The sequence below is a fragment of the Morus notabilis genome, unplaced genomic scaffold (assembly GCF_000414095.1).
Source record: "Morus notabilis unplaced genomic scaffold, ASM41409v2 Scaffold1460, whole genome shotgun sequence".
In the NCBI taxonomy this organism is placed as follows: domain Eukaryota; kingdom Viridiplantae; phylum Streptophyta; class Magnoliopsida; order Rosales; family Moraceae; genus Morus; species Morus notabilis.
Window position 1 is genome coordinate 107,630 of NW_010362372.1, and position 102,151 is coordinate 209,780.

A 102,151-nucleotide genomic window follows, 5' to 3' on the forward strand; every position below is an offset into this window, starting at 1 on the left:
TAGTTGAAAACATGGCTTTCATGGCTTATTTTTGTGTAGCTTTTTACACTGCTTTTTATCTGCAAATAATTAAGCAAAAACTAGACAAATTCCAATTAAAAATATTATGAATAAAAATAATGGATTTGTTTAATTAAAGCTTAAATATTTTAATATTATATAAATCAAAAGCAATATTTATGGTGCATTTTCATGCACTAATCACCTGGGCATCCGGAAAGATTTCTCAGCACCAATCCACCCACAATCCAATGGACAAGTCGAGGCGGTCAACAAAATATTAAAATATACCCTCAAGAAAAAACTCGACGATCTGAAAGAAAAATGGGCCGAGGAACTTCCCAAGGTCCTATGGGCGTACAGAACGACGAGCCGAACTACTACGGGTGAGACACCTTTCTCCATGACATATGGCGTCAAAGTAGTACTCCCCATAAAAATCGAAACGCCAACTCTAAGAACCATCGTCCATAACGACGATGACAACGCGGAAGGCATGGACAGAGAGCTCGACTTGTTAGAAGAAAAAAGGCTCGACTCCCAACTACGCCTCGCCGCTTATCAGCAAAGGACGGCGCGATATTACAACAAGAAAGTTCGGCAGAGGAGGTTCATCTCGGGGGACCTAATACTAAAAAGGGTAACGCAAAGCATGAAGCCTAAAAATACCGGTCCGCTGGGCCCAACTTAGGAAGGGCCCTACCGTGTAAGGAACCTGCTGCGTCCCAGAACCTATGTTTTGGAAAGCCTCGACGGTAAAAAGATCCACCACCCGTGGAATGCGGAACAACTGAAGATATACTACCAATAATGTATGAAATTCTCGCATATCTCAATTGTGTATTCTTTATAAAGTGAATAAATTGATATGTTTGCAGAAGGAAAAGAATTCAACCATTCGTAACTTATCTGCTTAAAAACCAAAGGTTATGTTAAACAGACAATGGGGGATCCACGGGTCTCTTTTAAAAAAAACAAAAAAGGGACGAAAAACTTAGCGAAATTCCAAGGAATTTCCTAAGACGACGACCCCAAGGGGCACAATCAACGTCAGATCCTCCAAGGAGGAAAGACGAAAAACTTAGCGAAATTCCAAGGAATTTCCTAAGACGACGACCTCAAGGGGCACAATCGACGTCGGATCCTCCAAGGAGGAAAGACGAAAAACTTAGTGAAATTCCAAGGAATTTCCTAAGACGACGACCACAAGGGGCGCAATCGACGTCAGATCCTCCAAGGAGGAAAGACGAAAAACTTAGCGAAATTCCAAGGAATTTCCTAAGACGACGACCCCAAGGGGCACAATCGGCGCCAGATCCTCCAAAGAGGAAAGGCGAAAGACTTAGCGAAATTTCAAGAAATTTCCTAAAAACAGCGACCCCAGGGGGTATGCGCGACGCCAGGTCTCCCAGAGAAGAGAGACAAAGACTTAAAAGAAAGCAGCGAGTGCGAATCAAGGTATAAATTAAAACTGCGATCATTCGGATATATATATATATAAATGTATATAACAACGGATAAAGTAACAGATGTCCAGATCAACAAAAACTCTTTATCACAAAACAAAACAAAAAAAGAGAGAAAGAAAAGGAGGCAGATAAAAGTCCTTCAGGCTTCGCTTGTAGCCCCCGAGTCCTCGCCGTCACTAGGCGGAGAAGCATTGTCATCACCCACGGGAGGGGGGAGTTGTAAAGAAAGCTCAAGTCTCACTCAGGACGCTCCTTCTTGATCAGGTCGACAATTTGTTGACCTGCAGATTGGAAGTCTCTGGTACGAATATCAATAAGCTCTTGGGAGGCCTTAAACTCCTCGATAACCTCGACGCGCCTGGCGTCGAAGGCAAATGCGACTTCCGCTTCAGCTTCTTTCTTCCCCTCAGTTTTCCCCTCAAGAAAACGCCTCTCCGCCTCCGTAGCCGCCTCGGTCAGCTTTTTTTCAGATAAGTCCGCCCGCTCCCTAAGACTCATAATCTCATTGTTTAGCTTTAAAAGCTCTTCTTCCAGGCTCGCCAGCTTGGCCAAGGCCACGTCCCTCTTCTCCTCGGCATCGCTTAGCTTTCGCTTTGCATCAGAGACAAGGGACTGAAGTTTGGCCTCTAACTCGTCCATCCCATTCTTCTGCTCCTCAAACTTAGCAAGGTCAAGGAGGTTTTGGATGGAGAGAACCAGGCTCTGAAAAAGTCAAGGTTAAAAAAAAAAATGGGGGAGAGAGAGAGAGAGAGAAGGCTTTAGCCTTACGTGGATTTGGAAGGAAATTTGCTTCCGCTGACGATCAACCAAGGATGACTGAGCGCCAGCAACCCAGTGAGGCTCAAGGAAGGACTCATAGAGAGCCTGAAAGACAACAGAGAAGCGAGGAGGAAGTTTCAGCATCGCCCCAATCTCGGCGTCAGATATGTCCGAGACTTGGAACTTAGGGTCCATGATTTTGGCCCCTGGGATGAGCACGCGCTCCCTCGGCGCCAAGGGAATCTCGATGTCAGGGATGGGGACCGTCAGCATCCACGTTTCTGTCACCGATGTCTTATCCCTGCGTCTCTTATTCCTTACCAGTTCCTCCTCAAACCCTGAAGGACCCTTCTTGGACTTTCTACTCTTCGGGGCACGGGAAGAAGAGGAAACTTTTTCTTTCCCTTTCGGCTGGGCGGCATGGCTCGGTGGGGGCGGTTGTTCTGGCGGTGGTGGTTGGCTCGGCCCAGCCTACTGGCCGCCAGGGAGTTGGATCCTCAAGGACACCATTTCTGCAGAAGAACGACGAGGTCAACACGCAGGCGGCATTGGAATAATCCAAGTCGCATCAAAGAAGGGTGTCAAAAGCAAATCGTACCTTCGTCGTTTAGATGGAAGTACTGACGGATGGCGTCTAAGTCGGCAGGGTCTGGGAGATCGAGGATCAGGCCGGCTTCACGGAGGTTCTTCTGGGTCAAGAGGGTCTCAATGTGACGAACCTCCGGCGGAAAAGAAAAAGCCTCTTCGATCCTCGCCAAGCTGTTGCCGGAGAACTTTGGCCGATCCTGACTTACTAAAATGCGAGTGAAATGTCAGTAGCAAAAACGAAAGGAATTAAAGTCGGACAGCCAAAAAGCCAAGGAAACTTACCCATATTCCCAAACGCTGCCTGCACCTGCCTTCGACGGGGCAGGCGATCGTTGGGGTGAAAATTGAAGGGCCCTCGAATCATGAAAAACATAGGCTTCCACCCATGTGATGACGAGGGGGTGCCCAGTATGAGCTTCCTAAGTCGGGGTTGGGACCTTCCGTGACCACTCAAAAAATACCACCCATCGCACTTGGCGACGTGGCATAATCTATACATGAATCGAAATTCGTCAACGGGAAGGTCCACATCGAATTTCTGGTGCCATAAAATCCAGGCACCAGCAAAGCAGTACCAAAAATTGGGCGCCAGTTGAGCCGGAGAAATGCCATAAAAATGACAATACTCCTTCACAAAGGGATGAACAGGAAGGGTCATCCCCGCGGTGACGGCTCTGGTGTAGACCGGAAGGTATCCGGTCGGCGGCATGCTAGTACTAAAGTGCATGTCCGGGAGAAGGTATTCAAACCACCTCCCGTTAATGCACCTTTCCTTCACAGCCCGGATGATGTCTTTATTCCGGACCTTTGACGCCACAGCATCGGCTGTGAAGAAAGGCCTGTTTGGTTCGCCGTTGGTGGCGGCCAGAGGGGCTTCTACCGCCGAAGTGGCCACCCCGCTTACATTGCCCCCCGTGAAGGGGATTCGTTCCACAGCCTCATCCAAAACTCGTTCGAAGCTATCGAACTCGCTACCGAAGCTGTCAACGGGAGCGAATCTGGCTTCGAACCCGGCCTCGAGGTTTTCTACGTCTCTCAGCACGGATCCAACGCTGGAAGACGATGACGAGCAAGAGAGCTCCACCACAGAATGGGGGTCTGGACGGACAACCGGAGAATCCTCTCGACTGAGGGAACTTTAGGCCATTGTTCTGGTGATTAAACAGACAAAGAGCTAAGTTAAAACCCTGAAGTCGAGAGGATGAAAGAACGGCTACCCTAAAACTACGACAACTCAAAAAGCGCCGCGACAAGACGCTGACCATTCATACGAGAACGGTAGCGGCGAGGACTCATAGGAATCCAGGCCCAGAACCCAGGACTCAGAAGCGCACAAACAGCAAAGGGACGGCATACAGACGCGAAAAAACGAAACAAAGTAAGTTTCCCTATATTCTACGTCCCACACATTCCACAAAAAAATACACAGGGTTCGAAACAAAGAGATGGAAGGAACCTATGTATAAAAGTGAACAAATAGGAGGTGAGGAAGCTTACCGGATAAGAAGGGGCGGTTGCGCAATTACGGAGTTGGAAAGGAAGGAGTTCGTCAGAGAAGGCGGCGGTCCAACAGGTGCGAGTGAAAGAGTGAGAGTTTTCGAAAAAATGGCTCTCGAACTCGTAGCAGGTATTTAAAGGGACGAGCGTCTTCGACCCTGACCATCGGATCAAGACCTTAAAGATCTAACGGCCCGGGAAACCTGCCCAGATCTAACGGTTAAAAGATAGGGCGGGAAGCAGAAGGGTCACGATCCAAGGGCCAACGTCCGTTCTTTTGAATTAAAAGCCGTACGTTATCATGAGAAATCGATCGACGCGACGGTTACGTTCCCCAAAGGATATCCGACGGTCCTAGGCCATCATTACAAATGGAGGCTCGGGACTGGTTTCCCACACCCGAAGCACTAAGAGGCAATCGAACCTAAGTCTGAGGCCACCTAAAAGGCGCCCTCGACCTGGGGGGTAGCTGTTGTGTGGGAAAACATGGCTGACACGTGGACAAAAGATGTCGCGACACGTGGCCTTGATCAAACCCCACCAAGCAAGGAACCCCCGACGCCTTAAAAGCCCTCGACGCTTAAAAGCCCTCAACGCTTAAAAGCCCTCGACGCTTAAGTTCCCTCGACGCTTAAATTTCCTCGACGCTTGCAAGCTCCTCTTAAGCCCTCCGCTAAGGCTCCGGGACGGGGTCTTACTTAAAGCGACGACCTATCTGTGGCGCCGACGTAACAGAATGGAGATTTCTCGACCGCAGGAAGTCGCCTTCAAAAAAGGCGGTTGGGTTAAGAAGCACAGGCGACGAGGGAAACGCCTAATAGAAGACAGTGTGGATTACGTGCACAAGTGGAGGTGGTCTGTAAGCATTAATTACGGGCTGTCAGACTGCCCCCACGGGGGACAGAAAAGTATTACGGAGAAGCACAGAACCGTAATAGAAGACTAAATAGATTGGATGAACAGTGCAAATTAGTGGGCTACGACTGGGCCTACCAAAGGAGAACACTCGAGTGTTTTTAACTGTGAGGGAAACCTCCCGAGCGAAGGAAGCCCCAGTATAAAAGGTAGAAGACCCCAACGGGGAAGGGGTTGAGAAAAAAAGCAAAGGAAATACATTGTAAACTGTATCTTACCCAAAGATAAAGAAATAGAATATTACAGTGGACGTAGCTCTGAAGTTTATAGAGTGAACCACTATAAACTCTCTTGTGTCAATAGTATCTAAGGGGTTTTTTCAATAGATACATACACGCAAATAGCATACCGTTTCCTAACACGCTAAATAAAACCCACACAGCCGGTAACCCAACGGGAAACCAAGAGGTAACCTGGCCGGTTCTTTGTTGACGAAATTCGACCGTCAACAAGGACCATCTTCAAAATCCAAACTCCCACATACCAAGTAAAAGCTACCATTCAGAACTAAAAACCAAATACATATAGAGAGAGAGAGATGATTTGGTCTTACCAAACACAGAAGGCGACTTCAAAAGCCACTAACTGAAAACGACCAGCTCCAATAATTGAAAAAGTTATTGGGACGTTTAATTCATGGATTCAGAATCATAATTAAGAATTATTTTCATTTTACATGTATTTTTTATGAGAAAAAATACCGTAACGAATCTTTTTATTGAATCCCACGAACCATTAGATGAATGCTTAAGGAGAAAACATGAACATACATTCTTTTTCAAAGAAATCACCATCATATAACAAACAAACGAGTCTTTTCACTGAAAAGCACCCTTAGATTGCATACAAAGTACAAAAAGTAGCTCAAAACAAACTTGGTTTATTGATTGATGTCCACGCCTTATCAAATCGAAATTATGAATTTGTGATCAGGAAGATAAAAAATTCAAATGTGTTTGAAATTTCTCGTTTCAGTCATATGCGACAAGAAACTTCTTTGTTTTGGAAAGGCAGAGAATTTCATTTTACAAGCCCATGTATATAGCAGAATGAAATACTAGCTCTTCTTGAAATCTAGGAACCCAAAACGAAGAAACTTCATTCTTTAAACACTAGCATCCCTTTGAAATTGATAACACCTGACTCAAAAAAAATAAAATAAAAGAATTAAAAAAAACATGTACCTAATTAACTCTTGATAAGATTTTGACGAAGGCAGTCTAGTTGGTTATAAGTACCTACACCCTAACTATAGATTGAGGGTTCGAGTCACTGAGTCTCACTTGAATGTGGTGACATTCCTCTCTCCCTTTGTATATATTAATAAAAAAAATTCTAGATAAGATTTTTAGATAGGCCAAGATCCTATTTAGTTAGGTACACCATATTGATCCAGCCAAATTAAATCCATCCAAATGGAACCACCACACTGTACACTGTTACTATTAACGAGAAGCTCACCATTAGATGAGCCGGAGGATCAAATTTCATGGTTGGGAGCTCGACAGTGCCCCTTGGCGTCGTTCACTCTTTTTTCTCTAGTGCCTAATACTTTATCTTGAGGTGTAGAGTTCAAAAAACGTTGTTCCTAAATTTTTAAAAAAAAAAAAAAAAACTAAAAATTGAATTTTTTTCGTTGATATAAATTGCGATTTTTTTGTTTCTTGAGAATCAATATAAATTATGAATTTAAACATGCATATTCAACTAAATCCGAGTCTTGAAATTATTCTCCACCCCAAGTGTTTTTTTTTTTTAAAGGAAAAAAGAACAAAGCCACTACCTAAAAACAAACAAAATGGAAATAAAAGAACTTGAAAAACCATGTACATAACTAACTCTAGATAAGATATTGATGAAGGCAACCTAATTGATTGTAAATCCCTATGCTCAAATTATAAATTTAGAATTTGAGTTATTAAGCTCCATTTAAATGTGGTGACATTCCTCCCTCTTTATATATATATATATAACTTTAGATTAGATTTTTAGATAAGCCAAGATCCCATTTAATATTACAACTCTAGATAATCGTGATTCTCATAAAAAAGCCAAAAATAAAAAAACTTTAAATAATTATGCACGTGTACCTTTCCATATATATAGATATATAATGAAGTTGTAGCCTCTTGAGTGATCAATTGACCGAGATTTCCTTTTATGATTTACAAGTTCAGTTTTGTGATCATTTGTTTATATATGTAACAGAAATACGCATACTAACAGACGCCGCGATCAAATATACCCTATTAGTTCCCTCAATGTATATATACATATACCCTATTATTTACGGTTTCTTTTTCTAATGTTCTTTTTTTTTCTGTTTTTTGAAAATGCTTTCCAGGGATACATGATTGCTAATATCCGATATGTATCGATCTATTTCTCTTTTTTAATCCATTAAGATTTAAAAAAAAATAAAAATAAAACATTTTGCGATTCACAATCGAATAAAGATTTGACATTCACTGATAAACAAAATGTTAATCGGATTAACCGACTAACTATTCTTTTTATTATTAATTTATTATAACCAAAGACGGCGAATCCTTCAATTTCTGATGGTGGTTAGAAAAGCTGATCATATTCATAACACATTCAAACTCAGGAAAGCCCAAAAATCACGTCAAGCAAGATTTAAAATTGGAACTATATTTTTCTTCCAAAAAAAAAAGTACCCGTATTTCAAAAAAAAAAAAAAAGATAGTGTTTGTGTGTGTGTATATATATATATATATATATACACATACTGTGTGTGTATATTCACGTACAATTAAACTAATGAGATTAGAACTATTTTCTATTTACGTGTATTTTTTATGAGAGAAAACATTATAGCGAACCATAAATCATGATTCAAATCATGGAATGAATTTTCTTATCAAACGTCTCCTAATAAGCTTAAGATAGGCGAGTTATGGCTACGTCGAACTCTCTTGAAAAACACATTCCATTTTACTTGTTTTCTCTCCTCTTCCTTTCCATCTCAATCAATTCTGCTAATGCAGTGCCATCAAGGCTTAGAATTCATGACCTGATCAGAAAATCTCAATTTGAAGCCAAAAATACGTCCAATTCTTCTTCATCATCATCGATTTCCAAGGATTTCGAGACACTTTATTACCCTCAAACACTCGATCACTTCAGCTATGGCCCTGAAAGCTTCACCACTTTTAAACAAAGATATGCCATAAATTCCAAGTATTGGGGTGGCGCAAATTCAAGTGCACCAATTTTGGCTTTTCTCGGCGCAGAAGGGCCCATCGACTACGACGTCGGCTATATTGGTTTTCTTAACGAAAACGCTCCTCGGCTTAAGGCTCTCCAAGTATATATTGAGGTAATTAATTATTATAAGATTATTAGCCTCAATAATATTACAACGACTGAACAAAAACTACTATATATATACATATACATATATACTAGATATAAAATATTTTTATGAAATCATTTAAATAGTTTTCATGCCCTCAAATTTGATATATCTTGATGGATTCCTTATTTGAGAGAAGCCTTACTTAGAATTTATTGTTGTTATATAATAAATTTATTTCCAAGTGAGAAAATAGTACTACTGCTATATTACACGCATAATATTGCAGCATAGGTATTATGGAAAATCAGTGCCATTTGGATCTGTCAAAAAAGCTATGAAAAATGCAAGTATTCGCGGTTATTTCAACACCGACCAAGCGATAGCAGATTATGCAGTTGTGCTTTTGCACGTAAAGAAGAAGCTTTCTGCTCACAACTCCCCAATAATCGTCGTTGGAGGCTCTTATGGGGGAAGTAAGTCTCTCTATTTTTTTTTTTTTTTTTTCCACCGTTGGTTTAATTGATCAGTAAGTGTCCACTTTAAAAATTCACATCTGCGACATAAGTTAAATAATAATAATAATAATAATTTGACTACTAAAATAGCACGAGGTCTCCAATGACAATTATATATATAAATCTTTTTTAAACATTATGGTAACATGTATTTTTATACTAAGATGACGTTTGTTTTAAAAATTCTGTATGGTTTAGGATCTGATTCTTAGTTTTACTACAGTATTTTTCTCTTATAAAATATTTAAATTTAAAAAATCAGAATCATAAATTATGATTTTAAACCCATAAACCAAACGTCACTTAAATTTTTGTTTATATACTTTAAATACTAGTCTTCATTTAATTGTCTGATTTTTGCAGTGCTGGCAGCATGGTTTCGTCTTAAGTATCCCCACGTCGCCATAGGGGCTTTAGCTTCTTCGGCTCCGATTCTGTACTTTGATGACATCACGCCTGAATCTGGATATTATTCCGTTGTAACCAAGGATTTTAAGGTAACCAAACTTTATGACCAATTTCTTTTTTTTTTTCTCGATTACAACAATAATGATGTTATTTAAGTTAACGAACAAACTGATTTTGGAGCAGGATACTAGTGAAAGTTGCTATGAAACTATACGAAAATCATGGGCCGAGATTGATAGAGTGGCTTCCGAGCCTAGTGGTCTTTCAATCCTTAGCAGGAAGTTCAAGACCTGCGGGTTAGTATATATATTAACTAGAAATCTTATAGCAAAAGAATATATATATATATATATATATACGTATGTATATTGAAATGAAAGAGGGGCATAAGACTGTTTCTTCTCTTAACCTTACACAATAAGATTGGGCGAACGGTTCAGTTTATTCATTTGAGTTGAAAATTTAAATTAAAAAATAAATTCATGTGAGAGAAAATACTGTAATAAAAAAAATTAAATTTAAATTTTTATGAGAATAAACACTATAATAAAAATTTTAATTGTGATTTAAACTCAAGAAACAAACGGGCATAAGAGAAGTGCACAAGTTGGCACAAGAAAAAGAGTTACAAAAATTTATAAGTTTCATACACTACTTGTCTATATATCTTAGAGGGAAAAAAAAAAAGAAGGAAATGCGTCTCCAGCAACTCTATTTTTAAGTTTTGTGTCATTATCTTTATTTATTTTTAAGTTTTGCGTCTCCAGCAGCTCTAAATTAATATATAAAGAGAAAAAAGAGAGAAATCTTTATGCTTACTATATAAAGATCTAAAAAATTCTTAAGTTTAAAACATTCATTATAGTGGTTAAAAAAGTACTTAAATCTTTGTGATCACCTACCAGTGGGCCGCAGTTCTCTAGATTTTCTTTTTTTTTTACTAGTATTTGACATGATTCGTCTCCAATTAACAGTTTCACTGATTTTTTTTTTCTTTTTTCAGTAAACTAAAAACAAGTGCTGATCTTAAGGACTACTTGGACACAGTATATTGCGGAGCAGCTCAATATAATGGGCCTTCAACTCGTCCGCTTAGCCATCTGTGCAATGCCATTGATGGAGCTCCTAATAATACCGATACTCTTGGAAAATTATTTGCTGGCGTTTCAGCTTATCGGGGAAACAGGTCATGCTATAACATAAGTGGAAATAATCTCTCAGACCAACTTCTAGACGGCTGGTATTGGCAGGTAAATTAGTCATTTATCAAACTCTGGACAAACATGAATACGGCTAGTTCTGCATATTTTTTATACATGCAAGTATATTTAGTACCGGTTATATGTCTCTTTACCAATTTTGTTGTTAAATTTGTTGCAACAAATGTAAGAAACACGTAAAATAGAAAAAGACATAAACAAACTGATATTGTGGTTCTTTAACCACTTATTCGCAGGGCTATGTACAGATGATCAATCCATTAAGAACTCAAATTTACTCAATTCAACTTAGGGCCCGTTTAGTTCGTTAATTCGAGTTTTTAATTCGAGTTGAGATGTGACTTTATGTGAGTTTTTTACTGTTCTAAAAAAGTTAGATGTGACTGTTTGTGAGAACTTTTTACTGCAGTAAAATTTAAATTCTAAATTCGAATCGGTGAAATTAACGGGGCTTTAGATTCCTCAAGACGAGTGAATCTTAACACACATACAATATTTATGATGCTTATGATATAATTCTTTATGAGCATGCATATGATATCGAATGTGCACACAAGAAATAGTTTTTTTTTTTTTTTTTTTTTTTTTTTTTTTTTTTTACGTCAATGTTTGCTAGTTGTGCGAGATTTTCCTACATCATAATTTATATATAGGAGTTTTTGTGAAAATGATTTGGCATTTCTCTTTTCCCAATGATATTTATACGTATGTACGTGTGTATGCATACGTTACTTTTGGTTGAAGAAAATTGTTGTGTCATGAGGTGTATTAATTCAGAGTTGTAGCGAGATGGTGATGCCTATTGCCCACGGTAGCGACGAAGATTCAATGTTCCCGAAAGACCATTTCGATTTAGAGAGTTACACCAATGACTGCAAGAGACTCTACGGTGTCGTGCCCCGGCCCCATTGGGTCACGACCTACTATGGAGGTCATGTATGTGTTTCCTTTATTTTATATATATATATATATATGTATATATATACGCAAAGGTTATAAATAACTCGACTCTCACATCGTCTTAATTAACATAAAATAATCATAGATTCATAAATACATTTAAAAGTTTCTTTTTAAAGTGGAAATCCAAGCCGTTATAAAGTCAAATTCCTTTCAATATATACAACTTCATGATTGTCTAATCCACACTTTCTTGTTCAACTTTCATTAACTATCTGGTTTGTATATTATTTATTTCTTGAGATTTTGACATGCATTAGTATTAATGAATATATCTATATAAAAGTGCACTATTAGAAAATTCTCAATTATTATGTTGAAAGTACTTTTGTTATTGCATTAATTGTTAGTAAGAATTGTTCTTTAATTCTTATGCGTATAACTTGTTTTTATAGGATATAAAATTGGTTTTTCATGAATTTGCGAGCAACATCATTTTCTCTAATGGTCTAAGAGATCCTTACAGTCGCGGAGGGTAAGAAGCAAATATGTTTGTGTGTTTACTAATTGTTATTTCACTATTATCTCTATTTAACTAGTTGTTCTTTTTTTTTTTTTTTTTCCATTACAGTGTCCTGGAGAATATAACGGAAAGTGTTGTTGCAGTCACCACTGACAATGGTACAACATTCAATGAGTTTCTTATAATTAATGCGGAAAAAAAAAAAAAAAAACAACAGCAAAACTAGAAAAAATGTTCCACGAAAAAGGAAAAAAAAAAAAAAATACACCAGTGCTTGTATATGTAGGGGAGAAAAAACACTTTGACTTGACATTTAAAAACTGCAATTTGATAGATAAAACCCTTTTCAATCCGTATTGGGAGATCATAATCTGACTAAAACTTAGGGAATGCTAGAAAATTCAAACCATGATTTAAATCATAATTTATGAAAAAATAATTCTAATTCATGAATCAAACGTCTCTTTAATCAATAATTTTATACATATATTTAAGTGTGTGTTTACTAATTATGATGTACGAAGAGTTTCTTTTTCTCACATATTCATGTATTTACATACAAAATGAAGAAACTAATTTAGTGGATCCATTTGATACAACAAATAGAAAAGTAAAATTAATCAATCTTCTTTTTTTTTTTTATTTCTTTTAAGTGGAATGAAGGTCAATATATATAGAAAAGTTACTTCATGATATTGGTTTTCCATATCTTATTATATCTTAACAAATAGTAGTTTTATTGCCTTATTAGGCATAATTATTTCAGTACTTAAGCTATCAGAATTGCTATTTCTAAAGCTAATAAACATTACGTTTGGTTCGCTATCAGAATTGCTATTCCTAAAGCTAATAAATATTACGTTTGGTTCATAAATTTAGAATTATAATTCATAATCATTCTCAATTTTCATGTCTTTTTTGTGAGAAAAAATACTATAACGAACCATGAATCATGATTCGAATCATGATAGGAATCTTCTTTACCAAACACGATATATCCAATAGCTGATGATTAAGTAAACACTAGAAACTGAAATCAATGATTCTCTTTCTTATTTCTCTAATTTCCTTTCCCATACCTTTTACGTTTTCCATTACGTTCCTTTACAAGTTGGCATGTTCTATAAGAATTAATGCTTAATTTTTGTATGCATGTCGTTTCAGGTTCTCACTGCTTGGATCTACTAAGTTCAAGACCAAGTGATCCACAATGGTTGGTGATGCAAAGAAAGAATGAAATAGAAATAATTGAAGGATGGATTGCCAAGTACCGTGCCGATTCTTCTAATATCATCCACGATTCTTCCAGCAACCATAATTCTTCGAGCAGCCCCCGTCAAGCAACGTCTTTCTTCCGACATAGTACTATGATATGTGCTATGATCTTTGTCTACTTTATTTGTTGAAAAGTTATGATCTTTGACTCTTGCAACTAAAGGATTCACTGGAATCCCATGTTTTGTTAAAATTTATTTGCAATGCAAGTGATTGTTTTTTTTTTTTTTTTTGGAAATATCCCAAATCGATAATAATATAACATAATAAAGGCATAATTGAATCTACCCATAGCCAGGGATGGATCTAGGATTTTACTTCTGTTGGAGCATTAATAAGATTTTTTTTTTATTTCTCCTTATTGTTATTTTAATTTTTTGAGGAATGAGGGAAATAAAATTATTTGAACTTCAATAAAAATAAATAGCATAAAGTTTAGAGATAAGAAATAAATAGCATTTTTTTTTTTTTATAAATGAAGCGTTTACCACTATTTAAACACCAAAAATACCCCTAAGCTATTAGAATAATAAATTTTATTATTCACGGGTCAAATATAATTGTCCAAAAGCTTTGTGGTTCTAATAATTTTTTAAAAAAAATATATATATATATCTTTTGACCCTAAATTTTAAAAAATTAAAATTTGACCCCTCATTTTTTAAAAATAAAATTTGACCCCTCAATTTTTAAAATATTCACCCCTCAACTTTTAAAAAAAATTTAATTTGACCCCTTAATTTTTAAAATTTACAATTTGACCTCTCAATTTTTATAAAATTACTTTTTTTACTTAAATTTTAAAAAATATTGTAAAAAAACCTATTATCCATGTTAAATGATTCATTTACCTGGTAAAATGAATCCTTTACCAGGTAAATGTAAATGAATGTTTAAGTTTTGATATATGTTCTATTGGTAGTTCATTGGGTGTCGGATTTGATTTTTGTCATTTCTGTAAGGAAAATTTTGCCAATACATGAATTCCTAAGCTTTATAATAATTTGGTTTTTCTTAGATCCTAACGTGGATGATCTCGCAAAGGCGATCCATGATTAGTGCTGGAATTTTGGACGAGCCGCCCGCGACTGCCCGAAAATATAGAGTTTTTGCCTGAGCCCGAGCCCGATCCGCCCAAAAAATTCCGGCCGCCCGTTCGAGCCCGAAAATGCACTTAAACGGGCCGCGGGCTTATATTTAGTTGCCCGAACCCGGCCGGGCCACCCGAATAGCCCAAATTTTTTTTAATATTTTTTAATTTTACTAATTATTAAATTAGTTTGTGTTAAAATTATATAAAAATCAAAATCAACATCCAACATACATTATTAACACAATTTAATAAATTAATCATGTATATTAAATTCGTAATTCATGATTGTCTTGTTAAAAACCTTACCAAGAAAAACTCAATTGGGATAACAAATTGGCAAGGAAAAAAGCGTGCAATCATTTTGTGACGAATTACAAATTTTACAAACTTACAAAGTTATACAATTACAAATACAATATCAAAAGTAAATACATATTTACAAATTACAAATTTACAATTTAATTTGAAGCTGAAGGATCGTCTTTAAAATTAAATATTAATCGATTAAATTCATCAATCCATTCTTGGCTTGCCGGTGAAATTGTATCCTGTAAACGTTGATCGGCCTAATCCCAATCCTTAATGCAAAGCAAGACTTCAACAATATCCCTTTGCAATGCATTTCGGCGTTCCTCAAGTATTATTCCTATAGTACTGAAGGCTTGTTCAGATGAGATAGTGGAGACTGAGATCAAAAATATATCCATTGCCAATCGAGTTAGGATTGGCCAAGTTAATGCCCGTGCCCTCCACCATTGAACTAAGTTAAACGATTCTGCCGTACTGTTGACTACTAAGCCTTCACTGAGGTACGTCATAAGCTCGTTAAAGCTGTAGCCGCCGCTGTCATTGCCACTTGTTGATGAAGATTCACTCCCAGCTTCTGTTTGAGTTGTCTTCTTCTTCTTCTTCAACCTGAAAACATTCAAGAATGAATGCGGGTTTTCGTCTAAACCACTTTCTAAACCTTCTAATTTTAATCTAGGATAAAAAAATAGTACCTAAACCATACAACAAAGGTAACTTATACCAATATTTTATAAATTTCTTTTTCATAGAATGGATAGGAACTGCTAAAATTGGGTTCTCCCTATATTTGCTAAATAAAATACTAATTCGTAAAAGTTCTCCTAAAGCTAAAAGTGATGTTGGGTAATATGTTCCACTAAGTTTTAGAGTCACTTCATGAAACTGACCTAAAAATTGATACAAAACTTCGGCAATTTACCAATCATATGCGTCTATATGTCCTACTCTTATTTTTACGCACATATAGTTTGTTAGAGCATCCTTATAGGGGATGCATTGTTGAAGCATTATGTAAATTGAGTTCCATCTTATAGGCATAACTAACGCTAATGCTCTAGGAGGTATATTTAATGTTTGTAAGAACCTAAACCAATCTTCTTGTCTTTGGTTACTACCTTGAATCCATGTAAGACTATCTCTAATTCTTTTAATGTGATTACCAATTTCTTTTAAACCAGATTTAACAATTAAATTAACTACTTGACATGCACAACATTGGTGAAAAATAGTACCGTCACCGAATAAACTTAAATCATTTTCAAAGAACTTAATTACTTTTGTATTGGCACTAGCATTATCTAATGTTATAACCATTACTTTATCTCTTAATCTAAATTTATCAATTACATTTAAAATAGTATTATATATTAAATCCGCATTATGTGATCCTAGAGCACATTTAAAACCTAATATTCTCTTATCTAAATCAAATCCTTTAAAGTAATGTCCGGTTACAGCTAAATAATCTTTATTGGCAACGGCGGACTAAATATCTGCTGTTAACGCAACGCACCCACTAGTCGAATGTAAAAGGTTTATTAATGCTTCTTTTTCTTTTTTAAATAATTTTAATAAATCTTTTCTAAGAATAGTTTTTGAAGTGAACTGTGCATTAGGATTATGTACAACCTTAATATATTGTTGCCAATTAGGATGCTCTACAAAACTAAATGGTTGATCTAAAGCAGCTATCATTCGTGCAACTTCCATACGATCTACTTGCGGATTGTATTTCCAAGTGGTTAGACCACCGATTGCGCGATCAAAAGATAATTGTGTTTGGCGGAGTTCGGGTCCGCCGGATTGGCTAAGCTTTTGAAGACACTTTTCGGAGTGTCTTCTCAAGTGTGTGGTACTGTGAACAGTGTCACCTTGTAATTTAGATAAACAATATTTACACTAAGCTATATGTTTAGTGTTACCTTCATTGTCGATCTCCTCAATTATGTCGAAGTGATCCCAAACTGTCGAGGTGCGCTTGCATTTCCTCCTAGAGGTTACAACACTTGCAGGCGCAATTGCACTGGCACTCGCCGCTTCTCCACACCCACCACCATTGCGACCACGACCTCCAGTACGTCCACCAGGGCTCGGATTAGTAGATTCTTGCGTAACAAATTCATTAGTGGGAAATTGTCCTTCTTCCACGTTGTGTTTGGCATCAACAGGAATACCACTATAACTAGAAGGATCTATTATAAAAAAATAAGAGTGATTTGAGAGAGAGAGAGCTTTAGACTAATGTGATAGTTTTTGGAAAAATTGTAATAGAGATTTGAGAGATTGAGAGAGATTGAGAGAAATGATAGAGATTGAGAGAAATTGAGAGGGATTGAGATAGTTTGAGTGAGAAAAATGTATGGGGGATGAGGGGTATTTATAGGAAAATTTTCGGGTTAAAAAATTGATTTTTTTTTCAAAAAATTCAGGGTGAACGTCTAGTTTAGGGTTCGGCGGGTTCGGGTTCGGGCGGCAACGGTCAAAAAACTAGCCGTTTGATGGGTTTTCAGGCATTCCGGTAAAATTTGGGTTTTTAGGCTTATTTCGGGTCGGGCACCAATGGTCGGAATTTTGACCATTTTTTTGGCAAATCAGACTTTGGGCGGGTTGGGCATTCGGGTTTGGCCGGAAAAAAATTAAAAAAAAAAAACTCCGGCGGACGGTGGTTGATGGCGCTACACGGCAACAGACCCAACGTGGTGACCAAATTCAGGCTACCCGAGCCCGAGCCCGAACATGCAACTTTAGATGGGCCGGCATATGGGCATGCGCGCCGGCCCAAAGTTCCACCACTATCCATGATGTTATATGTGTTTTTTAAAGCTTTCATTTGTCTATTGCTACTTATAATCCCGGACAAACCAAACAATTGAAAAAAAATTTTCAAAAGCAACAACCCTACAAAGAAGGCAAATAAAAAACAACCCGAAACAAACACAATACCAGTTTTATCTGTACATCATGAAATCCTTAAGCTTACGAACATAAAGAGCGTAAGCATTTTCTTTTTTGGAATCAGTGATCAATGGCAGAGCCACTCAAAGATGATTTTTTTTTTTCCTTTTATTCATAATCAATGATCGTATCTTTTCACAGTTGTTAGACTTGCTTTTTAATATTTCTCAGATTGTAAAGAAGAAGAACTTACAAAATAACCAGATTAATTTTCAAGTTTTTCATGATACAATATAGAAAATACTGAGTAAATATTGGCACATCAATTCACTAAGTATAAATTTAACATAACAAATGACATCATTTTAAAAAGTATTGATAACATTACATTGGAAATGTAATGCTCTTAGCAGAGCAGTTAGGAGTGGGCTCGAGAAAGCAAGAGACTAAGGCCTGAATTCAAATGGGCCTGGGCCAGGCCTCTTTGAAACTGGTAATCACCACCAGAGTTCAGTTCCTCTGTTCACTATTTCCTCTAAAACCCTTCGATTCTCATTTCCCAACGGCGAGAGAGAAAATCAAATCGAAGGAAGGAGGAAAAGGAAAAGATGTTGGGGTTTAAGCGAATAACAACCCGATCTTCCATTTTCACTTCTCAAATCTCGAGGCTCAAACACAAAAATGAGGATTTTTTGTACGAAATTCCTCTTTCCCAGCATTTCTTAGCTCAAAGAACCTCCAATCGCTTACTTGACATTTACCAGGTATTTCCAGCTTCCTATTTTTCTTGCCCGGAAATTGTTCTCTTCTCTTCTCTCTCTCTCTCTCTCTCTCTCTCTCTCTCTCTCTCTCTCTCTCTCTCTCTCGGGTTTTGAGCTTAAATTTCTGTGTTGTAATGGAAATTGGCAAAACCCCGTTTTTGGTTTCAGCTTGGAAGCAAGAATGCAGTAGAGAAAGAACGTGCTCGGCTGTGAGTTTCTACACTACTTGATTCTTTTATTTTCCTTTTCTTGTGCTTGATTGAGCGGGGAAAAAAAAGAAAGAAAAAAAGAACAAAAACATACCCTTTTGTTTGGAGAATTTGTTAAGAGCAATTTAGGGCCCAGTGCAGATGAGATGAACCGGGGATACTTTGCTGATATTTCTGAGCTCAAAAAACATGGTGGAAAGGTAACACGCTTGTCAAATTCAATGTCACATTTGTCAATGTAGTTCATTCTTTATTTATACACTTTTATTTATTATCCTTAGCCTGAGGACATTTGTCAATGTAAATGAGTCTCTTATTGCACCAAATGGGTTTGATTTTGAGTCTTTGACTTGCATTTGCGTGTATAAATTTTTGAGTTAGGAATTCGGTGGATTGTGTGGTAAGTAGTGACGAGGATTATGAGAAGTAATACTCCTAGAGAGTAGAGACGGCATTGAAGCGGAATGGGGTCGGGGTTTGCTACCCCGTCCCTGCCCCCATGCTGCGAAAGGGCCCTCATTCCCGCCTAGACGGGAGCAGACGGGATTGGGGAATCCTGCTGGGACAGTCCTGCCCCAAACTCGCGCCGCCATGATGTTTATGGCAAAATATTCTAGTTATACAGAAATGAAAACCATTCTAAATTCAAGTGAAATTCATAGGTGTATAATACAAATCCAATATTAGCAAATTCAATCCAAATTTCAATAATAAAACAGACACATTTGAAAAAGACATTACACATACTCTATCGTCGTTTTGTTTTTATTTAACTATGTATGTTGGTTCGGGCGCTTCGCCGTCCATGCCCCATTAGGGATGGTTCATTGTGGCTCCTACTTGTGGCTGTGGGATGAATGCCATCCATAAATGCAATTTGTTTACCAAGTTTTGACCACAGAAAAATGTGTTATTTGACCTGTCAATTTCTTGTTGATTGGTCTTTTACCAATCCGTAAGATGTTGATACCACTGCCTACTTCACTGCTGCTACCATGATTATAGCTACTATCTATGCCATGTGGCCTGTGGGTCTGTTCTATGCAATACAAAACACTCACGTTACTTCGGGTTCATCTTTTCGTTCACCGTAAGAAGGCTATAACAAATTAGTTGTCATATCACGTGGAGACCTAACTACGATGTCAATGCAAGACCAAGTACTTTTGGTATTATTCAAAATTATATGAGTAGATTAATCCTTAGCTGGTGGGTGCATTCCTTTTTGTGCGTGTAGATTGCTCAAGCAAACAAGATAATAATTCCTACAGTAGTAGCCGTGAAGTTTCCTACCGTAGAAGTGAACTTCTCTGATGGTAAAGCATTGAAATTGCCTATTGACTCCTCAGGAAATGAAAATACAGCTGATGCTGATAAGCCACCCGTCCCTAAGGTGTCTTTACTGTGCCTTTCATTTCGAGCAAACTCACAGGTATTGAAATGTAGTTGTACTTAAAGGAGATTTGGCGTAACAGGATTTTGAAATTATATTTTAAGAGATTGAAGGGATGAAATTGCAATATGGGTCTGAAATATTTACTGAGAAAGACTTTTGGTTATTTAATTTCATATTGAAGTCGTTAAATTCATTGTAGCAGATTTAGACGTGATAGAATTCTAAACCATATGTCTATTTTTTCTTGTCATAACTGGGATTTTTGGTTACTGTAGATGTTATAATACAATGTCATCTTTCCTTGACAGTCAATGATCGATTCTTGGAGTGTGCCTTTCTTTGATGCATTCCAGAGTTCCAAAGATGCCCATCTATACGAGGTAATCTGTTGTTTATATTCCAAAATAATCTGATCTTATGCACTTAGTTTAAGCTCGTTGCTTTGGATATATTACCTCGTTATATTGGACTTTGTTAACTTCCACCAATGACCGGTGGAACAGCTTATTATGCCGATTTACTCATCTAATTGTGCCATGCTTTGTGTAATTATTTATTGTTTGTTTTATTTGTCTGTTCAGTATTTAATCACATTCGATACAATCTATTCCTAAAGCTTCTTTCTTTCAGATATCATTCATAGATTCATGGCTCCTCTGTCGGAGTCCAATTAAAAGGCTGCTCCTTCGGATAATGAAGAAATCTAAGGATGATGGAAAGGTTGATACACTTAAGAAGCAGATTGTGTATTCATTCGGTGATCACTATTACTTCAGAAAAGAACTTAAAATATTGAACCTTCTTACCGGGTACGCAAGTTTTGTTTTAGCTGCTTTTGATTGAAATCCTTTGATTGTTGGATGACAAAGTACCTGTATTGTCAATGTTTGTTGCTGCACAGATATATATTCCTGCTTGACAAATTTGGTAGAATAAGATGGCAAGGTTCCGGATCAGCGACACAAGAGGAATTAGCATCCCTTCTTTCTTGCACATCTCTTCTTTTGGAAGAAAAGTGAGGTAAGAAAAGCTAAAGTTCACATATATTTTGTTGAAAATCAAACTTTATATTATGTTGAGTTCCAGTATCAAGTAACTGGACTTGGGGTAGCAATAATGCATTCTTGATAAGCAATTTTTCTTTATCCAGTTTTATTTTCTCCTTCCTCTAAGAAATCTAACTGCATTGGCTTCAGCTTGGTTGTTCCATATACCATCTCATACTATATCTTTCTTTCCTGCGTAAATGAAAATTTAAAATAAAAGAGAGAATATAGGGCCTGCATGGCATCAAACAAGGTAGGAGACAGAAAATAATAAAATTGTAGTAGCCAAGTATGGTTTTTGTTTTTTATTTTAAATGCAACTAACAAATGTCGCTATCAATAACCTTTTTTCTGAAAATCTAAAACCAAAATCAAGAACTGTATTTGTTCTTTTTTTTTTTTTTTAAAAAAAGAAACAAAAACATCGCCAAGCAAGCACCTAATGTTTGCACGTATGTTTTTGTTTTGTTTTTTTTTTTTTTCCTTTTAAGTTGCGCATTAGGCCGTTTCCTTTATCGAGTAACTGTCTTGATGCCATTGATATTGTTTGTAGTGGTGTGGCCATTTGGGAAGAGCATGGATTGGAAACTGGTATACCAATGGTGTTTGCAGATACAATAAGGATGTTGACCCAATTAGACTGGGAGTTTTTACCTCAAACAACAGGTTTTTCTAATGGGAAAGGAGGCAAAAGTGATTTTTTTTTTTTTGAATTCAAAGCAACAGGTGTAGAAAGATTTTACTTCATTTTGTGGGTAATTTAGGTGTAGAATCTATTAAATGCAATGGGTTTTTATTATTCCAGCCGTTGAGAGCCCCCTCCCTCTGTTTTTTTTTTTTTTCCTTTTACAAGGGTTATGTTTAATGTAATTTTCCTCTTTATTTTAGTTGAATTTTCTTGGACCGTCTAGCAGCACGTGGGATTTGGTGTGGCTGGTTTGTTTATTTGTTTTAATTTTTTTTAGAGCTGAGAACATAGATTAGTGTCCGTCTAGAGAAATGCTAATATCATTCTTAGTGTCACTCTCTTTGTCTCCATCTGCATTCACTGGTTGACATGTAGATTTTCCTGTTTTATTTTTTGTTTAAATAATAATATATCATATTAGTAGAGTTCACGTACTAAACAGAGTGACAATTAAAATGACACAAAGGGTGATGCTAACATTTCTCGTTCGACCAAACCAACACTTGTGATAAGGGAAGGCTGTAGAACCAACCGATCCTATTAGGAATGTATCATTTCTCTTTGGTTTAATCCATTAATTCATGGGAATGTAGTTTGTAACCAATCACCTTATGAAGAGGAAAAGAATCGAAACAATAAGACGCAACAAGTTTACCGGCCGAAGGAAACCAAATCCCTGCCCTGAGAAGGAGACGATGAAAAATCGAGAAAATAAAGAAACATTGGGAATTCAATTTTCATCAAGCTTTCGTCCTAATATAGTTCAATTTGTATATGTATATACATATATATATTTTTTTTTTCTTTCCCGTTTGTGCAAAGAGGATTTTAGTAACAATTTACTCGTTCCTTAATTCTCTGTAAATAAAAAATTTCCCTCCCAAATTAACTCATATTCGTTATTTATAGTCGTTTTGTTTAAAGTTTTTTAGCAAACGATTTAAAATTTTTCCTTTTCTAATAGGGAGAGATAAGATTTGACATTAATTTAAAATTTCTTATTACAAAAAGGTTATTAAATAAAATGATTAAAATAGATAATAGATTTAATTTTATTACAAAAAGGAAATTAATAGAGTATTTTTCTCTCTACACACACTTATATATCATTATTCTAAACTATAAATGATTTTATTTCAAAAATCTATAGCAAATAACTTTCACATTTTCAATGACCATTCAAAAATGTCACATGGAGGTAGTTTAATTTTCTTTATTATTAGTTATATGAAGATTGTTTTTTCTTTTAATCTTGTTCTTGATTTGGTGTTAATATTTGTTTACTAATCAATCTTTTAAGTAAATTGTTTCACTTTTTTCGTTTTTATAATGTCAGTTATGGTATTTTTCCGTATGGTTTTTTTTTTTCTTTTTTCAATACTGACAATCAATATTCAATAACTTAATTTATATTTTTTTATTTTTTCATTTACTTTTTCATTTATTATTTTTAATTTTTTTGTTTTCCTATTGAACTTATAAAAAAAAAAAAAAGGCTATATGCCTAAAGTTTCAAAAAAAAAAAAAAAAAAAAAGATATAAACAAAATAAAATATTGAAGTGATAAATTAATTTACGTGGAGTATGTAGTTAGGGAGCGTGAAGAGTAAAAAAGACGGTGTAAGTAAAATATCTTTTACTTCCACCCTTCTACAACCAATTTACCTTTCTCCTTCTCCAACCAATATCTTTTACGTGGGTTGACCTCTGAAGTCAGTACTATTCATCTCTCTCTTTAGTCTTGGCCGTGCAAACTCAACTACTGAAGACAAAAATCATGGCTGAAGCATTGGTGGGAGGAGCTTTTCTTTCTGCTTCCCTTCAAGTTCTGTTTGAGAGGCTTAGTTCTCCTGAGGTTCTGGCCTACTTGCGGAGAAAGTTGAAAGGTCGTAATTTTGACGAGCTACTTAGAAAGCTGAAGTCTACGCTGAATGTTGTCACTGCGGTGCTCGATGATGCGGAGCAGAAGCAGATGCGAAAGGTCCCGGGAGTGGACGAGTGGCTGGATGATCTTCAAGAGGCTTTCTTCGATGCAGATGATCTGTTGGATGAGATTGAAGCTGATGCTCTTCAGCTCAAGGTGGAAGCGGAAGCCAGCTCTAGCAAGGTACGTAATCTCCCCAAGCTGAAGAAAAAAATCAGAAATCTGTTTTCCAAATCTCACAATTCAAATAATCGAGATATGGAGAGCAGGATCAAGAGGATTCTTGGGAGGTTGGAAGATCTTGAAAAACACAAGGATGTCCTTAGACTTAAAGAGAGTCCTGTTGGTGAGAGATCATCGCTGAGGTTACCTTCAACATCTCTGGTAGAAGAGTCTGAAGTTTATGGCAGAGACAAAGAGAAGGATCATATAATCAACTTGTTGTTATCAAATGATGAAGGCGGCAGCAGCAGTAAGATAGGGGTGATTCCAATTGTGGGCATGGGTGGGATTGGAAAAACCACCCTTGCTCAACTAGTTTACAACGATAAAAAGGTTGTTGAGTGCTTTGATTTTATGGCATGGGTCTGCGTTTCTGAACAATTTGGTGTGTTTAGCATAACAAAAACGTTGCTTCAATCGTCTTCTTCTTTTGAGGATAAAGTGACGGACCTGAATTTGCTTCAAGTTAAGTTGAAAGAGAAGCTAACGGGAAAGAAGTTTTTGGTTGTCTTAGATGACGTATGGAATGAGAAGCCGGCTGATTGGGATATCATGAGTCTACCTTTCAAAGCTGGGGCTCAAGGAAGCAAGATAATTGTGACAACAAGAATTGAAAATGTTGCTTTTATCATGGGAACATTTCCGACTCTTCATATTGGGGAATTAACAGAGGAAGATTGTTGGCAGTTGTTTGCTAAGCATGCATCTGGCAATGCTGACATTACTTCATATCCAGACTTAGAAACAATTGGCAAAGAAATTGTTAAGAAATGCAAAGGCTTGCCATTAGCTGCGAAAACACTTGGCGGCCTTTTGCGTTCAAAGTTGGATGCCAAGGAATGGGAAAACATATTAAAAAGTTCCATTTGGGAGTTGAAGGATGACCAGAGCAACATTCTTCCAGCTTTGAGATTGAGTTACCATCATCTCCCTTCACACTTAAAACGGTGCTTTGCTTATTGTGAAGTATTCCCCAAAGACTATGAATTTAAGAAGGAAGATTTGGTCTTGTTATGGATGGCAGAAAAGCTTTTACCAAATTCAAGTGTAGACAGGGGAAGTGAAGAATGGGGTGAAGAGTTTTTTAATGATTCAGTATCCAGATCATTTTTTCAGCCATCAAGTACTCGTGTTGGTGCTTTTACATTTGAAGCAAAAGAAAGAGATGGAAACTTCTTCTTTGTGATGCATGATTTGATGAATGATTTGGCTAAATTTGTAGCCAAGGAGTATTGTTTACAACTAGAAAATGGCAACTCAAGTGAGACCATGAAGAAGGCGCGCTATCTTGGATATATTCCTGCACGGGAAGATCCATATAAGAGATTCAAGTTTGTTTCAACAGCAACTCATTTGCGCACCTTTCTACCAATATTGCATTATCGACGCCGACACTATAACGAGATATCTATCAAAGTAGTAGATGATTTGCTGAAGTTGAGGTGTTTGAGAGTCTTTTCTTTGTGTGGGTATCAAAATGTCCATCAGTTGCCCAATTCGCTCGGTGAACAGAGACATCTTCGCTTCCTAGACCTTTCGAACACAAGCATCAGAATGTTGCCAGAGTCAGTAAGCATGCTTTCCAATCTACAGACATTGAAATTACTTGGTTGTGATGATCTCCAAAAGTTGCCAAAGAATATGCATCGTCTCATTAACTTGAGACACCTTGATGTCCGTTTATGCGACAACCTAGTAGAGATGCCAACGCAAATAAGTAGATTGAAAAGTCTCCGAATATTGAGCAAATTCATTGTGGGAAGAGATAGTGGGACCAAGATTGGAGAGCTGAAGGAACTTTCAGATCTTCATGGGGAACTTCACATAATGAATTTAGAAAACGTTGTAAATCCTAAGCATGCTTTAGAGCAGGCAAAGCTGATGGATAAAAATCATCTTGAGACGTTGAAGTTGCAATGGAACTACAATGGTACTAATGATGATCCAACCCATGCGCGGGATGTACTCGACATGCTACTACCTAATAGAACCTTGAAGAGGCTTGAGATTTACCAATACCCAGGCAAAGAATTTTCAAAGTGGGTTGGGTGTGATTCGTTTGCCAACATTGCCTTTCTAGAGCTTTCCGAGTGTCGAAACTGCTCTTCACTGCCACCACTCGGGCAACTACCTTCCCTCAAAACTCTTCACATTTCGGCATTTGATGAAGTTGTGATTGTGGGTCCAGAATTTTATGGAAATGCAAGTCATGGGAAAGAGCCATTTTCATCATTAGAAATCTTAAAGTTGAGTAATATGTCATCCTGGCAGAAATGGATTCCAATGCAAGCTGAAAATGAAGATGGTGGGACTTTCAAAAAGCTAAAAGAACTTGAGATTGACAACTGCGACAAGCTCATTGGGGATTTGCCTCGCTACCTTCCTTTGCTAACGAAGCTCACAATTAGATGTCAAGGTCAGCTTGCTTTTTCACTTCCAACAATGCCAAGTGTCTGTGATATCGATGTTTGTGGCCTTAGCAATGAACTGGAAGTAAAATCATTCTTTGAGGCCTTGAAGCGCATGGAATCACGCCCTCAAAACTTGGAAATTTCCAATATTTCTTCCTTGATACCGGTTGGATGTCTGCCAACTACTCTAGAAAAACTTGATATAAGTCACTCTGGGAATTTAGAATTTCTACTAGGCCACGTCCACGAGTCGCTTCAAGTTCTTAAGATACGGGATGGTAGTTATTCCCTTGGGTCCTTCCTCCTTGATTCTTTTCCCAAGCTCAGAGACCTTGATATTTCTGATTCCGAAAGTCTAGAATCCCTGACAGTGTCTAATGGGTTATGCCAGAACTTGACATCTCTCATGATCGAGTCGTGCCCCAATTTTGTATCATTTCCTAAAGGTGGATTCCGTGCCCCCTGTCTCACTTCCCTTTATTTTTTTCGGTGCAAGAAATTGAAGTTGCTGCCGGAGAAAATGTATGACCTCCTCCCATCTTTGCAAATTATATTCATTCATGATTGTCCAGAGATGGAGTCTTTCCCTCAAGCTTGTTTGCCATTTAGTTTGTCTACTCTTTCTATTTGGTTTTGCGATAAGCTCATTGACTCCCGGGTGAATTGGAATTTGCAAAGGCTCCCCAATCTTACACAATTTAGTATTTCCGGATTTAATGAAAATGTGGAATCCTTTCCCGAGGAAGGGCTACTGCCTACCACTACTACCGATCTTTATATTGGACGATTTCCACGTCTTAAAGCCCTGGACAATAATGGGCTTCAACAACTCACCTCCTTGAAACATCTAGAGGTCTTCGACTGCCCTAAGTTGCTGACAATCCCAGAAGAAGGGTTTCCGACCTCTCTTGAAATATTGGAAATCTCTGAATGCCCTCTGCTTGAGAAAAAATGCAAAAGGGATGAGGGTGAGTATTGGAACAAAATTGATCGCATCTTCTGCGTAGAAATCAACTACGAGATCATTTCATGATTGTTTCAACGCAGACAAATCCACGCCTTTCCCCCAAACAAGTTTTTGCTCAGGTATTTATTTTCTCTTCAACTCTCATTATTGGTAATGCCTTTCATTTTAGTTTGTGGCTTTTGTTGCCGCTATTTTTATTTTATTTTTTACATCTTTTTTCCTTTTTTCCTAGTGATTGGTCGTGCTCTCTGTTTTTCTTTTGCGTTTTGGTTTTACAGAATTGATGATTTTCTATGGCATTCACAAATCCTATCTCAGCTATATATTTTATCCTAGAATTTCTCCATGGCTTTTCAGTAACAAAATCTTTTAGCCCTGAGCTAGCGTGTGTGTATATACCAAAAAAGATCTGTAAGCTTGTTGTATTGGAGTTACGAACGTAAATGTTGAATACTCTCATATTTGTTTCATTCTTATGTTCAGAGAGAGCAAGAACTCAAGAAGAGGAAATAATATTGGTGCAAAAAGTCCACTGGCAACGATGTTCCACTAAAGCACTTGAAGAGAATTTGACGTGGTACACATCTGCTCCTTTTGTGTGTTTATATTGATTTTCCAGATATGATATATATTCTATGGCTATTGTCGTTACAAGTTGAAACCAATATTCTTAGACTCTACAATTTCAATCAGTTGTGTAAGGTGGAATGGTGATGTGCACTGCAGCAGCTGATATGGCATTTTTTTGGGGGGGGAAGCGGAAATTTTCAATTCAAAGTAGGGTTTTATAACTTTTAGTTGAAAATTTTTAGTGAAATGATATTTTGTTCGTGAATTGGGCTTGAACTACTGTTTTCTGTATTAGGTATGGTTCCATCCGTTGAGCAGAAAATATTGCTACAAAATAACCTCGAGGATTCTCCTAGCTGGCAGTGACTTATATTACACATTCAGGGTAATTTGTGTTTCTCTTGAATTTAACGTGTTTAAGTAATGATATTTGAGTGTCCATGTTTATCTAGGAATATGCTTTGGAAGTGTTCAACTCTGTTAATGTTCTTGTGCTCTTTTGTAATGATGATGTGGACAGTTTTTTTTTTTTTTTTGGTTGGTTATGAAAAAATGGCATAGATCTCCCATCCTATATCCGTTCAAGAAGATGGAAGTCAATACTGAAGCTTTGAACTGTCTTACAAATCCTTCAAGTCATAGGAGTGGCAAGCAAAGCTGCCAATCCTTCTGCCAGATCAAGTTTTCCTCATTCAATTAATGCCTTGTGTCTAATGCAAGCAGGCCTCTCAAGATGGTGCAAAGGAGAACGGACTTCGCAACTTGAAAGAATCAACGTTCTGAGTGCTGTGAGGCTATTGCAGGCAGGACTTTCATGTGGCTGCTCTTCAAGTTGCTCACATTTGCCATGTAAAACCTGGTAATCTAGAAGGTTTCTTAATTCTATGTTTTTTGTGTATGCTTTGTTTATTAGTTATCCTTTACTGGTAATTTGTTAGGTCACCCAATTTATCAGATCAAAAGATGTAAATTATACCTAAGACATCCTACTTCGTAGGGCAAGAAATATCTCAATTCACAACAAAGACACGAAGTTATACGTAATTTGAAGAGGTGGGATGTTCTTTAGATGAATCTATTTGCGTACTTATTATCCAAAGAAGGTTGGTTAATTGTAGTAGCATTTTTGCATACCCTGTACAATAATTTATCTATAGGATAATACTTTGATTTAAACTGGTAACTTTTCTTGGTTGCAGTGTCACACACTTCGGCGAATCACCCGTGAGAGCTGCAACGAAGTAGGGCAATGAAATCAAATTGCCAACCAAGGTGAGCAAAAATATTTATGAAAATCTCAATTTCTGTCATTTTTTTAATATTAATGCTTATAGAATAGAATAATATACTTCACTTGGAACTTCCTGCAGCTGTATGTACTCTGTAGGAGGTATCCGGCAAGGAAGCGTGTCAAGCTACTCCTAAAATGAGGAGTGGTGGATGACATTTTGTGGTATGAAATTCATTTTCTGTAACAGTGAATGCTATGTGGTATTGAATTTAAGAATGGAAAAGGAAAAATCAAAAAAGAAAGAAAGCAATGGACATGCAAATTCTATACATAGTGAATATGCACGCCTTTCTAAAGATGTAGTGATTCTTTTCCTTAAAGGAATTGTTTCTCCATGGAAGTTGGCACAAAAGTTTTTCTTACCCTATTTTAAATCCAACTTTCATTATCTTTGTATGCATTTGTCTATTTGAACCTCTATGACATAAGCTACAAGATGTAGATCTATGCGAGTTTTTTTGAGATCCTTCTGCCATTCAATGCAGGACAATTCACAGATAAGCTGATGAATATTCTCTTGTACAGATACCAAATTGAGGAACCTTTCTATCTCGACTCCATGTATTGCAGAAGATGGTAGCCACACGAGGAAAAGCTACGAAATTGAAACAATTTTTTATACTGTCTTATAGAAGCACAATAAGATTCTTGAAGCCATGAGTGCAAAGCCTCGAGTTAAAAGGTAATCCTCTTATTTAAAATCTGCAATCTTGGTTGTCTCTACTGCCAAATTAAGCTTTTAACGTCACTCATTTAATCTCAAAATGCAGAAAGGTCTGCCACGAAAGGCACAGTTACGAGATTGGTCATTCGTAACATAAAATGGTCAATGTTCTGAGAGCTATGCGGCTTTGCGCTGCAGTTAATTGACCATCTTCCCTGTTATCTCATGCCAGTTCCTCGAGTTTATCTTGTATCTGCTTAGTCTCAAAGCCTATAAATTCTGCAGCTTCCAAATGGAACCAGAATGTTTGAAGTCTTAGATTACGGTGCTGGAGCATATATCTGAAATACTCCATAGTCCCAAAGACAACTTTGAACTGCGAATTTTTCCTTGCTTCTAATTCTGGTACCATGAAATCACTACCAAAAGGATTGTGATATTCCAAGTGGAACATCAGAAGTTGATACCTCTGTTTGTGACCATGTCTGGCCATTCCTTCTAGTGGAAAGAATAACAATGCATAAATGATAAAGAAAGACACTTCTTGATGAGTTTCACAAAAGCAATGAAGTACTGTCCTCCATAAGGCTACTTTTGCGGTGCCTGCATCTTGGAGCCTCCCTGCTAATGCTGTCCTCAAGCTCAACACCGATGCTGCTGTTGTGCCTGGCTCTTCTTGGATAGGGATTTGAGCTGTTATCTGTGACTGCTTCATGTTGGTGTTAGACGCAATGGCTACTATCTCCGTATCTGTTATCTGTCAGAGAAGGTCTACTTTTTGCTCGCGATGCTGGCCTGCACATCAGCTCTGTCCAATGTGAATTTGTAATCTAGTATAAATAAAGAATAAAAAAAAAAAAATATATATATATATATATATACTTATATGAATATTCAAGCGTCTGAAATTTAAATCGGCCAATCTTATCACGAATGGATCACCATCATGAGCTAATTCATGCCTATTACTAAAAATTGAGATGGGAAATCACATTTTCTCATATCTTTTTTTATCTTTTTACATTATTTCTTCCTAACATTATTCTTCTTCTATTTGTTTGCAATTGATCACGGAAAGTAACCGGGCTATAAATTTGACCTAACTATTAGGCTTTTATGTTACAATACAAAGTTGAGGAACTCTCCATTTTTGAATACAATACAAAGTTACACAAAGTACCGTTTAGACGTAAATATATCATGTTATTCTCAGAACAAAACATTACACAACACAATGGGATCACATTCACGCGTTTTGTGGCATCACTAGAACCTCCTGCCCATTTACGTCACACACTACACGTGTCACCCTTTGGCCTTACTCCCTACACTAATTTCCAAGAAAATTCCCACACGAATTCATAATTGGAATCAAGTCATGTATCTTCAACTTTTTGCTATTTGCATGTTAACGATCTTTGACTTTATAGTCCAATCAATAACGAATGTAAATTGATAAACGATACTTCTTGTTGAAATGATAGAATTTAAGAGATCGTTTAATTTACGTGTTTAAATCAGTAATTTTTAATTTTAATTTTTAATTTTTAAATTTTTTATTAGAAGAAAATACTATATCAGAATCAAAATTATAAGTTTAAATATAAAAAAACAAACTAGTCTTAAAAAGTTTACTGTTTAATTTGTCAACTAACGAAAAGTTTAAAATGCATTTGTTAAAAATCTTAGGGCTTGTTCGTTTGCATTGAAACTCAAAAAAAAAAAAGACTCAAATTAACACTTTATTCAAATTCATGTTCTTTTGTAAAATTTGAGTTTTAACTTGAGTTTTAATTTGAGTTTAGGATTAAAATCTTCAAGCTCTCCCTTCAACTCAAGTTAATGAACAATATTTTCCCTATTATTGAAAACGTCATAACTTTTTCATTTTAATTCCGATTGAGATGATTCTTTTTTGTACGTGTACAACGAAAAGATGAATAAAATCCCACCCGTATACCCTATTAAAATTTGTCATTATCATTGAGTTTTTATTAAAATACTATTTAAATATAAATTTAAGTTTTAACACACTCAAACACAAACTCAAAAAGATTCTCATCTCAAACCATAACTCAAATATACACAACCAAACACAAACTCAAGTTACAACTTCAATTCAAATTATAACTCAAATTTAACTCAAAATCTACACTCAAATCATCATAACTTAAAAATGCAACTGAAGAAACCTTAAGAAATCTTAAATTTATTTTTCAAATTTAGAATCCAATGACTCTTTAGAAGGCATGTGGTATTGCAATTCTTCATAAAGAAACATAAACAATATATATATATATATATGTCATAGTACAACTAAAGTAAATGGGAACATTTTCAGCAAAAAAAAGTAAATTCCCACATAGGAGAGCCTTTGCAATGTCCTCTTGACAACCTTTGCTTCCCGCCCAGGTGATGACTTAAACCTCATTAGTTGGCCCCCACTTGTATATACTTAAAAACAAATTTGACCATTGACTTTTATTTTTATTTTTTTCCATTGGAAAAAAGGGATAACCAATGATCTTTGGTTGCTTCTTATCTAAGGGATCCAATCCTCGTTGGTTTAGAAAAAGACGGAATACTAAAGATTACAGGCATGCACAAGCACATAGATTTATAGAGATATAATGCTTCCTGCAACTTTTTTCCCCCATTTTCTAGTCCTCAATTTGATCGCTAAAATTGGTGGATTAAAAGAAACTTACTCTACCAACAGGATAAAATAATGTGCCTTACGAAAAATTTTCCTAATGTTATAGAGAATTTTACGGTATGATGTATTGTTTTTTCATACCGGTATTGTAAGTTTTTTAGTCATTTAATAAAATTTTAATTGTTTAATTTATGAGTATTCACATTAAAAATAATGCACTATATAATACAAAACACTCTTATTCATAAATTAAATCTCTAAAAGTAAATCAAATGGCTAAAAAAAATAACTTACTTTATCAATAAAATAAGAATTATTCAATCATTATAAATAAGAGATGTAGTAAAGTACTTTACGAGGTTCATCCACATAGTATGTTCATTATCTTTTACTTCTAAAGAATAATGCTCATATCTAGGTTCAAAAAAAAAAAAAATTTCTGAAAGGAATCTGGGTTCAAATTTAGTTTAGTGATAATTTTATACTCCCCTTCCCTACTAAGGTTTTTTTTTTTTTTTTTTTTTTTTTGGCTCTGACCTTCAATACTAAGTTTAGAAATACAACAACTACAAAAAAAAAAAAAAAAAAAAAAAAGAAGTTGAAATGTAAGCCCTTTATACTTTTGCAAGTTAAAGAAAAATAAAATAAAATAAACCCTAATACCAAGTTCCTTTTGTATTGTTAAACAGGTCATGACACGATTTTTAGCCAAAAAGAAGAAAAAGAAGAATAATAGTAATGTAACCAACATAATTAGTCTCATGGCCAGAAAATAACAGTTTTCTTAATAGAGAATCACAAAAGGAGGCAAGCATATGGACCACATATTCACCTAGGACAAAGCCACAAAAAAAAAAAAAAAAAAAAAACTCTGTCAAACTGGGAATTGGAATCAAAAACACTTTCACAACTACTATGAATTCAGAAAATTGCCATGAGGATTGTTTGTTCCTGATTTTTGGTAAAGACCTGGTTTTCCTGCTAATTAAAACGAGAAAAACGATATGCCACACATTTAGAGTGTGAAACAATTGATTACTGTAATATTTAAGAAGAGAGAGAAGAAAAATAGGTGGACAATATTTAAAAAGAAAAGGCAAAAAAAATATTTTTAATGTATGATGAAACAAAAAAATATGGTGAAAATGATTAAAGTTGATGGGTCCTATGAATTTTCAATTTCTCTTTTCTTCAAATTTTTCTCTCCAAAATTCTAATAATTATCACCAATAGGAAACATAAACAGACTACGCTCTTAATCTCAAAAAATAAAATATCAAAAATTTTTTACTTTTAGTTCTTAGATTCGTATAAAAAAATATATATTCTACATACTCTTTTAATTTAATATAATTTTAATCACATCCAATAATTAAAAACAATTCATGAACAATACTTTCGTTTGAAATTCATCCGGAGGAACAAAAAAAACTTCTCCTAAAAGTCAATATAAATAAAAATAAAATCAAAAGTGCTAAAGTGATGGGAACGTAGACCAACCTTTTTCAATATCCTCTTTGGCAACTCCGCCTTGATGGATTCCTCTATTTCTTCGACATGAGATTATTTGTTTTTTTTGCCCAAAGCATTATATGCTCTGGGAAAAAGCTTCCCTCACAAGTGAATGATTCTTTACAAGCACACATGATAGGATTGATTGAATGATTCTTGCAATTAAAATTTCCTTTAAAAAAAAAAAGCATTGTTTTGTTATCATAAACATGTTATCATAAACATTGAAATGATTCTTGCAATTAAAATTACCTTTTTTATATTTTTGAAAATATCTTTCTATTTTTAGGGTCACTATCTTGTAGTTTTAAGGAATATAATGTATAATATGCATGCATTAAAATATCATCAAAATAATTGTTCACATGGTCAGGCACAAGCCAGCAACAACTGAGTGGGGACCTAAGTGTGTTATACTTTATAATTTTATAAATAAATAAAAAAGTGTGTTATAAAAAGTTCTCACTATGATTTAAAAAATTAATCTTGTAGTCCTTATTAAATTTTTATCTTAACTATTAATTTCAATTGATGTAAATTTTTATCTGTTCAGCATATTAATAATCGAGTGTAATAATTCCGAGACTAAAAATGAAAATCACACATTAATAATCGAGTATAATAAGGACCCGTTGAACTAACACTTTTTTTTTTTTTTAGGAATACTGACACATTTTCATAACAATTGAATAGTCTGAATTCTTTTAATAGATGATAAAATATATACTTATAGTGAAAGTACTGAAATAATAGGAAAAGAAATGAATATGAAGTAGGAATTAGAATCTTTTTAATATTAGCCATTAAGATTGCTTGTTCTTGGTCGTTGATAAGACATTTTTGTTCCTAGATCAAATGAGAGTGGCGATCTAACATATATTCAAATGTGAAACAAGCAATTAGAATAAAGTTTAAGAACCTCAGTCCGATTCTCCGCTAGTGTTTTTACTTGGTAAACTTTACCTTTGTTGAATTATTGGAATGGTAACAAACAACTATTTTATATGAGAAAATTGTTGAATTTATTTTTAGAGTGCATCAGTTTTAATTTTTACCCTTTACTCTTGATTAATACCTTACTAATAAAGTGATTTGACTAAAAAAAATATTAATTAAGAATAAAAAGTAAAAATCCAGACTCATTATCTTTAAGAGATATTTGTCTCTTTTCTCTTTTATTATATTGACATTGCATTCTAGATTACATCCTAATCTTCTAGATTAAGTTACACTATAGATTAAAGAAATACAAATCTAACAAAAACCTGACCCTTATAGTGCTAAAAAGATATTTATAGAACCTATAATTTCTCTTTACAATGTTATGGCCGAAAAAGAACGTCTACAGTAGGGCATAAAAAACCTATTAATATGGCAACATTCTAAACCAGTAAATCACATTAATATAAAATTATTTTTTAAAAAGTATGTTAGCTTAACGGAATTTGACGAAAATTTAACGGTTAGAAAATATTTCTACAACCACACATTTACCCTCTAAACTTATAAGGTTTTAGTAACTCACCTTTTGAATTCTAATTTTGATAACTAACCCTCAAATTTATAAAATTACAGGGATTTACACCATCTCAATAAATATTGTGTTAAATTAGTGATGAAAATGTGCGTTCGTCAACAAATTTCGTCTCAATTCAAATCGTGACATAAATCTTTTGATTACCCGACTCTCAATCCCTTAAAAATGACAACAAAACAGATTTAAATTAAAGGGTCATACTACAATGGTTTTTCAAATTAGGGGATAAATTATGAAAAATAAAAGTTCGATGGGCAAATTGTTCAAACCATTTATGTTGAGGAGCAAATGTGCACAATTCTTGAACTGGAAGTAATGATAAGCTCGAATTAGTAACTTTTTTTAACAAACGACGTCAATTTCTTTGGGCTCCACCAAATGATTAAACAACGACCCAACTTTGTCGTCGACCATTTTTCTTCGTAGTCACTTCTCGGTCCGCCCAAAAAGAAGGACAAACCCGCCTTCTCAGTCACTTCCACAAAGGTGATATCTGGCAGAGAAGCTCACTGCCAACCCCACCTGATCCCAATTTTCAGAGAGTTGTCTCTTGGTAAAGGTGGGACTCATTTTATTAGAAAAATTAGAAAAAGAAAAAAGAATTAAAAAGACGGGACTCATGTTTATTTTAGTTAAGGGAAAATGGTTCTTTTATCATAACTTACATTTTTTTCAGAGACTTTTTTTTTCGGGCTTTACTCTTTTTTAAAAATATTAATATTTTTTATTTTTTAACTATTAAATATATATTAATATTTTTTAATATAGTTTAATTTTAATTAAATTTAACAGTTAAAAAAAATAACGGTATTTAAAAAAAATCTTTTTATTTATACAAATTACGTAATAAAATTTTCCTTAAATAAAGATAAGTCGAAAGAGAACGTAATAATTACATAACTTCATACGATAATTTTTGGGAGACATCGAAACATCCTTAAACATTAAAAAAATAATAATAATTACGTTTTTTTTCTTAGAATTTTTATATTATTTTTAGGATAAATAATTAACTTTAAAAAAGAAAAAGCAAGCGTTGGATAAAACTTGAGAGGAGAGAGATAAGTAAAAGTGAAGGGTGGAAAAAGTTTGAAAAAATTGTTAAATTTACTTTTAAAATTTATGAATCTAAATTTCTCTCTCTTATTTTTTACTAATATTATTTTCAATAGTATAATTATTTAATTAAAAATTTTTAATTTAAGAAATGAAAATTCAGAATCACTCAAAATATTTTATTTAATTTTTTTTTTTTGGCTTGAATCCCAAAAGCTTATTTTCCTGATTATATAAGCAATGGGACCGCATTTCCAAAAGGTTTGCAGACGTTGAGTTGAGGTGTGTCATCTGACGCGGAGTTGTGCCGAGCTTCCCTTTCTCAACGTAGCCAAATATCATTCCAAAAATAAAATAATAAAATAATAAAAACTTCCCTGATGGCTTTGAAAATGTTAGTTAGGGTGTTTAGGGTTCAAATTACACGAATTAAAGGTCAATTTACAATCTAATTTTTTTATTGTAGATTAGAAAAATTTTAATATGTAATTAAGTCAAAATTTTTATAATTTAATTTAATTAATATGATTAGATTAAATTATGCAGATTAAATAAATTGGCGGATTTGATTAATGAACCGTCCATATGCTTTTACCGCGTGCTCCTGCGAACATTGATGGAGTTTCTACGGTTCAACACGTGTCATCTGCTTCAATGGCTTTTCTGTAATTCGATGAGACTGACTTCTTTTTGCACGGATACTTTTGTCTAATTTTCATTTTTATTGTTATTTTCTTTTTTTTTTTGTAACTTCTCAGACTTTTCCTTTTTTTCCCTAGTCAAATTCTCCATTTTCTTTCTATTCTATCTTCATTTTCTTCTGATTCTATCGACATTTAATGAACATTTAATTCATAAATTTAAAATTATTTTTATTTTATGTGTATTTTTTATAAAAAATAAAAATTATAAAAAATTATAAATTATTATTTAAAATCAATAACGAATATAAAAAATAAATATTTTATTTTTCCAAATCTTCCTTTTGTTTTACACTTTTCCCCCTGTTCCTTTCTTTGATCTTCTTCTTTTCCGTATTCCTTGTGTGTGTGAGCTTAACAAAAACCTTTCCCAAGGTCCAAGGTTTAGTTGGAACTTGTACGGAAAAGAAAACTGACTCTAACGATAAGAAAATTAATATTATAAAAAATTATAATTTTTTATAAAAAAAATTATAAAAAATTATAAATTATTATTTAAAATTAGTGACGAATACAAAAAATAAACATTTTATTTTTCTAAATCTTCCTTTTGTTTTACACTTTTCCCCTTGTGCCCTTATTCCTTTCTTTGATCTTCTTCTTTTCCATATTCCTTGTGTGTGTGAGCTTAACAAAAACCTTTTCCAAGGTCCAAGGTTTAGTTGGAACTTGTACGGATACAGGTCCCACTACAATTATTCTCAAGAAAAAACAATAATAGTTGTTAGACTCTCCTGTCTTAATTCGTTGTCGTTGACAATTAAAATATGATTTATTTAGTCCTTCAACAAAAAATCTCTTACTACTGGGTATTATTGTACTCGCTATTAGGAACCGACACGTATAGAAGAGTAGCGTACTGGGAGTATCACAATGGCGCGTAGGCTTCATTCGCTTAAGGTGCATAAGCCAAGAGGTTTTTCATCGGCAAGTATTCCGTTGCTCACTGTATATATTTATTTTAAGGTAAATTACACAAGTCGCATTCCAAACTACTGCATAATACATCTCAAATTTTTAATTTTAATAAATTACGCATTAAATTTTAGAATCAGTTAAAATTAAGGTATAATAGTCTAATAAATGTTATTAAATTAACAATTTAAAATATGAGATTCGTACATAAAAAAAAAGATCATCATTTTTCAAAACTATCAATTTGATAACGTTATCTACAATTGACCTCAATTGCAACTAATTGTAAAATTAAAGGGTCAGTTTGTTAAAATTATAAAGTTCAAGATGTAATGTGCAAATACTGAATAGTTTGAAGTGCAATATTGCAACTTACTCATTATTCTATTATTATCTTTTTTCAAAGAGAGTTTTCTTTTAACTATTTGGATTCGGTGATACCTTCCTTTTAATGGCCAATAGCATGTCGTCATTCACATAAAGATTTGCTCCCTGTGTTCGCTTTTGTGGTGACAATTTTACCCTTAAGCTGTCTTATGATCCGTTTAGCTTATTAATACGAATTGAGATGTGATTTTATGTGATAATTTTTTACTATAATAAAAAATTAGATGTGAATATTTTTTAAAATTTTTACTGTAACAAAACTCGAATTCTAAATTTAAATCGGTAAAATGAACGTACCTAAATATTCATGCATTTTCGTATTTTATTTTTATTTTTTCTTTTGTTTAATATATGTGTTTGTGCATAAGCAATGATCACCACTATTCTTTCTTCTTCTTTTCATTTTACTTTTTTTAATTTTATAGAATGTGTTCATCAATATTCACTGTTGAAGTTTTAGCAGTGACTAATACCTCCTAACTTTGGAGGATCAAGTATGGCAAGTGTAAATCAAGTTATATGAGAAATTATGCTTAGAATGGAGAGTTTTCTTTAGTTTTACAAAGTTAATTAACATTAATGATAGTCATCTTTGTTGACGTTGAAAATTCGTTAACTCAAATTAACTAGCTGTAAGGGATATTTATGTGCAAATCAACGAATTATAAATGTAGAAAATAATAACACATTTATTTATAGAGGTTCAGTTGATGTAATGTCTACGGCCTCTTTAAAGCTCTCAATTTTTACTATATCAGACTTTATTTATTTTACATATTTACTTAATCTGATGTGATTTTAACTATATCGATAATTTAGAAATTGACCTTATTAATAAAAGACGCCACTGAAAAAGTCCTTATCATAATATCATAATAGATACAGGATGCCAACTTGATTATTTTAAAAAATACATATAATAAATTAAATTTTTCCAAGAAAAGGAAAGAAATAAAAAAGAGAAACATGCCATCTAAAGAAGCGGAGCCCACTAAAAACACGATTAAGATCTTTTCCTGAATATCCGGTGGTTTCTGGTCTTAGCCAACGAACGATATCTTTAACATCTAAAAAAAAAAGATTTTTTGCGAATAAATTTACTTCTCAATTAGCATTTATATTTAATATATATAAATATTAAAGAAACCAAGGGTAAAACCGTAAAAGCAGAAAAAATCCTGTCTGTCGTTTATCTTTCCACGTCCGCGCTTTTCAAATTCTCAGAAAGCCTGTCGAACCAACAATAGCAATAGCGTCATTATGGGACTACAGCCTACTAACCTGATACTGCTAGAGCTATATTTTTATTACTTATTTAAAATTTACGCATTTTCTCTCCAAAATTGTGCTTTTTTTTTTTAATTTAGTAATTTATTTCATAACTCATATTATATTAATATAATATTTTTTTAAAAAAATTTAAATTTAATTTTTTTTACAGTATTTTTTTACACACAATTCAAAACATGATTTAAATTATTCAAATAAACATTAGCCTAAAATAATTTAAAAATTAGTATAATAAAAGAGCTCTGGGAGAAAAAATAATTAGTAAATAAGAAACTTTCTTAGTAATATAGTTATATTAGAGATTAGAGATGCTTTTTCTTTTCTTTACTCTTGTTTTTTTTTTACTTATTAGAGAAATGATAGATTTTAATTTTTTTATTAAATTATATTTTTTTAATTTTTACATAATTTATATGAATTTAATAGATAAAAAAATTAACCTATCATATTAAAAAGTTCATATTTATTATTAAGAAAAAAAAACTATATATGCAAAACGTCCGATTTCCATATTTGTATGCCACAAAAATGTCAGAACATGAACTAGGCTTTACAAATGCAATAAGGAAAAGGCAAGTGCCTTATGCTTATTCACCAAAAAAAAAAAAAAAAAAAAAGAAACATGTACCTTGGGAGATAACAAGTTTGTCTCGTACGATTATACACATTTTTACTGTGTATACAATATATACATTGGTTAAAAGGGTGAAAATATAGATTAGCAAAAAAAAGGGTAAAAATATAATTAGGGCCCGTTTGGCGTTTAGTTTACTAATTCGAGTTGAGTTGTGATTTTATGAGAAAACTTTCTATTATAGTAAAAAAATTAGATATGACTGTTTCTGATAGCTTTTTACTGTAATAAAACTTAAATTCTAAACTTGAATCGGTAAAATGAATAAAGCTTATGTTATTTTGTTAACAATGAATACTTTCTTTAAATTCTGATTTTTTAAATTAGGGCCTGTTTAGTTCGTTGATTCGAGTTTTTAATCCGAGTTGAGATGTGACTTTATGTGAGAACTTTTTGTTATAGTAAAAAAGTTAGATGTGACTATTTTTAAGAGTTTTTTACTGTAATAAAATTTAAATTATAAACTCGAATCGATGAAATGAACGGAGTTTTACTATGTTTAAGAAAAGACCTTTTATCTAGTGTACGTTTAGTTCATATATTTAAAATTATGATTTAAAATTATTCTTATTTTACATATATTTTTTATAAAAAAAATACTATAATAAATTATGAACTATAATTCAAATCATGACATGAATCTCTATTCTAAATGCACATGCACGCCTAATGTTTCAATCCGAGGCGTAAGACAATCATATTAGGTAAATAAATTATATAAATATAACATAATTTTATGAAAATAACTCTTCGTAAATGATTTTTATGACCCCATTAATTTTTTTTTGAAAATTTTAATTTCAAAAACAGCGTCGGCCCATCTCCCAAGTCTCGTTCTATAAGTATGGTTCTCTCTCTCTCTCTCTCTCACACACACACATACACACAACTCTCGGAAGCGCGCTCACACACTGTCATCAGTCCTCTGCCACTCGTCCCCTCTCTCCCTCTCTCCCTCTCTCATTCGAAACATTCTTTTCTCTCTGTTTCATTCCTTCGTTCCTAAGCAAGAATCGCCGAAAATGTCTCGTCGCGGTGGTGGTCGGCGACAGGATTCTCGCCGCGATCAGCCCCCACCCTCTTCCCCTTCCCCGGCAATTCACCGCGGTGGCGGCGCCGCTGGTCGTGGACGAGGTCGCGGAGGTCCAGCGCCGGTGACCCCGCAGCCGCCGCCTGCTCGGCCAGCGGCCGTTGCACCCACTCCGCCTCCTGCTCGGCCAGCGGCCGCTGCACCAACTCCGCCTCCTGCTCGGCCAGCGGTCGCTGCACCAACTCCGCCGCCTGCTCGGCCAGCGGTCTCTGCACCAACTCCGCCGGCTCCTCAGGCCTTGGCGACTCCATCGGAGGCTTCTGCTTCTTTGAGCCGCGAACTTGAGCAGCGAGTTACATTGCGGGAGAGACCGTTGCCGGCTTCATCGAAGGCGGTGAGGCCTCCGGCGAGGCCTGGTTTTGGCAAGTTAGGGAGGAAATGCGTCGTGCGTGCTAATCATTTTCTGGTGAATGTCGCTGATCGCGATCTCTGCCATTACGACGTGAGACTTTTTTTTTAATTCTTTTTCCTGTATTTTCCTTTCTCTGTTTTGTATCTAGATTTGCCTTTATATCACGCCTTTTTTTAGTATTATTGATGTTTTTTTTGGATCACCTTCTGTTTTGTGATTAATTCCAGTATCTTGACTGTTCTTTGTTATTTATTTATTCATTATTTTCTTTCTTGTATTTTCCTTTGAAATGTGTTTTATGCATTTTCATTGTTCTGGTAATTTGTTTGGTTATGAACTTCCATTTCTTAAACGCTCTTATACGTTGTTTTTTTATTTTTTTTGGGTTTGCTTAGATACTGCTGTGGATAATTATCGCTTTGTGTTTTACCTCTTATATTCTTTTCACGATTTTGTTGGTTTTTAATTTCCTCTTTGCACGATCTCAATATTCCCGGCTGAGACGATTGCTTTTCTGACCTTTATATTTCCCATTATATTATGAAAGCAAATCAATATTTAGAATCGGTTTCTTTGTATATATATTTATATGTGCATATATGTTTACATATTTATGTATAAAAATTGATTTTTGAAATCCTTGTTCTTCATCGATTCATTTTTGCTGTTTTGTATCTGGGTTCGCCTTTTATATCGATATGATGCATTTTCTTCTCTCTGTACGTCTGTTTGCCCCTTTTTTGGACTTTTTGTTCAAATTCTCTTTCGTGATAAATGCAAGTATATTGACAGTTCATCTTCTCGCTTTGTTTTCTTTACTTCTCTCTGTTTTTTTGTTTTGTTCGTTTGTATTTTCCTTTTTGTTTTTGGCATTTTGTTCTACTGTCATCGCTCCTTTATTTCTCTTTTGTATGTATCTCTGCTACGTGCCTTTGGTTATGCTATTTTTGATTTATTTAGAACATATTCTTATGCATTTTCATGCTTCTGGTATTTTGTTCTATTTTAACTTCCGTTTCTGATAAGTGCAGTCTATTGGCTGTGTATACACTCTTTAGTGTTTTGCTTCATTATACATTTATATATATATATATATATATATATATATATATTTTTTTTTTTTTTTTTCTTTGCCGTTTGTTTGCTTTAACACACTTTAGATCAGTTGGTTTTTGACATTTTATACGTCTGTGCATCATGTTCTTTGTTTGACAATTTCCTATTAGCATAATCTTAGCATTCCTCTAGATAGGATCATTATTTGTGTGACCTTTACTTTCGTCATTTTTCCTCTGTGCTTTAAACTTTGTATATGGTATATTCATTTCAGTGGAAATTTTATCTTTATTAGCAAAAGAGAATTTTGGAATCTTAAATTTGTTTTCACCATCTCTGGCTCTATGACAAACCTTCATTACATGACCGTTTTCAGGTGTCCATTACTCCAGACGTGCCAGCGAAGAAAGTAAACAGGGATGTAATGAGTCAGCTTGTTCAATTGTATCGAGACTCGCACTTGGGTAAAAGGATTCCAGCTTATGATGGCAGGAAGAGTCTTTACACTGCTGGGCAATTGCCATTTGAATCGAAAGAATTTGTTGTTAAGTTGGCCGAAAATGATGGACGGGCCGGGAGTTCTAGTTCTAGTTCTAGGAGGTGCTATGTGTGCTTGAGTTAAATTTTTTTTTTCTTTTGTGTTTATTTATTTATGTGAATAAACTACTTTTTGTGATTTTTTTCTGTTTTCTCATTCTTGCTTGCTTCTTAACCTGCAGAGGGGAGCGTGAATTCAAGGTCACCATCAAATTTGCATCAAAGCCTGACCTGCATCATCTGCAACAGTTTCTTCAGAGAAGACAAGCAGATTGTCCGCAGGAGACAATTCAAGTTCTTGATGTGGTCCTCAGAGGCAAACCATCAGAACTGTAATATGATAGTTATATTTGTTCAAAATGCTCATAAGTTTTGTTCCTGTGGAAGTTTTGGCCTTGGAATTGGTTAACTATGGAGTGTTTTCAATTGTTTAAACCTTTTTATTTGGTCTTATGCAGCTATACTCCTGTGGGGAGGTCATTTTTTCATCCTACATTGGGTCCCACTGGTGAGCTTGGTAATGGTGTAGAATATTGGAATGGGTATTACCAAAGTCTTCGGCCAACCCAAATGGGCCTTTCTCTGAATATCAGTATGGCCTCCTTCTGCTCTTGTTTGGTCACATGCTATTTTAAGTTCGATACATATAAAGGTTTCCTCGTCGGATTAACAATTATTTTTCATGATCATTTTATCCAAATGCTGTAGATGTCTCCGCTAGGGCCTTTTATGAACCAATTCAGGTCACTGAATTTCTGAAGAAAAATTTCAATTTGAGAGATCCACGAAATCCTTTTTCTGAACATGAACGTATCAAGGTGCTTCTCTTAATTCGCTTTTTGAATGCATTATTATGTTACCAATTCTCCTCCTCTGAGCTGAAGTAGTAGACAGTACTTGGTGGTTCAGTCAGTTAATTTAATCGTGTCTTGTGGATTTGCTTTTTAAGTAGGTTGAATGCGGTGTGAATTTAATTATGTATCAGGGAGCCATTACGAGTCGTGATGACTATATGTAAATTGTTTTCTTCTCCGTATGAATTGTGTAAAGGACTCTGTTGCTTTCCGTAGTAGTTTTTGGTTATTACTTTGGAAGGGCTTGTTTCGCAGATATTGTTTCTTGTTGTTATGATGGTGCAAGAATATATCTTGTTGTTTAGTTCTTATACTAAGTTAAAGTTCAGAAGTTAGTTTGAATTCTTACGTATCAATTTTCACAGGTGAAAAAGGCATTGACAGGGATCAATGTAGAAACCAACCACTTGCCACATGTGAAAAGATACAAGATCAGTGGGCTATCCATGGAGCCATTAAACAGAGTAATGTAAGCAGTTCATATGTTTATAATGGTACATTTATGCTTGACAATTAATTTAAGTCTTTATGTACTTCTAGTTTACCTTCCTCTTCTAACCTGTGCAAAAACTTTTGGTTCTCCAGGTTTACTCGTGATGACAACAGAACACAGTCTGTTGCTCAATATTTTCGTGAAACATACAATTTCCAACTCAACTATGCGGCTTGGCCTGCCATCCAAGTTGGAAGTTCAACAAGGCCCATCTTCCTCCCTTTGGAGGTTACTGGTTATTCTTTAATTTTAATTCTGTTCCTTTATAATCTTGATATATGCACTATTCTTTTCAAATTTTCAAGGTTATTTTTCTGCAGGTTTGCAAAATTGTTCAGGGACAGCGATATTCAAAGAAATTAAATGAGAACCAAGTATCCAACCTCCTTCGAGCAAACTGCCAACGCCCTTTGGAGAGGGAAGAAACCATAAAGAGGACTGTTAGGCACAACAATTACAGTGGTGATGGTCGTGTTAAAGAATTTGGCATGCAAGTAAGATTGGAAATGGCAGAGGTTGAGGCCCGAATTTTGCCACCTCCAACGGTACCAGAGTCCCCCTCTGTGTTTTGATACGTCATTCTTTGATCTGTTGTTACTAATTATATTTTTTTGTTCCTTTATTTTTTCCCCTTTTGTTTGACCCAAAGCTTTTATATCATGGCACCGGAAGGAATTCAACAGAGAATCCAAGGATGGGACAATGGAACATGATTGATAAGGTAAAATTTTTGTACGATAGTATCCTGTTGTTCATACTCCATTATTTTTAAGGCATAACATTTTCTTGCTCCTTTTAAAACCACGTATGAAAGCATCTTTGCTTGTTCATGAGCAAAATTTTTTTGTTTTGTTTTGTTTTTTTTGTTTTGTTTTACTTTTTTTTTTTTTTTTTTTTTTTTTTTCCAAATTAATGGATTGTTTTCTTTAGCCAGTTTTTGGGCGTAAAAAAAAAAAAAATTTTTGTTGCCAAATTACATTGCAAGTTGATTATCCTCGGGTAATGTAATTGTAGAAAATGGTGAATGGGGGTAGAGTGGACTCGTGGGCTTGTGTAAACTTCTCGCGGTGGGACTCAAACATGCTGCATCGCTTTTGTGAGGGATTGGTATCAATGTGTACGGCGAAAGGAATGGTATGGTTACAAATCTCATCTGTTGAGTAAAATTGCTTCCATGAATCTTGGTTATCGGTTTTTTGACCCTTTGGACAACTTGCCAGGCTTTCCAAACCAGGCCTGTAATGCCCATTTATTCAGCATCTCCTTTTCAAATTGAGAGGGCTCTGCTTCATGTTCATGAGCAAAGTAAGAAGGCACTTCAGCTGTTAATAGTTATCCTACCTGAAGCTAGTGGCTCTTATGGTGAGTTACATGATCTAGATTCAGATCGAGAGGTACCATTTTCACTTTTGGAGCTGAAATGTTATTTCCCCTTTTAGGAAGGATTAAGCGAGTTTGTGAAACGGAGCTTGGAATTGTCTCTCAATGCTGCAATCCGAAAGCAGCAGGAAACCCTAAGAGGCTGCAGCAGTACTTGGAGAATGTAGCCCTCAAGATTAATGTGAAGGTTTGGTTCCGTGAATTCTTCTTCATGCATCCTTTTGGTTGCCTTTTCTTAATATTTGAACCTAGGGCAAATACATTTTTCAGGTTGGTGGTCGAAACACTGTATTGGATGATGCTATTCAGAGGAGACTCCCCTTGGTGAGTGATAGACCTACTATTATCTTTGGTGCTGATGTGACTCATCCACAACCAGGAGAGGACTCTACTCCTTCGATAGCAGCAGTAAGTTTATTGTCTTCTATTCCATAGCAAGTTAATTGGATTTGTATTTTTGTCTTCTATTTCTTTACAAGGTCATTGGGTTAAATTCTGAATTTATATTCAAAGGTGGTTGCTTCAATGGATTGGCCGGAAGTTACCAAATACAGAGGACTGGTCTCTGCCCAATATCATCGTGAGGAGATAATTCAAGATCTGTATAAACAAGTTCCGAGTCATGGAGGAATGATTAGGTAAGGAATTACATGTAATTATTTTGAATACTATTTTTTCCCCATTTTCATTCTTTTTTTTTTTATTTGTTTGTTTGTTTTTTTGTTTTTTTTCTGTTTTTTGTGGCTTCAAATAGGGAACATCTGATTGCATTTTATAAATCAACTGGGCAAAAACCTCATAGAATTATATTCTACAGGTAGGTTTGTTTTACTCAACCAAATGTTGTTGCTCTTGCCATTAAAAAAATGATGCTTTTCATTAATGCTTTACTGAACCAGTTCTGTCTTGGCAGAGATGGTGTCAGTGAAGGCCAGTTCAGTCAAGTTCTTCTCTATGAGATAGATGCCATAAGAAAGGTATTCAATTCAAGATCACAAGTATACTTGTTCTGAGATTGTAGGATGTTCGGTACAGGAAATCACAACCCATGGTTGTTGTCATCCATGGGATCAGAAAAATTAGTATGGAATGATTATTTTATTTGTAGTATAACCATTGGCAACGATAATTTGTGGTTTTCTTTTTTCACCTTTCATTTACCTTCTGTTTTTCCAGGCCTGTCAATCTCTTCAGGAGGGATATTTACCCCGTATCACGTTTGTTGTTGTCCAGAAAAGGCACCATACGCGCCTTTTCCCGACCGACTACAGAAGCCGTGATAATACGGACAGGAGTGGCAATATAGCCCCAGGTTACATTTTAGTTGCGTTGAGATCACTAATTTCTATATTCTAATAGATTTGTTTTTTGGAATACTAATTTGATGGACTTTGTGTCTAGGAACCGTTGTGGACACTCATATTTGCCATCCCACTGAATTTGATTTCTATCTTAATAGTCATGCTGGAATTCAGGTAATAATTGTGTGATTTTGCAAAATGGAATCTTTTGTATTTAAAAGTAGCAGTTTGGAACGCCTTCAATTGTGTTCATGTTCCTTGTCAATGAGTAGTTTACGTTGTCTGAATATTGCAGGGAACCAGCAGGCCTACACATTATCACGTCTTACACGACGAAAACAGTTTTAGCGCAGATGCCTTGCAAGTTCTTACCAACAACTTGTGTTACACGTAATCTTTTCTTTGTATCCTATTATTTTGACTTTTTAGATTCTACTTGCTTTTTATGGGACAATGATCATCTTCTAAACATTGTTTCTCAATTCCTGGTGGGGGCTTCGCTTTTCAGGTTTGCTAGATGCACCAGATCAGTCTCGATAGGTTTGACATCCATCCTTTGGATTTCTCTGTTTCTTTATTCTTTCTCTTATTATATCAACTATCTATGCTTTCTACGATTCTAAAATACTAGACTGAGGATAATGTATTGTGTTTGCAGTGCCGCCTGCTTACTATGCACATCTTATCGCATTTCGTGCTCGATACTATATGGAGAGTGAAAGTTCTGATGCGGCTTCTTCAAGTGGTGGAACTCGGGGTGGTGCGGGCGTGGTCCGACCACTTCCCGTGATAAAGGACAACGTCAAAGATGTCATGTTTTATTGTTGAGCGAACCTCAACAGTTGGTGGATATTTTTGAAAGAAACTTTGCTGTCCCTCTTTTGTTTTAAGATTTGGTAACACTGGACAAAAATGTAAATGCTGAAACAGCCTTTTGGTATACCTGTTTAAAGCATATTCTGGTACAGGATTTACAGGTCGAACTCTGCTGCAAGTGCAGTGATGAAACAGCTATTTTGGTACTCATGAAATGTTATTATGCTCATAGGTTTAACACCACTAGAAGTGGAATGAAGAAACAGCTTTTTGGTGCTTATGACATATAATTTTATGTTCATACCCGTTCCCCTCTCCCTTCTAAAGAACAGTATTTAGTTAATATTTTTAAGTAGACAATTGATTTTAAGAAACCTTGAAAACTTTTAAGCGCGTTTGGAACTCATTTTAAAATGATTTTATTTTTTAATAAAAATAAAAATGTTTTTAATCTTAGACACAAATCATTTTTAAAAATGTGTTCGGTAGTTTTATTAAGAGATTATTTTTAGTATAAAAAAATTCATTAATGTCTCTCTTGTTGAGAGACGAGAATAAAAAATAAAAAACGATTAAAAATCGTTCTTCATTTATCTCTTATTTTACACTAAACAAAGAAATCGTTTCATTTTCATTTTTTGTCTTTATTGCACCAAATGTCGTTTTGAAAATGTTTTCTTTTTTTTTCTCAAAAAACATAAAAAATAAAAATGAGATCAATTTCAAACACGGCTTTTACTTTTTTTGTGTTTCCTAGACAACTCAAAAGTATAAAATTATAAATAAATAAAAAACAAAAACAAAAAACTGCAGATTTTGAACATTTTTTCTTGGTACACAATGAAAGAACCCGACAAAACAAACGACAAGGCCCGAAGAAGAAAATTCCAAAAAGAATAGTTAGGAATTTACAAGAACGGATAAACCTTAACTAACATGTTACCACTCTTTTATATTACAAAAACGTCGTACGTTATGTTAATTGAGAAATCCAAGACTCAGTGCATTCTAAGTGCTATTCGACTCTTTTTCCTTAAAATAAGAGATGTAACAGAGAACAGAAAACATAAGAAATGGATTTGAAAGATTACTTCGCTCATTTTGTCCTTGGTCATGAATTTTTATTAAGTTTGTTGCACAACTAAGGCCGCATCGAGTTTAGAATTCGAGTTTTATTACAATAAAAAATTTTAAGAAACAGTCACATTTAACTTTTTACTACAATAAAAAATTCTCATATAAAATCACATTTCAACTCAAATTGACTCTAAATAAATAATAACGAAAATTGTACTCATCCTTGCCTAGCTAATTGACTACACCATCTGACGTGATTCAACCCTCTTTGGCATTTCCTATACACAAATGCAATATATCTGAGATTTGAGTGAACTTGAAAAGCGAGTTAAAATAAATTTTTTTTTTAAAAGTTGACTTTTATTATTATTTTTTTTTTCTTTTCCTGATGAGGTGAACTTACAAAGGCTTCATTTCATAACAAAAAGTTGACTTTTATTATTATTATTATTTTTTTCTTTTCCTGATGAGGTGAACTTACAAAGGCTTCATTTCATAACATACATTAAATTGAACTATCAAAAAAAAAAAAGAAGCCGGAACAAATATAGGTCCTGTTCACTCCGCTGATTCGAGTTTAGAATTTAAGTTTTTCTACAGTAAAAAGTTTTCACAAACAATCACATCTAACTTTTTTACTACAGTAAAAAGTTCTCACATAAAGTCACATATCAACTCAAATTCTAAACTCGAATCAGTAAAGTGAACGGAGCAATAAAAAATCACTTGTGATTGAAATCGAGTTGGTTTCTCATTTAAGCAAGAAAACCTGAGAAATGCAAAATAACAAAACAATATAAAACAAATGCAAAAGGCAAATGTGTTGACCTTAGTTTTCTTTTCCCATCATTTTTATATCATTATTTAAATATTCATTTTTGTAATGACCATTAATTGGCAGATTTCTTACTCTTTATTTTGGTGCAAAGAAGGCTAATGATTGTATCACTTCTACTAGAGGGAGGGGTGTTGGGTTGTCTTTCTTTCTTTCGTTCTTTTTTTTTATAATTTTTTTAGTTTGTCGTATTTTGTTAAGGGACGCTTTGTGTTGGGTTGTCTTTCTTTCTTTCGTTCTTTTTTTTTTATAATTTTTTTAGTTTGTCGTATTTTGTTAAGGGACGCTTTTGGAAGATGCAGATGGGTATTTAGGGCAATTTTTTTTTGGGAAGATGCATTTTTTTTTGTTAAAGAAACTTTCCCCTTTCCTAAAATATTGAGGTTTAATTAAATGAAATATTGAATCTTTTGACTTCCATATTCAAAATTTGAATATCTTATATTTAGATTTTATTTTATTTTATCTTTCCTATATCAACATCTATATTTTCTCTTTTTTTACTTTATAAGAATATAAAGGTCTTTATAGGCATAGTTTTAGATTTTTTGTAAATAATCAAATAAATAAATAATTTTAAATTCAAGATACTCTAAATCACATTCCCGTATTTAAGAAAAGGATATTCATGTAAATAACCCTTTTTAATATGAAAACAGAAGTCATTTTATAAAAAGATAGTTATTATTTTTGTTATACTTTTGGGGTTTTAACTACTTATTCCTCAAAACTTTTTATTTTAATTTTAGCATCTAAATTTGCAAAATTATTGGAATACGTCTCGTTCTATACATAGATGTTGTTTTTATTCCACCAAAAAATTATCTTTAAAAACTGGTCTTTCTTTAACAATCTTACTTTGATACGTTCTTGCATGATTGATTCATAGTGATCCTACCTCAAAATATGTCAAATTTTCATAAAACTCTAAGGTGTATAGAAAATTTAGATTTCCAAGTCTTATTTTATTTTATTTTTTTTAAATAAAAACCCATGTCTCAGGCAACTTGCATTTAAATAAAACTAGTGGAACAAACGCAATAAAAGTCTAATGACCCGGCGAAGGAATGGACGTACACCTGAGGTCCAAAAACAGAAGAATATCTCGGCACACTAAAATCGAGCACACCTACAGCTCTATTTGATAAAACCACTCTTAGCAAAATAAGCTTTTGAGCGATGGAGGGACAAAACATCATAGTACTAAGGCTACACCAAATACTATTAAGGCACCAGTCCAACAGACACTAAAAACAAACAAAGACAACGGGGTGAAAATCCCAGTTATTGTAGTAAAAACACACCAAAAATAAAAACATAATAAACACAAAAAAACCCCAAGACCCGTTACCAAACGACTCTAATGAGGAGTCAATTAGCGAGAGCACTACCAGGAAGGGCAGACGACTTTGAAAGAGATATGGAAAGGTCGAGTAAACGACATAAAACTGCAAGTGAAATTCACCCTCTGCAACCACCTCCCGCAATTGAAAACACCACCTCTAAGAGAAACCCAATGCCGCACGAAACAAAACGCCAAAGGAGCACGGCCACCATCTAGCAAACATGTTGGAGACCCACTTCTAAAGTGTGTTAGATCTGCTCTAAAGAAAGCACTACTCCGCATCCTGCCACCATCACATAAAAGACAACGGCGAGATGAATTCAGGGACCAAATTTTAGGGTCGGAAGTCCGGTGACGCGCCCAGAAGCTATAACGACCCCTCACGGACCGTCATAGTTATCTTAACTTTCAAACATTTACCTCTTAAAAAATGCGAAAAATCGTTAAACTTGAAATACTTTACTTTGAACGACTTAAAGAAAAGCCTAGATTTTTTTTAAACATACTATCTTTAAATTTTTGAACTCCCTCAAAGAAAAATAAAATAACTTTCGGTTCAACTTAGTTATTAAAATCTATAAAGTCTAAAATATTCTTCAAATCAAAACCACCATAAACCGAAGTTTCAAAACAATAAAACTAAAAACTAAAAACTTTGTTTAACCTTAAACACTTTCATTCCATGATCGTTTCTCTCGTTTTCCTATCACGCATAGCTCGCATCCGCTCCAATATTCTCCATGGCTACATCTTACCCTTTAGATTGTCTGCAACATGAAATAACTTATATAAGCAAGGGCTTAGTAAGACACTTAATCCTCACAAATTTAAACGAACATTTTTATTCATCAACAATAAACATCATCATGAGAATAATTATTTTTGAACATGTTTAAACTTTAAAAATCCATCATATATTGGGCCCGACGTTGTACCATCATAGCGCGCTAGCCACGGAAAGCATGGGGTGGCAAATTCCATACCAACCGTGGCAATAAACCGGTCACCAGTCACCATCAAGGGTGTGCAACGCCATTTAAAAACATAAAAATACACATATACATTTTTCTTCAAAACGTCATCATAAGAGGATTATTAAAAACGTCATAACATCATCATAGACATCAAAATCATATACTTCTCAATTCTTCAATTCATGTTGCAGGTGAGAGTGTACTTACTTGAGCGCCTTAACCTTTTTAAATTTCACAACGGTGACGCGACGAATGAGGTCCTCGGGTGCTCGCCTCTAGAACCGTTCATGCCATAAATCATAAATAAGATTACTAAAAAACCTTAACATCTCATCAAATACATTAATTATGTTAAAACAGTATTTAATATACCATTTTCACCATTCATTAACATCACGACATAAAAACCCACTGATTACACAAAACCACAAAACCTAATAAAAACTGGCAGCCTGACCTTTACTCTTTTAAAAACTCATAATAATTCACATAGAACTCCAAATGACCTGAAACTAATTTTAAGTTAAAGTAGACATCTAGAGCTTTCCGACGGTATCTAATTTGTTAAAAACGGAATTCGTTTGCTCCTTCAAACCCTGTTTTAAAATCAGACATGAAAGCTGGAGAAATTTCAGCACTCAAACTATGACCAAAATTCACTAAAAGTTATAACCATTATCCTCAACAGTATAACAACACTCCATCTATTATTCAACCTTATGACATATTTCTAATACACAGAAACATAGAAGTATGCATGTAATCACTCCTAGACACGTCCAAAATTTTTGACTTCTTAAACTAGGGTGCAATAAGTCCAATGAAATAAGATATCCTAGCATCGGACACAATATATATACAAGTCTATAAATGATTCCTCTAAATAAAATGGACAACTTGAAAATGATTAATTAAATAAATAATAATACAGAGGTCTGAAATTATAAAAAAAGAAAACAAACACAACCACCCATCCACCCATATACGTAATACCATAAGCAACATAGTAGTGGTATAGTCTCACTCAAACATCATCTCATGTCTCTCCTCCTCAAACAAAAGCCATTATTGACAATCAAATCCATACCCTTAAAGAATTCGAAACCAAAAGAATAAATAATAAGAGGAATCATACCTTAACGATTTCCTTTATCTTGATTGTTAGGAGAATTCAAAAGAAATATTAAGAGATGAGTTTGATGGCTGATTATGGAGGTTCTCTTGTGATTTCTTTTCTTTTTTTTTGTCGTGAAAGAGAGGATGGGAGACAGAGAGACGTGAAGGGGGAATAGAGGGATTAGGAAAGGGAAAAAAAAAATGATAAAGCTGGCTGCTTAAAAGAATAAGATTTGTATTGGTCAACATGTATATAAACAGAAATTACTCACAATTTGATTGCAAATGAATTTTGGAATTAACTTGAATGTTAATTGACTTCATTTGGGTGATTATAGGCTGTCATTGCGGTGGAAAACGAATTGCAAATTATGATTGATGTTTCGTTATACTTTCATTGACTCAAAAGACATAATGCAATTCCTCACCCTTAGCTATTCGGCATAGAATCAATTATCAGCAATAAAGTGCAATAACATAACTATGGTTGACTATTGATGCTTATGTGTGTGTGTATATATATATAAATATAAAATTGACCGTGTAAGTTTGTTTTTTTTTTTTTTTCTTTTTCTTAATATAACATATAACCAATTTGTATTTAAAACTTGACATATATATCTAATATGTATTTTGTCAAACTATATATTTGCATAATCTATTAATGGTATTAAATCAACACACATTTCCATCAAATCATCATATAAAATTTAACAGTTTGGCATGAACTTGTTCTTACACCACGAGTCCTCGTCGCGTTCACCGGCAGAATATAACTTAACGTGATATTAGAATTTAACTAATTATAACACCATAACATCATTCATGTTAATTTTTAATGTATATTTCTACGAATTTGTCAGTTAGAAAAATGGGTGTTACAGAAGCGATCCCAAAATTCCGGCCAACATACTCTCTCCTTTTCTCTTTTTCTGATGCCAAGTGCCAAATCTTATTGATTATGCCAACTTGGAGAATTAAAAAAAAAAAAACTCATAATCAACCATTATCATCGTTTTTCCTCTTTATTATTTCCTTTTTATATTTATTCAGTAATGGATACACTTGATCCGTTCCCAAAGAATTCTCAACAATGATCAGCCAAAGTTGTGATTTGTGGACATGTATTGTCCTCATGGTGGGCCAATATAAAGCAATACAATTTTATAATTATCTAATAAAAACAACCTATCATTAGCAGTGTTCAGTTTTGAACTCTTACATTATAAAGGAACCAAAAATATATATATAAATATAAGATTTTTTTTTCTTTTTACTCCAAAAATATCTCCTTTTTCAAGTCTTGGTCTTTCTTTAACAATTCTACTTTTTATAAGTGCATACATGATTGGTTGCAATTTTGCATCACTTTTTTCCCTCCCCTCATCTTTTCAAAAAGTCATTTACAATCAACTTTCCTTTTCCTACACAGATTCCCGGAAAAAAAAAAAAAAAAAATTAAAGAAAAGCTAAAGCTTGCAAACTTCCAAGTCTCACCTTCATTATCACACCCCTGAAAAAAAAAAAAAAAAAAAAAAAATGCTTCACTTCCCACCATTCCTTCTCCTTCTTATCCTCAAACTCTCTTCACTTGAACTGATCATATCATCAAATTACAGTAAACCAGATAAGTACTTCATCAACTGTGGATCAAATTCCAACACGAATATCTCTGATGACAGAATCTTTGTGGGAGATCCGGACCCTCCATTCTCTCTATCATTTGGAAGAAGCAAAGATGTCAAGGACACCAACCCTTCAAACAATACCCCGTCTCTCTATCGCACGGCAAGATTCTCCGACCAACCATTTTCGTATGAGATCCAACTCTCCAGCCACAACAAGACAACCATTTTCGTGGTACGCCTTCATTTCTTCTCCTTTTCGACTCCGAGGATCAACCTCTCCGCCGCAGTTTTTGACGTTTCGACTTCAGGGCTTTCGCTGTTGTCCAACTTCAGTGTTGGAAACAGGACTAATACTGCGCTAATTGAGGAGTTTCTTGTCACAGTCAAAGAAGGATTGTTTAGTTTATGCTTTGTGCCATCTCAAAAATTATCACCTCTTGCTTTTGTGAATGCAATAGAAGTGTTTCCTACCCCAGATAATTTCATCTCGGATTCGGCTTCTTTGGTTACTTCTCTTGCAAGTAATAGTAGTAATAAGAGTTACACTGGATTGCTCTCTTTTGTTTTGCATCCTGTCCTTAGGATCAATGTTGGGGGTTCCAATATTACACCAGGAACTGATACTCTATGGAGGAGTTGGATACCAGATGATGATTTTATATTCAATAAAGAAGCTGCAAACAACAGACAATCCGATAGCGGAGCACTCTCTTGGCAGGATGGGATTACGGAGTACACTGCCCCGGAAAGCGTTTACAGGACGGCCAAAGTGCTGAATGTGGATTCTAATTTCTCCAACATGAGTTGGGATTTTCCGGTCAGCAAGACCATTGCGCGTCACTTGGTTCGCGTCCACTTTTGCGACATTATCAGCAAGTCGTCGGCTAACTTCTTGGAGTTCAATCTCTCTATCTTGGGAAAATTCGGGAGGTTGGTGAATCCGTTTAATGAAACAAAAGAGATTAAAAGTCCGTTTTACCATGATTTTGTGGTTGATTCGAATGGTTCTAGATTTATCAATGTAAGAGTTTCCAAGCTTGGAGACTTTTCGTCTACTGATTCGAAACCTTTCTTGAACGGATTGGAGATTTTCGAGATGCAGAACAAACCCGGTATAGTTCTTCGCCATAATCAGGTAAAGAAGAAGAACAAAAATATGGTAGCTGGTTTATGTGTTGCTTGTGTAGTTCTTGTGGGCATATTAGTCTCGGTTTTTCTACTTTTCAAGCGCAGAAAAGCAAAGCCTGATAGAACTACTAAGTTAAACCTTAACCTGTTAATACCTTATGGTGATATTCTGAGAGCAACTAGAAAATTTGATGAGAAGTTGGTGGTTGGAGAAGGTGGTTTTGGGAAAGTTTACAAAGGAAATCTTAAAGGCAAGAACGTCGCAGTGAAACGGGGTGAAAGGGGGCATGGAACTGTGAAACGAGGGGAATTGGATCAAGGACAAGGTCTTCATGAATTCGAATCGGAGATCAGGGTGTTGTCTCAAATCCGTCACAAACATCTTGTTTCCTTAATTGGGTATTGTGATGATAAGTGTGAAATGATAATTGTGTACGAGTTCATGGAAATGGGGACATTGAGAGAGCATCTCTATGACACAAAAAGCAAGGCTCAAAAACCATCAAAGAAGCCTAAATTGTCATGGGAGAAAAGGCTTGAGATTTGCATTGGCGCGGCAAAGGGCCTTAACTACTTGCACACCAGTTCGTCTGAGGTGATAATTCACCGTGATGTCAAGTCGACAAACATCTTGCTAGATGAGAACTATGTTGCTAAAGTTGCTGATTTTGGACTTTCTAAGGCAGGTCCTCCTGATCCCAACAATGAGAGTATTGACCTCAAAGGAAGCTTCGGTTATTTTGATCCCGAGTATATTAGTTCCTCACAATACACGGTCAAATCCGATGTTTACTCTTTCGGGGTCGTACTTCTTGAGGTCCTTTGTGCTAGACCAGCTATTTTCACTCTCTCTGAAGAGCAGGACAATGTGAGCTTAGCTAAATGGTGGATGCCTTGGAGACGAAAAGGGCAGCTAGAGAAGATCATAGATCCTTTGCTGGTGGGCGAAATCAACCCCAAATCGTTGAGGGTAGTTGGTAACGTAGCCGAGATGTGCTTGAAGGAAAGTGGATCTGAGAGGCCTACAATGCAAGAGGTGGAATGGCACTTGACCTATGCATTGCAGCTTCAGAGAAATGAAACAACAGAAGGGCCTTTTCAGGACACAACTACTACTAATGCTTCTCTTGAGTCTGCACTAGGAATGCCTTCTTATACTTTCCATTTTGGAGAAGATGTTGATGATGATGAAACCTTTGGAGTTTCTGGTTATTCAATCACTACTTCTGGTCAACCATTCTTGTCCTGATCATGATTTAAGGCTAATTTGTGTTTGTTGTATGTAGCTTTTAAAGTTTACTTTCACTGGTTTAGATGTCAATCACTCTTTGGAAAGGGGGGGAAAAAAAAAAAAGAAAAAAAGTCCTACCCGAAATTCGGTAAATGTGTGCTGATTTTTGTGACAAAGTAGTTTGTGACTACAAATTTGTTTAAAAAAATTATTCTAGAGAATCTAGAATGAATCCGACATCCTTAATGTAATCATATGTGTGCTTGTTTGATGATAAAATCAACTGCTTTTTGAGTTGTAAGTCATATCGCTTGAATCTATTTGTGTCGCCTCTTAGTTTTCAATTGATATGTTTTCAACAATTTTTTTAAAATGATATAGATGGTAGAGATACTTCTTTTATCTAACACTGTGAACAATGTGAGTTAAGACTATTAACCAAATCCCTAGACAATTGTAAGTTCCTAATAAATGGTGAACACACAACTCTATAGGCAAATCCCTTTTTAGTCCCTGATTTTTACTGAAGTAAACCCGTTTAGTTCGCTGATTTGAGTTTTTAATTTGAGTTAAGATGTGACTTTATGTGAGAACTTTTTACTGTAGCAAAACTCGAATCGGTGAAATTCGTCCTTTTGTCTGTCTCTTGATGAAAAAATTGAACAAAATTCCTTTTAATAGTTGTCCTCACATGCATTTTTCGTCCAGATTTTAGAATATATAAAAGGACTAATGTGGAACAATGTAATAGATCAAAGACTCGTTCTTGGACGTTTTGTTGTGTATATGGGCACAACTCAGTAATTTTCATCTACCACTCGTACATCCTTAAAACCACTTAAGAGCTTTTAAAAAATAATTACTAAAGGTGAGCAGTTATTTTGCTCTTAGACTGTCTAAGAATAAATGAGACCTCATGTCTCTATTTATACTATGGAGGAGTTCTAGAGCCAGTTTAGTTCGTTGATTCGAGTTTTTAATTTGAATTGAGATATGATTTTATGTGAGAGTTTTTTACTGTAACAAAAAAGTTAAATGTGACTATTTCTGAGAACCTTTTACTGTAACAAAACTTGAATTTTAAACTCGAATTAATGAAATGAACGGCCCTAGTTATATTAGGTTACAAAGAGATATCTTTTTCTCTCCGCATTATCTGTAAGTGGGGCCATTCTATAGGGAAAACCACTGAAAATTCAGCAGGGCTTGGGAATTATCCTAGTCCAATTCTGCATTATCTAAACGATCAGGCCGATTTTTAAGACGTAAAATGTCATTTTTAATATTTTATGTTATATTTTTTAGAATTTATTTTTATAAAATAGTAAAAATATTTTAAAAACCATAAATTTTTCAAAAAAAAATGTTTTAAAATTTTTGTAAAATTTTAAAATTTATATTTTCTAATTCGTTAAATAGAAGGACAAAAATAACATTTTATCTTCTAATAAACGACCTCAATGTACCCGTAAGATATTTTCTAAATCTGATATCATTTTAATATTATTAAAAAAAAGTGTACTAATAATATGTTTCGATTAATAGATGTTACTAAAATGATTTTATCTCATTTTAACGAAACTTTTTATGGTAGAATAAAAAAAAAAAAATTACCTGTATTTTCTTAATTTAACCGTTAAATCTATATAAAAGACTATTTATTTTAGATATTTTTTAATTTTAAACACATCTATCTAACAGTTATAAACAGGACCTTACAAGTGAAACTCCACATTTCTAACGCCCAAAAAAAATCTCCTTTCAAGTCTAGTGTCAATCCTACTTTTTTATCTGTGCGTTGTACGATTAATTGCAAATTCACATCAATCTCCTTTCAAAAGCATTTCTCACAATGAATTTTCCTTGGCATCTATCCCTCAAATTCCCGGAAAAACACGAAAGAAAAGCCAAAGCTTGCAAACTTCCAAGTCTCACAAAAAAAATCATCATATACCCGGGAAAACACCCAAAAAAAAAAAAAATGCTTCGCTTCCAACTATTTCTTCTCCTTCATCTCCTCAAACTCTCTTCACTTGAACTGATCGTATCATCAAATTACAGTAAACCAGATAAGTACTTCATCAACTGTGGATCAAATTCCAACACCAGTATCTCTGATGACAGAATCTTTGTGGGAGATCTGGACCCTCCATTCTCTCTATCATTTGGAAGAAGCAAAGATGTCAAGGACACCAACCCTTCAAACAATACCCCGTCTCTCTATCGCACGGCGAGAATCTCCGACCGACCATTTTCGTATGAGCTCCGACTCTCCAACCACAACAGGACACACGTGGTACGCCTTCATTTCTTCTCCTTTTCGACTCGGAGGATCAACCTCTCAGTCGCAGTTTTTGACGTTTCGACTTCAGGACTTTCACTGTTGTCCAACTTCACCGTCGGAGATAGAACTGGTATTGTACTAATTGAGGAGTTTCTTGTCACAGTGAAAGAAGGATTACTCCGTTTATGCTTTGTTCCATCTCAAAAATTATCACCTCTTGCTTTTGTGAATGCAATAGAAGTGTTTCCTACCCCAGATAACTTCATATCGGACTCCGCTTCTTTGGTTACTTCTGTTGCAAGTAATAGTGGTAACAAGAATTACACTGGATTGCTCTCTTTAGTTTTGCACCCTGTCCATAGGATCAATGTTGGGGGTCCCACCATTACACCAGAGACTGATACTCTATGGAGGAAATGGCTACCAGATGAAGATTTTCTATCCAATAGTGAAGCTGCTAGGAAGAGTCAATTCTTTAGTGGCAAACTTGCTTGGCATAATGGGGTTACAGAGTACACTGCCCCGGAAAGCATTTTCAGGACGGCAAAAGTGCTTAATGTAAATTCTAATTTCTTCAAAATGAGATGGCGTTTTCCGGTTAAAGAGAGCGTTGCGCATCACCTAGTTCGCGTCCACTTTTGCTACTATATCAACGCCTCGGTTAACTTCTTGGAGTTCAGTCTCTTTATTTTCAGAAACTTTGAGAAGTTGGTGAATCCATTCAAGGAAACAAATGAATTCGCTAGTCCGTTTTACTATGATTTTGTTGTGGATTCGAGTGGTTCTCCATTCATCAATGTAAGCATTGGTTTGAAGCTCGAAAAGTTTTCGTCGAGTACTGATTTGACTCCTTTCTTGAATGGATTGGAGATTTTTGAGATGCAAAAAAAGACCGGTATAGTTCTCTCTCATAATCAGCTTAAGAAGAATAATAATATTATGCTAGCTGGTGTATGTGTTGCTTGTGTGGTTGTTTTTATGGGCATATCAATCTCCGGTTTTCTAGTTTTGAAGAGCAAGAAAACGAAGCCTGATAGAAGTACTAAGCTAAACCTTAAATTGAAGATATCTTTAAGTGATATTCAGAGAGCAACTAGAAAATTTGATGAGAAGTTGGTGGTTGGACAAGGCGGTTTTGGGAAAGTTTACAAAGGAAATCATAAAGGCATGAACGTCGCGGTGAAATGGGTTGAAAGGGGGCATGGAACTGTGAAACGAGGGGAATCGGATGATGGACAAGGTCTTCATGAGTTCAAATCGGAGATCAGGGTGTTGTCTCAAATCCGTCACAAACATCTTGTTTCCTTAATTGGGTATTGTGATGATAAGTACGAAATGATACTTGTGTATGAGTTCATGGAAAAGGGGACATTGCGAGAGCATCTATATGACACACAGAGCAAGGCTCAAAAACCATCAATGAAACCCAAATTGTCATGGGAGCAAAGGCTTGAGATTTGCATTGGCCCGGCTAAGGGCCTTAACTACTTGCACACCAGTTCGTCTGAGGTGATAATTCACCGCGACGTTAAGTCGTCAAACATCTTGCTAGATGAGAACTATGTTGCTAAAGTTGCTGATTTTGGACTTTCTAAGGCAGGTCCTCCTGATCCCAACAATGAGAGTATTGACCTCAAAGGAAGCTTCGGTTATTTCGATCCCGAGTATATTAGGTCCTCACAATACACGGTCAAATCCGATGTTTACTCTTTTGGGGTCGTACTTCTTGAGGTGCTTTGTGCTAGACCGGCCATTTTCACTCTCTCTGAAGAGCAGGACACTGTGAGCTTAGCTAAATGGGGGATACTTTGGAGACGAAAAGGGCAGCTAGAGAAGATCATAGATCCTTTGCTGGTGGGCGAAATCCACCCCGAATCGTTGAAAGTAGTGGGTGAAATAGCTGAGAAGTGCTTGAAGGAAAGTGGATCTGAGAGGCCTACAATGCAGGAGGTGGAATGGCACTTGAACCATGCATTGCAGCTTCAGAGAAATCAAGCAACAAAAGGGCCTTTTGACGATGACACTTCTACTAAAGCTTCTCCGGTTTCTGCATCATGAATTCCTTATGCATTCACTGTTGGAGAAGATGATGATGCAATCTTTGAAGTTTCTGGTTGTTCAAGCACAACTTCTGGTCAATCACTTTTCTCCAAATCATGATTTAAAATGCTCCTTGTGTTTGTTGTTTGTAGATTTTAAAATTTACTTTCACTGGTTTATATAGCAATCACTTTTTATTTGGAAAAAAAAAAAAAAAAAAGTTCCACGTGCTAGTTAAAATGATGGTACATGTGTGATGATTTTTGTGTTAGAGCAGTTTGTGACTGCAAATATGTTAAAAGTAGTTCTAGAGAATGTGGAACAAATCCCACATACTTAATCATATTTGTGTTTGTTTGATGATAAAATCAACTGCTTTTTGAGTTTCAAGTCATGCAGGTTAAATCTGTATACATTATCCTCTGTTAGTTGTCAATTTAATTTCCCAAAAATCACAAAATTAGTCACAAAATCAAAAAGAACCTCAAGCATCCTTCTACTCACTTGAGTGAAAATCACAAAATCAAAGGCAGCATAAAAGTGTGATTCTTTTCCCAAAAAGCTGTAGTTGAGCACTTGAATTATTCCAGTTTTTAAATAAGAGGAACCCGATCCATCAAACTGAAGTAAAACATGCAGATTTACAAGTTCCAAATGAATGGTGGACAGGCAACTTAATATAATTTCTTTTTTAGTATCTAAATTATAGAAAAATCTCGTTTTGTCCCCAACTTCTAAAACATCTCAGAATAAGTCCTTGAGGCCTGAACTAAAGTTTTTCCAAATTAGTCCTTTTGTCCATTTTACTATTAAAATATCAACAAAAAACGTTGCATCCCGGAGAGATTTTAAGAGCCAGATGGATGAAAGTACTGATTTGGGACAATTTCATAGTACTAAACTCGTTCTCTTAGAGACCAAAATAGAATTTAACCTATAGCTCAAAGACTAAAAATGAGATCAACCCTAAAACATCTATAAGCGAAATATACTTTTCAAAATACTCGTTTACCAATTTGGAAAACCATGTGATGGGGCTAACACACTCGTCAATATCTAAGGCCGGTACATATTCTTAAACCCAAGGTTTTAAAGGCGGAATCGGACCTCGAGGCGTTTTGTCTTTACGAGACGAGGCGTAAGCCTCAAGGCGCTTTAAGGCGTAAGCCTCAAGGCGCTTTAAGGCGTAAGCCTCAAAAAATGCCTATAAAAAAATTGAAAAAAAAATAGTAACAAAAACTAAATCCATACTTAATGATCATTAAAAATAAGAAATTTAACCAAACATCCACATAAAGAAAGGTATATTTTACTACTAGAAGCGTAAAAAAGACTTAATAATTATCAAATCCTAATATCATAAGGTTCATAATGCACGTGAAGTAGAGGTGAGGTGCAAAGAAGATGTCGACTATGCTAGCTGGTCTACTTCTTTTCTTAAGTTTTTTTCTTACTCATTTCGAGCCCCTCGCCACGAGGCGCGCCTCAAGGCATGCACCTCAGACGCTTTTTAAACCCTTATTTGAACCCATGATTCTAATTATGCCACAGCATTTTTTGTCTAACAAAGAATTTAAATTCAAAAATTTCTTCTCACACAATGTTTTAAACAAGATATTCTTCTCAAATATCGTTAACCAATCAATATTCTAATAAGTAAATGTCACGTCATTCAATATCCTAGCTTTGGCACACAATTTGGTAACCATTGCATTATTCGTCTACTGAAGTAGTAATGGAAACAAAGTAAATTTCATTACCAATCAAATTTGCTAATGAGCCAACAATTGTGTATATATTGTGATTTACAAGAGTTGGCGCCAGAACAAATATCTAACTCTATTTTCTGATCACTAAAAACAAATACAAAGCGGGTGTTAAAAGCAGACCAAAAGAGGAAATTTAAAATTAAAAAAAATAAAAAAAAACCTATTGCACACTGAAACAATCGCTGGCTGTGATCAAAATAAGCAACTTGTGATCTTGCCAGTAGCTATAAATATAAACTGGCAAACCAGTAGTAATATACAAGAGAAGAAAGAATGTTAGGCCCTAGCATATCCTCTTTTCTACGCTGAATGCTACAAGAACTGGAAGGTTCTGAGAATTGCTATGCGCACAAAGAAGGCTAGAATGCAAAAAGGTAATGAGTCGTACGCTTCGCTGCGAAATGAACTGCTATCGCTAAGTTGCCCTGCGTTGACGAACTCGGTTTTCCCCATACTAGAAGTTGTGGAGACATTAACTGGCATTGAACCTAGTAAAATAAGACGGATGCAAAAGGACAGATATCAGTATTGACTTGGGAACTCGGATGAGTCTTCTTGTAGAACTTCCTAACAAAATTCAAACTCCGGTCTCAAGTTTTCAGCAATTTATCTCAGCAACAGTAATTTGCATTCTTTACGAAAAATGAAAAATCGAAGAAGAGTTGGATTCTTTTTAGAGTAAAGAAAAAATTATAATTTCAATCACTTTAGGGTGTCCAATTATAGTAGGGTACTGAAACTTACAATCATAGTTGACCCATCCTATCCGATCACCAGACAAATCATAAACAACAATTTTGTCCTTGAGGACAAGATCTGCCAAAAAGAAGATGATGTTAGGCTTATCTTCAAGAAAAATAATATCTATGAAGTAATGCGTCAAATACACTATTCCTATTACTACTAAGTTTTAGCTAAGTCAATGTAGACCAACATAATAATAGGGATAAAAGAAAAGTTAAAAAAATTCCAGCAAAAATACATAGGCCAAAAGTTAATAAAGGGAAAACAGGTGTTTGGGGTGCATTCTAATAACGATAGCGGCTAATAAAGGGAAAACTTCAAAAAGCAAATTACTCATACTTTGTACTTTGAGTTGCTTGGAGAATAAGTTACAATTAGGTGGAACACAAAAGTATCTATATACAAAACTTAAGAAGTCTCTATTTTAACCATTGTCCATTGATACATGTTTCAAACAGAGAAAAGTTAAAGTCTTGAAAATATGTCTGAAAATTCATGAGCTTATATATTACAGGACTCCATAAGTTTACAATCTCCTCAGCCAAGTAATCTAATAAAAGTTTCAAGTATGGTGTCTATTACCTCCTAAGATTGTTATCCCCTGACCCGAGATTTTCTGAAAACCAATGCACCAAACTGCAGCGCTCCCCTGCAATGTGTAGATATGTCAATCTTTAAGATTAAGGATAACAAAGTAATATTCAGAACATTTTGATAAACACTTGGTAGTGAAATAAAGTACAAGATACTTTTCAGGAGGATAAGAAAAAGGGACAAAGCCATGTGTCTTTATATTCCTGGAGCAATTACATGTTTTATATGCAAAAGAACTTTATGAGCAAGGATAGATATAATTCAAAAGTACTCAATTGCAAAGAAAGTAAGAAACAACTATCTGGAAGCGTAAAATGCAAGAGTTGCACTTAGTTTAGCGGGGATGAAAAGTAAAGGGAAATTTTTGAGTGAAACTAGTTAATTGAGTTGTTTGGTAGGAAGGAACTTTTAATGGAAAAGAAAATAAGATAGATAAATAATGATGGTGGGTTCCACCCCTTCTTTTTCGTCTCTCCAATTATGGAGTGAAAAAGGGAAGGAGAAATGGGGTTCTAAACTTACTAAATAACCTTTTTTTTTTTTTTTTTGTTTGGGGGGGGGGGGAAGAAATGTGATAAAAAGAATATAATGGACAAAATGGTAATTGTCTAAATATTGCTTTTACCATCCCTCTACTTTCATTTCAAATACAAACAAGAAAAAGGGAGTTCAAAAACTCACAATAGAATTCTGTTGTATAAGGTAATCCTGAGGTCTCAAAACCATCGATGCACCACCGGCAAAGTTCAAATTCACTTGAGGAAATATATCAGTAGGACTGACCCGCAGATAAATCAACAGTCAAGAGTTAAAATTTATATAAAAACAAAGAAAGAAAGAAGAAAGAATTAAGGTAAACTTATCAAGAACGAACCTGACAGTGATTAAGTAACAATGGTTTCCCTTGGAAAGAACAGGGCGTGCAGATTGTGAAACTGCAGAATTAATCTGCAATCGGATAATAATCATATGTCATAAACAATATCTGAGCTTGCCTATACTTGGTCCCATTGCCAAAAGGCGACAATGACTTGGTTAAAAGGCGAAAAGTGGGACTTTTCCTACACACAATATGGTAAGCACAAAATAATAATATTATGTATGTGCAGTTGTTGCACACTGATTAATTGCATTCTCAATACTTACAGCGTTGATGAATGGCTCATAAGCTTCTTCTGCAAGGTACGCCAAAGTTGTACCAGAATCAATAATGGTTCCTCGATTGCTTGATGTTGCAAATACTGCCGGATCAATGGATAAAGTTTGACCATTGACAGAAATGCTTTGCAGATTCAAATTATAGTGAGGCCTGAAATATCAGACACACTCTCAGTAGTCATCTTCACTTGGTCAGTTTATATCTTAGTTTTATGCCTTCCTCTAAATGAAATTAGAATTTAAATATTATTAAAATTAGAATGTAATGGACTGAAGATAAACCTTTGAATATAAACATACTGTTACCATTCAGATACAAAAAAGCGAAAGAAAGCATTGTTCTAAAAAATAACTATTGGTTTTAAGCTGAGACAAATATTGCAGGAAGCAATCTGTACTGAAGTCCACTTAATTAAAAATCTGTACTTTCTATCACATTAAAAAGGAGTATCTAAAACCCAATGTGACATGAGGAAAATAAAAAGAAAAACCTCAGTGATTATTGCAGACAATGGCATGTATCTCCTCCAAAGAAGAGGGAGGGGTGGTGGTAACTTACTGTTGTGGGACAAGTGGACTATAGATTATGTTCGGCTCAACAATTTCGCCAAGGACCAATATGCCTCCACCACCATTATCTCCTCTCAAGCAGTGGGAGAACGCTTTTGGAGCTACCCCCTGTGAAGCCAGTTGTGAGATGACAGACATTGCCTGTTGCCCGAAGCCAAATATCCCGTCAACCGCTCTCTCCGTCTTTGTCAAGTCCCCTGTCTGCAAGGTGCTACACCTGTTTTTCACAAATTTCACCATGAGAGGCAATTACTTCCAAAGTCCAAGCAATGGGGAGAGAGATTATGACAGAACCAAGTTTTGATAGTTTTTACTACTATCTTACCCAAATAGAATACGAGCAGAAGAATTTTGAATCAAGGAATTCCCAAGAACCGAGTCGAAATGCAAAAAATCAGACACGTAGTAGCCTGATGTTCCGCTGCCATCTCCGTACTGGAATGTGTAAGAACACTGATTGCTCTCAGCGGAGCAAGCCGAATCCGATGATTGAATCCCAAGACTACATCTCTTATCTGAACACGAGACCAAAGACGACGTCAACGAGCTCCCGGGATCGAAGAAATTGAGCGGAATCTGCAAGAAAAACAACAGAGCAAACAATCAAAAACTCAGGTGCAGCAGAACATTGTTCCTATTAATTCTACAAACTCAATGATATCAAAACATAAGATACAAAGTGGTTGCAGACTTAGCCGAACGGTAACATATTTAAGTTCCAATCCTTACATGCCAAATTAAGTTAAAAAAAAAAAATTAGAAAAAAAAAATCTTTAAGGTAAGGAGAAGTGGTATTACTTGGAGTCCACTAGTCTGAGGACAGCCATTGCAGGAACCACAACTGACCCACAAAACATCACTTCCAGTATCAATCTGCACATAGAAATCTCTTGGAGGAGAACCCAATTGCACTTTTGTATAATACAGCCTGTAAAACAGGAATAAATTCAACAAACCCAAAAATTAAAAATAAAAAAGGACATAAACATATAGAGCAATCATACTCAATCACACACATAGATGGCAAGAAGCAGCCATAAACAGACCCAAAAATAAAAAATAAAAAAGGACATAAACATATAGAGCAATCATACTCAATCACACACATAGATGGCAAGAAGCAGCCATAATTTCCAAAAAAAGGAAACAAAAGTGAACAAAAAGCCAAAGCAAAATCAAGACAAAGAAAGAGATAAATACTAATTACTTATTATCAATTAACAGCAATAAATCACCAAACGACTATTGATAAACATAGGAGATATGCACAGAACAATAAGTACACAATAATTATTAACGATTACAATCCAAAAAGAAAAAAGAAAAACACCCATCATTGGAAAATCCAAGTTAAACAAATATGATGTACAAAAATAACACAAAACAAATTTTTAAGGAAAGAAAAAAGTACCCAACAACGAAGGGATCGAAAATCCCTTCAACGAGAAAATCGACTACTCCATTTGAAGAAGTTTGCAGAATCCTTCCATGTCTGACTCTGTCCCTCCTCACGAGCTCGCTCACCTCCACTCTGTGGCTCGCCGGAAAAGCTCTCTCAAGCGTCAACGTCGCCGGAAAATACTCACCCACAACCACGGGGAAAATGACGGCGCCGGCGATCAAAATCGCCGACAACGAAAACATCATTATAAATTACTATTCTTTTGCTTCTCTCTCTAACTGAGAAGAGAATTTAGAGAGAGAAATAATAAGGTAAGAAGAAGAAGAAGAAGAAGAGAGAATTTGGATATGACAAATAAACTGTTTTGAAACTTTGTAAAAGATTTAGAGAACGAGAAAGAACGTGATTTAGAGGAAAGAGATTGAAGAAGAGAGCTTTGTTGGTTGCGGTGTTATTGATATATATATATATATAGATATATATATATATATATTTTTTTTTTTTTCTGCATTTCATATTTCTCTGAGGTAAAGAGACTTTTTTTAATTTTTTTAGAAAGGAAAAAAATAAATAAAAATAAAAAAAATAAAAACTAAAAAGCAAGCATGACAAGAACATATGACAGAAGTTTCCAAAATGTGGATTACGGAATGACGTCCCTCATCTCATGTTTCCAATGCACGATACACATGTACATGTATATTATAGTAATTTAATATAATTTCTATTTATCTTTTTTTTCTCTTCAGAAAAGTAATATGAATAGAATTAAGAATTTGTTTTTACGAATTTTTATTGATAATTTACATTTTGTTTATTATTAGATCGTGTTAAAACTCAAATAATGCCCAAATGTTAAAATATTTAGGAAATTATTTTCCTAAAATAATCTAATAAATTTTATAGGAATAGATAAATTGGTGAGATGAGATAATTGGGTGAAAAGCATTTCAGTTTAGTTCGTTGATTCGAGTTGAGATATGACTTTATGTGAGAATTTTATACTGTAATAAAAAAATTAGATGCGATTGTTTCTGATAATTTTTTACTGTAGCAAAACTCGAATTCTAAATTCAAATTGGTGAAATGAACGGGACCTTACAGTTAACATTCTTTTTTTTTTACACATTTTATATGTCATTTTTAAATTATTGATCATTATTTTAGAACGTTATCTTTTTTTTTTTTCCTTTTCTCTCTATTGCAAAAATTCCCTTTTTTTTTCTTTATTTGCTACTATGAAATATACATGTAAACACATGAAGAAGTTTCCTTGTGTCTTCCCTGTTTGGTAAACAAAATCAGGTAAGTATAGGTGTGTCCTTCATACGCCCTTTACTTTTTGTTCTCTCTTATCTGTTTATTATCCTTTTCTTTTCTTTTATTTTATTTCTAATTTCGACTTCGCAACTTTAAAAATAACTTCTCTCCTCTTTTGTTGCTTTTATAAGTATATATACACATATACATATACAATCATACGTATAAGGGCTACATAAATGTATGTATGTATGTATGCATAATCTTATTAGATTTTTTTTTCTTTAATTCTGTCTTTTAGAATAACATTGTACTTATATGTGCATTAGTCAAACACATGCCTAACTAACTTGAGTAGAAAGTGATTATTATAAGTTGGTGGTATTACTGAAGAAGTAAATATAATAAGTTGGTGGAATGTTGGTTTTCAATTATCATAAGATGGTATTATTGAAGAATATTCAAGTTGTCTCTAACAAAACTCGAAAAATAGTCACCAAGAGAAAGGTTCTTCATAAATAATTATGAGACCTATAATTTAAGAATATATTTGGGTTCTTTCTTTTTTTTTTTAAAAAGGGATCATGCGCATTTAGAATTCGTTCTAAAATGATTTTATTTTTTGTATGAAAATGAAAATAAAAACGTTTTTAATCTCAGACAGCATCATTTTTAAAAATGCGTTTAGTAGTTTTATCAAGAGATTATTTTCAGTGTAAAAAACCTATTAATGTCTCTCTTTCTCTCTCTCTCTGCTCGAGAGAGGAGAAAATGAAAACAAACAAAATAAAAAATGACTAAAAGTCATTTTTCATTTCTCTCTCATTTTACACTAAACTAAAAAATCGTTTTCATTTATGTTTTTTGTCTTTATTATGCTAAACACCATTTTAAAAACGTTTTTGTTTTTTTTCTCGAAAAATGTAAAAAATAAAAACGAGATTAATTTTAAACACATATAATTTAAGAATCATAAGATGGTATTATTGAAGAATATTCAAGTTGTCTCTAACAAAACTCGAAAAATAGTCACCAAGAGAAAAGTTAAATAATTATGAGACCTATAATTTAAAAATATATTTGGGTTCTTTCTTTAATAAAAAAAAAAGGGTTCTTGAACTTGAATTTCCTATTGGAAGGCAAGGCATTCATAATTTTTTTTTTTTTTTTTTTTAAGATGATTAGCTTTTGAATCAAAAGCATTCTAAGGGGTACGTTTAGCACAAACTCGTGTAAAGATGTGAAATTATCTCATGCACTAGAAATCGAACTCCAATTTGACCTACCCAATCCACTTTCCCCAGCCTTTTGTGGGCCACCTTTTGTTCCGAGGCAGAAAAGGGCCCACCCACAACCATCCAAAAAAACAAAAGAAAATTACAAAAGAAAAAGCAAAAATCTTCCAAATTCCACTAAGACCCCATCTTTTCTGAACTTTAGCAGAACCGAGTGCGCAATTATTTCGCATTCGGCTTTTACAATTGTCGGCTCATCCTAATTGAAAATCTAAATTAGGAGACTGCCAGGATACCATGGCCCTTAAAAAAAATAAATAAAAAGAGAGAGAGAGAGAGAACGGAATTACGGTAGGACTTTTTTTTTGTTTCTTTTTTGAAAAATAATATAAAATAGGTCAATATAAAAAATTTTAAAAAGTATATAGGTCAATTTTTAGTTATAAAAATTAATAGATCATAACGTGTCAAGTTATGGTTCATAATCAGATAAGTTATAGATAAACTTGTCAAGTTATAGTTCATAATCAGACAAGTTATGAATAATTATGGATAATAACTTATCAAGTTATGGTTCATAATCAGACTAATTATGGACAAAAATAGTAATTTAGCATATTTATTAACTTATGTAAATCATTGGTCTATTAATTTTAATTCATCTCAAGTCTTGACTTATTTCTCTATTTCTCTCTTCTTTTTTTTTAACATAAGCTCACAATAGAAAGGGAGGGCAAGGTTTCTTAAATAGCATAAAGGAATTGGATGTACCTAGGCCACTTGAAGACTCAAAAATGGGTGGGTTGCCCCTGTTAAAATAGAAAATAACGTTGCCCGTCCTTCTTCAGGAGGCCGGACTGAAGACGTGAAGCTAGTAATCAAAGTATTCATTTATTTTACCTATTTGAGTTTTTAATTTCAATTTTATTATAATTAAAAGCTCTCATAAACAGTCACATTTAACTTTTTTATTACAGTTAAAAGTTATCACATAAAGTTACATCTTAATTCAAATTAAAAATTTAAATTGACGAACTGAACAAGATCATAGTATTCATGTGCTAAAACACTCGTTGAATTATAATTTTAACGGTCTGATGATTTATGAGTATTCATGTTGAAAGTTACTTTTATTGTTGATATTGCCTTTCTAAATAAATAAAAAGGAATATATATCATGAGCATTTTTTAATATGTCAACATATCAATAAATTAAATTTTTTATCTATTAAATTTATATAAAATTATGTAAAATTTAAAAATTTAACATATTAATACGTCACGCGTGTTAAAAAATCTCTTTAATATATTAAAGACAAAGCCTGGTTTGCCTCTTCTGGATTTACTAATTCACCCCTACATTTTTATTTTATTTGTTTGGTTTGTTGGTAAAGGTGCAGAGGATACGGATGTCATACAAGATACAACAGTGGAAGAATAAAGCTTTAGTTAAAAAAACAAAAGAAAAGAAAGAAAAAAAAAACACCTTCTAGAGAGGTTCGGACCTTTTTCTGATTTCGAGGGAGAGACTTTCGAGTGTTTGACCACTCACAGCTCGCAGCCCAAGGAAAACAATACACGCGAAGTGGGCTTAGTACGGCTCATGTACTCCAGCTGCGATATGCGGTTTTTTTTTAATAAGTTGTATTGATAATTATAATTTAAAATTATTTTTATTTTATGTATATTTTTTATAAAAGAAAAATATTATAGAGAATTATAAATCATAATTTAGAATTATAAATGAATATAAGAAATAAACGTTTAATATTGTTCATTTCATTAATTTATTTTACTAATTTAATGAAACGTTTAGTTCATTGATTAAAATTATGAGGTTAGAATCATTTTCGATTTACGTGTATTTTTTTATAAGAGAAAATAATGTAGCGAATTATGAATCATGATTCGAATCAGAGTACGAATCCCCTTACCAAACGTCTCCTAAGTTTAAAATTTAAATTTTATTATAATAAAAAATTATCAAAAACAATCACATCTAATTTTTATTATAATAAAAAATTCTCATATAAAATCACATCTCAACTTAAATTAAAAACTCAAATCAATGATCTAACCGGGTTCTAATATTTATTTATTTGAAGATTATATACTCATCGAAAAAATAAACTATCATAAACACTAATAGTGCATGTGTTTCAAGGGTTTGTCATAGTTTAAACTATGGTTTTTTATTCTGTTATAATGTTTTTCTTTTATAAAAAATTTAAATTTCAAATGCCTTAATGATATTCATAAATTATAATTTAAATCATGAACCTAACGAACCTTAAATTAACCATTTAACGCAAAATAAGAAATATGTGCAAAAAGGTAACTTTCATCATATTATTAGTCACGTAAATCTCTAAATTGTCTCGTACAATTATAAACCAACAAAAACATAACATATATACAAAACAATTTTAAAAATACAGAATTATAAATCAACAAATAAATAATAATAGAAACTCACACTACATGAAACATAATAGATTGTCAAGTAATTAATGCAAAATATAAGACAAATACAATATGTTATGGAGTAGAAAAAAAAAAAATATATATATATATATATGGTAAATTCGGGTTAAGTTGAGTTAGGAAAAACTCAACTCAAACCCACCTAATTAATAGTCGAGTTAGATTGGTTGAGTTAATCTCTTAATCAAGATGGGCGGGTATATAAGAGTTAAATTGAGAGTGTTAATTAAGGTCTCGTTCATTTCACCTATTCGAGTTTTCAGTTTTAAGTTTCTACAGTAAAAAGCTCTCAGAAAATGTCACATCTAACTTTTTCTGCTGCAGTAAAAAGCTCTCAGAAAATGTTACATCTCAGCTCAAATTGAAAACTCGAATCCGCAAAATGAACGAGGCTTAAGTTTGTTGGGTTTTTATCACTCCTAATTTCTATCATATCTTTAATTTGATATTTGTTTCCCTTCAAAAACACTGCTTGTGTATTGGATTTTTAAATGATTAATCTTGACAAATACTATTTGAAAGTATATGAGTCATGATTTTTACCATTTATTATTAATTTATAACATTTTTAATCAAATAATTATACTAATAAAAATATATTTATCAAGAATAAAGAATGTAGATCCAGATTTATACACTCTCAAAGATAAATTATCTATTTTTTCTTTTTAAATCACATAATTTTGATTGATGATATCTTACAATGAAAAGAAGCATTTCATGTCACCGCGAGTCACTAATGAGCAGGTTGGACATTTTGTTTCTGCTAATATACTTTTATTTTAATTTTTTATTTTCTTGTTGATGTTTTTTTTTAATGATATAGAATTAGTTGGACCTCAGTTCAAGTAACGTGACGTTGTTCATTCTTTGGGGTGTTCACGGATCTCAATTTGCAAATTGAAGGTCAAATCAATAATTTAATTCATTACTGCGGATTGGGAAAATTTAAATCCGTCGATCTAAATTTTTTTTGGATTGGATCTAATCCAATCCAAAACCTATCGGATTTTGTGAATTGGACTCACAAATTTACGGATTCCAACCTTTAAAAATATAAATTAATAAACATCTATACAAAGTAAACACAATATGAAATATTAATAAACATCTAAATTGTTACTTACAGAAAAAAAAAAGAAGTCTAGATTGTTACAACCCAATCAACAATAACAAAATAAATTCAATGAAATTCAAAATGAAATCTTCATCATTACTTTAAAGTAATTTAATGTCCACAACTTCTGAAATAATACTTGTTTTATGTAAAAGTAACAAAACATGCACATGATAAGTTTCCAAATAAAGATATGCAAAAGTGCTTTTAAGTCAATGAATAAATAATCATTATTAATCTTGTAATGCATAATTTACATGAATCAATGGATAAATAAGTCTCAAGTTCTTCTAATTGTGAATGGAGATCCAATGGAAGAGGGGTAGATCGCGACCAATTCTGAGGACATATCAATGCTTCTACCTTATGAGCACTCAATGAACTACAAAGCTATCAAGAATTTATATATATATATATATATAATTATAAAAATTATATATATGTATATATATAGTTTTGGATTCGCAAATTGAAAAGTGCTCAATCCGTAATCCGATCTAAAATTTTCAGATTGAAAAAATTTCAATCTGCGTCCGATCTAAAACCATTTTCAATTCGATATTGGATTTCGCAGATTTCGTGAACACCTCTAGTTTATTCCACCTTATTTTATTTCATTTAAAAAAATAGACAACTAATAAAATTTTGATCAAATCAACAACTTTTTAAAAAAAAAAAAAAATTGAGAGATCATTCCGGCCATACAAGACTACATATATACATTAGATAACAAATAAAAATTACAAGCATTATTTTGGAATGTGATAAATTTTAAATGAATTGAACTCTTTTACCTTTTGAACTTTCTTAGACTTCTCAAGGCCAAACCAAAACAAACATTGCAATTACCCCCTTGCATAGTAAATTGGGTAGATGGCAATGATTAGACAATAACATGTGACATCAACGAGTTTCTTACATTGCTGATTACTAATAAAACAAGAAGAATTTATTTTATAGACTAGAGCCCGTTCATTTTACCGATTCGAGTTTCGCTACAGTAAAAAGTTTTCAGAAATAATCACATTTAACTTTTGTATTATAATAAAAAGCTTCACATAAAATCACATCTCAACGCAAATTAAAAATTCAAATCAGTGAACTAAACGGACCCTAAGTGTACCGTGTCATTTTATTTGTATAGTATATTCATTCAATGAAAATTTAACATTATATTAAACACTAATACACATTAAGGTAGTGTTTATTTGCACAACTCAAGTTATAACTTGAGTTATGCATGTGAGAAAAAAATACTGTAACAAAAAAAATGAATTTAAATTTATATGAGAAGAAATACTGTAACAATATAACTTAAGTTGTGTAAATAAATACACCTTTAGACATTCTTTTTATGATAACTTTTTTCATTTACTTTTCTCTTTTTTAATATGTATTACATTAACTGTTGTCATAGTTAATTATAATTCTACATAAAGTTGAAACCACTAATAAAGATAACTATATAATATATTAAGTTTTCTTAATAGTAAAGAGTACTTTAAATGAGTTCCATATAAATACAACTTACAATTACAAAATCAAATAAGTTACCTAAAAAAATATGAATAAACAATATGTAAAATATAAGAGAAATTTTTGAACTTACTTTTAGGGTACATAGTTCTAAATTTTTACCATTTACTCTTAATCAATATTCTTTTAACTAATATAATTCTTTAATTAAAAAGGATATTAATAAAAAATAAGAGATAAAAATTTAAATTCATACACTTTAAGAAGTATTCGTCTCCTCTCACCAAAATATAACGGGCGCGTTTGGAATTCGTTCCAAAATAATTTTATTTTTTTGCATAAAAATGAAAATAAAAACGTTTTCAATTTTAGACAGAAATTATTTTTAAAAATGCGTTTGATAGTTTTATCAATATATTATTTTCAGTGTAAAAAACCCATTAATGTCTCTTTTTCTCTCTTTGATCGAGGGAAGAGAAAACGAAAATAAAAAATAAAAAACGACTAAAAGTCATTTTTTATTTCTCTTTCATTTTACACTAAATTATATAATCGTTTTCATTTCTGTTTTTTATTTTTATTATACTAAAAACCGTTTTAAAAATATTTTCATTTTTTCTTTTTAAAGACTATAAAAATTAAAAACGTAATCAATTCTAAACGTGATCAACTTTTCCGAACAACAATGAGATCGGAGAGAAGTACAAGAACGTTTGATCTGATGGTTATCTAGTGGTTGTATATAATCCACACAGTATTTTATTGTTTGGGACAGCCTGTCCAAAACTAGGAATTCAGAAGGAAGCTTCCTTATTGTTTCTAGAAAATCATTGAAAGGAAAGGTGTCGAATGAGTCAGCTAACTGGAAATCAGGAGAACATACCCAAAATGATGAGAAGGTGAGGTAAATTTTCCAACTTTCTTTCTTTTTCTTCTTTTCATCATTTTAGTGTAAGGTGTGAAAAGGTGTTCTATTAATGGGATCCCCATTTTTGACCGACAAATCTTAAAATTCTTTTTTTTTTTTTTTTTTTGAAAACTTTATTGTAGAAATATATATTCGATTAGTAGGCTTTATTTTTTTATGTTAGATTTGGTTGATTTTTCACTAATTTTATGTACCGTTTTCTTTTAATGCGATTTTGATGAAATTTAATGTTAACAATTACCCACTATTAATCTGAATACCCTTGTAAAAAGCTCCTTTTTTTTTTCTTTTTAAAATTTGATAGAAAACCACATAATTGACTTAAAACCAATGCTGTTCAAACTTAGATCGCACTAATTTTTTCATCATTACGTATTGCATATGACTTAATCTGCGAGTTAAACTACATTAAATGATATTTTATCATTTGAGTATACAATTAAAAGTCAAGTCTAGTTAAACTAAATTAAATCATATTTCATTATTTATATTACAATTAAGAGAGTTTTGTTGTATGATTAAAAGACTACAGGTGTTCAAAATTCCTAACATCAGATTATAATAAAATTTCATTAAATTGTCGTATTTTTTAATCTATTATAGCATTCTGATGTGATATTGTGTCCTATTCGAAGAAATTTCAACCATTCCACCTCGAGAAGAACCTAAAATTTAAAGACCAAGACATCTATCCAAATGTATATCGATCAGAAACCAATTATTAACGATAATCGTTGAAATTTGAATCATACGGTGGTTTAGTTAATAGATTTAAAATCATGATTTAAAATTATTCTCAATTTATATGTATTTTTTATAAAAAAGAAAATACTGTAATAAATCACGAATCATGATCTAAATCGTAACACGAACCTACCAATCAAATACACTCGTGCGGCAATCAAGAAGCTTGTCTTGTTGTCTAAGGAAGGGTGATAGTTGAACAGCTAGCCTTGAAAAAGACGGTTATTTGCCTCCAACTAGATTAACTATATATATATATATATATATATATATATATATATATGAACACACCTACTAATGTTGTGCATATATATTGACTTACGGTCTCTCGGGAACGTAATTACATGTAACAACCAAGAAATTTTAATAATTTTGAACCATTATTGTGCCTTTACAAACATCAGTCCTACGTTAAATAAATATCATATTGTGCTACTCATTTTTTTATGTTACAAGACAATATGATATATTCAATCAACAATAATATTTCACAAGAAAAATACTTTTCCCTCGTGGGATAATTGAGTAAAGGGCACGTGACTTGAGCACAAGAAATACCCAATTCTCCCCAACTCACGTACAATTATGCTCAACTTTCGCTTCAAGAGATGTGAAGCATATTCAGCCTGTTTTTAGCACAAGATTTGGCTAGAGTAAGTAGAGGCCTCGTTGTTGATGTTACTGATTTGAGTTTTCAATTATAAATTTCTACAGTTAAAAATTCTCAGAAAATGTCACATTTAATTTTTTCTGTTACAGTTAAAAATTTTAAAAAAATGTCATATTTTAACTCAAATTAAAAACTCGAATTTACGAAGCGAACGAGACCCCAGCAAATTTATGGTTGGCACGGTGATTGTGCATAAAACTGGAAACGTATTACAAACCAATTTCGACCTTTTTTTTTTCTTGATAAGTGGTGTTCTTCAACATTTATCTACATTCTATATGTACATGTAATACTCCTTAAGCTAAACAGTATCCAAACAGTATTAAAGAAATACTTGTTTTTAATAGTTAAAATTCGCATAAGATTGCAAATTTGCAAAAGTATTCTATAAGAGTTCACAATTTCACATTCAGTACTGTGACTGTGGGCCAAATGTCCTGAATCCATACTACGTCCCGCTACAATGGTGTTACGGCCCGGCCCAGTATAGCATGGAAAAGCTGTAGCAATATCCTAGTTTAAAATGACCACTTATTATCGTTAATGATTGTCCGTCAGTGATCGGTCACCACCAACGGCCGGTCACCAGAGAGTAATCTACTAGATTAATCTTAATAGTCTACCAGATTATGTCACCTATTAAACGTAAAACACCAGTCGTCCGGCTAGTGGTAGGATTATCTGGAAGATTAACACCGATAATCTACCGAAATAATTCCATTAATCCACCAAAAAAAAAAAAAAAAAAAAAAAAAAAAACAGTTAAACAAGCTACCCAAAATTTTTATGTACCGTCCCTGAGTTAGTCGGCCGTTCATATACTTATTCATATGTATACAGTCTAACAAGAGCTTCTTCTCATAAACTTGCCTAAACAAACGAAATGTTGTAAAGAAGATCCATAAGCAACGTAATAATCAATTTATCATAATGCAACTCTTTAGAGAAAATCTATGATACTAATATATATATATATATATATATATTTGTATTGTTTTTCCCTTATTTTGTCTAAATTTACTCATTTAATTAGTCTTTCGTTTTAGTTTTGTAATTAACCCACAAATTAGCTACACATTTATCAACAATTTGAATTGTGATTAAGGATTCTCAAATTGTTTCTCCCTCTTGATTTCTTCGTCCTCTTATACCTCTCTCAATTTCTGTCTAATTTCTTTTCAATCTCTTCTCACCCTCTTCTTTCTCTTCTCTATTTCTCTTTCCCACTCTATTTCTATATCAAATGGTAGTTTGGATCACAATACGCTAACACAATTCAAAATCTTCACTTCAATTAGCACACTATATATATATATATATATATATATATTGAAATGATAAGACATTTGTTTGTCGAATGCATTGCTCCCCTTTTTAGCGGGAAGAAAAAAAAGAGAACTTCTAGTTAATTCACATTATTATTTATTCCGCTTTGTTCCTGGGTTTCTGTAGTCAAAATTTTCACCTATTCGAATTCCTGACTTTTTTAGGTGGGAGTACTCGCATTAGATTCCTCACTAATTTTTAAGTGAAAAAAAAAAAAAAAAAACGTGACGAGAAATTGGTATCGGTCTCTTTTTTAATTTCAACTCACTTATAATCCCCCGCAAGTTTCAATTAATCTTATTAGAAATGTACATTAAGGGTTCGTTTAGTTCGCTGATTTGAATTTTTAATTCAAGTTGAGATGTTACTTTATGTGAGAGCTTTTTATTGCAGTAAAAAGGTTAAATGTGACTGTTTCTGAGAGTTTTTTACTATAACAAAACTTAAATTTTAAACTCGAATGGTGAAATAAATTGGGCCTAAAGTTCCTTCCAAAGATAAGGCCGGAGAAAGAAGGCTTTTAATTCTAACATAATATTCATCACCTAAAGGAATATGTTCTCTCTCTCTCGTGATCGTTCCTAGAATATATGTTGTCAATTTTGACATATTATCAGTGTTTTAATTGCCCTCATCGCAAAGCTGAAAACAATACCAAATAAGATCTTTTAACAACAACAATAATAATAATTTATTTGAGATTAAACAATTCTATCGAATTGCGAATGATTATATGTGTGATAGTATTTATTATATCAAAAATATCAATAAACTTGATTATTGAGATGGCTCAAATATCTTTTTTTTTTTTAACTTTTGGAATCTATTTCTTAATTTAAAATTCCTCTTACTAATTGGAACAAAAGAATTAGTATATCTATTTTGCCGAAAATGGGCATGGGTTAGGGTTTTGAATTTACAATCGATAATTTAATAATCGAGTCAATTTCATGATTATAAGTTCATTCCATACCAAATTAGACCATAATAGAGTTATATACATTTTAATTATGTTCTAAAGACTATGAGAGGGGTCATTTGAACGTATTTATATAAATACTACGTTTACATATGAATCCCTAGTGTTCTATTTAGGATTAGAAATAGGCAATAATCGGACATGTTTAAGAAGAAGAAGAAGAAGAAATCGTCTGAAAGTTAAAAGGAATTGTAGCCCCGAGAAAAAAGACCGGTATAGGTTGAAAGGTGGGAATTGTAGAGGTTGTACACAGAAATACGGTATTTACTAATAAATATAGAAGAAAGTTAAAAGGAATTGTAGTCCCGAGAAAAAAGACCGGTATAGGTTGAAAGGTGGGAATTGTAGAGGTTGTACACAGAAATATGGTATTTACTAATAAATACAGAAGAAGAAGAAGAAGAAGAAGAAGAAGAAGAAGAAGAAGAAGAAATCGTCTGAAAGTTAAAAGGAATTGTAGCCCCGAGAAAAAAGACCAGTATAGGTTGAAAGGTGGGAATTGTAGAGGTTGTACACAGAAATACGATATTATTGATAAATACGGTATTTACTAATAAATACAGTGTTAAACGGTCGTTGGAATTGGTACATGAATTTTCAAATAAATATGATATTTAGTAATAAATACGATATTTATTGATAAATACAGTGTTAAACAGTCACCGAAATCGGTGGTCAGATTTTTAGGTAAATATGATATTTACTAGTAAATACGGTATTTATTAGTATATACGATATTTACCTGTAAATACAACGTTAAACGGTCGATGAAGTCGGTGGTCAGCTTTTTTAATAAATATAGTATTTACTAGTAAATACGGTATTAAATGATAAATATAGTATTTACCAGTAAATATAATATTAAATAGTCACTAGAAAACAATTACTGGAAAACGGTCGCTAAAAAACTGTCACAGATTATCAGAAAATGGTCTCCGATCGCTGGAGCCGGCCGCCAGTCCTTTTAAAAAGTATGTTATAATTTATTATTTTTAAAAAAATAAGTATTTAGGGTAAGAGTAAGGTAGAAAAATAAATTTATGAGTATTTTTAAGTTTTTAATAATATTTAAAACTTAAAATATTAAATTAGGCTATAATTTATTTTTTTTTAAAAATATGTTATTAATCACATTACAATTATGCAATTTCACTCCTTATCACAAAGAAGAATTCTCAGCTTATAAACTAGCATGAGACGGTTACCTACCAGCTTTTTTTAAAAAAATTTATTTTATTCTTTTTTTGTTTTACACCAATGGTTTATAACAATCTCCTAATTTCATCGAACGATCAAGCCCGAGAACACTCTCTGGAGTAGAAACAACCACCTTTTTTTTTTTTTTTTTTTTTTTTTTTAAAAAACCCCCTTTTTTTTTTTTTTTTTTTTTTTTTTGAAACAACCACTTTCTTTTTAACCTTTTTACTCCTTTTTTTTTAGACGTGTCTTCTTTTAATGGAAGCTTCCATAAATGTGTCCTTATCGCAATTTCCCTTAGAAAAAAGAGAAGAAAATTAAGGAACTATAACCCTATAACAAAGAAAAGAAATTAAAATTATCAAAAAAAAGAATACCCTGTAACAAGTAACGTATATTATATAAAAGTCATATCATATTTAAAGAAACAAAAATTAATAAAATTTGATATAAAATCTGAGGGTTAAAACTGCATTATCATTGTAGAGAATTTTCTCATACTACACAGAATTCGCCTTCGTGATAATAGTATGTGAAATTTTGTCTTAGAAGAAAGACGGCAAACAATCACTTTTTTTTTTTTTTTTTTTTTCTCTTGAGGCAATTCACGATTATTATGATTACTAGGTTTTTAAGCATACTTTTCTTAAGATGGTTGAAGTTTAATCTATATTGATCCATCGAAGCCGTTAAAACTTATCCAATCATAAAAACAGTAAAATAAAGTAGCTACCGGTAACAATAATTAATGGTCCGTTTAGTTCACTGATTCGAATTTTTAATTTGAGTTGAGATGTAATTTTATGTGAGAGTTTTTTTATTGTAACAAAAAAGTTAGATGTGACTGTTTCTGAGAGTTTTTAACTGTAGTAAAACTCAAATTCTAAATTCAAATCGGTGAAATGAATAGGATCTAAGATTAATTAAGAATGTGATAATTAATAATTTATTATGGCTCTATAAATTTTACCGATTTGAGTTTAGAATTTGAGTTTTATTACAGTAAAAAATTCTAAAAAATAATCAAATTTAATTTTTTTATTATAAAAAAATTCTCATATAAAATCATATTTTAACTCAAATTAAAAATTTAAATCACCGAACTTAACGGACTATGCTATGTTTGGTAGGAAGGAAAGAAAATAGGATAGAAAGGAAATATGGAAGTGATGGAAAATAGCAATGATGGAAAGGAAATTGATTTTCTTTTATGTTGTTTGGTATGAGAATATGGAAGAAAATGAACTTACCTTCACTTGTTTAGTATTGAAAGTTAAATTGGGAGGAAAGAGAAAATTTTACTCGTAAATTACTTTTATACCCTTAAATTTTTGCTTAGATGTTGATGGAGAAAAGAGTAGTTTAGTAACTTTACCCACTTTAATTAATTGTCTTAATTTTTCATCGCATTTTCTGCCTATTTATGAAAAAAAGAAAAATAATGAGACCCACGTGTACTATTTTACACTCAATTTTTTCTTCCTTTTTTTTTTTCCTCTTACCAAACAACTTATATTTTTATTTTTCCTCCCAAAATATCTTCACCTTCTTTCTTCTTTTTACTTTTCTTTCATACCAAACATACAATAAAGGAAAGAATCCAATACCACCACGGCTCTCCAGAAATATTCTCGGCAAAATTTCCGCTGCCCTTTTTCTGCAAAAAAAACTGTCCTTTCTGTGCCTTTTTTTTTTTTTTTTCCTTTTTGGTGTAAGTAATCCTTTGGATGACACTACAAAAGGAAAATGTACATAATTATTCTTCATATAACCCATCATCTCCTTAAACAACGTGCCTTCTCTTGGTGCTCTCTCTCTCCCCCCTCCTCTTTTGTCCAGTACATATCAAAGCCTGTGTATATGCTCGATCCATCAAAATCAAAACATTACGTAAATTGACTACATATGCTCAGCACTAACGGTATATAAATTCAGTGTATGCAACAATTTTTATATGTCATAATTATTATGTGGTTCCGATTAACGTTATGTTTTTGTTTAATCTTTAACTTGTTCATTTGTAGTAGCCCAAAACGAAATACTTTAATGGTAACACAATTTTAAAGCCATGCTCATTAAGTTAGATTTTTTTTTTTTTTTTTTTTTTGCATGGATAAGTTAGATTATTATTCCATTAATAATTAAAATATAAAATATGATTTGATACAAGTACTTAAAAATATATCCAATGACAAGTTTTTTTCTTTATTGGATAAACAATTTGGTACCAAGAGTATTTCTTTGTAACTAGATGGCATATGGCAGATGCTTATACTTCTCTCTTAAGGTCGGCAATATGAGTCACGATACGACAATACGACTAAAAAATAACCCGAATTTTGTGAGTTAGGATTGAGAAAAAAGAAATCAGGTCAGAATTAGGTCGACCTGAAATTGACACGAAAAATACGGGTCAATTTCGGATTGGACCTGTCTAACCCGAACACGACACGAAACTCGTAAAAAACTAAAAAAATACATATATTTTTCATTACATATTTTTGATTTTATCATGAACTTGTGATATCATGATAGTTATACTCAAAATCTTATACTATTATTTGTTTAATTTCAATAGATGTTATTGTATTATATTGTGTTCTGAATTTTAAGTTATTTCTAATATGTAAAAAACTAAATAAAATTATATAATTTTCGTGTCAATTTCGGGTTCACGGGTCAATTTCGTGTCACGGGTCATTTTCGTGTCGTGTCATGTCAACCCGTAAAGTGGTCGTGTCGTGTTCGTGTTGCGGTGTTTAAAAAATTTTGTGTCACGAGTCGTGTTCGGGTTGACTGTAAATTTAGAAAGAAACGATCAAAACACGACACGTGATACGAATTATCATCAATATTCTCTCTACCTCTTTTTCTTCGTTCTTTTTAATGAAAAATGATCTCGTTTATTTCACTGATTCAAATTTTTAATTTTAATTTTACTATAATTAATAACTTTTATAAAAAAATCATATTAATTTTTTTCTATTACAATAAAAAAAATTTATATAAAATTATATCTTAACTTAAATTAAAAATTTAAATTAACGAATTCAACATATTTATATTGTAAAATTACATGAATACCAAATATATGGTTAATGTGATTTTTGTGGTGCAATGATAAGGTCCGCCACTGCCTCCAGCATGAAGCCATACAAGGGACAGAGATAGACAATGGTATGTGTGTTTTTTTGGAGTGTGTGCTTTTACCATATGAATATGATTGGGTTTGTACTCTCCCATGCCACCTTTGGATTCTCTCTCTTTTCCTTCACCTCCCTCACATTTGCCACGTCTCTTACTAACTATTTTTCTCTCAATTCTACTTTACATTTTACATTGTGAGTAATTTGCCACGTCCCTTACTAGGCCTATTTACTCTGTCGATTCAAGTTTAAAATTTAAATTTTACTATAATAAAAAGTTCTTAAAAATAATCACATCTAATTTTTTTACACAGTAAAAAACTTACATAAAATTATATTTCAACTCGAATCAACAAACTGAACGAGAACTATTTTTCTCTCATTTCTACTTCACATTTTACTAACGTGTGTAGAGAACTTAAAAAGTTTTAAAAAAAATTAATTAGAGAACATTTAAAAAAAATTATTTTAATCAACTAAAAATAAAATAATAACACATGCAAAGAAAATTATTCTTATAAAATAAAGTGAGAAATACCATATTTTTAAAAAGCACACAACAAAATTAAAATGAAAAAAAAATCACAAAAATTATAAAGATAAAAAAGAAAATAAGAGAAAAAAAGAGCTAAATGGAGGGAGGGGATAGAAAAGAGCTTGGCTCTTTTATACGTTGTTAGATTTTTTTTTTATTCTTAGAAATTTTATAAATAAGATGCTCTATGCACTTTGTATCCTATTTTATCATTTCTTAAATTATGAAAAAAAATTCATTACGTCCGCTAAATTATATATCTTAATTCAAAATGCCTATTGTATTTATAAACACTAATAAAATGATAATTTTTATAAATACTTCTAAACTATATTTAGTCAACTTACCTATGACAGCTATCAATTTCTTAGTGAAAAAAATAGCTAAAATAGAGTAAGTTATGCGATTCTATGAGGGTGACTCTAAACGTTGACTTATAAAGAAAAACATCATCTCTTAATGCCATTTATGAGGCCTTTGGTGAAATTAAGGAACAAATCTCTGTCCACGTACTAAGTCTAAGTGTGGGCCATTACAAATGATATGAGAGCTATGAAACCCTTGGTACATTATTTTCCATTTACTGGGAATAATAAATAGAAAAATAGTATTCCTTTCTTTAGAAATTTTACTTTATTTTTATATAATGTTAGTTAATAAATTTTGTCTTTATTTGTACATTTACTCGATTAAATGTTTGATTACATCCCTGATTGACACAAATGAAAGGTAATTAATAGTGCAATTGTTGACTTAGTAACCTTAGAAAAATGAAATAAAGGTAATTAATAGTGCTTTTTTTTTTCTTTCTTCTTCTTTTTTGCTTTTCTTAATTAAAATAAAATGACTTTTTTGGTGTTTTCTTTTTTTTTGAGAACACCGATATTCCCTACATATTAGTTGTTATATATATATATATATATATTAAATTTGATCAAAAGTCAAATTAAATTAAAAAAATAATACAGATTTAACAGTTGATAAGCAGATAATATCAATATTTTTAAAAAAGACGGAACACCAGATAAGTTCTCTTAAAATAAAAGCCCACACAATATTTTTCAATTCCTATTTTTTAACTCATTAGCAAAAAAAAAAAAAAAAATCTTATTCTTTAACTCAAGACCAAAATTTCTTCATTTTTCTAAGGGTAATGCTCTCGCAGCAGGAAGAGGCAGTTGTCATTTGAAAGGAAACGCCCCTTGTATAGGGTTCCCAATCATAACACCCAATAAGATGGGCTTCTGCAAAATATCGCGGTGAGTTCATTCACGGAAATCAAACCTGTTTGCAAGTTTGGTAAGAAAAAAATAAAAATACTTTTTTGTCCAAATTTTTAATTTTTATAATTTCGGTTAATTTAAAGAAAGAATAAAAAACGCCTCAATAAAATAACACTATTTTACGTATGCCGTTGTTATTAAATTTATCTTATGCCACTAATAGTCTGCATATTATATTTTCATAATCTATATGTTATCTTTCGTAATTTGTAGGTTATCACCTCGTCTACTGTAGGTTATTTTCTGTAGTGACATCAAATTTTTGTGCAATTGCTTAAATAATAAAGTTGAAAAAAATAATGGTTAAACTTAAATTTTTTTCTAATTTAAATATCTAGTTAAAATGAACTAAAATTTATATGTAAATATAAAAGTAAATTACTCAATTCTAAAAATACCCGACTTAAACATTTCCTTGCTCGATATAGACAAATTAAGGATGCAAAGGCTCACAATGTGCTTCAAAATGTATTTGTGGGAAGAATATACTAATTGAAGGGATAATTATTTATATAATTAAATGACTATCAATATGTATTTTCTACTTTTGTGTGTTTTTTTATGATGGATTACTTTTGTGTTTATTTTTATTATTAAATGTAATCTTTGGTTCACAAATTTTTTTATTTAATGTAAATTCGAGACTACTTAATATATTGTTTAGTTAGTAATAGTAAATGGGGTATTTTAGTTAATGAAATGTAATTTATTAATTTATTATTTATAGTTAAATAATAAAATATTATTGCATTAATATGTTAATAATATATGTGCATAATTAGTTAAATAAATTAATTGTTTAGAATTTAAAAAAAGAAGAATTTTAAAAAGGAATATAAAAAGGATATGCAAGGAATATTTTATTTTAGATAAAAGTTAATTAGAAGGGACCATCTTATACGCCAACATATAAGTTAAACTTTCTATTTGTCATATATACATAAAAATCATGTAAAAATTTAAAATATACATATCTAACCGTTAAAAAAATTTAATTTATAAATAGATTAGGCTTTTCAAAGAATCTCTCTAGAAATTAATGGGTAGGAGATGAAAGTGTAAATTTAGGCCTCACTCATTTTATCGATTTAAGTTTTCAGTTTTAGGTTTTTACAGTAAAAAATTTTTAAAAAATATTACTTCTAACTTTTTCTACTACAGTGAAAAACTCTAAAAAAATATCACATCTCAATTCAAATTAAAAACTTAAATTCATAAAGTAAACGAGACCTTAAAAATTAAAAAAGTGTCACTGCAATTGTTTTCTTTCCATCTTCCCTTTCCCCCGCCTCTCTGGCCTAAAAGAAAACACAGCCGTCCTCTCCTCGGGACTTAGCAGAGCACAAAAACCCGAGAAGCTGTTTTTCCATTCGAACTGTAAACTTCAAAAAGTCTTTTCAGTTTCACACAATCCCCTCACTCCCCTTTTTACGGGATTAATCAATAAGAGGTGGCAATAATAGAGATGGGGGAAAAAGACTAAAAGCGTCATCATCCACGTGATGAAAGAAGAACACGTTTAACTCTATTGATTCGAGTTTAAAATTTAAATTTTACGATCACGTTCATTTCACTAATTTGAGTTTAGAATTTGAGTTTTGTTATAGTAAAAAGTTATCAGAAAAAGTCACATTTAACTTTTTTGCTATAGTAAAAAACTTTCACATAAAATCACATCTCAACACGAATTACAAACTCGAATAAGCGAAGTGAACGGCCAATAAAAAGTTCTAAGAAATAATCACATTTAACTTTTTTGTTACAATAAAAAATTTTCACGTAAAATCACATCTCAACTCAAATTACAAACTCAAATCAGCGAATTAAACGGCCAATAAAAAATTATCAGAAATAATCACATTTAACTTTTTTGTTACAGTAAAATTTTTTTAAGTAAAATTACATTTCAACTCAAATTAAAAACTCGAATGAACAATTAAACGGCTCCTTATTATCAATAATATGTTTACCTTTGATTGGTTAATTAATGGGTGTTCGTACCAATTTACACGCACAGACCAATTGATTTTTTGCTAATAAAAAAAAAAGAGATAGTACAAGAATCAATTAATCTCATTGATGAATTGAAAATAATAATAATCTCATTGATGCGTAGTTAAAGGTTTAGATTTATTCTCTATCCATTTCAAATTTCATTACTGGTTCCTCATGAGCTAACCTCCTTTGAAATAATGCTATTTGATATTAGTGGTTTTTAAAAGTATTATTTATGATAAGAATGTGCATTACATATTAATATGAGTAAAATTATGGTTGCCATGTTTTCAAACAAAAAAAAAAATTTATGCTTGCTATCACTTATGTTTATTTTTCTTATTTGTTCCTTTTCTCTCTAAAGTTTAGCACTTTAGCTAATAAGAGCATCTCTAATGCAATACTATTTATTATCTTATGTTTTTTATATATTATATTTTGTGTTAAATTTCTCACTAAGTACACCATATGAAAAATTTAACATTTAATTGAAATGATCACTTTTTTATGTAATCATTATAACTTTTACATTTTCTAATTATTTTAAAAATAAAAGTTCACTTTTATATTAAAATTTAATGATTATAAGAAAAGTAAATTTAGCATTTTAAATAGTATTATGTATTGAAGTAAAAATGAAAATAATATATCATTTTATACTTTTTGATGTTAAATATATAATTGACATTAACATTTGTATTGGAGATAGTCTAATTAAAATTGGTTTAATTACACTATATACTAAAGAAGGTACCCGGGTTTCTGTTCTTTGAACAGTGTCCGGTCCCTTCTCTCCCTCTTATTGTAGAAAATTCCACCCATGTTGTTTTAGTGTTGCTTTTACCGTTTTGCCCTCAGTTTCTTATTTATCCAGTTGTTTTTGGTTGGACTTTTTAGTCATTTTCGCTGGCCCACAAATACTGAGTTGTTTTTTTTTTTCTCTAGTGGGAAAATTATTGTGTGTGGCGAGATTTAGCATAAAAACCAGGTGTCGAAATCCAATTGCGCATCTTCTTAAGTGATATCCACGTGGCAGAATACAGATGGCCTGATAGACAGAGTAGCCACACGTTGTATTTTAACGGTTAAGAAAAGCGCGCTCACGTGAAACTAAAGTAGACGATCCCGTGCATCACTTATTGTGGCTGATTGCTTAACCACATGTTGCATTTTGATTCGCGAGAAAAAGAAAGTGGCGGGGCCCACCTCCGGTTTTACTGATGCCGTTGTCCCCTGCCACACACTGGACGTGCATCTTCTTGCGCGTGTGTTTCACGTGCTAATCGCAGCCGTTAAATTTTTAGATCTAATGGTCTGTGATAAATCTTAGAGTGTTTTTAATTATTATTATTTATTATATTTAATTACTACTTTATAATGGATTTGTAGTATGATTTTATCTGTTCTAAAATCATTTTGCACGATATTTTTGATACGACTTAGATAAAAATACTATAAATGATCAGATTAAATTCAAAAAATACACTAAATAAATTAAAATCACGTCAAATTACATTAAAAATAAATTAAACAAAATAGGTCCAAACGGGCAGATTGGCCTGATCCCTCCACTACCACTATAGGCCTCCAAAAAAGTTTCATTATTAAAACTCTGCCACATATGTTGCACCGCGAGCTCTTTGGGCCACACCACATAGAATTCGGGTCATCGTACTCTAACTCGTTTTTTTTATACCTTTTTTCCCCTTTCGTTTCTTTTTTTTAAAAAATAATTTGTATATTAGTTATTTTAAATAGATCACGTGTGTGACTTAAAATCATTTTTTTTTCTTAATTATTATTATTAATTATTATATTTATTTTTAAGTGATTTATTGGCCGATTTTTTGCACCGTTTTGCGCCAACTTTTTTATGCTACATAGATAAAAGTATATAAAATAATTCGTATGAATTATAACCGTTTAACTACCATCTTGCACCAACTTTCCGATACTACTCACATGAAAATGTTGTGAATAATTCTAATGAAAATATAAATAAAAATATGTTGAGTTAAAGTAAAATCAAATCACACCAAATTAAATAAAAAATAAATTCAAACAAAACATAATAAAACTAATTAAAACACAATAAAATAAGTTAAAATCTTTTTTAAAGTGACATGTATCATTTTTTCTTCTTTCACTTTTTTTTAAAAATAATTTATATAACCGTTATTTTTAAACGAATCATGCCCATATCGCACATATATATATATATATATGTAAATTAATATATATATATATGTATATATAATAAACTTATAACAATTTAAAAATTGATTTTTAATCGTGTGTCATCATTGGTGTTAACTTTTGAATAGCATTTTCATACTACATACTGATTATTTCGTAATTGAGTATTATATGACAACTCACTAGTGTATACTAGAACGTAGAAGCACCAATTCAACTTTCTTCGCCAAATATAAATGCGGACCTTATTTGTGTACTAATTGACTGAAATTTTTTTTAGGGTACTTTGGCACTGATCGAGTTCTAAACAATATTATTCGTTCTCTTTAGTAAAAATTAAAACATAAAAGAACATTAATGGCATCTCGTACAATTATTTAAGTCTTTATTTATAGTGAGCAATTGGCGGAGATCACGATATTATTTAATATGAATATTTAATTAAAAATTAATGTTATTAGTTAGCAGCTTTCCGAGTTCCCTTTATTTCGTTTTGATTCAGTTTCCTTATTTGCTTCGCAATTTTAGTAGTTTCTAATTTCTATTGAGCGAATATGTAATAAATTGTTATTAAAGTCAGTGATGCCTCGTCATATTTCTATTTAGATTTCATTTATTTTATTTCTTCTCAATCTTAGATCATTCCCGACAAGAAAACAAAACAAAAAAAACCAAAGAGAGAGAAAAAGAAAAGAAAAGAAAAGAAAAGGAAAAAAAAAAAAAAACGTCTGTGAAGAAAAATGGGGACAGGTGATAAAGGGCTGCATGTAAACGCCAAGACAAGTGTCTTAAGAGCAAAACCCTAGAGCGTCTAGGTGTAGACACAATCAAGCCAATTTGCTCAACAACCCATTTTTCCAATTTTTTTTCTCTTCTTTTTTTTTTTTTTTTTTTTTTTTTTTTTTTTTTAATTATTGCCGTTTTTTTTTTTTTTTTTTTTTTTTTTTTTTTTTTCAAGTATGGTCGAAGAAGGATCTTCTTTTCTTCTGCCGATGATTCTTCCTTCTCTGCCCTTGTTTTTCCCTGTTGTGTGGCCTATTCTGGTGTGCATGACTGTCCACATCTTCTCCATCTCCACGTGGTCTCACCTTTTGTCGTTATGGCTAGCTTAGCCTAGCCAGCATAAAACCATTATAACCCCAATACACTCACACACTCTCTCTCTCTCAATCTCAATTTCCCATTAATGGGTTCTTGCTCTTCTTCTTCTTCATCACCTCCTCTTTAAAACAAGTATTCAAAAAAAAAAAAAAAAACCCAAAAATGGCTTCTTCTGTTCTTCGATTCAGGAAGCTTTGCTTCATAGAGCCAGCAGTGAAGTCATCGTCATCATGTTCTAGCACTGAAACAACGAGTGATCATAATATTGGTAATTTTGTTGTGTTAGAAGAGAAGAAGAGTAAAAAGATCAAGAGCAAGAACATTAGTAGTGTTGGCAAAAGGGAATGGAGGTGCATAGACTCGTGTTGTTGGGCAATAGGGTGCATATGCACGGCGTGGTGGGTCCTACTGTTTGTTTGTCAGTGTTTGCCGGCCACATTGCCGGTGAGAGAGGCGCCGGGAGAGAGGCTGAGGCGTGACGAGGGCTTGGCGGTTCTCCACCCGGTTGTTCTTGTGCCGGGCATTGTCACCGGTGGACTTGAGCTCTGGGAAGGCAAGCCTTGCTCTGATGGACTTTTCCGCAAGAGGCTTTGGGGAGGCAGCTTCACTGAAATCTTTAAGAGGTAGTTTTGCCTTTTTTGAAATCTTCACTGAAATCTAAATGTCATATTATATTATATTATATTTTACATTAAAAATAGGGAAAAAAAAAGAACAGAGTAGCAACTTTTCTTCTTTTACTCTACTTTATTGATGTTGAGTCTCCTCACTTTTTGAGTCCTTTTTTTTTTCTTTTTTGCTGAAGACAATTTTTTTTTGGAGTCAACTTGTCAACCCATTTGTGCATTTTGTTTCTGATTATAATATTTTTTTATGAGAAGAAATTAAATTTTAAATTTATAGTTATAGAGTACTCACTCTTCTTCTTCTTTTTTAAAAGGAACAGACCTTTTTTCATCACTGCAGGATGCTTTTGGAGTGAATTTGGTTTGTGATTATGTCATTTTTATATTAGAAGAATAAGAAAATACATACGGCAGTAACTTTTTTTTTTTTTTTTTTTTTTTCAATAGTATAGAATTTTCTTACTTTTTGGAGTGAATTTGTGAACCCACTTGTGAATTATGTTCTTGATTACTTCTGAAGCTCTGAAACACTTTGTGATGCTTAATTGGGTATGAGATGACTAAGGATTTGAGCTTATGCTATCAATTATGTATGTTTTGTAATCTTTTATTCCAGTTTAGCTTGCCTAGTAGAGTTTAAAAATTGTCTACCAATAAATATGCTCAAAGTATGTTAAGCATCTCAGACATTTGCTAATGAAGTTTTAGAAATTAAGAAAATCAATCTCTACTGCTTTCAATTCTCTGTTGTCTCTATTCCTACTTATTCACTTTTGGTTCTGCATCATTTTGTCAACCATCTTGTGGATTTTTTTGTTGCAAATTTAGGCCATTGTGCTGGTTGGAGCACCTGTCTCTTCACAATGAAACTGGATTGGACCCACCAGACATTCGAGTCCGCGCCGTTCCCGGCCTTGTTGCAGCCGACTATTTTGCCCCTGGTTACTTTGTTTGGGCTGTTCTCATTGAGAATTTGGCCAAAATTGGCTATGAAGGGAAGAATATGTACATGGCTGCTTATGATTGGAGACTCTCTTTCCAAAATACTGAGGTATAATTGCTTTCTTCTGCTTCTATTGTTTTCCCACTGTAACTTTCCTCTTGTCCATGTGAAAAGTCTTTCATTCCTGCATCTAAGATCAGGGTAGACTGAAAAAAAAAAAGTAACGAATTCTAAGATTCCAAAACTTAAAGCATGAGATAATGCAATTAAAAGTACTGAATTACACTAATATGTTTTCTAATTCGGTAAAAGCAGATTCGCGACCAAGCTCTAAGTAGATTGAAGAGTAAAATTGAGCTTATGTATGTAACCAATGGCTATAAGAAAGTGGTAGTGGTACCTCATTCTATGGGGGTACTTTATTTCCTCCACTTCATGAAATGGGTTGAATCACCTCCTCCGATGGGGGGTGGTGGTGGTCCGGATTGGTGTGCCAAGCACATCAAAGCAGTCATGAACATCGGTCCGGCTTTTCTTGGTGTTCCAAAGGCAGTAAGTAATATTTTTTCTGCCGAGGGGAAAGATGTAGCGTTTGTCAGGTTAGTCTTTGCAATCCATCTATCATATGAAGCAAAATTCTGGTATAATTGAACTTTGGATTACATTTCATCAGATACTAGTTAGTGAAATTATTGAATTTGATCATTAGATCATGATCCAACTTGTATGGTCCAACGCAAGTTCAGTCATGTGAAAGATTTTTAAGAGTTCAACAGAACATAATTTGCTAAAACATGTAATACATATAGTATGCTCATCATACTCATCCTATCTCAATCTGTTTGAGAGTTGGGTTAGTTTCGTTAGAATGTTATGCATAAAGTCGGAGTGAGAAATTTTCACAAGTACGTAACCAACTGTAACTGTTGGTCGTTGCAGAGCTGTGGCTCCAGGTGTTTTGGATTCTGAGCTTCTTGGGCTTCAAACCCTTGAACATATCATGCGTGTATCTCGAACTTGGGATTCAGTCATTTCCTTATTGCCAAAAGGTGGAGATACTATCTGGGGCAATTTGGATTGGTCTCCAGAAGAAGGAAATAGTTGTGATTTGGACAAGAAAGCGAACGCACAGCTTTCTACGGGCGACGTAAATTTCAACCACAGTGATGGAACTAGAGGTTTCCGTGTTAAAGAACCTGTGAAGTATGGAAGAATAATCTCCTTTGGAAAAGCAGCATCACAAATACCTTCTTCTCGCTTGCCTTCTCCAGATCTGAAGGTATTACTATTCTTTTTTCTTTCATTTATTTTTTTTTCCTCCACTTTTCAATTAGCTTGCTGCCAATAACTCCATAGAAAAAGATTTTTGTAGGAAGAAAGTTATTTGGATTTCGGACGTAAGAAGAAAGTTATAGCTGTCCGTCTTACATGGCTCATATTCATGTGTTATAAGTTCCTTTAGTAGTTATATAAATTCAATCTTCTGTCCGAGAGTTATCTGGTGTTCTTGGCCAATATTCCTCAATTTAGTAGATTTTGTCTGCCTTTCGTTTGCTTGTTTCCTGTAAATATATCTTCCCAGTCTTTAAATTCCAGTTTATTTTAACACACGACTGAACTGACTGTGATACAGTTAAATTTACATTCTTTAAGTACAACTTAGTACAAGTCTTGACATGTTTAATTTTTATAGCTCTTAATAACCATAGTTTCTCTCCAATTTTTTGTAGGAACTGCTGCGCCTACGTTCCTCTGCTGGTCTTAGTTTATCATGTGGAGAGGTGTTGACCGAATACGATGAGATAAGCAGGGAGAGCATCAAAAGAATTGCAGAAAATAAGGCTTACACAGCTCAAAATGCTTTCGATTTACTACGCTTTGTAGCTCCGAAACTGATGCAACGAGCTGAGGCTCACTTCTCTCATGGCATAGCTGATAATCTTGATGATCCCAAGTATGACCACTACAAGTACTGGTCTAACCCACTTGAGACTAAGTGAGTACAGATGATATTCAACTCTATTCTGATTTACTTTGAAACCTTCAACATGATCTCTAGATTTACATTGAAATATGCCCTTATGTTTCAAATCAAGTGAAGCACATACCCTTAGTTAACAACTAGTTTCAATGAAAAATATCTCAACCACTTCTTTTGTTTCATTGGTTTTAAATTCCACTACATATTTACGAATGTTTGTTTAAGGCTACCTCATGCTCCGGAAATGGAGATATACTGCCTCTACGGAGTTGGCATCCCGACGGAGAGATCATACGTGTACAAGCAATCCCCTTCTGATAAGTGCAAGAGTATTCCATTCCGAATCGATAGCTCGGCTGACGGAGAGCCAGATAGCTGCTTGAAAAGTGGAGTGTACTTTGTGGACGGTGACGAGAGTGTTCCTGTTTCGAGTGCAGGCTTCATGTGCGCCAAGGGGTGGAAAGGAAGAACCCGTTTCAACCCTGCCGGAATTTCTACTTACATAAGGGAGTACCGGCACAAGCCACCGGCTAGCCTGCTGGAGGGAAGGGGGGTTGAGAGTGGTGCACATGTTGACATCATGGGCAATTTTGCTTTCATAGAAGATGTGATGAGGGTGGCTGCCGGAGCAACCGGTTCGGATATCGGAGGTGACCGGATTCACTCCGATATCGTCAAAATGTCTCAGAGAATAAATGTTCAGCTGTAAGTATGGTTGTAACATTGGTGACATTTATCTCTTCAGAGAGAGAGAGAGAGAGAGAGAGAGAGCTAACATGTGAGAAAAATGTCATGAGAGCAGAGTGAAGGAGGGCTCTGCGTTACATAAGAGGTTAATTAAAGTACATGGGAAATTTAGAATACTAATTGTAACAAATTCTATAGGAATAATGAGCTGTTGGCTCAGCTGCTGAAGAGTGCAAGAAATGTTTTTAGTAAAACTGTCATATTCTCATACTAACTAGTTTGTAGGATTTTGTTTTATTTTGTTTTTTGTTTTTTTGTTTTTTTTTTTTTTTGTGATAAAGATGTAACTGTCGGTTTATTTGAGTGTTTATTTTCTTGTGTCTTTCCTGTGAGACTTCTTCAAGATGAGTACATAGGAGGAGAAAATGTGAATTAGTGAGGTAGGAGGAAAGAAAACGGGTATTGTCTTACAAATTGTTTAATATAATTTTAGTTGAAAAATAAGGAGTTAACGTAATTTAACTATGGAAAATGCTACAATACTGTATCTTCGTTTCCCCTACCCCTACGTATGATCCGACGGCTCAGTTTTGTTGGATTGACACTAGGGCCCACCAAAAACTGATGCATTGGATCGCCACCTGTTTCCTTAACGTTTGGTCACGTTTCAAGTTTTTTTTTTTTTTATTTTTTTTTTAATTTTTAATTTTATGTTGGTATTTCGATCTTTAAAAAATCTTCTTTTTAGTACTTCAAGACAGTTTTTTGAGATACGAAAAGATAAAATTATCTTTATTATTAAATATATAAAAATGCTTTTAAAAAAATCTTAAACATATAACTAAACACTTAAACTTCATTTTGTCCTAAACATAAAGTAAAAATATGCAATATAATTTTTTAAAAAGCTTTTTTTATATATTAAATAAAAGGGCAATTGCTCATGTAAAAATCATGAAAACAAACAAATAAAAACGGTAATTGCGTTAGTGATTTTATTTGGTGAAACAAGAGGATATGCAGTGACGATTCACAATATTATGTTAATGGAGGCACTTAATAATAGGGGTGAACAAAAAACTCGACAACCTATGAACCAATTAATCCACTTAATCCAATTCATTATAATCCGAACCCGACAAATCCAATCAAGATATCAACTCAACCTACACAACCTGACTATTAATTAAGTGAATTTAGGTTGACACATAACCCAAACTCACATAATCTATTTATATATATATAAACAAATATTTTACCATTGAATAATATTTTAGAATAAATATATAAAGGGAGAAGATATATTAGGATCCACAATTTTAGTTTGAATTGATAAATGGCTTCTCTCTTTTTTTTTCTTTCTTTATTATTATTATTTTTTTGAAAACAATAGCTTCTCTTTTTTGATTGAGTTGAAAAACAAAAATACTTAACCTAAAAAAACAAAAAATATTCAAAGGAACGATATGCCGAAAATGACTATTTTAGCTACTGTGCACCCTCAATGTTCTCACCCACTTGAATTCTATTTATGTGGCTTAAAATTGGGCACACTATCAATCGTGCCTCAGGTGGGCACTACCACAACTCCTCCCATATATAATCTCTAATGTTATTAGATATTAATAATTAAGTGAAAATGAATTTTAATTATTGTTTAATTAAGAGGTGAAAGCAGATTAGGGAGAAAAACAAGCACAGTGGACTGTTTGAAGCAGGTGAGAATAGGGGTGTAAGAATTGAGCCCGAACCCGACTAACCCGTCCGAATCGACTCGATCCGACCCGAAAATATAGGGTTATATATATATATTAAATTGGATTCAAATAGGCCCAACCCGCAATGTGCGGGTTGGGCCGCGGGGCGGGCAGTCTTTAACCCGCTATTCCCCGACCCGGCCGTTTCTACCTGGGTATTCTTAAGTTTGTACTCTGTAACCCTAAATCTTCGCCTCCCTCAGTCTTGCACTCTCGCCTCCCCCAGCTTCGCATTCTCGCCTCCCTCGCCTCCTTCTCAGTTCCTTTTCTCACTTCTCACGCCGTTCCTCACACTCGTCGACCGAGTAACCCGAGTAACCTGAGTAATCCGAGCCTACCTGAGGTCACCCGACAGGTTACGGGTTTGTGGGCTTAAGAGGGTGTTGCGGTCTAAAATTTTCTCAACCTGCACAGTGCGGCTCGGCCCAATTTTTCGGCCCAACCCAAGCCTACCCGGCCGAATTACACCCCTAGGTGAGAATCAACGTAAGAAGAAAGTAGTAACTTCCGTTATAACTTCCGTTATAACTTCCGTTACCGTTATATTTCTAGCAAAAAAACTTCCGAAGGAGTTACCTTTGTTTGATATATTGATAATGCGACAGGTTAGGAAAAATTTTCTTTAAAAAAAAAAGATTAATAAAATTGCTCTAAAAGAAAATCAGGATTACTATGTATCAGGTTTTCTATGAAGGTTTACGTTAAAAAAGATTAGTAAAGATATGAAGGAAGTAAGGATATGATAGGATTACTATGTATCAGGTTTTTGAGATTTAAACTTTATTTGACCACTTAATTATATGTAATCAGTTTATTTACGTTGTATATAAATCAAATACTCAGACTTATATGGGACTGCGAGCTGAATTTCAGATATATATATTTTTTATATAAATTTCACATATATATTTAAGTACTAAAAATCTGATTGCTTATTTCTTTTTTTATTATTATTTTGTATTTTCTGATTGTGATAGACATCTATGATCTTACGAATTTGACATAACTTTTTAAGCAAAATGTACTTTTTTGAATTTTGATTATCACAATACGATTAATGATAATTAATTGAAGGCTTATCTTTTTAATCAAATATATAACATTTTTTTGAAGTTCAATTATTATCAATCTGATTAACGATATGAATACTTTACTAATGGCATGCACTTTACAAAAAGGGGGAAAAAAAAGAAAGTAAGAGTTGCTATATAGGTAAATTTAAAATTCTTCTTTCATGCCTTCGTATCTTGACGTTGTATATACATTTATTTCCGCCATCTCTTGTATATATTGATTAAATCTTTTTTAGAATAAAATAAAAAATTAAATCAAGCTTTTCGTGCATTTCTTCCCCTTTCACATCTTTGAAATGATATAAATAGGTTTTTTAGTTCCAATAGACTAAGATTTATTTCAAACCAAATAAATCTAATCTGCAAGCAAATCCTTTGCTACAATGTTTGTCCCTCTCTCCCTCTGAGCATTTACGCATCTTTCCCCATTTATGTCTACAATGATGAATGGATTGAAATTATAACAACGGAATCGCAATCACCGCCGAGCCGATCTGAACCCTCTTGATCGACACCTATAACTATTTCCTTAAAATTCCAACCTAATTCGACTACCAGGCGATGACAGACTTTACCGCCGGTCATGGCTTTGTGAGATGAACGGGCGAATTAGGGTTGGCAATTTTGGTTGTTGCAAACTATTTTATGAAATAGAACCATCAAGTAATTGCAGTAAAAAAAAAAAAAAGTAATCAAGTAAGAAAAACGTAATAGAGAAAAGGTACTACTTTCACACTATTCATAAATTGCGACTAGTTTTTTTAAATTTTGATCGATTCTTCTAGGACTTGGGAGATTTTGATAGCTTAAATTCCAGCATATATATGGAAATTTGAAACAATTAAAACAAAGTTGTATAGATTTCGTTAATTCACTGAGTTAAGAGTACTTTTTACCTTCCTTTGGTTTCGCCCTTTGGATTTTTACTTGGAATGTTTTAATGAGGATCCACAGGGGCCTTGGCATAGGGAAAGTTATGAAAAATATTAAACTTTTATTTCCTCTCCTCTCTATGTTTACAAAGGAAAAAAGGAAACCAAAAAAAAAAAAATTTTTTTTTACTCGTAAAATGAGTCTAAAATAGTTTAAAACTGTAACACTATTATTTTCTTTATTGGTCCCCTAATGCGAGCACGTAGCTCCACAATTTGTTTTTGAAAGGATGTATTTTTTTTTTTCATTATTAGGATGAGGTGGAAATAGACCCACCTTTACTATTAGTAGAGTTATAATTACTATTATTGTAATATTAAATTTCAAAATTATTGTTAGTATTTTTATTTTGAGAAAATAGAGGCCTACATATCATTGCTAATAATTAATGGGAAGCCTTGATTACCAGTTCGCGCACAAAAATAATCCTGTTTCTTATTATATATCTTAGCTTTAAATAATATAATAATAGACTCTTATTCGAAATATAATGGTCATTCCAATATTAACTTATCGTTACGTGTTGATGTTTTAGCCGTAAATTGGGTAGTTTATTATATGTGTGTGTGTGTGTGTGTGTGTGTGTGTGTGTATATATATATATATATTTGTATGTATAAAAATCTATATCGTGCCTTCCTAAAAAAATACAAGCCAGAAATATACCTGGCCCTATGAACTTTACATAAAATATTTATATATTTTTGTAAACTAAAACTTCCCCACATATTCCTAATCAAAATTTCAAGCTTATGAACTGTAAATCAAAATTTCCCCAGAAAATTGCCTCTCAAAGAAGATTGTATCTGTTATCCTATGAATATCGTAGTTAATGGATTGTTAAAAATATAAAGAAACAAAAGTCCTCAAAGAAAATTGCTCAAAAAAAAAAAAAAAAAAAAGTCCTCAAAGAAAAAGATATACTTACGATTAAAGATGTCGATTTCAATGTATTTCTCATTATCCCACTAGCGCTATCTAAGGGTATTGACGACAGTCAATTTCCTAAACAAATTTCGGCCCCGTTCATTTTACCGATTCGAGTTTAAAATTCAAGTTTTGCTACAGTAAAAAGCTATCAGAAACAGTCACATTTAACTTTTTTACTACAGTAAAAAAACACTCACATAAAGTCACATCTCAACTCGAATTAAAAACTCAAATTAACGAACTAAACGGGCCATTCTTTTATCACTGCAAGAAGAGAAATTATCTAGGAAAAAGATGAAGAGGCTTTCAATTTTGTTTGTTATTTTCATAGTGAGTGCTTCACTACTTACGCCCAATGTGGAGTGTCAATTACAGAAATGTACAGGTCTACTCTTCCTTCTTAATTACCCATGCATTGATGAAATATGTTTTGAAAATTATAGTTCATTGTTTACTTTTCAAAAAACGGAAACTCATATTTTGAATTCTTTTTTAATATATTTGGAACTTATACTTTGAATTTATGTTGTTTATAATTTTTTTTTTTTAAATTTTCTCAAGAAAAATTATTTTTCAACTATGAATTTGGTCTAATTAAGGTAATATTTATCTTTTGCCCTTATTTTTTTGGTCAAGGGAAAAAAAAAACGTAACAACTTATTTTAAATTTAAAGGATACTTTTGTAGTTTTTAAAAATAAAGGAAAAATTTTTGAAAAGGTAAACTATAAGGTATTTTTATATAATTTGCTACTAAGTATATATCATATCAGACCTACAGTCACATTCAAATTCATATATTATTGGACAAATATATCTTAATTCAAAAGTACCACAGAAATTAATGTTGGTACGCATAGAGCCATCTTTGGCATTACAAGTTTAAGCACACTTCAACACAAAACATGCTATATACAACAACATCGAATAAGTTCTCCAAACTATTAATTGCTTTTTCACAAGGCATTATTTTACGGTCTTTTATAACCAAAGGAATTTACAATCACATTATCAGACCTTTCACATTGTCGTTACACATACACCAACTATATATATGATATATATATATATATATATATATATATATTCCAGCTCCAAACTATTAATTGCTTTTTCACAAGGCATTATTTTACGGTCTTTTATAACCAAAGGAATTTACAATCACATTATCAGACCTTTCACATTGTCGTTACACATACACCAACTATATATATGATATATATATATATATATATATATATATATTCTCTCTGT

At 33.2% G+C, this 102,151-nt stretch overlaps 8 protein-coding genes across 13 annotated transcripts; 7 read left to right on the forward strand and 1 right to left on the reverse strand.

The window, feature by feature from the left end:
• The first annotated feature begins 4,274 nt into the window (after positions 1-4,274).
• LOC21397227 (lysosomal Pro-X carboxypeptidase) lies at positions 4,275-13,519 on the forward strand. Its single transcript, XM_010101840.2, has 10 exons — positions 4,275-4,443; positions 8,237-8,568; positions 8,834-9,020; positions 9,426-9,559; positions 9,654-9,766; positions 10,474-10,720; positions 11,468-11,626; positions 12,046-12,125; positions 12,222-12,271; positions 13,278-13,519. Exons 1-10 carry the CDS (start codon positions 4,275-4,277, stop codon positions 13,517-13,519), a joined length of 1,713 nt encoding a protein of 570 aa, XP_010100142.2.
• Positions 13,520-18,242: 4,723 nt separating this feature from the next.
• LOC21397228 lies at positions 18,243-22,007 on the forward strand. The gene is made up of 8 exons (XM_010101841.2): positions 18,243-18,449; positions 18,615-18,655; positions 18,792-18,855; positions 19,893-20,087; positions 20,360-20,431; positions 20,682-20,860; positions 20,953-21,071; positions 21,651-22,007. Exons 1-7 carry the CDS (start codon positions 18,294-18,296, stop codon positions 21,068-21,070), a joined length of 825 nt encoding a protein of 274 aa, XP_010100143.2. The 5' UTR covers positions 18,243-18,293; the 3' UTR covers position 21,071; positions 21,651-22,007.
• A 1,949-nt stretch (positions 22,008-23,956) lies between these two features.
• LOC21397229 (putative disease resistance protein At3g14460) lies at positions 23,957-30,017 on the forward strand. Of its 5 annotated transcripts, XM_024168013.1 has the most exons (10): positions 23,957-27,428; positions 27,793-27,886; positions 28,003-28,086; positions 28,175-28,264; positions 28,603-28,738; positions 28,877-28,982; positions 29,079-29,151; positions 29,250-29,332; positions 29,696-29,852; positions 29,941-30,017. In XM_024168013.1, the coding sequence occupies exon 1, from the start codon at positions 23,968-23,970 to the stop codon at positions 27,373-27,375; it is 3,408 nt and encodes a 1,135-aa protein (XP_024023781.1). In that variant the 5' UTR covers positions 23,957-23,967; the 3' UTR covers positions 27,376-27,428; positions 27,793-27,886; positions 28,003-28,086; positions 28,175-28,264; positions 28,603-28,738; positions 28,877-28,982; positions 29,079-29,151; positions 29,250-29,332; positions 29,696-29,852; positions 29,941-30,017. The 5 variants fall into 5 exon arrangements, with proteins under 5 accessions (XP_024023781.1, XP_024023780.1, XP_024023782.1 ...); XM_024168012.1 differs by lacking the exon at positions 28,877-28,982 and having other exon boundaries at positions 28,441-28,738; XM_024168014.1 differs by lacking the exon at positions 28,877-28,982 and having other exon boundaries at positions 29,656-29,852.
• Positions 30,018-41,410: 11,393 nt separating this feature from the next.
• On the forward strand, positions 41,411-48,681 carry LOC21397231 (protein argonaute 5). The gene is made up of 21 exons (XM_024168034.1): positions 41,411-42,054; positions 43,397-43,620; positions 43,740-43,889; positions 44,016-44,149; positions 44,266-44,375; positions 44,777-44,880; positions 44,997-45,132; positions 45,225-45,449; positions 45,554-45,625; positions 45,919-46,038; positions 46,125-46,266; positions 46,344-46,471; positions 46,555-46,692; positions 46,798-46,922; positions 47,039-47,101; positions 47,198-47,261; positions 47,461-47,596; positions 47,686-47,759; positions 47,881-47,975; positions 48,094-48,125; positions 48,244-48,681. Exons 1-21 carry the CDS (start codon positions 41,545-41,547, stop codon positions 48,411-48,413), a joined length of 2,952 nt encoding a protein of 983 aa, XP_024023802.1. The 5' UTR covers positions 41,411-41,544; the 3' UTR covers positions 48,414-48,681.
• A 6,590-nt stretch (positions 48,682-55,271) lies between these two features.
• Positions 55,272-58,060, forward strand: LOC21397232 (probable receptor-like protein kinase At2g23200). The gene has a single exon (XM_010101845.2). The coding sequence runs from the start codon at positions 55,288-55,290 to the stop codon at positions 57,751-57,753; it is 2,466 nt and encodes an 821-aa protein (XP_010100147.1). The 5' UTR covers positions 55,272-55,287; the 3' UTR covers positions 57,754-58,060.
• Positions 58,061-59,592: 1,532 nt separating this feature from the next.
• LOC21397233 (probable receptor-like protein kinase At5g24010) lies at positions 59,593-62,139 on the forward strand. The gene has a single exon (XM_010101846.2). The coding sequence runs from the start codon at positions 59,717-59,719 to the stop codon at positions 62,075-62,077; it is 2,361 nt and encodes a 786-aa protein (XP_010100148.1). The 5' UTR covers positions 59,593-59,716; the 3' UTR covers positions 62,078-62,139.
• Positions 62,140-63,886: 1,747 nt separating this feature from the next.
• On the reverse strand, positions 63,887-68,699 carry LOC21397234 (aspartic proteinase-like protein 2). The gene is made up of 10 exons (XM_024168009.1): positions 68,306-68,699; positions 67,693-67,822; positions 67,220-67,470; positions 66,884-67,111; positions 66,313-66,475; positions 66,041-66,114; positions 65,848-65,944; positions 65,155-65,221; positions 64,573-64,644; positions 63,887-64,316 (listed from the first exon to the last, which is right to left on the reverse strand). The coding sequence occupies exons 1-10, from the start codon at positions 68,539-68,541 to the stop codon at positions 64,141-64,143; spliced, it is 1,494 nt and encodes a 497-aa protein (XP_024023777.1). The 5' UTR covers positions 68,542-68,699; the 3' UTR covers positions 63,887-64,140.
• Positions 68,700-92,040: 23,341 nt separating this feature from the next.
• LOC21397235 (putative phospholipid:diacylglycerol acyltransferase 2) lies at positions 92,041-96,366 on the forward strand. 2 transcript variants are annotated; one of them, XM_010101848.2, is made up of 6 exons: positions 92,041-92,591; positions 93,423-93,645; positions 93,853-94,136; positions 94,477-94,816; positions 95,268-95,533; positions 95,744-96,366. In XM_010101848.2, exons 1-6 carry the CDS (start codon positions 92,131-92,133, stop codon positions 96,225-96,227), a joined length of 2,058 nt encoding a protein of 685 aa, XP_010100150.1. In that variant the 5' UTR covers positions 92,041-92,130; the 3' UTR covers positions 96,228-96,366. The 2 variants fall into 2 exon arrangements, with proteins under 2 accessions (XP_010100150.1, XP_024023793.1); XM_024168025.1 differs by lacking the exon at positions 92,041-92,591 and adding an exon at positions 93,150-93,184.
• The last annotated feature ends 5,785 nt before the right edge of the window (positions 96,367-102,151 follow it).

Bases quoted from the DNA above. Each gene is read 5' to 3' on its own strand.
- LOC21397227 (XM_010101840.2), top strand. From the start codon at position 4,275: ATGTATAAAAGTGAACAAATAGGAGGTGAGGAAGCTTACCGGATAAGA. The intron at 4,444-8,236 runs GTATTTAAAGGG...CTGCTAATGCAG, and splicing joins GGCTCTCGAACTCGTAGCAG to TGCCATCAAGGCTTAGAATT. The intron at 9,021-9,425 runs GTAAGTCTCTCT...TGATTTTTGCAG, and splicing joins TGGAGGCTCTTATGGGGGAA to TGCTGGCAGCATGGTTTCGT.
- LOC21397228 (XM_010101841.2), top strand. From the start codon at position 18,294: ATGTTGGGGTTTAAGCGAATAACAACCCGATCTTCCATTTTCACTTCT. The intron at 18,656-18,791 runs GTGAGTTTCTAC...TTTAGGGCCCAG, and splicing joins GAGAAAGAACGTGCTCGGCT to TGCAGATGAGATGAACCGGG. The intron at 20,432-20,681 runs GTAATCTGTTGT...TCTTTCTTTCAG, and splicing joins AAGATGCCCATCTATACGAG to ATATCATTCATAGATTCATG.
- LOC21397229 (XM_024168012.1), top strand. From the start codon at position 23,968: ATGGAGAGCAGGATCAAGAGGATTCTTGGGAGGTTGGAAGATCTTGAA.
- LOC21397231 (XM_024168034.1), top strand. From the start codon at position 41,545: ATGTCTCGTCGCGGTGGTGGTCGGCGACAGGATTCTCGCCGCGATCAG. The intron at 45,626-45,918 runs GTAAAATTTTTG...ATGTAATTGTAG, and splicing joins AATGGAACATGATTGATAAG to AAAATGGTGAATGGGGGTAG. The intron at 47,102-47,197 runs GTAGGTTTGTTT...CTGTCTTGGCAG, and splicing joins CATAGAATTATATTCTACAG to AGATGGTGTCAGTGAAGGCC.
- LOC21397232 (XM_010101845.2), top strand. From the start codon at position 55,288: ATGCTTCACTTCCCACCATTCCTTCTCCTTCTTATCCTCAAACTCTCT.
- LOC21397233 (XM_010101846.2), top strand. From the start codon at position 59,717: ATGCTTCGCTTCCAACTATTTCTTCTCCTTCATCTCCTCAAACTCTCT.
- LOC21397234 (XM_024168009.1), bottom strand. From the start codon at position 68,541: ATGATGTTTTCGTTGTCGGCGATTTTGATCGCCGGCGCCGTCATTTTC. The intron at 67,823-68,305 runs GTACTTTTTTCT...CCTGTTTTACAG, and splicing joins TTCGATCCCTTCGTTGTTGG to GCTGTATTATACAAAAGTGC. The intron at 64,317-64,572 runs GTAAGTTTCAGT...TTATTTTACTAG, and splicing joins AGGATGGGTCAACTATGATT to GTTCAATGCCAGTTAATGTC.
- LOC21397235 (XM_010101848.2), top strand. From the start codon at position 92,131: ATGGCTTCTTCTGTTCTTCGATTCAGGAAGCTTTGCTTCATAGAGCCA. The intron at 93,646-93,852 runs GTATAATTGCTT...CGGTAAAAGCAG, and splicing joins TCTCTTTCCAAAATACTGAG to ATTCGCGACCAAGCTCTAAG. The intron at 94,137-94,476 runs GTTAGTCTTTGC...TGGTCGTTGCAG, and splicing joins AAAGATGTAGCGTTTGTCAG to AGCTGTGGCTCCAGGTGTTT.